Raw genomic sequence first — 144179 nt, forward strand, 5'->3', positions numbered from 1 at the left:
ATATGGTTGCGCTGATAACATTTCCCTTTTCAAAATATTAGGGTTATATTTTTTTGTTTTTTTTTTTTGTTTCTTACCTGGGCCAACCCAACTCAACCCTATCCGATTGGGAAAAAATGGGCTAAGACGGGTTGGTTTAGGGCCGACCCTTACCCACCTGAGGCTCGAGTTGGGTTAGGTTAGGGTTGAGAGAAAGCTACATCGGGTTGGGCTCAGGGTGTGGCCAACCCGAACCAACCTGGCCTGAGTTGTGCCCCTAACTACATGACTGATAAAGACAAAACTTTAACTTTTCCATTCCATGTGACTATTCTATTTTATCAGACAAATATATTTTAGGAAAAGAGAAAAATAAAGCTTCAATTGAGAGCCAAATTATTTCTATGATAGCTTTGGAAATGTGGGCTAGAATAGACACCATTAAAATTAGGGATGACACCTATTTCTTTGTGTCTAATAATTAAGCAAAAGGGTATTTTAGTAAATTAAAAAATATCAACCCTGATATTACCTTCTTCTTACATTCGGCCTCTAGTTCTGCCTGTTGTAATTATAAACACCAAGGAAAGAAAATAAGCTACAATATATAATTGAAGGAAACCTAATAAGAAGAGACATAAGAGTTTTTCATAAAAATGTAAGTAAAAAATAAAAAATATCATTTTCCTTAATTATTACTTTTGAGGCTGTAAGCATGCAGGGAAAATATATCTTGGAAAGTTTTTTCCATGCACTAAGAGTCTTTCACCATTTGACTAACTCATATTCATAGGAAAGGGATGTGAAGTCCTATTTAGGGGTGTCAATTAGTGGATATGGCTATATCCGAACTCGATTGCAGTATAAACTATCCGAATTCGGATTCGGATTCGAATTCGACGGATATTTAATATCTATTACCAAATTCGTATCCGTCGGATAATGTTCGAATTCGGATATTATACGTATCCGTTTATCCGGTAAATTCGAACATTTTATTGCAACACTTTATCTTCTTCTTCTTCTTACTCCTCGAATGAATTTTCCTAACCCTAAAACTAGACCTCTACCTTCTCATAACAAAATTAACTCTCAAACCCTAAAATATATGAGATCCTCTTCTTCCTTTTAAAACAAAGAGAGAGAGAGAGAGAGAGAGAGAGAGAGAGAGGCGGTGGGGATAGATAATGGTCTTTGGGTTTTTTTTTTTTTTTTTTTTTGGAATGGGTTTGGGCTATTTTGATCAGAGGAAGTGGGAGTGCTGATGGTGGAAGATGAAGAGAAATGTGGATGGAGATAGGAATTGGGTTAGAGATGGAGGTGACTGGCGGTGATGGAGGTGGCTGTGAGAAGGTGAAGAAGGGCGGCGGTGGATTTTGGTAGGGTTGGAGGCACCAAGAAATGCCGAAGATGGTGTCTCAGCCTCCTTCTTTCTCCTCTCTTCTCTTTGCAAACCTTAGAAGTCCCCTCTTTTAATTGCATTTTGGGTTTTTATATAATCCTAAGTTGAAAAATTGATCTGAGACGTCAATTTACCATTAATGACCTAGATGGCCTTTTTGCTTTAGAATTCTCTAAAAGCTATGCCATCTTCTTTCAATCACCATCATCCATTTGTTTCTTTCATCCTACAGCCCACATTTGTTGCTTCATAAAGAAGCCATATCAAACTCCAAGAATGCCCTTAAAATGAGAGATTACTTTATTTCCTACCCACAACACATTTTTTTTTTTTTTTTTTTTAAGAAAATTCACTTTTCTTATAGAAACAAAAGATAGTGTGTCATTACTAAGAATAAATATTAATGATATTATTAATAATAAATAAAAATGATTTACTTCTCGGATTCGGATGTTAAACGGATCGGATATACCATTTACCAGATTCGCATCCTCTAAGAGCCGGATATCTTATAAATGGATTCGGATAACATCCGCTTGAAACGGATTCGGATGCGGACGGTAATCGAATTTTCGAATATCCATTTACACCCCTAGTGTCAATGGACCATCTCAATGGACCTAGAGGGTCCGAAGGACCATCTAAATCCGAACTTAAGTGGACGGGATCTAGACACATTACCAGGATCCACGGACTCATTGATCTGAAACCATTACCAATCGGATCCAGACAATTAACAAAAGCAAGTAGGGACAATCCTAAATCAGATTTTTTTACAATATTTTATGAAAATACCCTCTAATTTTTTATACCATTAAGTACTATTTCGGGGCTTACTTTAGCAAAAATAAGTCCTGCATTTTTTAAAACTACTCAGTATATTTTGCATTCATCTCTCTCAAGAGATTTGAATGGATCGTGACTAAGACATAGCTGATCCATTGACACCCCTACTCCTATTGTCCTTTTGTTAACAAAATAAAATAGACATGTATGCATGCGTATTCCATGAAAAAATCACAGAAAAATTATCTAGCAATTTACCAAGAGTTTTCCATGAAAAATAATTCACAGAAAAAGGACTGAGCAGCTACATAATATCAGAAACATAACATTAGGACCCTGTTTGACAAAAATGTGAAAACCAATCCGAAATCTCCTGGGCCCTATTTAAAAAAATAAAAACTTTGAAAACCAATAAGAAAATGTCCTGATATGCTAAGATAGCTTTTCTAAGAAATGGAGAAGAAACATAATTTCAATCAGAGGAAAACTTCAAGCTTACATCCAAAACCCAAAATGGGTCTCTCTCCAAGAACCTTTCTTCATCTTTCAAAACCTTAAAATGCAGTAAAAGAAGGAAAAGCAGAGAGATGGGGGTGAAGGAAGAACTGAGGTGGAGTTCTTAAAAAAGCCAATTCCGATAATCGAATCGGCTTAAAATAGCAGACGTTACTCTGATAAAAATCTGGTTCTAGGATGCTGGTAGGGAAATCCAATGAAGCCTATGGGTTTGGATTATCGGAATCAGGAATGGGTATGGATATCACATTCCAATCCTATTCTAATCCTCCCCTTGGAAATGGAATAGTGACTCCAATTCTAGTGTTTGGGTAAGCACTCGAATTTGCCTATGAAATCAATTGTGATTCCAATTCTACTTGTCAATACCAGTGTGGGAATGGAATTAAATTATATTAACTTCATCTTATCAAGGAACTACCATCTTTATCTTGCATTTAAAATAGGGGAATGATAAATGCGCCCCTTTTCATCACTTGCGACACACCCAGTTGTAGTGTATCTATGACTGCAAAGGGGCTGAGGTACTTTACATTTGAAGGAATTAAGTGACCTGATTGCCACGTACAAAACAGCTGGGTGTCCCAAGTGATGAAAAGGGGCACATTATCATTTCCCTTAAAATAAACAGAAATCCAACCTAGAAATAGGTCTGCAAAAGCAACAGAAATTACATAACAACAAACTTGCAAAAGATATAGAAACGACCAGCTTCATCTTGCCTTTTTACAAAAATAAACAGAAGCACAGTAACTTTATCTTGCATTTCACGGTAAAAGATATGGAAAAAAGAAATGCCACGCCCCGAACTGAGCCTGTTGCCGTTGAAATGTGACCTAAGGTTGAATGGGTCCTAGCTGGTAGCACACTTGAGGAGATGATATATGCTCACAATCAAACACTCAGAAAGCCATCCGGAGTTTTGGACTCCGAAAAGGCTCTCCGATGCTTAAGTCAGAATTGGCAACCATGATATGTGCTATATGATGAGAATTCTAGAAAATGATCGAATGTCAAAATGACCTTACCTTGAAGATTTTGCCTCTATTTATGGGAAAGATTAAAGTCCTTACTTGCATTGATAAGGTGTTCGCCAAGTGTTTGATCTCGAATGGTGCCACGTGTCCACTTCTAATTGGTTGGCAATTTTTACCCCCCAACAGAGCCCATGGCCAAGAACGTGACAGCGCCGTACACCCGCAGACAAGGCCCAGAGATGTACAAGGCTACAAATTAAGCAAGTATCAAAGACAGCTAATCAATGAATCTATATATTACATGGTTTAATCCAATTACAACCCCACAACAAAGCCCATGGCCAGGCACGTGACAACGCCATACACTTGCAGACAAGGCCCACAAATGTACAAGGCTACAAATTAAGCAAGTATCAAAGACAGCTGATCAATGAATCTATTACAGTATTTAATCCAATTACTTACTGAATTAAAATAAGTAACAACCAAGACGAGATAATCCAATAGCGTCCTCTTGATGCTCCTCCCAATCCAGTTGAAAGCAGCTCACTAGATCAGAAAATTTTAATCATCAGGGTGAGCTAAAAGCTCAATACGGTAATATGGAGACCCTTAACAAGGGATGCAAAAAGAAAATCAAAAGACCAAAGCATATAACAATGATTAAACGAACATTAACGCATGGTAATGTAGAACAACACATGAATAAAACATGCAAGTAAAGCATTAAAATCCGTATATTATCCCAACCAACCAAAACAAGTAGTAACAATATATCCAATCACCAACTAGGTAATACATATGTACGAGGACAACTCACGGGCCAAACTGTGTAACATGTGAATAGAAGCATGGTAATAAATTATAGAAACCCCTTGCTTTGCCAAGGCTGATGAAGCAAGTGACAACAGTACATCCGGCCATCCATCATGCAATAGACATACATAGATCTAACTTAGGTACTCGAATTGTATATCATGTGAACACATTGCCTTAACCAGCAATGCAGGGTCTCCCTCCTTGTTTCGATCACCCGGTCATTTCCTATCTTTCAACCATTTAACAATTTCAGCAATGCAGGGTCTCCCTCCTTGTATCAAGTATTACCTATCTTTCAACCATTTTGCCCATTTCTTATCTTCCAACCATTTAATTATTTCCTATCTTTCAACCATTTCACCCAGTGGTTGGGAATGCCGCAGTATCAATTATTACCTATCCTTCAACCTATTTGCCCACTTCCTATCTTTCAACCATTTTACTTATTGGTTGGGGAAGTATTACCTATCTTTCAACCATTTTATACATTGGTGGGGGATACAGTATTGCCTATCTCTCAACCATTTCACCTAGTGGTTGGGGATACCCTAGTATCAGTCAATTCTCATCTTTCAACCATTTCACCCATTGGTTTGGGATACCATAGTATCAAGTATTACCTATCTTTCAACCATTTTACCCAGTGGTTGGGGATACCAAAGTATCAAGGATTCCCTACCTTTCAACCATTTTACCCAATGGTTGGGGATACGAAAGCATCAAGCGTTCAGTTCAGTACAATCAGCTTTCCCTCATAGGCCCACACAGGATGTGTGATAATCAGGGAATTCCAAGCATAAATAGACACATTCGAGATTTAGACCTCATGGGTCCAATAATAGGCTTGGGCTCACAATCGGTTTTCACACTTGAGCATGCCCTTAGTATAGATTAGAGGTTATAGATAGATAGATGGTTGAGGAAGAGCATAATAGTAAGAACTAAGAACCGTAGAAAATGGAAGCAAGGCGCCAACAAAGCAAAAAAGAAAAAGAAAATAATTCACCAAAAAACTGGAAAGCGAAGGGATTGTGTGGCATTGAAGATAGAGTTCATAACTAAATGTTGTATTCTTTTTGAGTTAGGGCTAAATATGCAATTTTTTTTTTAAAATCAAATAGTAAGGGAAGTTAGTAACAGGGATGTGTTGGCAATTAGTTTTTGAAAGCTTGATTTTTTAGAAAAGGGATTTTCTAACGTCCATCGCAAAAGGCATTTCGCAGAAGGTCTGTCGCATGTCAAACCATCCACCTTGTGAATGATGACAAAATCTACTAAAAGTAAGCCTCTGCGGCTGGTTTGACATGCAACAGACCATCTGCAAAATGCCTTTTGCAATGGACGCTAGCAAACCCCTTTAGAAAATACATGATTCTCAAGGACTAGTTGGCAATTATTTTTAAAAAGTAGGGACTAATGAGCAAAAATCCCATAAAAAATAAAGCTTCAATTTAGAAACAAACTATTTCTATGATAGCTTTGGAAATGTGGGCTAGAATAGACACCCTCAAAATTAGGCATGACACCCACTTCTGTTTCTCCTATAATTAAGCAAAAGAGTATTTTAGTAAACATGATATTACCTACTTCCTATATTCAGCTTCTTGTTCAGCTTCACTGTTTTTGGTATTTTACCTCTTATTTCTTTAGTTGTGCATATTCCTCTTTGAGTTCGTTCAGTTCTGCCTCCAAACTCAACTGCATATCCCTGCATACTTTTTCCATAAAAAAATGTAAGTGAAAAAAGTATATAATCAATAATATACCTTTGAGGTTGTTTGGATGCTGGGAAAATTTATCTTGGAAAGTTTATTCCATGGACAATGAGTTTTTCTGTGTTTCACTAACTTTTATTCACTGGAAAATCTTTCCAAAATTATAAATTTATCCTGTTTTTTATGAAACTTTCAACCCTACATGTTGGCTTTACTAATGTGGCCCACATTGGTGGGACCCACTTGAAGAGAAAACCTTAAAATTTCCTATTCACTGTGATTTTATTCTCAAAGGAGTCTTAGGGATAAATCCCTAGTGTTTTAGACTCTGCGAAACAATAAGGTGTTTGTAGTGTCGAAGGACGCATACGTGTGACCCAAAATCCTATAAATATATGTGTTTAAGTTTGATGGGAACACACATATTGGGGTTAATGGTAACAAAACACATATTAGGGGTTAATGGTAACAAAACAAATTTTTTATTCACAATCAGGGCAACATATGTGAGATCAAAATAGAAGGTCTTGTAGTACATTATGAGGCCACTCGCATGTTCACAGTCACATCCCCAATGTAAGCCTCGTGCGTAAGATAAAGGACCCCCACAAATCAATGGTTTGGACTTGATGGATCCAGGGCCTAGGATCATCCGGCCAAGGTGATGTCAATGGAACTTAAATGTGCTTGTAGTTACCGTTCGGATGATCCTATCACTTTGGTTGGATGATTCTAGGCCCCTTATATGATGCAGGTAATCTTCCTTGCACACGTTTGTAAAAACAGGGTGGGGGCCCACATTTTTTTGGGGTCCAAAGCATTCATTTGGAAGGCCCTTCCATGGATAGGGTGTGGCCCAAAAATCAGCCCCATTGGATCATCCTAACCCTGTCATTTGTGGAGGGGAAAAATGGGCAAAAACATGGACACATAGTATCTGTCCATTCCGAAAATCTTATGATTAGAGAGAAAAAAAAATTCAATTGCTTTCAATGTTCACAAGCCATCAAGGGGACCTCCTTGGAGGTTTTGGAATCGGATTGAACAAATAATGTGAATTTGAAAATTAATTAATTAATTAAATATATATATATATATATATATATATATATATATATATATATATATATATAGAGAGAGAGAGAGAGAGAGAGAGAGAAAACGGTTCCTACACACATGTGTAGATAAGTTATCTACACACTAGCTTAAAATACAGTGGGGGCCACATTATTTGGGTGATCCAAACCATTCATTTTTAAGGCCCTCACATAGATAGGGTGTCCACAAAAAATCAGATCCATAGGATCATCCTAACCATTCGAAATGTGGAGGCAAAAAATGGACTAATTTGTAAAGGTTTAAAGACATCCATTTTACCTCCACAAATCGTAGGGTTGGGACGATCCTATGGATCTGATTTTTTGTAGACACCCTATCTATGTGAGGGCCTTTAAAATGGATGGCTTGGATCACCCAAACAATGTGGACCCCCACTGTATTTTAAGCTAGTGTGTAGAGAACTCTCTACACATATGTGTAGGAACCGTTTTCTCATATATATATATATATATATATATATATATATAGAGAGAGAGAGAGAGAGAGAACAGTTCCTACACATATGTGTAGAGAGTTCTCTACACACTAGCTTAAAATACAGTGGGGGCCCACATTGTTTGGGTGATCCAAGCCATCCATTTTAAAGGCCCTCACATAGATAGGGTGTCTACAAAAAATCAGATCCATAGGATCATCCCAACCCTACGATTTGTGGAGGTAAAATTGATGTCTTTAAACCTTCACAAATTAGTCCATTGTTTGCCTCCACAGTTCAAATGGTTAGGATGATCCTATGGATCTGATTTTTTGTGGACACCCTATCTATGTGAGGGCCTTAAAAATGAATGGTTTGGATCACCCAAATAATGTGGCCCCCAATGTATTTTAAGCTAGTGTGTAGATAACTTATCTACACACTCTACACCCTATTGTATTTTAAGCCGGTGGTGTAGCTAAGTTAGCTACACCGGCGGTGTAGCTTCACTTTCCTCTCTCTCTCTCTCTCTCTCTCTCTATATATATATATATATATATATATATATATATATATATATAATTGTTCATGCAAACGTTTGCAGGTAATCTTAACTGTGCAGATAATCTTCCCTGCACACGTTTGCAAAAACAGGGTGGGGGCCCACATTTTTTTGGGGTCCAAAGCATTCATTTGGAAGACCCTTCCATGGATAGGGTGTGGCCCAAAAATCAGCCCCATTGGATCATCCTAACCTTGCCATTTGTGGAGGGGAAAAATGGGCAGAAACATGGACACATAGTGTCTATCCATTCCTCCGCCCCCCCCCCCTCTCCCAACCTTTGATTGGGTTAGGACAATCCAATTGGGGCTGATTTTTGGGCCACACCGTATCCATGGAAGGGCCTTCCAAATGAATGGTTTTGATTCCCCCAAAAAAATGGCCCCCACACTGTTTTTGCAAACGTGTGTAGGTAACTTACCTGGACACGTGTGTGTCTGTGACCAAAGTGGCTTCATCACAATAGAAGGGGAAAACATTAAGAAGGGATGAAAGCGGAAGATAAAGACGAGGAACACAAAAAAAGAAGAGGGGGAGAGAGAGAGAGATGATTACCAATCCCAATTAATTGCTTTCATCAATGTCCTTAGCCCTTTCTGAATGCATTATTACTACTCGTTGGCCTCGACCCTTCCCTGGCTCATTGTCACATGAAAAATAGAAACTCTTGAAGCAAAAAATGGCTATAAAACGTTAAAATCGTGTATTTGAAGGAACAAAATGAAGCAGAACCTTTCATGGACTATGAACCTTAAGCAATATGAAGCGTGAACCTTACTCAAAATGGCTCTGTGCGCATCTTTTCTATCTACAAAAACCAGCGCAATATCTGACCAAATCCGCTAATTTAAGCAATTTTAGCATCCAGAAAAAGGATATCATAAATATTACCCAAATAGAAAATTAAAATTCTTGGCGAAAAATATGGATTGACAGAGATAGAAAAGGCAGCGTATTAAGAGCTGGTCTGCATCCGTTTCAGTGTATAAAAATGTGGATGTGACACAGAACGCGGCCAAGAAAATCCTTGTCGACTCGGCGCGGACGCGGCCAAGAACGCTATTGACGCGGTTGATGCGGTCATAACTCGGGAGAGTCAAAGGCGTTTATTGACTCTATAGGGCAAAATGAGGAACACGGATGTGGTGCAACGCAGAACGCGGCCAAGGCAAAAAGGAGTCGACTTGGGCGAGTTCCTTGTCAAGTCAAGGAGTTTTTAAACACTAGTTTCACCTGCTCAATTTATAATTGGCAAATTCTCTATTTTGTATTAGTTTTTCAAATTATATTCTTGAGCATCCTATGTGAGAAAAAATGTTTACGGAGGATTAAGAACGAGAAGAATTATAAGAAAAGACATAGGAAACTAGGCAAGATAATCCAATTAAGGCTATATCTTAAAGTTCTTGTTTGATTGCAGGATAAATTTCTAGGGGTAGGACTTATTCCAAAACAAGTTCTTATTCAACAATTGTTCAACAATTGTATAAGACAGAAATAATCCTAACTTATGTATTTGTCCTAGAAAATGTCGGAAGTAGAAATTCTTGATTAGAGAAGGAATCTCAATTACTTAGGGCTCCGATTGTGTTGGGTAACTATCATATCCCTTCTTCTTCTTCTTTTGAAAAATTGGAGCCTCTATTATCCAAAAAAGAATTGTTCGCCGCACTCCGATACCCGACGGCCCCGAGTTACTCAAACTTGAGCCATCAAAATTTAACTTCCTCCATCTATGATCAGGAGGCCTCCACCAAGGTGTGACAATATCCTCACGGTCTCTTGTAAGACATATCTCCTTCCTGTATCGTCTAATATTCATAGCCGAGTACAAACTGAATTCAAGAAAGCCTTTAGCCTACGATCATTTTTAAGCATGCGATCATTTCTCCCCTTCCACAGAACCCAAATACTGGCTACAGAACAAGTTTCCACAGGATCCTTCACTTACTGGGCCAAGGCACAAAAAACAACGAGCAAGGAGATCAGGAATGTGACTAGGTAAGACCCATGAAATCCCGAACAAGTCCAAAATCATGGCCCATACATCCCTAGCATACCTGCTGAGAATAAGCATGAGGTCCACTATCTCTCCATCCCCCACACATAGGGCACAATCGTCGACTATAAGCATGCGGCAATGCAGGTAATATATTAGTGTATGAATTACATACTGACAAGCATTCCATTCAAATGCGCGAACTCTAAGGCTGTGTTCACTTGTCTTCTTGACGCTAGAAAGGAAAGAAAAATCACTCATTTTTTCCCGAGAAAGCAGAAATAGTGTTGTTCTCTTCGTTTTCCGGGAAACTAGTGATATTGACTTGGGAAACCAAAAATATTACATGGAAATTCGGCTTTCTTTTCCTTTCCCTCAACTATTTTCCCAACGATTTGATAAGAAAACGATTTTCTCACTGTCGCGAGAAAATACGGACTACATTTTCCTTTCTTTTCCATTTAATCTGGGCAAGTGAACAATGAGAAAACAGGTTTCCCATCACAGTTTCTTTTCCTTTCTTTTTCATTTTACCACTTCAAATTCCTTTCCTTTCTTTTCTTTTCCTGCACCAAGAAAACAAGTGAACAGAGCCTAAGGGAAGTTGAAATTGACCAAACTCAGGAAAGATGTGAGTGAGCTGAAGAAGAAGGAAGATAGAGGTAGAATGATTTAGTTGTGAAAGATCCAGAGGTGTTCAAGATCCAAACTCTTTTGTCACTTCTGGCTTTCCCAATGTAGTAAGACTCTACCAGATGAATAAGAGAAGCAACCATGTCCACTTCCCTTTCAAAGAAATTTTGCCTAAATTCAAATTTCCAGAAAATCTTGTCTCCTCTAACAAAACAATCCTACGCAAACACGTCATAGTTCAAGGACAATTTGAAGAGATTGGGAAATGACATATAAAAAGGCTCATGTGAACACCAGCTGTGTTGCCAGGATTTCACTCTGTCTCCACTATAAACTCTGTATCTAATGCCCTCTTGAAATTTGAAGTTCTGCATCAATATATCCCTCCATACCATAAGAGCACTGGATTTAAATCTATCATCTGATATCAGGTTTCCAGGTCTTGAGCCATCCTTACCTTCGATCACTCTCGTCCGGAGATGGCTTCTTTCCTCACCAAACCTCCACATCCACTTCCTAAGGAGGGCTTTATTATCTTCTCACAAACTTTGAATCCCAATCCCATCAGATTTGATAGGTTTACAAACTTTCTTCCAGTTGACGAGATGCATCTTTGTTTTTCTCATCTTCCCCTCCCATAAAATTTTTATTTCAATCTGCTTAATTCTTTTGATAACACTGATCGGGCACCTGAAGAGGTATAAATGGTGTATGAAAATGTTAGCTAACACTGCTTTGATTAAGTGATTCTACCCCCAAGCAATACCAAGTTTCGCTTCCAAGTAGAGATTCTTCTATCCACGCGCTTTCCACGATGGGATCCCACTCCCTCTTCTTAGGACGACCAACTTCAAGAGGAAGGCACAAATATGTGATATAGGGGGCTCTTTAATCGAGCACCTGGGTGGCTAGCCAATCTAGCATTCTCTGCTTCTTCTAGGCTTATCCCCAACAATTTAGATTTAACAAATATAACCCTTCATATTTTCGGGCCAACAAGAAAGAGATAGAACAATCATTTTATTGATATTTTTCGGCTTGAAAGCCTTTGTATAACTATAAACCAAAAACCAAAGCCCATATATGAAATTGTTTTGAAAAAGACTCTGATATATGCGGAAAACAAAAGGAAAAAACAATTCAAATTAGATTATCGATGTGTCTGCTTTCAGCATGAAATAACATAAAAGGATTCCATCCTATAAAATAGCTGATCAGTTGCTTTAGCTTATCGCATGCCAAAAACTCCATCTGCAATGGCAAAGACTCCATCATTTTGGTGGACAGCTCTTTGCTCTCCTCAACGGTTTGCCCTCCCTCGCTGCCTTCAACATCTTCTGCTTCACATCCACTAGAAACTGGGGACAAAAATTGCATGCAAATTTAAGAACTCAATAAACATAGTTACAGTGAAACTTGGTCCGAGCTCATAGTTCTTGCTCGGGTTGGGTTAGCTTTTCCTCGAATTGGGTTTGGTTAGGATTGAGGCCTTGGCAACCCAACCCAACCTAACCTGACTCATACGATAATTTTATAGTGATTTTCAAAAACTTAGGGTTACTTTTTCATATATGTTCTGTTTTCGCCCTAGACCAATCCTACTCAACCCGATTTGGAAAAAAATGGTTAGACGGTTGGGTTAGGTTTGACCCTTCCCGACTCGAGGCTCGGGATGGGTTAGGTTAGGGTTGAGGGAATGCTCCCTCGGGTTGGCTGTTGCATGTGAGAGCACATAGGCATTTCTAGGGACCATCACCGAAGGCATTCGCGGATGGGCTGTTGCATGTGAGAGCAGCCATGTAAGCTCAGATTTTGTCTTATTCAGTTAATTCATCTGAGGTGGCTGCTCTCACATGCAACTGCCCATCTGTAAAATGGCTTGTGTGATGGTCCCTAGCAAATCCCAATAAAAAAATATGGGTATCAAAACGAATCCTGAATATTACCTTCTTACGTTGTTCGGCCTCTAGTTCTCCCTGTTATAATTATAAACACCAAGGAAAGAACGTAAGCTACAATAATTGAAGGAAACTAATAAGAACAGAAATAAAAGTGGAGATGATATTTCCCCCTCTGCAGTACGCATTCGCCCCCTGATAACATGAACAGTGGGCAACTTTAACCCTTCTTTGACGTCAAATCAAGTTAAAAGGGGGACGAATGCGTACTGAGGGGGGGTGAAAATATCATCCTTCAATAAAAATGAGTTCTTGTTTTTGGTATTTTACAATTTCTTTCCTGAGAAGTTCGTTCTCCTCTTTGAGTTCGTTTCGTTCTGCCTCCAACTCCATTGTCTGTGCCTGTATGTATTTTCCATGAAAAAAATGTAAGTAAAAGAAGAAAAATAAAATTAATGATATACTCTTGGAAAGTTTTTTCCGCAGACAATTGGGTTTTTTAATTAGCATTTGACTTATCATGTTCTCCCTGGAAAATCTTTCCAAAGTAAAAAATTTAACTTTATTTCCCTAGAGACAAAAGGATGTGGAGTTAACAAAATAAAATAGTCATGTATACGTCAAGGACACTATCTAACACAACTTGGAAGACCAATAAGAAATCTTCTGATATCTTCAGTTACTTTTTCTAAGAAATGGAAAAGAGAAATTATTTCCAACACAGTAAAGCTTTGGACGTACGTCCAAAACCCAAGATGCTTATGTTGGAAATATAAACCAATTGAATACTATGTATGGGACTGTAGTGGGAGTTGGAAAGTCGGTTTTCAAAGTCTAAGAGAGTAATTGCTTCATTTGACTAGCTAGAATGTTCTCATGTCTCTTATTTTATATCCATGTATGGCAATAAAAAAGGAATGAGAGAAAAAGAATTATAATTTTAGTCTCCTCATCTCCTTCCTCTCTCAAAAGTTTATCTTCTTCTTAGTTAAACTCTAACATTGTGGTATCAAAGCTATGGCAAAAAATACAACAATGTCTTCCGATTCCCCGGTTCCCCAACTTAGTGATAAAAAATATGAAAATTGGTGTATTCAAATGAAAGCTTTGCTTGGCTCCCAAGATCTGTGGATGTGGTAGAGAATGGCTACACCGAACCTGAAAATGAATCAGTGTTGACAAATGCTCAAAAGGAGGCCTTGAAGACCTTAAGGAAGAAAGACAAAGCGGCCTTATACCTCATCTACCGTGCTCTAGATGAAGGCACTTTTGAGAAAGTTGCGGCTGCCACCACCACCAACGAAGCATGGGACATGCTCAACAATGCTTTTAAAGGTGGCAGAAAAGGTGAAGAAAATTCGCCTCCAAACTCTTCGAGGAGATTTTGAGTCTCTTAGAATGAAGGAATCTGAAGCTATTTCAGATTATTTCACAAGAGTCCTTATCGTTGTAAACCAATTAAGAAGAGATGGTGAAAAAATTGAAGATGGGCGAGTTGTAGAAAAAATTCTACGTTCATTGGACGCGAAGTTTGATTATGTTGTTGTAGCTATAGAAGAATCAAAAAATTTGGAGGAAATGTCAATAAATGAATTTATGGGTTCATTGCAAGCACATGACCAACGGCTTATGAAGAAAAATGAGCCAATTGAAAAGGTGCTTCAAACAAAGCTCATCATTAAGGATGATGAAGAAAGCTCGAAAGGAAGCAACAACCAAAGAGGTCGTGGCCGAGGATGGAATCGTGGCCGTGGAAGAGGCCGCGGACGTGATCGAGGCCAAAGAGGAGGTCGAGGAGAAGATCAACAAAATTTTCAAAAATTTAACTATCGAGGTCGAGGAGGACGTTCCCGAGGAGGCATGGCAAGAAATCAACGGTATGACACTTCTAAAGATCGTTGTTATAATTACGGAAAATTTGGCCATTATGCATCGGATTGTTGGTACAAAGATCAAGTTGAAGAAAAATCAAACCTTGCAAAGGAAAATGAAGATGTACTATTGTTATCATGTGATGGAGACATTGGCAACCAAGATGCGTGGTATTTGGATACCGGTGCAAGCAACCACATGTGTGGAAGAAAAGAACTCTTTGTGAGTTGGATGAATCACTAAGAGGCCAAGTTTCTTTTAGAGACAACTCAAAGACTTCGGTGAAAGGCAGAGGTAAAATTTTAATCCGTTTAAAGAATGGATCTCATCAATTTATTCATGATGTCTATTAAGTGCCGAATATGAAGAAAAATATTCTAAGCTTGGGACAATTACTTGAGAAGGGTTATAATATTTTTATGAAGGACCGAAGCCTAATATTGAGAAATCAACAAAATCATTTGATCACAAAAGTTGATATGTCAAAGAATCGAATGTTTGTGTTAAACATCAAGAATGAAGTTGCAAAGGGCTTGGTTGCTTGTATGAAAGACACTGTATGGCTTTGGCACTTAAGATTTGGACACCTTAACTTTGGTGGTCTCAAATTGCTATCCAAGAAAAATATGGGGGCTTCCACAAATTGATCATCCCAATCAATTGTGTGAAGGATGTGTATTTGGAAAGCACTCCAGAAATAGCTTTCCTAAAGAGGCCACATATCATGCTAGGAGGCCACTTGAGTTGATACATTCGGATGTGTGCAGTCCTATCACTCCCCAATCTTTTGGTAAGCATCATTATTTTCTTACTTTTATTGATGATTTCTCAAGAAAATCTTGGGTGTTTTTTTTGAAGGAAAAGTCGGAAGTGTTTGATATATTCAAAAGATTCAAGTCTTACATTGAAAAGCAAAGTGGGTATCAAATCAAAAACTTGAGGACGGATCGTGGATATCATATTCGCCCCAACAAAACGGGGTGGCTGAAAGGAAAAATCGAACCATCCTTGACATGGTTCAAAGCATGCTCAAAAGCAAAAATTTACCAAAAGAATTTTGGGCTGAAGCGATGGAGTGTGCAGTCTATGTACAAAATAGATGTCCAACAAAAGCTGTGGAAGATTTCACTCCTCAAGAAGCATGGAGCGGAAAGAGGCCAAGCGTCTCTCATTTGAAGGTGTTCGGAAGCATTGCCTATGCACATATTCCGGCTCAAGGGAGAACAAAATTGGATGATAGAAGTACCAAGTTTATTTTCATTGGATATGATTCCAAATCCAAAGCATATAAATTATTTGATCCTATTAACTACAAGCTTCATGTTTCTAGAGATGTTGATTTTGATGAAATAGGCACATGGGATTGGAGTAATAAAATTGGCATAATTAAAGGAATGGAGGAACAACCACTATCTTCACTCGAAGCACAAGAACCTCCATCTTCACCAATTCAAGAGCCGAGGACTTTATCACCTTCCGAAGCAAGTCCAAGTGATTCACCACCACCCCGCATAAGGATGCTTGAAGACATTTATGATAGAATGGATGCGGTAAGAATCCAACAGTTTGCAATTATTTTGCCTTCTTGTTGATAGTGAGCCACTCACTTTTGAAGAAGCTGTCCAAGAAAAGAAGTGGAAGAGTGCTATGGATGAAGAGATTAGAGCCATCGAAAAGAATCAAACATGGGAGCTTGTTACACTTCCCAAAAATCATGAAGTTATTGGTGTCAAGTGGGTATATAAAATCAAGAAAAATGCAAGTGGTGAAGAGAAATATAAAGCAAGGTTGGTAGCTAAAGGCTACAAGCAAAAGGCAGGGATTGATTATAATGAATTGTTTGCTCCCGTTGTTCGAATGGAGACCGTTTGAATGATAATTTCTATAGCCGCACGAAATTCATGGAAGATTTGCCAAATGGATGTCAAGTCGGCATTCTTGAATGGACATCTTGAGGAAGAGATTTATATAGAACAACCCATGGGGTATGTCAAAGAAGAAAAAGATAAAGTCTTGCATTTGAAGAAGGCCTTGTATGGACTGAAGCAAGCACCACGAGCTTGGAATTCCCGAATTGATTCCTACTTCAAAGTAAATGGATATGCACAATGTCCATATGAGGCGTCACTCTATATGAAAAAAGTTAATGGTGATATCTTGCTTATTTACTTGTACGTTGACGATTTGAAGTAAAGCAATCCAAGAAAGGGATATTCATTTGACAAGAAGGATATGCTAGAACTGTTCTCCAAAAATTCAAGATGGAAGATTGCAATACGGTCAATACACCGATGGAGTGCGGGCTCAATCTATCCAAAAATGATGAAGGTGCAATGGTTGACCCAACTATATTCAAAAGTTTGGTTGGAAGTTTAAGGTATTTGACCGTCACTAAACCAGATATTTTGCATGAAGTTCGACTAGTAAGCCGTTACATGGAGAATCCTAGGTCGACACATCTCAAAGCCGCTAAAAGGATTCTTCGTTACATCAAAGGTACCATTACTCATGGTTTGCATTATGTGCCATCAAATGATTTTCAGCTCATTGATTATGTTGATAGTGATTGGGGTGGAGATATGGATGAATGGAAGAGCACCACTGGTTTTGTTTTCTTTTTTGGTGATACTCCTTTCACATGGGTATCCAAGAAGCAACCTATTGTATCTCTCTCTACTTGTGAGGCTGAGTATGTGGCGGCATCATCATGTGTTTCTCATGCTATTTGGCTAAGATGGTTGCTCAAAGAAATTCATTTTCATCAAGTTACGGCTACAAAGATTTGCATTGACAATAGATCGGCAATTGAGTTAGCAAAAAATCCGGTTTATCATGAAAGAAGCAAGCATATAGATGTTTGATTTCATTCAATTCGAGATCATGTGAAGAAAAAAGAGGTTGAATTGGTTCATGTCAAGTCCGGAGATCAAGTTGCGGATATTCTTACCAAGCCGTTGAAGGCCGAGCTGTTTTACAAGTTCAAAACTTCTCTTGGAATAATTGATGGAAGGAATTTGGTTTACGGGGAGTGTTGGAAATATAAACCAATTAAATACTATGTGTTGAACTGTAGTGGGAGTTGGAAAGTCGGTTTTGAAAGTCTAAGAGAGTAATTGTTTCATTTGACTAGCTAGAATGTTCTCATGTCTTTTATTTTATATCCATGTATGACAATAAAAAAGGAATGAAAGAAAAAGAATTATAATTTTAGTCTCCTTCTCTCCTTCCTCTCTCAAAAGTTTATCTTCTTCTTAGTTAAACTCTAGCAGCTTCTTTACTTGAAGAACAGTTCATCCTCGTTATGGCCATATCTATATATTCTCAAAACTCTAAACAGAGGTGGATTTTTTATAGAAGAAAAATTGCAGAAATTAGTGTTGGAATTATTAATTCAAACCTAGTGGGACCCACCTAAGTCTATCTTTAATTTTTCTAGGAGTTCATGAATGAGTGGGAGTCTTTACGTTTTTTATATCTGTTAGTGGAGTTAGAATAGGTTATTATCTACTACCTATTTTATATATTTTATAGGGTGATGAAGTATAAGCTTTTCTAGTTTATAGGAAATTGAACTTATCATTGAGTTGTGTAGTTCGGATGGGAAAGCAAGAAACTTATTGATGGGGTGCGAAAACGCAGCAGCCTGTTAGCTTCCAACACGTGGATAGAGGAGGGCCCACTGCAGAACCCACGTCAGCAGGGATAGTTTGGTAATTCCCTCGGAGTAGGTGAACCTGAACCTATAGCTGGTCGACACCTGCTTTGGGGCATTAACTCCCCACCTACCCCAAACTTTCCTTACAAAAAGGCTTCCAAAGCTCATAAATCAGGGTATTGAATTCTTACCCACCACTCTAAAAACCACCCCTTCACCCCGGCTCTTACTGACTTGAGTGTCGAAGGGTCTGTCCGGAGTACACTCCGGGTCGGCCATTCTGACCTCGTTTGCTTCTGTGCAGGACACAGTTAATCAGGACTCTAACCTCCATTTCACCTCCTCGAGCCCTCCAGCTCGGCTCTTACGTCACTGTCATATCTGTTAACCGATTTCGGGCCTAACAGATTGGCGCCATCCGTGGGACCCCAGAACTAAAGGCGGTTCCAATCACTTTACAAAAATGGCAGGGCGCAAGAGTGCGCGGGTGCCAACCGCACGACTACCCGAGCCGTGCTACCCGGCAGGACTCGGAGTGAGCGACTCGCCTCGCTGGTGGTGGCAGCTTCTGCTACGGCCGAACAGAGCCAGCCTCATTCGGAACACCTCAACCCCATGCCCACTCCAGAGCAAGTTCAAGCCCTCTTTCGGCAAATGACAGCTCTCGTTGGGCAGTACTAGCAGTTACTCCAGGCGCCCCCCCAACCTCCTCCGGAAGCTCCACGACCTGTCCCCGAGAGGCCAGATTTCCACAGGGGAGAGTCGTCGCGCCATGGTGAGGACCAAACTCACCACTCCACCAGACAAGTCCGTCACCCCGCGGCCAGGCACGCACAGACAGAGCCGCACCACCGTCGAAGGTCGCGGTCTCGCTCACCGCAAAGGCACCGAGCTCATGAAGAGCGCGTGCCACAAGCAAAATCCCGGTCCCGTCGTAGAAGTCCGGAAAGCCACTCCGACTCCGCGGCGAGCCCATTTGCGGAAAGAAACAGGTCCCCGGACCGTAGAGTTGACCCGGTGCTGCGGAAAATAGAAGAGATGGACCACAGAATTGAAGAGGTGGCTAAAGATCAAAGCCGGCCTGTTTCTAGGGCGTTCACGAGCATAACGCCATTCACCGACGACGTCATGGCCGCCCCAGCACCCAGGGGATTTAAAATGCCAACTATTCCGCAGTATGATGGGACCACTGACCCCGTGGACCACTTGGAGACGTTCCGAACAATGATGCTCCTCCACGGTGCGTCAAATGGCTTCCTTTACAGAGCATTCCCGACGACCCTGGCAGGTGCAGCAAGGGACTGGTACTCAAGGATCAGACCGAACTCCATCAGCAGCTTCGATGACTTCGGGGAAGACTTGGTCCGCCACTTCATGAGCAGCCGCAGGCCAAGGAAAACAACAGCATCCTTAATGGCCTTGCGGCAGGAGGATAATGAACCTCTCAAAGCCTTCGTCAGCCGATTCAACAGGGAGGCGCTTCAAGTGCCAAATCTAGACCCCTTGGCCGCTACAAACGCACTTCTCGCAGGTGCTAGATCTAATGATTTCCCCCGAGCAGTGGCCCGCCGGAATCCACTCTCCCTAGCGGACCTAATGGCTGGGGCGGAGGAATATATTTCGGTAGAAGAGACTTTGGCAGCTCTGGACTCGAATCGGAGGAGGGCCTCTGATGATATGAACCGAGACAAGCACCCTGCTAAGCCGCGTAGGGATGACAAGGTTGTCAGAACAGACAAGTCCCCCCAAAGAAGGGAGGAAAACTTCACCCCTCTCAACACATCCCGAAGGCACATACTAGCTGCTATCAGCAGAGAGGAGTTCATAAAGTGGCCAACCCCAATGATCTCCAAGGGGAACAGGAGAGACAAGTCAAAATACTGTCGTTTCCACAGGGACCACGGCCACGACACGGACGACTGCTGGCAGCTGAAGGAGGAGATCGAGCAATTGATCAGCCGGGGCTATTTGAAAAAGTATGTCCGAGGTGAAACCCACAGGAACGAACCCAAGGAGAGAGGTCCCCAGGGCCGGAGTCCTCAGCGGTCTCAACCGCCCCCAGCCCGAAGACAGTCTCCTCCACCGCCTAGTCCACAACCAGAAGTACCCCGCTCCCAACCAAGGGGAGTCATCGGCACAATCATGGGCGGTCCGGCAGCTGGTGGCACCTAATCCGCTGCACGAAAAGCTTACGCACGCCGAGTCAATGCCGTGCACGCATGCGACAAGAAGATGAAGACGGAGAATGAGATCTCCTTCTCAGACGCAGACCTCGACGGCCTGATATTACCACATGACGACGCCCTAGTCCTAACCATGCTCGTCGCGAACTGGGAGTTGAAGAAAATCCTGGTAGACAATGGGAGTTCAGCCGACATCCTGTACTATCACGCCTTCGAAAGGATGATAATAGGTGACGACCGCTTAAGGTCGGCAAACTCAGATCTCTTCGGCTTCTCGGGAGAGGTAGTCAAGGTTGAGGGACAGATCGAACTTCCTGTCCTCGTCGGAGAGTCACCCTGCCAAGCCTTCGCCATGGTCAACTTCCTAGTAGTGAGGGCCACTTCGGTCTATAATGCTATTTTAGGACGGCCAGGCCAGAACCAGATCCGCGCTGTCGCATCTACTTATCACCAAAAGATGAAGTTTATTACGCCCAATGGCGTTGGAGAAGTAAGGGGGGGCCAGCCGCAGTCTAGGGAGTGTTATGCAATGGCACTGAAAAGCAAAAACGCGACAGAGTCATTTCCGATTGAGCTACTCGACATGAGGAGCGAAGCTCAGGGATCTCAACCCGCAGAAGACCTTATCCCCATCCCCCTGTGCAGAGGTGATGATGAAAAGGTCGTTAAGATCGGCTCCTCTCTAGACGACGGCACCCGGCGCAGCCTCACCCAATTTCTTCAGAACAACGCAGATGTCTTTGCTTGGACCTCCGCAGACATGCCCGGTATTAATCCGGAGGTCAGTACGCACAGGCTAGGTGTTGACCCAACCTGCAGGCCAGTAAAGCAGAAAAGAAGATACTTCGCTCTCGAGAGGCAGCGGGCGATCAAAGAAGAAGTGGAGAGGCTCCTGAAAGCCGACTTCATTCGAGAGATCCAATACCCGGACTAGTTGGCAAACGTAGTCCTAGTAAAAAAAGGCAAATGGGAAATGGAGAACCTGCGTCGACTTCACTGATCTGAATAAAGCCTGTCCCAAGGACAGCTACCCACTCCCAAAGATCGATCAGCTCATCGACGCCACTGCAGGTCACGAGTTACTGAGCTTCATGGACGCCTTCTCCGGATATAACCAGATCAGAATGTATGAGTCAGATATCCCGAAGACCTCCTTTGTAACAGACCAAGGGGAGTCATACAAGTGCTCGTGCGGAGAAAGGCAGTCCGGCTCAAGCCGGACTGAAAAAGTAGTCCAGCCCAAGCCGGACTGGATATGACGCGTTCTGCAAAACGACAAAAAGCAGTCCGGCCCAAGCCGGACTGGATATGACGCGTTTCGCAAAACGACAAAAAGCAGTCCGGCCCAGCCGGACTGGGTCGCAAAACGACAAAAAGCGGTCCGGCCCAAGCCGGACTGGATATGACGCATCTCGCTAAACGCCAAAAAGCGGACTGGATATGACGCGTCTCGCTAAACGACAAAAAGCAGTCCGGCCCAAGCCGGACTGGATATGACGCGTTTCGCAAAACGACAAAAAGCAGTCCGGCCCAAGCCGGACTGGATATGACGCGTTTCGCAAAACGACAAAAAGCAGTCCGGCCCAAGCCGGGCTCGGTCGCGAAACGACAAAAAGCAGTCCGGCCCAAGCAGGACTGGATATGACGCGTTCCGCAAAACGACAAAAAGCAGTCCGGCCCAAGCCGGACTGGATATGACGCGTCTCGCTAAACGACAAAAAGCAGTCCGGCCCAAGCCGGACTGACAAAGATCCGGACTGCCCCAAAAGCCGGACTGGCTCAATTTCCGAACTGCCCTAGAATTCGGACTGCTCCAAAATCCGGATTGCCTCCATTTCCGGACTGCGCCAGAATTCAGACTGCCCCCAGAATCTGGACTGCTCCAAAATCCGGACTGCCTCCATTTCTGGACTGCTCCAGAATCCGGACTGCTCCAATTTCCGAACTGCTCTAGAATCCGAACTGCCCCAGAAGCCGGACTGCTCCAATTTCCGGACTGCCCCCAGAATCCGGACTGCTCCAATTTCCGGACTGACAAAGATCCGGACTGCCCCAGAAGCCGGTCTGGCTCAATTTCCGAACTGCCCCAGAATCTGGACTGCTCCAAAATCCGGACTGCCTCCATTTCCGGACTGCTCCAGAATCCGGACTGCCCCAGAAGCCGGGCTGCCCCAGAAGCCGGACTGCCCCAGAAGCCGGACTGCCCCCAGAATCCGGACTGCTCCAATTTCCGGACTGCCCCAAATTCCGGACTGCCCCAGATTCCGGACTGCCTCCATTTCCGGACTGCTCCAGAATCCGGGCTGCCTCAATTCCCGGACTGCTCCAGATTCCGGACTGCTTCAGATTCGGGACTGCCACAGGCCAAGCCTCCACCACTTCCAATCAGAAATGTACTCTACCACATTTCCCCAAGTCACCATAATAACTTGGAGAACTGGGGGGAAACTGATGGGGTGCGAAAACGCAGCAGCCTGTTAGCTTCCAACACGTGGCTAGAGGAGGGCCCATTGCAGAACCCACGTCAGCAGGGATAGTTTGGTAATTCCCTCGGAGTAGGTGAACCTGAACCTATAGCTGGTCGACACCTGCTTTGGGGCATTAACTCCCCACCTACCCCAAACTTTCCTTATAAAAAGGCTTCCAAAGCTCATAAATCAGGGTATTGAATTCTTACCCACCACTCTAAAAACCACCCCTTCACCCCGGCTCTTACTGACTTGAGTGTCGAAGGGTCTGTCCGGAGTACACTCCGGGTCGGCCATTCTGACCTCGTTTGCTTCTATGCAGGACACAGTTAATCAGGACTCTAACCTCCATTTCACCTCCTCGAGCCCTCCAGCTCGGTTCTTACGTCACTGTCATATCTGTTAACCGATTTCGAGCCTAACACTTATGTTGTTTTTTGAGTAGATATTGTGACGTGAAAGTCTATTTAAAAAAGGCTTGTTTTGGTTATTTGATACAATTAAGAAATAAAATTCAAAAGAGTATTCTTGCTCTTCTTCTTCTATCTTGTTTATTTCTCTTTTGTTCCAACAATTAGAAGATTGCAGTCTTAGCTAGAGGAATCAAATAGACTGAAAATAGGAGACGTTATTGAGAGAAAGATATGGCTTTAGGCTATTTGGTCGTGGAATCCAATGAAGGTTAAAGACGAAAGCATGTCAATTCAGAATAATAAATCCCTCATTTTAATTCTAAGAGGAGGATTGAGTAGGGGTGTCAATGGATCCGCTTCAAAACTGATACACCTATGTCTTGGCCATGATCCGTTTGAATTCCTTTCCGATCTTGAAACCTGGGTGCACAAAGAACTCTTCAAATGGCTCGGAGTTTGGACTCCGAGGGACCCTCTGATGCTGAAGTCAGGATGCGCACCAACAGTGGAATTGAGCAACGACAGGAAGAGCTATGGAAGGAAGTAAGAGGGTAGTGGGTGAGTTGTTATGTTGTGTGTACCTTAGAGTTTGGTCCCTTTATAATTATACAGATCTAGAGTCCTCGACAGTTTAGGAAACTTGCCGTTCTAGGAGGCTTTGCGATTGGCGGATGTTAGACCTAAAATCGGTAACAGGTACAGCAGTGGCGTAAGAACTGAGAGCGAGTGACGAGGGAGGTTGAGTATGAGTCCTGTGGTGAGTGCTTAGTCCTGCACAAGGCAAGCGAGGTCAGAAGACCAGACCGGGTTTTACTCCGGACAGGCCCTTCGACACTCAAGTCAGTATGAGCAGGAGTGAAGGGGAGATGTCTTAAGAGTTTAGGGAGAGAAGGGATTTTCGCATTACCCATTAGTCTGAGCTTTAGTCCCCTATTTATAAGGAAAATCTGTTGAGGTGTCCTGGACAGGTGTCCAGGACAGGTGGCGGCCTGTGAGAGGCTGGATCTCACCTACTCTGAACAGGTGGCAGCCTGTGAGAGGCTGGGTCTCACCTACTCTGGGACAGGTGGCAGCCTGTGAGAGGCTGGGTCTCACCTACTCTGGGACAGGTGGCAGCCTGTGAGAGGCTGGGTCTCACCTACTCTGGGACAGGTGGCAGCCTGTGAGAGGCTGGGTCTCACCTACCCTGGGACAGGTGGCAGCCTGTGAAAGGCTGGTGTTTTCACACCCCATCAGTTGCCCCCCAGTTTTCCAAGTCATTGAAGGACTTGGGAAAGTGTGATCACTCGTTTTTCTGGATGGGGAGACGTTGTTCGGGGGTGAATCGAAGAATTTAGCACGGAGTCCGGAGTTCGGAGTCCGGAGTACGGAGTTCGGAGTTCGCAGTCCGGTGTACGGCTTCAACCGGACTGGCTCCTGGCGCATTACAGAGTACATTATATCCAGTCCGGAGTTCGCAGTCCGGCGTCCGGAGTTGGGAGTTCAGAGTTCGCAGTCCGGAGTACGGCTTCAACCGGACTGGCTCCTGGCGCATTACAGAGTCATTATATCCAGTCCGGAGTTCGCAGTCCGGCGTCCGGAGTTGGGAGTTCGCAGTCCGGATTACGGCTTCAACCGGACTGGCTCCTGGCGCTTTACGGAATACATTATATTCAGTCCGGAGTTTGCAGTTCGGAGTCCGGAGTTGGGAGTCCGGAGTACGGCTTCAACCGGACTGGGTTCTGATGCTTCATAGAACGCGTTATATCCAGTACGGTTTTTTCCGGACTGAATTTTGTCTTCTAGCGGCCAGTTCGGTGCGGACCGGACTGATTTTTGTCGTCTTGTGAGAACCGTTATATCCAGTACGGTTTTTTCCGGACTGAATTTTGTCTTCTAGCGGCCAGTTCGGTGCGGACCGGACTGATTTTTGTCATCTTGTGAGAACGCGTTATATCCAGTACGGTTTTTCCGGACTGAATTTTGTCTTCTAGCGGCCAGTTCGGTGCGGACCGGACTGATTTTTGTCGTCTTGTGAGAACGCGTTATATCCAGTACGGTTTTTTCCGGACTGAATGCCGAGTTGGGAGTGCGGAGTGCGGAGTGCAGAGATCCATCTTTGGGACGTGAATGTTTACGCGCGTGCTTGATCGTATTGATGGTGGGAGAATGTGTCCGTCATAAATAGGGGACACGTGGCGCAATCCGGATGGCCTCGAGATGCGTGCATCGCATTTATTGCCCCACCGCCTCTGAAAAACTATATAAGGAGGTTTACCCCCTTCACTTTTTACTTTTTACTTTTCATCTTTTTTTCTCTTCTTGCTCTGGGAGTTTCCACTTCTCAGTTCGCAGCTCGCAGTCCACAGATTGCAGATCGCAGTTCGCAGCTCGTAGCTCGCAGTCGCGTTCCAAGATCTTTTAGAGCTCCACTCACCGGTATTCCTCTCAGCCCTTCCTTTTACTATGTCTGGTAGTACTTCCAATTCCGAGTCCGGTACGGGGTCCTCCACTAGCAGTATTTCGGAGTTTAGGATGCCTCAGGAGCCTGTAGTGGCTAGTCCGTCTGATAGGATAGACCTTGTAGATAGTGACGACGGAGGGGATAGGGATGAAGTGTTCTTAGATCTGAATGCCACTCCACCCTTGACTGGCAGTCTCCCGCAAGCAGGAGGGAGTGTTGAGAGCGACGTTAATGAAGCGTCCACAACATTCCTTCCTGGCCGGGCGGTGGAGGTGATCGCTAGAGCGCGGATGGATGCCGATCCAAAATACAACTTGCGAGCTCTAGTCGAGGAGAACTACCTCACCAGGTCTATGCTGGGAGATATCAGGGATAAATACTGTGTGCCCCCGAGATTTGAACTGAGGGCAGCTATAGAGGGAGACAGAGCCTGCAACGAGAGCCAGGATCTCTGTATTTATGAGGAGTCACTGAGGGCAGGACTCCGATTTCCGTTGCACCCCTTTTTCTCAGCGGTGCTACGATACTACGGACTAGCCCCGGCCCAGGTAGCTCCGAACTCATGGAGATTATTAGTTGGGTTTTTATACCTCGTCCACGGTCGGTTAGAGAGGAGTGTGACTTTGTCACTGTTCCGTGCTTGTGCACACCTGAAGAAGCATAAAGAAGGGGGCTGGATCTACATTAGCCAGCGCCCTGAACGGAAGATAATCACTGGCATTCCTTCGTCGATTCACTCGTGGAAGAATAGATTCTTCTATGTTGTGGATCAGGAGGCCAGTGAGCCCTGGTCCGTCCCTCTAGTGTGGGACACTCCAGATACCTCAAAACTGAGTCGAAAGCCGCTCCTCGAAGGTGAGGACAGGATAACATTCGCCTTGATGCGGAAGGAGATCGAGCAATCGGGCCTCATCCGTTGTAAGGAGTTTTCTGAAGAGGCGATTCTGGTCGGGCTGGGCGTGAGTGCCGCGACTCCAGAACGTATGTAGCTAGACTTGTCTATGCAATCTGTTTATTTTTTATATACTTGCTTCTGACCGTTGGCTGCTCATTTGTCTTGCAGAGATGAAGAAACAATCAACCGTCGAGAAAATCAGGCAGGGAGCTCAACCGCGGGCACAAGAAGGTGCTCAACAGGCGCAACAGGAGCGCCAGAAGAGAAAGGCGACTGTGCTGGGGAGTCCGGCCCCGTCACAGGGCACTCCTCCCCCATCCCAGAGGCCCAAGACTAAGGTGAAGCTAATAGGCCCCTTTGCTCAGGGCGGTGGCTCTTCTAAGTCCGGTGGTGCTTCTACCGGAGCCGGTTCTGGGGCTCGTCCTCCTACGGGGATTAGTGAGCACGTCTTTCGACCCAATTGGGCCGTTCTGAAGGATGACACTGCCTTAGGCGAGAGCCGGGTAGCAGCAGAGCTTATGAGCAAGTGTTTGCTGCAGAAGGACAAGCAACAGGTCCTTTACGAGCCGCCAGCTACAGGAGAGGAGGCTGTGTTGTCCTCCGCTTACCAGGTAAGGAAGTAGTGCTTCGATTTGCTAACTTTCTGCCCATTTCTTCCTTTCATCATACTGATGCCGGTTTCTTTCTGTTCTTTCTTCAGATCTTGCTATACTATAATGACCTCAAGGAGAAGAGTAAGAGCTTCTCCCAAGCCATTACTGCATCTGAAGAGGTGAACGGAAAGTTGGCCGCTGAGGTGCAGGAGCTTCAAACGAGCATCGGGCGAATAGAGGAGGAGAGGAGGTTGTTAAAAGAAGATCTGGCCGCAGAGAAGAGGAAACTGGCCAAGGCTGCTGAAGCCATGGAGGCTCAAAGAGGAAGAGCTACTGACAGGCAGGAGAAGGCAGTGAAAGAGGCCACAGAGGCAAAGGAGGCTGAACTTTTCAGCCTGTCGAGCGAGGCTTACAGTCTTGGATACTACGACTGCCTCCAGGAGCTCCAGGCCTGCAATCCAAATCTATTGATGCAGAACATGACTCTCCCTGCCAGGCCGAAGATTACTGATGAGGAGCCAGATACTCCTGCTGATACTCCTGCTGACATCACCTCTCTTCCAGATGCTTAGATTTTTTATTTTTTTTTTGTTTTTGTTTTGACCTCTTTTTGTAATGGTCCTTGAGACCCTACAGCTTTTACCAGCATGTTTAAAGTGAATTTTGTAATGGCCCTCGAGGCCCCACATATTCTGATCAATGAAATCACATTTGTCTGTCTCTGATACTTCTCAACTGAGTGATTTGCTTGACTTTGTCTTTTTATTTTGATAACCTGTGAATGAGGCCGTTGATGGTCGAATTGTGACGAACTGGTCTTTTAACAAGTACCCAAGTTTTGTGAACTGGGTTTCCAGTGAGTACCCAAGTTTTGTGAACTGGGTTTCCAGTGAGTACCCAAGTTTAAGAACTGGGTTTCCAGTGCGTACCCAAGTTTAAGAACTGGGTTTCCAGTGCGTACCCAAGTTTAAGAACTGGGTTTCCAGTGCGTACCCAAGTTTAAGAACTGGGTTTCCAGTGAGTACCCAAGTTTTGTGAACTGGGTTTCCAGTGAGTACCCAAGTTTAAGAACTGGGTTTCCAGTGCGTACCCAAGTTTAAGAACTGGGTTTCCAATGAGTACCCAAGTGTAGACACCCCCATTTTGCTCTGCTTTGATCAACAAAGAAATTAGGGTTTCGCTGTCAATTTTTCAGTATTTTCCATTCCCGTGTTCGTCCCTTACGCTTTCTCAAATCTTTCTGGTCATTCCTGCAATGTTCTGATTTTTTTTTTTTTCCGTTGAGTATTGAGAAGGGTTATTCATGAGAATCCGAGCAAAAGAGAATGTGGGACCCGCTGGTGTGGGACCCGTTTGTGTGGGACCCGCTGGTGTGGGACCTGCTAGTGTGGGACCTGCTAGTGTGGGACCCGTTTGTGTGGGACCCGCTGATGTGGGACCCGTTTGTGTGGGACCCGCTGATGTGGGACCCGCTTGTGTAGGGCCCGCTGATGTGGGGCCCGCTTGTGCGGAACCCACAAAGTGGGACTCACCATTAGCATGACTTAACTTTCTCTACCATTTCCACTAACTTCATTTTTCCCTTTAAAATAACACCATTATCTCCATTACCATTATATATTCCATTATCCCCACCACCATTATCTCCATTACCATTATATATTCCATTATCCCCACCACCATTCCCACCATTACCATTATATATTCCATTATCCCCACCACCATTCCCACCATTACCATTATATATTCCATTATTCCCACCACCATTCCCACCATTACCATTATATATTCCATTATTCCCACCACCATTCCCACCATTACCATTATATATTCCATTATTCTCCACCACACCCACCATTCTCATTTTTTATTTCCACCTCTCCACTAAGTTTTTCACTATATAAAGAGAGGTGATGAGAGGAAGAAAGGAGGAGAAAAACAACACATTGTTTTTGGATAATTTTCTCTTTCTCTCCCTCAATATCTCCCTCCCTCAATATCTCTCACTCTCTCACTCTCACACTATCATTATCTACTTTCTCTCCTTATTTGTTTCTCCCCATCTCTCTCCCTTGTTCCATATAAAAAAAAATATAAAAGAAAATAAAACAAAGAAAAAGAGAAAGAAAGCGGAAGCGGATCAAGCGGCGGTGCGATTTTCGAATTTTTCGGCTCTCGGATTCGACGAGGATTTCGATCACAGGTAGGTACTTAATTTTTAGATTTTTCTAGAATTATTTGGTATATTTGCATGATTTTTAGTATTTAATTGGATTTAGTTGAAAATTAAATATGTATGCTCAAAATCATGATCTCCATGAGTGTTTCGAAAATAAAATATATACTAAATGAATTCCAAAATTAATGAAATTTCGTGGGAAACTAATATGATACCAGTACATTCTACCATGAAATTTTGAGAATTTGTAGAATTTTTTTGGTATATTATTTTATGCTTTCTTTGAAATTTACCAGCTTTTGAAGGAATTGTTACTGACATCAGATCACAACTAAAATTCTTAAAATTTTTACAGTAGTCTTCAATCTCACATTTCTAGTTACTGTAAAAGTTTCAAGTGATTTGGATCTGTTTTCATATGGGATGTAGGGTTAATTCATAATCTGGTCTGAAAATTAAAAAATCTGAAACTGATAGTAAATGGTTTCCAAAATTCATGACAATTTCTCAGTATGTTATTTTTACTTATATCTTATTACTGTAGAAATTTCATTGAATTTAGATTCATATTTCTAGTGGTTTCTGTGTTATTTGTGCAATCTGGTCAATCAATTGTTAAATCGAAATTAAATATGAGCTTAATGTAAAAATCTGTAAAACTCTTCCCGTAAGCTACATTTCATCATATCTTGCTGCTGTAGAAATTTCAACTCATTTCGAATTTGTTTGCAATAATTTCACTTGTAAAATCACTCATATGCTTAAAATTGATAAAATCCATTGAAAATTCGAAATTAATTAAAAATCATTGTGAAAATTTCCAAAGAACCTTAAATTTTGTCACATGTTCACTCCTTAATCCATTGAAACAGAAATTTTAGGATCTTTAGATTTTCCTGGAAAAATGGCCAGTGCATCCATAATCGTATCCCAATTGCAACCGATCTTTGACAATTTGAATACTTAAGCTATAGCATGTTGTTGGCTCCGAGGTTACTGTCCACGGAAATCCTGAGATATGCCAGGCAATAAGATGTTATAACCTAAGTATTAAATTGCGCAAGGAAAGAACGCACGATTCCCTTCCTTGGATGCTATTCTGGGCCGAAATTGGTGAACCCTAGAACCATTGGTAATCCTCAAGTGTCCATAAATCGAAAATCCATGAAATCTGAAATTAATTAACTTCAAGAATTTGAATTGATTTGTCTCGAGTCTTTCGGAACCATTGGATTATGGTTTCCAATCTAAGAACCATTAGAGCCCAATTTAGGAACACTAGTGTTGTGTCGTGTCCTAAATTTTAGGGAGTCCTAGAGTTAGGAGTCCAGCCTCATCACGGACGCTTGCTATGTATAGCAACCGTACCATAGGTCTAGTTACACTAGTCACCCAATCTTTCCTTAAGACAAGCCTAGTAAACTAGGATGTAGGCAAACCTGCATTAGTCTAAGGGACAACTTGCATTCAGATAAGAATCATATAGCATCTTAGATGAAATCCTAAGATAATAAAATCCTCAACTTGAATTAAATAATTCCTCTTAAAACTGTTGAAACAGTCAAATCCGTCTAAGTCGGTGTCCTAGTTGAGTTAGGCATATGTAGCTTAGCTTAGGTGCACCGAACTACGTCGACTCTGATCCCAGTAAGGCTTGGGTACGTAGGCAGCTTGGATGTCTGATGGCATACCACCCGCGAGTCGGCACCACAAACAAATTGTGGTGTTTTGTATATTAATTTTCTTGTAAATACTTAATCAAATCAGTTAGGGTTTTCCATGAAATTAGAATTCTAAGAGAACTTTCACTTAGAATGAATCCAGACAAATTAATAAATCAAGATACACATCTAGGATTCACATTGAAATTAGATTCTAGGATGCATGTCACTTAGTTCGCACATTAACATAGAGTTGAATGAGCCATTTAAAATAAATTTAAAAGAGTTAGCTTTTGGAATCGAAGACCGATTATCGGACAAGAATGGTGCATGTGGTGGATAACTCCCCATACCTTCCATTCTCGTAACCAGGTAGCGAGTCTAGATTTCTGGTTAATTATGGGTCCTAGATCCCACATCTAGGTGGCGACTCTGTCAGTCTCTTTCGTGTGGAATTCGGATTGCCTTAGTGATCCCAAGTTCACAGGAAAGACGAATCAATAATAAAATGCACACGCCAATCGCGTGGGTACGAGAGACCAAGAGAGAGTGCATGGCGGCTCGCGCCCCACCCCTCTCGCGGGATCATGTCCCACAGTCTGGCGACTCTGCTGGGGACCACCTAACTTCATTACAATTCCAAAGGATAACTCATTTGAATCTATTTTAACTGGCTCATGAAAACTCTATCTCTTTTATGCTTGTTAGATTAGTTTGTATGCTTTATTTTCTCATCACATATACTCAAACTTAATCTAACAAAACCTGAAGGCATCATATATTGCGCGAACTTATTGCACACACTTACATCACTTTCATCTAAACCCCTGCATCTCACATGCACACACGTCCTATTTTAGGAACCCGGAGTGTTATCTAGCATGGTTGACTGGGATTTCATCACCTGGTGCCTCTGTGCTAGAGAAGCATTCCACCCTTAGCCTAGTACCTTTATGGTACGTAAACGGATCTCTTGTTCACGTACTGATACGCCGGACACTGGTACAGTATATCGAACAGGGATTCGCGCTAAGGGAACTCTTGGCCTTACCCCTAGATTAACCCACACATGCATGTAGTATACGAACACATGTGCATCACGTGTGTGAGCCTAGTTTAGGATATCCTACCTATTTGTGTCTAGATTAGGCCGTAGACCATCTTCTAATGGCTACGATCGGTCCTAGGTACACAAACAAAGTCATGAGTCGAGATCCTCTCTCCACTCCGCTAGATTAGGATTAGGGTTGATGCCTTCAGGTAACACTGATAAAATGTGCAAAGATTAAAAAACTTTCCCTTTGGGGTTAGGATTTAAATCCCATTCATTTCCAAAGATCTCATAGGATTAGTCATTCATGATCCATCCGTTGAAAGCAATCTTATGCTATCTCATCTCATCTCGATCGTACGATTTTTAATCTTATATTATCTGATTCGATCGAGTATCCATACTTCCTTTATATTGGTAGGAACTCATCCTAATCTCATGTTCATGTAATCCTGATTATCCCTGTATCCTTTCTCCTGGCTTACAGACACCATGTCTACTCGTACAATTCTTGATTGGATCCGTGGTACATTAAGAGAATCCCATATCTATGCCATAAGTGAGCAAGAGAAAAATCTCTTCGGTTACGTGGCCACCATCAAGCTCGATTGGGGATTACTCTATGCTGCATCAGAGTGTTGGGATCCCGATCATCATGTCTTCCGTTTTGGCAACCAAGAAATGTGTCCCACCTTTGAAGAATGGTGTGCCTTATTGGAATATCCTGTAGATGGCCCTCTGGTGAAGCCATCTTACGTGTCGGATTATCGTCCTTTGTTCCTTCGCTTGATGAATAATCCAGATGAATCCATGAACTCTTTCATCAAAGACCAGGAAGTGTCCATGCAACAACTGATTGACATTTACCCTCCTGTTGGGCATATTGGTGCTGTTGATATTCAAAAAGCCCGAGGTCGCGCTCTGAGATTCTGCTCCTTTGCTAGGTTCCTCACTGTCCAGCTTTCTCGCTGTGCGTCAGCTGTTCTCTTGGACCTCGTTGATCAGATGGATCGTGGCGCCAATCCAATTCCTACTATGCTTGCAGAAACCTTCAATGGATTGGATGAGATGGCTCGTCTTCGTGCCAGCTCAGGTCCAGGCTCTTATGTTCGATCTTTTGTTGGGTCCTTCTCAGGATGTCCTGCATTACTTCACGTGTGGTTATGCCACAAGCTAAAAATTGCAGCTCCTGTGCATTTTGATCATACGTTATACACCTTCAGTGAATGGCGTCATGATGTTTCTTTCAATCATAAAGGCGATTGGGCTGAGTGGTTGAGTTCTCGCCATGAAGATCAGATTTATTGGCAAATCCCTGGAATCCAAGAAGCTGTCTTCAATACTGGAGAAGCTAACTACGTTCGCCTTCTTGGCCTCAAAAAGACTTCCTTTTATATTCCTGCCAGGATTCAGCGTCAGTATGGAAGGGAGCAATCCATTGTGCCTCCCCTTCGTCATTTCTATCCGCCTGAGGATCTCAAGCCCAAGATTGTCAAAGCCGTTTCATCTGCTTGGGATGTTCGAGTCATCAAATCTTTCAAGGAGTCAGTTGAGGAAGATAGTCGTCCAAAGAAGAAGTCTAGAAAGAGTGCTTAATGTCATGTTTTCTCTTATCAGTCTATCTTTGAAAGATCGAACCATGTACTCAAGCTTTAATGATCTATCAATAAAAGTTCACCTTTTTCTTTCAGTATCTTCGTCTATGCATACATCAGTGTCTACTTCTTTCTGATTTTAAATATGTCTTTCAAATATTACAGGGCCGTAGACACCATAGCTAACCCTAATATTCCTTGGGTTCGGGTCTCTTCTCGATTACAGAGGAAATCTGTATCCCCGCCACCTTCTCTGAGAACCCCAGCATCTCATTCTTTCCCGTCCTCATCCTCACCAATGGCAGAAAACCAGGACAGTCCTCCACTCGCTGCTATCACCGATACTCTTACCTTGATTCTCCGGCAGCTTCAAGAACTCAAGGAAGAGAACCAAGTTATCAAGGCTCAACTTTCTGAGAAGTTCGGACAATCGTTGTCCAAGGATAAAGGGCCTGTGCACCAAGCAGCTACTTCAGCAGCACCTGTCCAGCCAATGTTCATCAATATCCATGATAAAACCGAAGAAGATTTGGAAAAAGAGCAGTATAGCGAGAATCGCAGTAGACCTTCTCAGTCCATGGTTGATAAGTCTGTTATGGAGAAATTAGAGACTCTTACCAGAAAAGTTCAAGACATTCAGTTTCAAGACCAGGGTAGTTTCAATCCCAGTGATCTTACTCTATTTCCCGAAATCCGCCTTCCTGCTAATTTTCAAATGCCCGATTTCGACAAATATGATGGTGTGGGTTGTCCAATCACACATTTACAAATGTTCACCATCATGTGTCAGCCTCAAGGCTTATCTCCTGAGCAAATGGCTCAATTGTTCCCAGTTTCCCTAACCAAGGTTGCTAGGAGATGGTTCATGGTCTTGGACAAGACTCGTTACAGGACATGGAAGGATATCGGCGAGCAATTCATCAGGCAGTTCAAATATGATGATGGGACAGAAATCACCAGAAAGGATTTAGAGAGAACAAAACAAGACTCGAGAGAATCCTTTCTGATTTTTGTGAAAAGATGGAGGAGAATAGCAGCTCAGATGATGGAGCGCCCGTCTGAGGAGGAGCAAGTCCAGATAATCATGAAAAATATTTCCCCCCAGCTCCAGTATCACATGTCATTGCAATACTATCCAGACTTCAAACACTTCATTGTGGCTGGCACCCAGATAGAGGAGGCTATGGCTCAAGGTGTATTCAACCGTAGCAACCCAAATCCTAGAGATTTCAAAAAATCCCCACCAGCCCAAGTCAGTAGTATCTCCCATTCCAATGCTCAATCCTCTAAATCCCAGGAACCTCTAGTAATGGACTATGCTCAACCTGCGACCGCACCTCGGCAACAAGCCCGGGTAGAATTTACTCCTCTTCCCATTCCATCTTCGGAGGTGCTTAAGCAGTGTCTGGCTTCAGGTCGCATAACCCTACCTGCCACCCGGCCTCCCCCCAATCCTTTACCTGCCAATTGGCGAGCCGACCTACACTGTGAGTATCACAGGGGTCCTGGTCATCTTACAGACAATTGCATCGCCTTGAAATTCAGAATCCAGAAACTTATTGATGAGAAAGTCATTGCATTCCAACCAAGACCCAATGTTACCCAAAACCCGCTACCTGGTCATGCTAATCCTCTCGCTGCCGTTAATGCCATAACCATAGGAGATCCTGAGTTTGACCCTCTCACCCTCATATGTGCTTTAGAACCCATTTCTGAACCCGAAATCATCTTCTGTGATGAATCATACCTGAGGGAGTCTGTACCTCCCTTGGTAATCACCTATGAGCCACAAGTCCCTCAAATTATCACCTATGGTGAGCCAGAATTGGATGAAGTCAGACATGTGACAAGGGGTGGAAGAATTTTCAAACCTGCTGAATTAAGAGTCGAAAATCCAGGGGCATTGGCTCGAGGAGAGGAGCCGCAATACGTGAAGGACCCAGATGATGAAGTTGTTCAGCAGTTGAAGAAAACTCAGGCTGTCATATCTGTTTGGGGGTTGTTGATAGCATCGAAGAAACACAGAGAGGCTGTGTTGAAAGAACTGAATACCACACAGGTGTCCTCAGAAATATCTCCAGAGCAACTAGCTGAAGTTGTCGCTCTGACACACGCCACCAGGGCCATTAGTTTCTCAGACCAGGAGCTGCCTCCTCAAGGTCGGAATCATGCTAGAGCTCTTCATGTCACTGTTGTTTGCGAAGGCAAGAAAGTACCGTCTGTGCTGGTAGATAATGGATCCGCGTTGAATGTATGTCCATTAAGAACTGCCATTACCTTGGGTTTCGGTCCCACTGATTTTGCCGAATCAACCCTTGGTATCCTCGCATATGACAATACCCGCAGAAATGTGGTCGGAGTCCTTACCACCAGGATCGTTATAGGCGGTCAAGAATTTGAGGTGGAATTTCAAGTTATTGATATCAAAGCCTCGTTCAATATACTTCTGGGACGACCCTGGTTGCATAAGGAAGGTGTTGTTGCCTCAACCCTTCATCAAAAACTGAAGTTCATTAAAGAAGGAAAATTGATCACTGTCAGAGGCGACGAAGAGCCAGAAATAGGGCAGATAACAGGAGAAACTCGGATTCTTCCAGTTACAAAAGCAGATGATTACAACTTGAATGGTTTCGCATTCGATGTTACTGCTATTTCCTATGAAGATGCCTCTCGGGAGGAGTTGTATTTGCCTTTTGCCATCAGTCCTGTGGTTGCCAAGATGATGAGAAAAATGAACTACTTTCCGGGTATGAATTTAGGCCGTGATCCAAGCAAAGCGTCTCACTGGCGCCCAATCAAAGCAAACTCTGGAGCTTTCGGTCTTGGGTATATACCTACTGAGGAGGAGGAGGAATCCATGAAAGAATTGTTGAAATTGAAGGAAGAAATCCGCCGCACTGGAAGGATACTCCCGATGACTCCATATTCCTTATCAATGAATGGTCACTTTATCAAAGAAGGTGAGACTTCTCCATACTATGGGTTTTCTGAACCATGGTATGACTCAGTAACAGGGATCATGATACCGGGTTTTGAAATATTCAGTGGCCTTGCTCTCCCAGAAACAGAACCGCCGGTATATTGTGTTGAAAAAACTGTTGAGGATTGGATAGTCTGCCTTGAGCCAGATATGTTGGGGTCTTTGTTCGAAGAAGATGTGCCTGATGTTGTTTGTCAGGAGTTGCCCGTTTTAGATCATTCTAAAAAGCAAGAAGAGACTGACTGTGAAGATGTGCTGGTGGCAGTTATTCAGAGTAATGATACCTTTACTGAACCTCAGAGTCAGATTGCACCTGCAACAGAAAATCTTTCAAACTGGAGTTCTGATGTTTTTCCACCTTATTATATTGCTAAGTCAAGTCTAGTCAAGTCGAGTGAATCGGTGTCAGTGCCTAGTCCAGGCGAGTCATTTTCTGAGTTTATTTACTATGTGAATCCTGAGCCTGTTCAGGATGAGTCCAATGATAATGATGTAACTTCTTTCAATTCAATGAAATCTGATTCTCAGTATGTCTCTGTGTTTGCTTCTGACTTTAATAATAATGATAACACTCCCTCCTCAGACGAGGAAGAGGGGATCGACGAAACTCCCTTTGAATTACAGCATATGCTCAAACAAGAGGAGGAGCGCCGAGCCCAGCCTCTTAAAGATGAAATCGAAATTATAAACATCGGAACAGAAGATTTAATACAGGAAATACGAATTGGAAATACTCTATCATCTGAAGAGCGCGATGAATTAATAAACCTACTTAAGGAATATAAAGAAGTTTTTGCCTGGTCCTACAAAGATATGCCCGGGTTGAGCGAAGACATTGTTCAACACAAGCTACCTTTGTTGCCTGGGATTAAACCTAAAAAGCAGAAGCTAAGGAGAATGAAGCCTGAGTGGGTCCTGAAAGTAGAAGAAGAGGTTACTAAGCAGTTGAATGCTGGATTTCTGCAAGTGGTGGAATATCCAGAATGGCTCGCAAATATAGTACCTGTACCGAAGAAAGATGGAAAGGTGAGAATGTGTGTAGATTTTAGGGATTTGAACAAGGCAAGTCCAAAAGATGATTTCCCTCTACCACATATCGATATCTTGGTGGACAATACGGCCGGGCATGAATTACTATCTTTCATGGATGGTTTCTCGGGCTACAATCAAATTAAGATGGCACCCGAGGACATGGCTAAGACCTCGTTCATTACACAATGGGGGACATATTGCTATCGGGCAATGCCATTTGGTCTTAAGAATGCTGGTGCGACGTATCAAAGAGCAGCTACAGCCTTACTCCATGACATGATACATAGAGAAGTCGAAGTTTATGTCGATGATATGATTGTAAAAGCTAGGGAAAGGAGGGATCACATCCCGAACCTCAAGAAGTTCTTTGAAAGAATACTCAAATACCAGCTTCGCCTGAATCCTAGCAAGTGTGTATTCGGGGTTACCTCTGGTAAGTTGTTAGGATTCATGGTGAGTCAAAGGGGTATAGAGGTGGATCCTCAGAAGATTAAGGCTATCCAGGAGATGCCGCCGCCTAGAACCGAGAAGGAAATTCGGGGATTCCTAGGAAGGATACAGTTCCTAAGGCGATTCATCGCTCATCTGACATCAACTTGTGAACCTATCTTTAAGCTCTTAAAGAAGAACTCTTCCAAAGAATGGACAGAGGAATGTCAGCAGGCCTTTGAAAAGATAAAGCAAAGTTTGTCTGAACCACCGATAGTAGCACCAGTGATACCGGGACATCCATTGCTGCTTTATTTGTCAGTAACAGAAACCACAATGGGTTGTATGTTAGCGCAGCAAGATCCAGAAACCAAGCATGAAAAGGCTGTGTATTATCTTAGCAAGAAGATGTTGGAGTATGAACAGAAGTATACTGTCCTAGAAAAAACCTGCTTAGCCTTGGTTTGGGCTACTCAGCGACTCAGGCATTACATTTTATCACATAAGGTCTTGCTCCTGTCAAGGATGGATCCTCTGAAATATCTCTTTGAAAAACCAGCCTTGACAGGCAGGACTGCCAGATGGTTATTGTTGTTGTCTGAGTTTGACATCACCCATGTAACCCAAAAATCAGTAAAGGGCCGAGTCATTGCTGAACAATTGGCAGAAGCACCCCGAGAAGAAAATCAGCCTTTCAAGACGATGTTCCCAGATGAAGAGATCATGATGGTAGAAGATGAATATCCAGAAACTGGTTGGACCCTCTATTTTGATGGAGCAGCAAACCAAACAGGGCAAGGAGTAGGGGCATTGCTTGTGTCACCCCGAAATGAGCATGTTCCCCTTGCAGTTAAGTTACAATTCAATTGCACCAACAATATGGCAGAGTATGAAGCATGCATTGTTGGGCTTGAGGCAGCATTGGCCTTAGGCATAGAGAATCTTGACGTATATGGAGATTCAATGTTAATCATTTGCCAAACCCAAGGAGAATGGAGAACCAAAGAAGAAAAGTTGCTGCCATATCATGAATACTTGGATATTCTCGCTAAGCAATTCCAGCACATCACTTTCAGTTATTTGCCAAGGTTGAAGAATAGATTCGCCGATGCCTTAGCGACGTTAGCTTCTATGATTGACATACCTCACAATATGAAAATGAGGCCCATCACGGTTCAAGAGCAATGGGCTCCTGCATATGTTGATGCTATAGAGATAGCTGCAAGATGTCCCGATGGTAAACCATGGTATACGGACATAAAGAACTACATCTCGGGCCAGGGGCATCCCAATGAGGCGTCGAATAAGGAGATAAGGACTTTGCAGAGATTGGCGGCTAACTTTGTCATTTGTGGAGGAGAGCTGTATCGACGGTCCTTCGACGGAATTCAACTCTTATGTGTCACTGAAGATCAGGCAGAAGAAATTCTCGCAGATGTTCATGAAGGGGTGTGTGGACCTCATATGAATGGGAAGATGTTGTCAAAGAAGATCCTACGTCTGGGGTACTATTGGCCAACATTGGAAGCAGATTGTCACACATTTGTGAAGAAATGCTATAAATGTCAGATACATGCGAATCTCATCCATGTACCACCTACCGAATTGCATTCTCTTACTTCTCCTTGGCCGTTTTCGGTTTGGGGAATTGACATTATTGGCAAAATTTCCCCTAAGTCATCCAGTGGTCACGAGTACATACTCGTTGCAATTGACTACTTCACTAAGTGGGTTGAGGCCGCTTCTTATGCAAAGCTTACATCCGCATCAGTTGCTAAATTCATACGAACCAACATCATATGCAGATATGGGATTCCCCATGAACTTATCTCAGATAACGGATCTCATTTCAAGAAAGAAGTTATCATTCTTTGCGAAGAGTTCAAGATTAAGCATCACAAATCCTCACCTTATCGGCCGCAGACAAATGGAGCAGTGGAAGCTGCAAACAAAAATGTCAAGACTATCATTAGCAAGATGTCAGAAACTTATAAGGATTGGTCGAATAAGTTGCCGTACGCCTTGTGGGCTTACAGAACATCAATTAGAGCTTCAACTGGGGCAACCCCTTACTCTCTTGTTTATGGTATGGAAGCAGTGCTACCTGTAGAGATTCGTGTACCTTCGCTCCGAGTATTGGCTGAAGTCAAGTTGCCAGAAAATGAATGGGCAGACGCCAGATATAAAGAGCTGAATATGCTAGATGAAAAGAGGTTAAAAGCGCTTTACCATGTGCAGGGTTATCAGCGCAGAATAGCCCGGGCTTTTAATAAAAAGGTTAAAATCAGAGATCTCGAAGAAGGCAACCTTGTTCTAAAAGAAAACCGAGCACCAGTGTTTGACCCAAGAGGCAAATTCAAGCCTAATTGGTCAGGGCCATACATCGTGGACCAAATCTTACCTGGAAAAGCCGTCAAGCTCCGTAATTTAAATGGAGAAATATTGCCGGAACCAACAAATCTTGATCAACTCAAGAGGTTCTATGCTTGAACACCAGAAGGCCGTCTTTTGGCCGAATAAAACCCAAATTCATAACCCAAAATCAAAAAATATATAACCTTTTGCAAACCCTTTTGAGCCTACATAAAATTTTCCTTCAAAACCCAATGTACTAGGGGCATTCCCCTGAACTACGCATGACCTGATTCCTACACTGGGATACGTAGGCAACCTGTTCACAGGTTCGGTTGAAACTCTTGCAAAACCTTAAGCCATTTTTTGAAAAGCTCTACCTCACCTGTAAAGTCCTTTTAGTGTTCAAGTAAAAAAAAAAAAAAAAAAAAAAAAAAAAAAAAAAAAAAGAGAGAATGGAGCTTGAAGATCCGCTAGATTGAAAACCTGAAAAGGCGATCTAGGCAAAATTTAGGATCATTCCCCTGCTAAGTTGAAAACCTGAAAAGGCAGCTTAGGCAAAAGTTAAGGGGGTAGCCTGCTGAGTCAAAAACCTGAAAAGGCGATTCAGGCAAAAGTTAAGGTTGAACGGTCCACCAAGTTGAAAATCTAAAAAGGAATACTTGGTCGTGGTAAGATGGGGTTCACGCCAGAAGAATTACATCGACCTCTGAACTCTCAGTAGGTCAGGCAAAAATAACAATGATTCCCGAAACTAAGGGCATTAATTTCAAAACAATCCGAAAGTTGATAGAAGGATATATGAAGTATCACTGTCTTAAAAAATAAGTTAAGATGTTTATCAGTGGAGAAACATTCTTTAAAAGAGGCTAACCTAACCCAAAAGAAAATACTGATAAGTCAGAAGCATCACGAGATCACTTGAGTAATCTTTCTTATTTTGTCTTTTTATTACCAATGTCTGTGGTTCTATTTTTAGAAAAATTTACAAATGCTATTTTAAAGAATTGTTGTAGGGTGCAATCACTCTGAAGGCAGGTTCATTAACAGATTCCGAGAAACTTGGAAAAGGTGCGACTGTCATGAATGGTGAAAAATCGTTGCAAGAATGATCTCTGGTCAATGAATAGAAGAAGGTTAGAAGGCCTTAAACCGGGGCAGGTTGCTAATGAAGTGGCATCTCATGTTCAAGCCTTGAAAGACCTTTGCTGCATGGTGGTATGGAATCATTTGCTTCCAAAGTTGTTAATTAGAGATTTCAGTTCCTTTTCTCTGATAATCTATGTCAAAGCTCAAATTATCTCTGAATTCATTTGAAAATGGTCTCTTCTCTTTAAGCATCATATAAATGTGATGTCTCATTTCTTGGAATTCGTATAAATACGATAGTCCATTGTCCTTGAGTTAACTTTGAGCATCATATAAATATGGTGTCTCATTTGTTTGAAATCCGTATAAATACGTTATTTCATTCATTCTGAGTCCATTCAAAAATGTCCTCTTATTCTCTTTGAGCATCATACAAATGTGATATCTCATTTCCTCGAGAACCGTAAAAATACGGTATTTCATTCTGAGTTCATTCCAAAATGTTCTCTTATTCTTTGAGCATCATACAAATATGATACCTCATTTCCTTGGAACTCCGTAAAATTACGGTATTCCATTCTCTTCTGAGTCCATTCAAAAATGTTCTCTTATTCTCTTTGAGCATCATACAAATAGGATACCTCATTTCCTTGGAACTCCGTAAAAATACGGTATTCCATTATCTTCTGAGTCCATTCAAAAATGTTCTCTTATTCTCTTTGAGCATCATACAAATATGATACCTCATTTCCTTGGAACTCCATAAAAATACGGTATTCCATTCCCTTCTGAGTCCATTCAAAAATGTTCTCTTTGAGCATCATACAAATATGATACCTCATTTCCTTGGAATTCCGTAATTCATCAAATCCAATTCTACGTTAAATTCAAATTCCCAAAATTCATCAAGTCCAATTCTACGTCAAATTCAAATTCCCAAAATTCATCAAGTCCAATTCTACGTCAAAATTCAAAATCCCGTAATTCATCAAATCCAATTCTACGTCAAATTCAAATTCCCCAAATTCATCAAATCCAATTCTACGTCAAATTCAAATTCATGAAAAAATCTCCAAATTCTTCATTGTCAAATTCATTAATTCATCTCAACCGAAGATTGAAGCCGTAAAAATACGGTATTTCATTCTGAGTCCATTCAAAAATGTTCTCTTATTCCCTTTGAGCATCATACAAATATGATACCTCATTTCCTTGGAACTCCGTAAAAATACGGTGTTCCATTCTCTTCGAGTCCATACAACTACGTTCTCTTATTCTCTTTGAGCATCATACAAATATGATACCTCATTTGCTTGGAACTCCGTAAAAATACGGTATTCCATTCTCTTCAAATCCATACAACTATGGTTTCTTACTCTCTTTGAGCATCATACAAATGTGATGTTTCATTTCCTTGGAAACCGTAAAAATATGGTATTTCATTCTGAGTCCATTCAAAAATGGTCTTTTCTCTTTGAACATCATATAAATGTGATGTCGAGCGGCACCGCAGCGGGATTTTGTTTTTTATTATTATTGCATTCCAATTCTAGGACTTCATTTAGGGTCTTGCATTAGGTAGTAAATGTTTGCGTCTAAGTTCCGTTTTGTGTAGAGTCTTTTGTCGATTAAAGCTACGCAAAATGGTTCTGTCATTTTAACTTTGGTATTTGATGACTACGTCATCTTTACCAAAGAGGGGCATCTGTAGACACCCCCATTTTGCTCTGCTTTGATCAACAAAGAAATTAGGGTTTCGCTGTCAATTTTTCAGTATTTTCCATTCCCGTGTTCGTCCCTTACGCTTTCTCAAATCTTTCTGGTCATTCCTGCAATGTTCTGATTTTTTTTTTTTTCCGTTGAGTATTGAGAAGGGTTATTCATGAGAATCCGAGCAAAAGAGAATGTGGGACCCGCTGGTGTGGGACCCGTTTGTGTGGGACCCGCTGGTGTGGGACCTGCTAGTGTGGGACCTGCTAGTGTGGGACCCGTTTGTGTGGGACCCGCTGATGTGGGACCCGTTTGTGTGGGACCCGCTGATGTGGGACCCGCTTGTGTAGGGCCCGCTGATGTGGGGCCCGCTTGTGCGGAACCCACAAAGTGGGACTCACCATTAGCATGACTTAACTTTCTCTACCATTTCCACTAACTTCATTTTTCCCTTTAAAATAACACCATTATCTCCATTACCATTATATATTCCATTATCCCCACCACCATTATCTCCATTACCATTATATATTCCATTATCCCCACCACCATTCCCACCATTACCATTATATATTCCATTATCCCCACCACCATTCCCACCATTACCATTATATATTCCATTATTCCCACCACCATTCCCACCATTACCATTATATATTCCATTATTCCCACCACCATTCCCACCATTACCATTATATATTCCATTATTCTCCACCACACCCACCATTCTCATTTTTTATTTCCACCTCTCCACTAAGTTTTTCACTATATAAAGAGAGGTGATGAGAGGAAGAAAGGAGGAGAAAAACAACACATTGTTTTTGGATAATTTTCTCTTTCTCTCCCTCAATATCTCCCTCCCTCAATATCTCTCACTCTCTCACTCTCACACTATCATTATCTACTTTCTCTCCTTATTTGTTTCTCCCCATCTCTCTCCCTTGTTCCATATAAAAAAAAATATAAAAGAAAATAAAACAAAGAAAAAGAGAAAGAAAGCGGAAGCGGATCAAGCGGCGGTGCGATTTTCGAATTTTTCGGCTCTCGGATTCGACGAGGATTTCGATCACAGGTAGGTACTTAATTTTTAGATTTTTCTAGAATTATTTGGTATATTTGCATGATTTTTAGTATTTAATTGGATTTAGTTGAAAATTAAATATGTATGCTCAAAATCATGATCTCCATGAGTGTTTCGAAAATAAAATATATACTAAATGAATTCCAAAATTAATGAAATTTCGTGGGAAACTAATATGATACCAGTACATTCTACCATGAAATTTTGAGAATTTGTAGAATTTTTTTGGTATATTATTTTATGCTTTCTTTGAAATTTACCAGCTTTTGAAGGAATTGTTACTGACATCAGATCACAACTAAAATTCTTAAAATTTTTACAGTAGTCTTCAATCTCACATTTCTAGTTACTGTAAAAGTTTCAAGTGATTTGGATCTGTTTTCATATGGGATGTAGGGTTAATTCATAATCTGGTCTGAAAATTAAAAAATCTGAAACTGATAGTAAATGGTTTCCAAAATTCATGACAATTTCTCAGTATGTTATTTTTACTTATATCTTATTACTGTAGAAATTTCATTGAATTTAGATTCATATTTCTAGTGGTTTCTGTGTTATTTGTGCAATCTGGTCAATCAATTGTTAAATCGAAATTAAATATGAGCTTAATGTAAAAATCTGTAAAACTCTTCCCGTAAGCTACATTTCATCATATCTTGCTGCTGTAGAAATTTCAACTCATTTCGAATTTGTTTGCAATAATTTCACTTGTAAAATCACTCATATGCTTAAAATTGATAAAATCCATTGAAAATTCGAAATTAATTAAAAATCATTGTGAAAATTTCCAAAGAACCTTAAATTTTGTCACATGTTCACTCCTTAATCCATTGAAACAGAAATTTTAGGATCTTTAGATTTTCCTGGAAAAATGGCCAGTGCATCCATAATCGTATCCCAATTGCAACCGATCTTTGACAATTTGAATACTTAAGCTATAGCATGTTGTTGGCTCCGAGGTTACTGTCCACGGAAATCCTGAGATATGCCAGGCAATAAGATGTTATAACCTAAGTATTAAATTGCGCAAGGAAAGAACGCACGATTCCCTTCCTTGGATGCTATTCTGGGCCGAAATTGGTGAACCCTAGAACCATTGGTAATCCTCAAGTGTCCATAAATCGAAAATCCATGAAATCTGAAATTAATTAACTTCAAGAATTTGAATTGATTTGTCTCGAGTCTTTCGGAACCATTGGATTATGGTTTCCAATCTAAGAACCATTAGAGCCCAATTTAGGAACACTAGTGTTGTGTCGTGTCCTAAATTTTAGGGAGTCCTAGAGTTAGGAGTCCAGCCTCATCACGGACGCTTGCTATGTATAGCAACCGTACCATAGGTCTAGTTACACTAGTCACCCAATCTTTCCTTAAGACAAGCCTAGTAAACTAGGATGTAGGCAAACCTGCATTAGTCTAAGGGACAACTTGCATTCAGATAAGAATCATATAGCATCTTAGATGAAATCCTAAGATAATAAAATCCTCAACTTGAATTAAATAATTCCTCTTAAAACTGTTGAAACAGTCAAATCCGTCTAAGTCGGTGTCCTAGTTGAGTTAGGCATATGTAGCTTAGCTTAGGTGCACCGAACTACGTCGACTCTGATCCCAGTAAGGCTTGGGTACGTAGGCAGCTTGGATGTCTGATGGCATACCACCCGCGAGTCGGCACCACAAACAAATTGTGGTGTTTTGTATATTAATTTTCTTGTAAATACTTAATCAAATCAGTTAGGGTTTTCCATGAAATTAGAATTCTAAGAGAACTTTCACTTAGAATGAATCCAGACAAATTAATAAATCAAGATACACATCTAGGATTCACATTGAAATTAGATTCTAGGATGCATGTCACTTAGTTCGCACATTAACATAGAGTTGAATGAGCCATTTAAAATAAATTTAAAAGAGTTAGCTTTTGGAATCGAAGACCGATTATCGGACAAGAATGGTGCATGTGGTGGATAACTCCCCATACCTTCCATTCTCGTAACCAGGTAGCGAGTCTAGATTTCTGGTTAATTATGGGTCCTAGATCCCACATCTAGGTGGCGACTCTGTCAGTCTCTTTCGTGTGGAATTCGGATTGCCTTAGTGATCCCAAGTTCACAGGAAAGACGAATCAATAATAAAATGCACACGCCAATCGCGTGGGTACGAGAGACCAAGAGAGAGTGCATGGCGGCTCGCGCCCCACCCCTCTCGCGGGATCATGTCCCACACCAAGTTTTGTGAACTGGGTTTCCAATGAGTACCCAAGTTTTGTGAACTGGGTTTCCAGTGAGTACCCAAGTTTAAGAACTGGGTTTCCAGATATAAAAGTGACACTGAATTTGCAAGAAGATTATTTATTCATAACAACAAATATACAAATTTACAAGATCACCTTTTCACGCCGGATAATTCGACTACTGATAATATTTCCTGAGGTTTTTGGAGTTCCATGCGTGAGGTAATAGGTGCTCCTCCAGTGTCTCTAGCTTGTAGCTTCCTGGCCGGATAACTTCCTTCACTTGATAGGGTCCCTCCCAAGTTGGGGAAAGTTTCCCTACTTTCGTCGGCTGGGAGACGGCTGCCTTTCTCAGGACCAGATCCCCTGTCCTGAATTCTCTGGGGCGGATTTTGGAGTCGTGATAATTCGACACCTTCTGCTTATAAGCGGCGACCCGGATTCGAGATTCCTCCCGGATTTCTTCTAGTAAGTCGAGATTGGCGCGGAGTGAATCTCTGTTCAATCTTTAGGTCAGAGCAGAACTTCCGAAAGTTCCGACAGTCGAACTGTTTGCCGTTATCTGTGATTAAGGCACGGGGAATCCCAAATCTGCAGACCACTGCCTTCCAGAAGAAATTCTGTATATTCTGCTCAGTGATCTGGGCTAGAGGTTCTGCCTCCACCCACTTGGTGAAGTAGTCGATTGCCACTACTACGAATATGCGCTTTCTGGAAGCCGGTGGAAAAGGACCCAGAATGTCCATCCCCCATACTGCAAAAGGGAGTGGACTGATAATTGGGGCCATCGCCACAGCAGGCTGGTGGATGGTGGGGGAGAATTTCTGGCACCTCTCGCACTTTTTAACCAGATTCAGCGCGTCTTGTCGTATGGTGGGCCAATACAATCCTCTGAGGAGTACCTTGATCGCCAGGGCTTTGCCCCCCAGATGTTCTCCACAGATTCCTTCATGAGTCTCTTGCAATGCGTACGCGGCGTTACTTGGTCCCAGACACTTCAGGTACGGGAGAGTGTAGGACCTTTTATACAAAATGTCACCGCTGAGGGAGAATCGGGCGGCTCTCTGTATCACCTTACGGGCTTCCTTCTTATCTTCGGGAAGTTTCGCGTCCCGTAAGTAATGAATGATCTCATCCATCCAGCACGGCTCGTTCTCCACCTGCATTATATCTGCGGCTTCTCTTTCGATGCTAGATCTTTGTAGGAATTCCATATGTATGCTTCCAAGAGTGGTGTATCCAGAAGCAGCCAGCTTCGACAGTACATCTGCTTTGGCATTTTCTGTTCGTGGTATTCTGATGACCTCGAAACTGGCAAACCGGCTGGAGAGTTGATGAACCTTGGCAAGATACTTAACCATACGCTCATCTCGTGCTTCGTAGACCCCTTGGATCTGATTTGCTACCAGCTGTGAGTCGCAGTATGCTTTTAATTTCCGGGCGCCGGTCTGAATTGCTAGGTTCATTCCGGCAAGGAGGGCTTCATATTCTGCCTCATTGTTGGACGCACGGAATCCGAATCTCAGAGCATAATCCGCAGTGAACCCCTCAGGCCCAGTGAGGATGAGGCCTGCTCCACAGCCGTTTTTATTTGAAGAACCGTCGACATATACTTCCCAAGTTGGTGTGCTGGTCATGGAGTCCTGCTCTGCCGGCGGTTGCAAGATTTCTGTCTGAGTTTCTGCTATGCATTCGTCAGGAACCGCTTTCTCTGCAATTGGGAGTAGTGCCGTTTCAGGGTCGGCGACTTGCTGGGGGATGGTGCACTCTGCTACGAAATCTGCCAGTACTTGGGCCTTGATGGCTGGCTTTGGAGCGTACTGGATGTCGAACTCGCTCAGCTCTACGGCCCATTTCACAAGTCGTCCGGAGATATCTGGTCGATGGAGTACTTGCCGAAGCGGCTGGTCAGTCAAGACCTTTACAGTATGAGCTTGAAAGTACGGTCTTAATTTTCTTGCAGTCATTACCAGCGCGTAAGCCAATTTCTCGACCCGCTGGTACCTTGTTTCTGCGTCGTGAAGAACCTTGCTGACATAATAGATTGGTTTTTGCTGGCGGTGCTCTTCGCGGACGAGGACAGCTGCCAGTGCCGTGGAGCTAACGGAGAGATATAGAAATAACTCCTCACCTGGCTCCGGCTTTGTTAATAATGGCGGGGAGGACAGATACCTTTTCAGCTCGTCGAAGGCAATCTGGCATTCTTCCGTCCAGGGCGCAGTTTTGAGGCCCTTAACCGCACTGAAAAAAGGCAGGCATCTCTCCGCCGATTTGGAGATGAAGCGACCCAACGCCGCTATCATTCCCGTGAGCCGCTGAACTTCTCTGATGGTTCTTGGGGCGGTAAGCTCTATCACAGCTCTGATCTTCTCGGGATTTGCTTCTATCCCTCGCTGACTCACCATGAATCCCAAGAACTTCCCCGAACTGACACCAAAAGTGCACTTGGTGGGGTTGAGTTTCATGTTGTGCTTCTTGAGGACCTGAAATGTTTCTCTGAGATCAGACACGTGGTCCTGTGCGCTTCGACTTTTGACCAGCATATCATCCACATACACTTCCATATTTCGGCCGATCTGGTTCTGAAACAGTCTGTTCACCAGCCTTTGGTAAGTAGCTCCAGCATTTTTGAGGCCGAAGGGCATGACTCGGTAGCAATAAGTCCCTTGATCTGTGACGAATGAGGTCTTTGGTATATCCGATTCGTACATCCTGATCTGGTTATATCCGGAGAAGGCGTCCATGAAGCTCAACAGTTCATGACCCGCTGTGGCGTCGATGAGCTGATCGATCTTCGGAAGCGGATAACTGTCCTTGGGACAAGCCTTATTCAGATCAGTAAAGTCGACGCAGGTTCTCCACTTTCCATTAGTCTTCTTGACTAGGACTACGTTTGCTAGCCAGTCCGGATATCGAATCTCACGAATGAAGTCAGCCTTCAGAAGCCTCTCCACTTCTTCTTTTATTGCCTGTCGCCTTTCAAAAGCAAAGTGTCTCCTTTTCTGTTTCACCGGTCTGCAGGTTGAATCGACACCAAGCCTATGAGTGCTGATCTCTGGATCGATGCCGGGCATATCGGCAGGAACCCATGCAAAGACATCTGCATTGCCCTGGAGAAACTCGGTGAGTTGATGTTGAATGCTACTACTAAGGGAGGAACCGATCAGAGCGACTTTCTCACCGTCCTCCGGGCACAGTGGGATGGAGAGTAGGTCCTCAGCGGGTTGAGTACCCCTGAGTTCGTCCCTTACATCAAGCAGTTCGATTGGCAGTGATTCCACTGCGTTTTTTCCTTTCAGTGCCATTGCATAGCACTCCCTTGATTGAGGCTGATCTCCGCGAACTTCCCCCACGCCATTAGGGGTTATGAATTTCATTTTTTGGTGGTAGGCTGAGGCGACTGCTCGGATCAGATTCTGGCCAGGCCGTCCCAAGATAGCATTATAGACCGAGGTGGCCTTCACTACCAGGAAGTTAACCATGGCGAACGCTTGACATGGTGAATCTCCGACAAGAACAGGGAGCTCGATCTGTCCTACCACTTTTACGACCTCTCCGGAGAAGCCGAACAAATCTGAGTTCGCCGGCCTTAGACGGTCGTCGCCTATCATCATTTTCTCGAAGGCATGGTAGTATAGAATATCCGCCGAGCTCCCGTTGTCCACAAGAATTTTCTTTACCTCCCAGTTAGCAACGAGCATGGTTAACACCAATGCATCGTCGTGGGGCAAAATAAGGCTGTCCAGATCTGCGTCTGAGAAGGAGATCTCATTCTCCGTTCTTGACTTTTTGCTGGTTGTGTGAACGGCGTTAACTTGCCGTGCATATGCTTTTCGAGCAGCAGAGGAGGTGCCCCCAGCGGCTGGTCCGCCCATGATTGTATTGATAACCCCCCTTGGTTGAGATCGGGGTGCCTCAGGCTGCGCGTTGGTGACCTGAGAAGTCTTATCCTGAGGAGGGGGCTGCTGTGATCTTCGAGGGCTACGGCCCTGGGGACTCTTTCCTTTGCGCCCTTGGGTGCGGCCGTCATTCTGGATGTATTTTTTCAAATAACCCCGGCTGATCAGCTGCTCAATTTCTCCCTTGAGCTGCCAGCAATCCTCTGTGTCATGGCCGTGGTCCTTGTGAAACCGACAGTACTTTGAAGGATCTCTTCTGTTTCCCTTGGAGATCATTCTAGGCGGCCACTTCACAAACTCCTCCTCGCTGATCGCCGCCAGTATGTGCTTTCTAGAGGTATTGAGAGGTGTGAAGTTCTCTTCTCTTCTCTGAGGGGGTGGAGACTTCTCTTTCCTGGGAGGTTTATCCTCCCTACGCTGTTTCGGCAGATTCTTCTCTTCAAAGGTTATCCTCCGGTTTGAATTAAGAGCTGCCAGTGTTTCTTCCACTGTTATGTACTCTTCTGCCCCGGCCATGAGATCCGCCAGTGAGTGCGGATTTTGCCGAGCCACCGCTCGACGAAAATCATCAGATCTTGCACCGGTGAGGAGTGCGTTCATAGCCGCTGAGGGATCTAAATTGGGCACCTGTAGCGCCTCCCTGTTGAAGCGGCGGACGAACACCTTCAGGGGTTCATTATCATCCTGTCGCAAGGCCATCAGGGATGCAGTCGTTTTCTTCGGCCTACGACTACTCATGAAATGGCGGACCAGATCCTCTCCAAAATCATCGAAATTGTTGATGGAGTTTGGTTTGATCCTGGAGTACCAGTCCCTTGCCGCGCCAGTGAGCGTCGTTGGGAAGGCTCTGCAGATGAAGCCGTCGGAGGCGCCGTGGAGGAGCATCATTGTTCTAAATGTCTCCAAATGATCCACGGGATCGGTAGTACCGTCGTACTGAGGGACGGCAGGCATTTTAAATCCTCTGGGTGCTGGAGCACTCAGGACATCACTAGTGAACGGCGTTCTGCTTGAGAACGCTCTGGAGGCGGGCCGGCTCTGATCCTTTGCCAATTCCTCTATTCGGTGGTTCATCTCCTCCATTCTCTGTAGCAGCGGATCCGTTCTGCGGTCTGGGGACCTGATTCTTCCCACAAATGGGCTTGCCGCAGAACCGGACTGACTTTCCGGACTCCTACGACGAGGCCGAGATTTTGCCGGTGGCAAACGATCTTCGTGAGGCCGGCGCCTCTGCGTGGAGCGAGACCGCGATCTTTCGCGGTGATGAGGTTCTGTCTGGGCGTGCCTCACTATGGGGCGATAAACTTGTCTAGCGGAGTGATGAGTTCTGCCCTCCCCATGACGTGATGACTCTCCCCTGTGGACTCCTTGGGCAGATCGCGGGGCCTCTGGAGGAGGTGGAGGGGGTGCTTGAAGTAGTTGTTGGTACTGACCAACAAGGGCCGTCATCTGCTGGAAGAGGGCTTGGACTTGCTCCGAGGTGGGCACGGGATTGTGATGCTCCGAGCGAGAAAGGCTTTGGTCGGCAGAAGCTGCCACTACCATCGAGGCGATTCGACCGCTCCGGGTCCTGCGAGGTAGCGCGGCTTGGTCGTTCTGCGCAGAAGCTAACCGCGCACTCTTGCGCCCTGCCATTTTGTAAGTGAGATGTAAGAACAGCTTTTAGTTCTTGGTCCCACGGATGGCGCCAATCTGTTAGACCTAAAATCGGTAACAGGTACAGCAGTGGCGTAAGAACTGAGAGCGAGTGACGAGGGAGGTTGAGTATGAGTCCTGTGGTGAGTGCTTAGTCCTGCACAAGGCAAGCGAGGTCAGAAGACCAGACCGGGTTTTACTCCGAACAGGCCCTTCGACACTCAAGTCAGTATGAGCAGGAGTGAAGGGGAGATGTCTTAAGAGTTTAGGGAGAGAAGGGATTTTCGCATTACCCATTAGTCTGAGCTTTAGTCCCCTATTTATAAGGAAAATCTGTTGAGGTGTCCTGGACAGGTGTCCAGGACAGGTGGCGGCCTGTGAGAGGCTGGATCTCACCTACTCTGAACAGGTGGCAGCCTGTGAGAGGCTGGGTCTCACCTACTCTGGGACAGGTGGCAGCCTGTGAGAGGCTGGGTCTCACCTACTCTGGGACAGGTGGCAGCCTGTGAGAGGCTGGGTCTCACCTACTCTGGGACAGGTGGCAGCCTGTGAGAGGCTGGGTCTCACCTACCCTGGGACAGGTGGCAGCCTGTGAAAGGCTGGTGTTTTCACACCCCATCAGCGGACTTTCCTTAGAAATCAGTTTCCATGTTTATACTCGCCGCCAGCTAGGTTGCCTTTTAGGGCTCGGTTTAAGGCTTCTAAAAGAGGTTTGGAATGACCTCTCTGACCCTGGCTGCCTTTAGGATGCCATGGCACCTTTGAACACTTTAGTGCCACGTGTCGGCCTTTCATTGGCGATCCGATTTTTACCCCAACATATTGCCCCCCACTTCCTTGGGTCACTTCGGGCGGAGGAATTAGTCTTTCCGATTAATTTCATTGGGTTGGCTTGTTGGGCTTCCCCTCACCTCGGCTCATCGACCTCGATCAGCATTCACATTAATTTACGGTAGGTTTGGTTCATCTGAGGCCAACCTCCATAGTCGTCTCCAGGGTTTTCCATATGGAAGGGCTTGAGACGGCTCACCTCGGCCGCATCTGATTGGGCTGTGGTGTAGTCTGGGTCAATCTGAGTGCGGCTCCGGACCAGCTTTCTTTGAAATCAATTCGAAGCTCTCTCCTAGGTTTGGCCGATCTGAGCAAGGCGTACCTTCTTCGGAGAGTTCGGTGTTTAGTCTTTTTTGAGCTAGCAGTTTTACTTGGGTTCACCGTTGTCTTGACCGCAGGCGAAAGTGGTTGATGTCTTTTGGGTCCTTCCGAACTGGACGTCTAGGTTGGTTTTCGATACGCTTGAGTTGTTTTGGCCGAACTATTGGTGTACAATCTTCATCTGGTCTATCTGAGCCGTCCTCGGATTTCATACGGGCGTGTTGCTGCTTGTAGTGGGAAATCGTGTCGGGCTCTTCAGAATTCGAAAGCTCTTGTTGGCATAATGATGGGATGTCATTTCGACTTCCGAGGCATTCGTAAGATCATGTCATGGGTCTTCCCGTGGCTCCGGAGGCAATGAGTCATGATGTTTGGTCCGTCGGATGGAGCGGTGAGCTTCTATAAAGTAAGAAGAGTTCGCGATTTTTTCTGTCATTTCAATTATCAGTCACTTTTAGAGAGGTTAGAAGCTTTGAATTGGTCTATCAGAGTTCGAGGTCATCATTCCCACTCGGAGCTTGGCATTCCACTTTCTCTCAATCCTTTCAGCTCGCTCTGAGTAATTCTTCCTCTCCTCATGCATTCCTTTGCATAATGTTGATTATGTCCAGGTCCGATTCCAAAAATAGGTCAAACTCCGACTCTGCTTAGCTTCTTCGTTGGGGGAAGGCAACTCGGGTCACCGATCTTTGCCTCCAGGGCTTCTTTGCAAGGGGGACGACTCAGATCACCGTGGCCTAAACTAGCCATTCTTTTCTAAGTCTACATCTGAGGCCTTGTCCAAAGTTCTATCTTGGGGCGCTAGGCAGTTCAGCCCCCAAGTAAATCTTGTACCAACTCAGCATGCCAGGCCCATAGATGAACTTTGTCATCCTAAGGAAGGTGATGTAGCTAGGATTAGGGCCGAGTACTACATTCCTGACTCAACCACCCTTCGGTTACCTTTCCCCGAGAAGCGGCTTAATGATGGTAGGCAAAGTGAGGTTTGCTTTTATCAGGACACCCTTAAGGACGGCAATCTCTTCCCGAACTCCTAGCGAAATCTGGTATGTTTCACTCCCCGTGTGCTGATTTAGGACGGCGATTGTCGGCGACCTTATTATGCAAGTGCTTCATCCTGAAGAAGCACAAGTTTCGGGGCTGGTACTACTTCAGCCAACGACCTAAAATGAAGGTTTTGGAGGGATCACCAAGCTCCATTCACGAGTGGAAAAATAAGTTTTCCTTTGCGAAGCTCGGTAGAGACGGGAGCTGGGAATTTAGTACAACATGGATAGAGCCGGATCTAAAGGCGGTAAATCAGAATTCTAGCTTAACTGACAAGGACCAAGGGATGTTCTCGGAGATACAAAAAACTGATGCTATTAATGTGGATCAGTTGTCTGATGAGGGGTTCCTCGTCTACTTTGGCCTGAGTACAGTTGTACTTGTAGTTGCTTGTTCCCTAGCCTTTTTGGCATTTTTTTTCAATATGACCATACTTTTTGCAATAAAAATTTATTGTAAATTTCTATTTTGATTTCCACTATCCTTATACCAACAATCCTTAGTTTGAATTACTTTCTAATAGTACTTGGGGATCCTGAGCTCGAGGAGCTAGTGCAAGCTCAATGACAAATGGGGAGAAGCGAAGGGTAATCCTTTGAGTCTGTTATGTCCTTATAGCACAAAAGAAGGAAGACTTGGTAGAGAAGGAAAAGAAGGTGGCAACGAGCTCGGTCGTTCTAGGGCCAATGAAGAAGAAGCCTTTGGTCACTACCTCGGCTGGGCAAGGCTAGAAGGACATGGTGGAGGTTGATGACAGCGTCAGCCTTCTAGGGCAGTGCACCTTGGTGTGCATTGAGGTACGCCGGCGCGACCAACGGCGCCGTTGAGACAGCTTCAGCAGGAATAAGATGAGCAAAAGGGACCACCTTCATCCTGGACTGGAACGTTCAAGCGGGCGACTCTGCCCTGGAGAACCCTATCGTGAGCATGGAGACATCGGTCTATGGGATGCTCCCTGTGGATAAGGAGGCAGCGGATGACCTCTCACACTCGACGCTGCCTCGGTGGACCTTCGCCCAAGTATAACACTCAGATCGGGCCTTTCAAGTTAGTCTTCTTTACTTTTGCTCTATTGGTTTTCTAACTTCCAGCTCGTCATTCTAGATCTCCGTCTTAAATGGGACCACAGTTTGGAAGATGTCTATATACTCTATGGAGAAATTAGAAGATTGAAGGACGACGCCGATCTAGTGAAGAAGAAGCCTAAGATAGCCGAGACAAGGTCACGTAAGAAACGGGAGATCGCTAAGCTGAGGGTGGAGATGGAGAAGGCAGAGGTGAAAGCTGCCGAGGTGAAGACGGCCATCGAGATGAAGGAGGCGGTCGAGCAGGGGAAGGACCGTGCGGTAGTTGAGGGCCTAAGGCTAAGGTGCTCACTGTTGAGGAATATTGTAAGACCTTCCTACAGGTCGTCAAGGACGTGACTTATGCTACCCTCGGGGCCATGGCCTAGAATTAGTTTGGCTAGTTTTTTAAATGGCCTTGAGGTGCCTGATACCTAAACACAGATGTGTCGAATCTCAACTGTGTGGTTTGATCTTGAATCGGTTGGGGATTGTATACACCAGGCCTTGACCGATGGCTCTGCTATCTCATCTAGATTAACACAACAATATATGCAATCAAGCTCTCAAAACAAGCATAAAAGAATATAATCTTTAGAGAAATTAAGTACGCAAAGAAAGCACTAAGGATTAAGCATTGGAGAGGAAGAATAGTTTTTCCCGAGAAAATGTTGGAATGAAAGTAACTAGGTTGAAGGGAGACGATGAGTTTCAAGAGAAGAAATGGTTCTCTAAGAAAGTAGCCCAAGTTGTTATAATAGCTAAGACCCTTCAAATTTCACTAAAATGGCTTACATATGGAGAAGATACATGGCCAAAAATATAGCTTACATTCCTAATCCGAAATTTTGATAATGGGACAAAGACACTTGTTTTATATGTTGAGGAATGCTAAACTGAAAGGCGCCCTCGAGGACCTCATTGGATTTAGGTCACCATATTGCATTTATAATTAGGGAAGTGATATTTCTCCCCGTTTTCTTCACTGGGCCACCCGATGCAGTTTATTTACGATTACTTGTTTTACACTACAGGGTGTGACCTGGGGGAGAAGAGGGGGCGAATATATCATTTCCCTTATTATTCCTTGACCTTTTTCAGTGCTGTTATAAATGAAATATGGTGTCGTAGATCAATGGGGGTGCCTTTGCTGTTTTTTTTTAGCAAGAGCGTCCTTCAGTCTGGCATTCATCAAGCAAGCTTTAACCAGCTGAAAAAGGTAAAGACAATTAAATTGAAATGATATCAGCACAACTATGTTTTAATAATTGCACCAACCCCATTTTGCCTTGGCTGCTGATATTGGCACTGACATATTTTGATAGTTGCACTAACTCACCTTGTCTTTTCTTTTTTAATTGCCGTTTTAGTTTTTTTTGGAATTGTTAGAGCCATTGACAGCTGGCAGTATTAAAAAAACGTTCCCAAAAAGCTCTAACAAGCCAATTAGAAAAGAAAAGACAAGATGGCTTAGTGCAGTTAATAAAACATGGTTATGCTATTATCATTTAACCTTTGAGAAACAAGGTGATACGTTCCATTATCAAAACAGGATCGATATCAGCACCCTCAGTAGCCTTAACTAAACTTCTCTCATTTGCTATTGAGAGCTAACTGGGATTTGAAACTGCCCGTGAGAGAAGCTCGGAAAGGGTGCGAATATCAAAACGAAATCAATAAAGTAAACGTAGATAATTTATTCGCCCTCTGTAGGATAATGCGCCTCCCTGTTAATGTGAATTGTGGACAGACTTCAACGCTTTTTGACGTCAAATCACGTTAAAAGTGGGGCGCATTATCCTACAATGGGGCGAAAAAATCTTCGCCCTAAAGTAAATACATACCTGTTTTCTAGCCCGAGATCTGGCCGCTGATTCCCTATTCTTGATCATCCGAAGCTGCTTCTTTTCCACCACCTTCTCAACAGCCCCATCCATTACAATCCTCTTCCTCCCACTCCCTCTCACCCTAGCCATTCCAAACCCGTATTGACTCACCGAGTTATCCACCTGACTCGTTCCGATTCTGTCCGGACTCACCGAATAAACACCCGGAAAACCACCATTCCCATTCCCGCCAAAGCTGGATCCTTCTCCATTCTGAAAACCTGGGTATCCCGGAATACCGCCCTGAATCCCATTCCCGGTATTCCGATTATCGACAAATCCGAAATCCATTCCATGGCCAAAACCCGGCCTTTCACCTCCTCCCATTGCAAAATCTGTATCCATATTATTTTGCTGAAAAACCCCATAATTCTGTTGTTCCCGAACTACCCCTGCCTTAATGAGAAAATCCTCTAAAGTCATTTCAGCAAATGTGGCTTGTAGAGGGGCATTTCCGGAATTTCCACCATGGGTTATGTTATTCTGATGTGGGTGCATTTCTTGGTCTCTCTGGATTTGAGACCAGACTTCGTCCACGGTTTTCCGGGATAGTGGAGCCGGGATAGTGAGTGAACCTTGTTTGGTCAATATTCTGGATTGGTTCATTGATTTTGATATTGGCACCACAAATTCGGATCCCAACTCTTCAGCCGTGACTACAAATTCGTCCATATTCATCGACCCAATATCTTTTCCACTTTGACAGATAGTGTTTTGGAATTCATCTAAAGTGAGGGAGTAAATAGAAGGTTGTGTCATCAGAGAGAAGTCTTGATTTGAACCCATGGTTGTAGTTTTGAAGGGTTTTTGAGATTGAGATTTTTTGGGTTTTGCTTTTCTCTCTTGTTGAACCTGTTGTTGGTCAGCTGAGTTCTCTGTAGAGGGTGGAAAAAGGAAGGAGAGTTAGTTTCTTTAGCAGTAGAAGAAACAGACATTTCGGAGTGTAGATGAAAAAAAACAGTAAGAAATGATGATTTTCAGGCAAGATATTAGGATAAGCGTTGGAACTTTGAGAAGATAAATTTTTGGTTAAGTCCTTCCTTATCTATTGAGATTCACTTTGTCATATATTTCCCCCTTTTTTCTGCCTGGGAACACCCCCTCCTGTGTATTTATGACTACTTATTTTACACTACAAGGGGGATAATGTATGATTTCCCTTAAAATTTATGGAAGTTTTGCTAATGATCAGTGTTTCATGCTAACTTTGCCAAATGATGTACTGAATAGGGAATACTGATGGCTCTATGTCTCTACCGAAAGAGGCGTGGAAATATCAATCTCAAATCGGCAGCCTACAGTAATAGTGAGACTGTGAGAGGCCCAACTCATATAATGATATGGAATAGGAAACAATGTACTTTTCTTGGGGCTGGTAATAATCCCACCAATGAGCTTAGGAAGTGCCACCCATATTAGTAAGTTGTACATTGAAAAGGACAGATGTGACATAGGTAGAGGTGCTATTTATGGTGGCAAAACATTTACCTGTTTCCTGACTTCCTAACATTGAAAAGGCTACTGATGTTGGCACTACATTGTTTTAATAATTGCACAAACTCGGCTCGTCTTTTCTTTTTTTAGACAGCTGTCAGTGATTATTACAGTTTTCAAAATGCTCCTAGAAGCCAATTAAAAAAGAAAGGAAGACTTGAGTTTGTGCAATTATTAAAACATGGTAGTGTCAATATCAAATATCAGACACCTAAATATCAGACAAATGAATGGTTCACCTTCGGAAATCTATTTCAACTCAATAAAACTCTTCTTGTCTATCTACAACTGACAAGTGCATCCTTACTCAAGTCACTAAGCATCATTTTACACTGAGGCTACATGTGATTCCGTGCAAACACAGTAGTAGTTTGAGTTTTTGTGGTTCATTCTTGAACTTTAATTTCTTCTTCCTTTCCTAATGATACTCTTATCTAAAGTGAACTAACTTACTATAGTTATGGCAACCGTACTTGTTTTTGCCAATTTGATTCCCACCAGACCTCCTAGTATGTTTCATATTATTCACATTCAGCTTCCTCTTACTCTTATGTTACCTTCTCTTATATGTGAACTTTAAAACGTGAACCTAATTGTTGTCTTTCCCTCCCTGGTTTCTAAAATACTATTCTATTATATTGCTTTGTTTTTCGGAAGTGGGTGAGATGTCCTGGGTTTGAGTTGAGTCCTACTTAGTTTAGATTTTTCTTTATTTTTGTTTATGTATATAAGGTGAAGAGAAAAGTGTGTAGACAGAGAGGGAAATACCTAGAGAAGTGCCGTACTTTGCAGTGAGAGTAAAAACGTTAAAGATTTGTGCTGTGGGTTTTGCTTCTTACTGTGATTTTGTTTCGACAAGTGGTATCAAAGATTTGTGTTTTTTATCCTTTTTTTTCTACAAGTGGTATCAGAGCCACTGGTCTGGGGCTGCTGAATGGACATCGAAGAAGCGACAAGTCTGAGACTAGTGTACAAAAGCCAAAGGAAGTAGATCATACGAGTCACGGACTGGTGTGCATAGCCGATCCAAGGTTGATCAAGTCTCCAGGGACGAGATCTGACACGTCTGCTCTCAGGGATCAAACGTAGAAGTTGTATATCCGGGATCCGACTTCAAGTTTGTCACTTGTTAAAAGCTTTGATCTAGGAGATGGATTTCACTAATTCGATCAACAGGGTTGAGAAGTTGAACAACACAAATTATCAATATTGGAAATCTTCCATAGAATCGTATTTCCAAGGGTAAGATTTATGGAAGATAGTGAATGGTTCGGAAACCAATTCTCCTAACGGAGGTGTCGAAACTGCAGAGGAAGTGAAAGATCAAAGCCGGTAAAGCCATGTTCATGTTGAAGGCTACCATTCAGAGGGATTTTCTCGATTATATTTGGGAGTCTAAGACGCTGAAGGAAGCGTGGGATGTCTTTGCCACTTTATTTTCAAAAGCAAACGACGTAAGACTACAGATGCTTGAAAACAAGATATGTTCTGTATCTCAAGGGAATATGACGATTCCCAAATATTTTGTGAAGTTGAAAAAGATTTGTCATGAAATATAACAACTCGACAAATAGTCCAAGATTTCAGATATGTGGATGTAGAAAATTATAATCCGTGCAGTGATTTCATCACGGCAATCCAAGGATGGCCAACACAACCAATATTACTTGAGTTGGAGAGTCTCTTGGCAAACCAAGATAGTCTAGCCAGGCAGATGGATGGATCTACGATAAAGGAGAACAAGGAGATTCTCTTCAATGATCACCACATGGTCTAGGAAGGAAGTTTCAGGATTGCAATTCAAGAAAGTATAAGATAGGTAAGCCGGAGGCTAGATCAGATCAAAGGGAAGGAAGTTCTGATCAAGGGGGCCTCAGGTGATAGTGATTCTGAGAAACAAACTAGGAACTCGGGATCAAGATGGACGTGCTACAATTATGGTAAATCGGGCCACTTTGCAAGAGATTGTCGCGCACCAAAGAAGAGGAAAGAGGAAGGTAATATTGTAACATATAAAGATTCCAAGATATATGATAGTGATGAGGAGTGGAGTGATTTTCACCATAGAGATCGTGAATGTCGCCTATTTTGAGGACACAAACAATGGTGACCGAACAATTGGTCCGAGATCTTTGAATCATGTGATAGATGTTCCATTCAACAGTGATTCTAGTGGAGGTGATTTTGAGTCAACAGAACCTCAGGAGGAGGTGGTGCCTAGAGATGAAAGCTTAGAAAATCTAAAGTCTATCAATATGATATATGTAGCGACATCAGTTGAAGAAGTTGGTGTTACCAAACCATCTTTTGAAGAATCCCAAAGTGTTCCCGAATGTAAAGAAGCAATCGAAGATGAGATTCTAGCCTTGAAACAGAATGAAACTTAGGATCTAGTTCCACTACCTACTAAAGTGTTACCTATTTTATGTAACTTGGTGTACAAGGTAAAGACCAAAGTGGATGGATCGATAGAAAGGTTCAGGGCGAGACTTGTTGTCCTTGCTGCCTGTAAAGGATGAAAGTTATGGCAGATGGACGTGAAGAATACATTCTTGCATGGTGAATTGGATCGAGAAATTTACATGGAGCAACCCAAGGGGTTCGAGAGTACCAAAAATAAACAACACGCGTGCAAGTTGCAGAAGGTTTTGTATGGCCCGAGACAGATTCCAAGAGTGTGGTACAGTGAGATAGCGGAGTTTCTCATTGTGTTCAAATCGTTGAGCTACAAGAAGTTTGCAAAGTTCAAAAAGGTACTTGGCGTGACTTGTAGAGAGAGTCAGTATTGAGGGTCATCGCCAACTCTCCACAGCACTGAAGGGGACAGGCCGGTGCGAATGCATGAGACGTGGGCCCGTGCGAGTGCGTGCGACGTGGGCCGGTGCATGCCCACACACATGGATGTATCTAATTTAGAAGTTTCTAATTTTGATTAGGAGTCTTATTCTAATAAGCTTCTAATTTGATTTTGAAATTTGGTTTTGGAATTTTTAGATATAAGAGGAAGTTAGAAAGTGTGGTGGAAAGAGGGAAATTAGAGTTGTAATTAGAAACACACTTTTCTTGTTTGTTAGAAAGTATAGGATACATGCTTGCTTTAATCCGTTTTGAGTCCTAGCTAGATTAGAAACTTGATTTGTTAAAGCCATTTCTAGAAAGGTAGTCTTGGAGTCTCACTATTAGTAAGTGGTGTCTTGCTTTTGTTTCTAAACAAAAACAGGAAAGTTTATTTATTATAATGTTTGGTTTTTGGGAAGTGGACGAGATGTCCTGGGTTTGAGTTGAGTCCTACTTAGTTTAGGTTTTTCTTTATTTTTGTTTATATGTATAAGGTGAAGAGAAAAGTGTGTAGATAGCGAGAGAGAGAGAGAGAGAGAGAGAGAGAGAGAGAGAGCGAGAGAGAGAGAGTACCCAAAGAAGTGACATACGTTGCAGGGTAAAAACATTAAAGTCAAGAAGAGAAGAGGATGTACGGTTGGTTTTGCGTTTGTAATATTCAAAGTGAACTCTCTCTCTCTCTCTCCTCTTTATGTATAGTTTTGTGTTTTGGGTTTGGCTTCTTGCTGTGATTTTATTTCAACAACTGCTATCAAAGATTTGTGTATCTTATCCTTGTTGGGTTGTTCGGATCTAGCAAAAATATAATGGAAAGTAAACTTTTCCACAGGGATAATATTTCATAAAATAAAAATCTAAGGCCAAGAAGGGTTAAAAATTTTCGACAAGGAAATTTTCTATTGTGTAAATTTGTTACAATGCAAAAATGAGGTAGCCAAACGTTAGAAAATGTATTCTCGAGGGAAATATTTTTCGAAAAATTATGGTTCCTTTCATGGATTGTGAACCTTAAGTGATATCAATATGTGAGAATCTTTTGGTTTTAGAGAAGCCAACGCAACAATGACTGAATCCCTTAATTTGGAAATTTTTAACATAAGACGAAAAGGACAAGATAACCATCACTTGCAGAGGAAATTGAGGCCTAAAACTTGGAGTGGTTGGTGATACTATCTTGTATAATGGACAAAGGAGATTGCCATTTTTCTAGAAATTACATTAACTTTCAATTCTCCCATTTAACAACACAAAATGTAGAGACTTTATACATTGGTAGGTCATTTTCTATTATGATTTTATCTCTTTAAACTTGCATATATAATTTTTTCTAAGAAATTTATCCTCTAAAAATTACATAAATTCTTTTTCCATTGTTTAAATCCTAATTAATTTCATCAATTTTTTTTCAAAAAATAGTCACAAAATATATACTTTTTAAGTATAATTCTTATTGAGGGAAATGCAAAAAAAGATTGTAAAATCAGCTAAACAAAATTTTCAAGCAATTGAGGATCTTTCAATCTAAAGTTGTTGTATTAGCCTCTACAAAAAGAATAGTATACAATCCATATTATTTCGAGCCATATCACAGGATTAATCTAACAAAGCATCAAGAGAACATCCTTTGAGGTTTTGGAGTAGATCTAACAAATAATTAATGCGGAATTGAAATACACACACATATAGCTTTTATGTTATATATTTTAAATGACCAAAATTGCTTCATCACAAAAGAAGGGGAAAACATGGTGAGGAGATGAAAGAGGAAGATAAAGAGGAGAAGAAACAAAAAAGAGGAATAGAGAGAGAGAGAAAGATGATTACCAATCCCAACTAATCAATGACCTCACTATGCTCAATCCTTTCTGAATGTACCATTACTCATCGCCCTCGGCCTTCCCTGGCTCATCGTCAGACAAGAAATAGAAACTCAAAATTGTGTATTTGAAGAAGAAAAAAATGAAGCGAAACCTTTCATGGACTTTGAACCTTATAAAGTGTGAACCTTACACAGAGTGGTCGTGTGAGCATCTTTTCTATTCAAAGAAGGGGCAATATCTGACCGAATCCGCTAAAAGGATATCATAAATATCACACACAGAAAAAATTAAAGCGCATGGCGAAAACTTAGATTGTCAGAGATAAATAAGGAAACGTGTAAGAGTTTGTCAGCATCCGTTTCACCAGCTCAATTTATAATTGGCAAGTTCTCTATATTGTATTAATTTCCAATTATATTTTTCAGCATTGTATGTGAGAATAAATAGTTATGGAGGAATAAGAACTCCATGTTGGTAATGGCTGCAGTTCCTTATGCTCTGTTTGGTTGCTTGTAGATGGCTGGGGGAATATGAGAAAAATAAGTCAGAGAGAATTAGACAAGAATGGAAGAGAATGGAAGATGGGGAGAATATTAGGAGGGAGATTTGCGAGTGGTGTTTGGTTGCGCGAGGCAATTAGCGGAAGATGTAGGGTGTCATTATCAAAATATAGGTGGAAGAGAGAGAAAAGTAAGAGAGAGAGAGAGAGAGAAAAAGAATAAGACAAGAATTTCTCCTAATTCCCCCAACAAATTTCTCCATTTTGGTGAAAAAAGGGGAGAAGATTATGGGGGGGGGGGGGGGACATCTCCGCCACGTAGGCGCCACCTAGGATAAAAACCAATAATGATGTCTAGAAGATGTCTAGTGGTCAAAGGTGTAAATGATAACCATACATGCTTTGGGGAGGTCTCTAGGAGATCTCATGCATTTGAAACTCCTACAATCCCCCCAAAACAAACAACCAAACAGAGCATTAGGCGATCTGCGGTGCACATCAAGCCGGCATCAAAATGCATTGGTGTAGACACCTCATTTTGACAGCACCCTAAATCAATGTGTTTGAATAAAAATCCCACAAATAAGTCAACTAGAGTACCACAATTTTCCAAAGGTAGTTTAGAATCCCAATAAGGTCCCTGCAAAATTTCGTCAAAATCAGGCTAAAATTACCTAATAAGACAAGCTAAGTTTGTAATGTAGTGTAAAAAGGGAGTGGATTATCCAGTTTAGGGGTTGTCTAGTGAGAAGCTGTTTTAAAAGCAGAGGGGAGTGATTTATCCTAAAAGAAATTGTCCAGGGGAGACAGGAAGGAAGTAAGCATATCATTTTTATATTCGTCCCTTATTCTTTACCTAGACCACTCAAATTTAAGAAAAATCATATAACACATCAACAAAGGGTTGTCCATAAGTAACTTAAGGGGTTAAAAAATTAACGTAAAGGTCTATAAATAGATGGCAAAGCCCTTCATTTTAGCTAACTAGGTTTTCTTTAAGGCTCTGTTGACTTGCCTTCTTGAGAAAGGAAAGGAGAAGAAAGTACACCAAATTTTCCCGTGATTGGACATGATTTGACATTTTCCGTCGTTCACTTGTTTTCTTGGGAAAGTGGAATTACACAGGTGGGAAATATAAATAATGATGTGGAAAACCAACTTTCTTGCACTTTCCCTCTAAATTTTCTCACCAAAAGGATGAGAAAATCACTTTCCTGAGAAAACCACTTTGCCTACATACTTTCTTTTCCTTTCTCGGCAAGTGAACAACAAAATTTTCTCACAAAAAAGAATTTTCTCAAAGTTTTTTTTCCTTTCTTTTTCCAGTTTTCCACATCAGCTTCTTTTCCTTTCTTTTCTTTTCCTGCAGCTAGAAAACAAGTGAACAGAGCCTAAGATCTTTCTAGAGAGAGATAGAGAGAGGGATTTTTAGTTGAAACCCTAATTCCTTTCCCCTTTTTCCTCGGCCAACTCCGGCCAAAGCTCCAGCGTACCTCCAGCCAACCTTCCTCTTCTCCGATCAACAACCTGTTTTTGCTGTTAGCTTGTTTCTTCATACAAGATCTTAGATCTACCTTATTAAAAACCCTAGAATTACCATTTCTTAGAGTAGAAATCCTAAAAATCTTCATATTTCTTCAGTTTAAATCTCATATATGTTTTTTTATTAAGTAGATCTATGTCATTTTTTTAAGAAATTTGTTCTAGTTCTTTGAAAACCTTATGATTTGATTAGAATACAACTTTTTCTTATTACTTTTGTTACCAAATTATTGATCTGCTCGGTTCTTGACTGGATCTAATAAGATTTGAGTTGAATCTCTTTCCTTGTAATCGGTGTTATCTTTGTAAGCATCAGCTGATTCCGAGTATTTTCGAACAAGAGCTCAGGTAATTTCTTCTGCTATTGTATTAATTTTGCCTCTTGTCAATGGTAATTTGTTATTATGATGACGATTTGGCATGTTTTAAAGAACTTGAGTATGAATTCTAGTATAAAATGAAAAACTTAGAGATTCATTTGTATTAGCATAAAGAATCCCTTCGATCTGGTATTGTTTTCTGTAAATATTGCTTTTGAATGTTGAGAGTGCAAAACGACTGGATTAGAGTTAAAAATATTTCATAATGTGATTGAACTTCTATTCATGTTAGATTATTGAAGAAAAAAATGAGTTCAAAGTTTTTTTAGTTAAGTAATTTGAATCTGTTCGAGTTTATTTTCAATTGTCAAGAGTTTATATAGTACCCCAGATTTCTTAAGTAGTGTCATCAAATAGATGTTCTGGTTATTTATGAACTTGACGCAAAATAATACTAAGTCAGTTGTGAATGCTTGATGTAATGTCATGAACTGTTTTCTTCCAAAATTCTTGTAAGAACTCTTCTGAAACTGTGATATTATTTTCTTGTGATGGAATATCTTCTAAGCAAAGTATTGATCCTCAAATTTGAAAGATTAGAAATGTAGACCGGCTTGTGGTAGAAAAGTAATAATGATTTGACCCTAGGATTTCGATTCGATCCTTTCGAAGATATGATAAAAATCAAGTGTTTGATATTAGAGTTCCAATTTGATTTTTGTGGATCATATTAGTTATTGTCTGTGCTTTGATATTGAATATGAAGGTTGGAGAAGATTAGTTTTGATATCGAAGTATGTTTTTAATGTTTTATAAACACAGCCTATCAAACCTGTGAATTTTCTAATTGCTTGGATAATATATTAGCTAGTAGGTCCCTTTTAGCACTTGATCAGTATATGTGAAGGCAATGAGGAATAAAAGAGTGTTTAGTTTTGTGTGTAAGTAGTGTTGTTGAATTTCCTTTAGCTTCATAAACAATATGACATGGATAGATAGACAAATTCGAGCACTGGTGTAGTGATGTGTGTATTTGAGTTCAGGATAGCTTTTTTCATTTTTTTGGATCCAAACATACAACTCTAATAGCATTATGATGTTCTAATTGAAAAATGAATGATAGGATGCCTAACATCATTAATGAGATATGGTAGTGATTAGTATTAGATCATGGGAAGTTGATGTTCAAGCAAGGTTATAAATGTATTTTATCATGGTCTGATAGATAATGTTTCATTTTAACAAGGATAGTGACCTTATTTGTTTTTATTTGAAGCACAAAAGTTTATGTAGAGGCTCAGAGTTAAGCTCTGTATACCCTGCTTTTGTTTTTCTTCTTGCTGAATCCATTCAACTGAGAATATGTTCATTTAAGCAGTGCAAATTTGTTCAGGTTATGAAAACAATTGGGCCTCATAGCTTTAAATAACATGTGAAGGTGTGATAAATTTTTTTATCGGGAGATCAATAGGTTCATTCTTTAATTCATATGATATTTATTATATGATTTTCACTTTAAAGTGTTAATGCCATGACTTTAAAATGTTACATTCTGATTAACAGAATAATGTGTCATTGTTCTCATTGACTTGTTAATATCATAACAGTTTTGCCTTTTGTTGACCATTCTGTAATATCTTAATGAAATACATGTTTTGAGTGAGCCGGTTATATGACTGCTGTAAATTCCACCTTCGAGTAAGTCTTTCATGGGTTCCATTATCTACTTATGCTTGATTCTATTTTTTAGAAGAAGAACATAGTTGGAAATCATAATAATTTTGATTTATTTGTGTTGTACATGTTTGAATATTGTAAAATCAGTAATGAATGACATTGTTGTATGGTTATTTATACTATTGTAGAGACCTATTTTGGGTAGAGGATTATCCAGTGAAATGATGTAGAACGAGGTCCATGTCTATTTAAAAGATTACCAGAACATTTATAATGTTGCCATGAGTTGAAATTGTAAACGTTAAAGGCCAATGATGGCCTAAGCTAGGATCATTGGTATAAGTGAATAAAGAATTATTGATACTCGCACCATCAGGTTTTGATAAAGTATGTAACTTAGTTTCCAGAGACATTTACAAGACATATCTTATGGAGTAAGGAAACTTTATCATGGAATTCATTCAGCATAATAGGATATCTAAATTTTAAATTCCATGCTTTTATGTGACTTACTAAGATTAACATAAAAAAAAAGTTGTACCTATAAGTTTATATTATATTACTCATTTAATTTGTTACAAAGGAAAGAGGTTACACTACTTTGAAAGGTTTTCCTATTCTTACTCTTTAATGAGACTTGGTTAGTCTCATAGTATCTTTTCTTCTTCTATATGAGACTAATCTCTTAGATGTCATTCTTAGTAGTTAGTAATTTTTCCTATCATTGCAAGGGGCTATGATATGGACACTTGGAGCCCATCTAGTTTTTCTATCCATCATTGCAGGGGCGATGATATGGACTCATGGAGCCCACCCATTTAGGAGACTATTTTAGTCTCATTAGCGAGTCACTCCTAGGAGACTATCCTAGTCTCATGAATAGAACACTCCCCCTATTAATTAGGGGCTAACTCAATCATTTAATTATCCTATTTATCATTGCCCTTGCAAGGGCAATGATAAGATCACTTGGAGCCCATCTCTGTATCTAGAAGACTTGCCCAGTCTCATTAGCACCTCAGTTGTCTCTTCTTTTTTCTGGGAGACTTGCTTTAGTCATATTAGCAACTCCCCTTAGGATCATAGTTTAGGAGTTTGTCCTTCAGCCTAGGAGTCTGTCCTTAGCCTAGGAGTTTGTCTTTTAGTTAGGGAGTCAGTCCTTTAGATTAGAAGTCTGTCATTTAGCCTAGGAGTCTGTCCTCTAGGTATCTATCTCCTTTCATTAGCGACTAGCTCAGTCTTGTTAGATTCTTATTCTTCTTGGGATCATTTCATTTATAGTGGGACTCTAGTTCACTTGTTAGGGATTCCCCTTTTAGCTCTAGGGATTCTGTTTGTAGTGTTGACACTCCGCCGGACTGTGGATCACGGGGAGTGGTTCTATAGGTTCCTTTCAGCTGAAAGGGTGAAAATACATGAAAATACAAAAAACACTGAAAAATCTAAAAGATACAAAAAAGGTAAAAAAAACAATAAAAACATATTTCGAAAAGTTGTTTCTGAACTACGTTGGCTTGATCCCTTTCCATAGGGTACGTAGGCAGCTTGGGTCCTCCCAAGTCCAGTCAAACATTTTAAGCAAAACTTTTCAAACCTTTTAAAGCAAAAATCATTTCAAATATTTCAAACATAAAACCTTTTCCAAAGCTTGTTTGTAAAGCTAATAAGACGGTTTTCGAAAACCTAAGGAAAAACAGTTTTCAACCAATAACAAGAAAAAAAAAAGGTTGTTGTCGACGATGACACTTTGAAGTCAACACTCTTATGAGAGTTGATTTCACTGGACACAGGCTGTAGGTAAGGACGATTGCCCTCTCGAGCCTATAAGCCTCTTTTCTTTCGCAAACCCTTTTTATTGATTCTTTGATTCTTTGATTTGTGTGTTCATATGTTTATGTATAGCTTTGCCTTAATCACATGTTTATTAATGTTCGATTATAGTGTTATCTATTTCACTATTGCTATGATCACATGCTTAGCTATAGCACCACTTGTTATTTTTGTTTTGATCACATGCTTAGCTATAGCATTATCTTTTCCTTTATTGTTTTGATCACATATCTGTTCACTTGCTTAGCAGTAGCATTACTTATCTTTTTCTTACTTAGCTTACATGCTTATTCACATGCTTAGCTGTAGCATTTACCTATTTATCATCTCTTGATGACCTGCTTAGTGTAGTTTTACCTGCTTATTTTATATTTCTTGATATCTCCTCATGATATTTGTAGTTGTAGCATGCATGTGTATGTTTACTGTTTTCCTAGATGTAATGAGTTAGGACTAGATGTGATGAGTTAGGATTAGTGGAGACAGGTATCAAGGTTATCTGACATTGGATTGGTACTAGTCTTCTCCGCCTCCCCATGAGGGTTGTGAGGATATTTGATTCAGATTCTGTATGTATTCGGCTTATATATATATATATGAGGAAAGTGAAGCTACACCGTCGGCTTAAAATACAATGGGCCCACATTATTTTGGTGATCCAAACCATTCATTTGATTGGCCTTCACATAGATAGGGTGTCCACCAAAAATCAGCTCCATAGGATCATCCCAACCCTTCAAACTGTGGAGGCAAAAATGGACAAATTTGTGAAGGTTTTTACACGTTCATTTTTGCCTCCACAAATCGTAGGGTTGAGATGATCCTATGGAGCTGATTTTTGGTGGACACCCTATCTATGTGAGGGCCAATCAAATGAATTCTTTGGATCACCAAAACAATGTAGGCCCATTGTATTTTAAGCCGGCGGTGTAGCTAAGTTAGCTACACCGGCGGTGTAGCTTCACTTTCCTCTCTCTCTCTCTCTCTCTCTCTCTCTCTCTCTCTCTCTCTCTCTATATATATATATATATATATATATATATATATATATATATATATAGAGAGAGAGAGAGAGAGAGGGGAGACAGCGGATTCTAGTATCTATTCCAATGTCAGGTGATACTGATATCAACCCTCCTTAGCCCATGGATGTTTGTCCCTTTCTTTTTTTGATATGATTGCCCATCCCCAAGCCATGCATGCTTTTAGATAGGTTGTTCTTCTCAGCGATGTAGGTTCCCATCACATGTTTTCGCCTAAAATTCTTCAAAAATAATAAAAATGGTATAAGAGACTGAGTTTTCTCGAGTGAATAGGGTGCCTAACACCTTCCCCACTCGTAACCAGGCACGGACCCTTTCTTGTTTTGGTTATCCATTGCACAGAGTACTTTATGGGTTCCATGCCTTAATCCTTGGTGGTGACTCTTCTTTTCAGCTTCCCATTAGATCCTTAGATCTGTGTGGGACGTTACAGTCTGGTACGACTTGGTTCCTAGTTTTTACTCCGAATCAAGTGGTATTGCATATACCATAGACTCATGCTGTGATGGAACTATTTGAGAGAGCCACTGCGGAGCTCCCCAACTCATGTGGAGATCGAGAGGCCGTGGGGTCTCATCCCGCCACCCGCCTCGAGATCGGGTCCAATCATGGCAAACTGAATTCAATATGCAAGAGGATGTCAACCATGCCAAAAACATGAGCTGGTACAACATGTTCCGAATACAATATTGCACCCAATTATTAAATTGTGGCTATTTAGAGGATGGGCGATTGACTTAATAGGCAAAATCTACCCACATTGCTTGATAATAGTGGCTACAGATTACTTTACCATATGGGTAGAAGTTGTTCCTATGAAGTCGATTACATAGACTGATATTATAAAATTCTTAAAGGAACATACCATCCATAAATTCTACCGCATGCCATTACCAGCGATCAAGGAACTGTGTTCACCGATAAGTTAGTGGTCACCTTTGCTAAAGAATATGGATTTGAGATTATTAATTCAAATCCATATTACACCTAAGTCAATGGGAAGGCCGAATCTACAAATAAGTCCTTGAAGTTGATTTTAGAAAAGAAGTTGGCGACAATCCAAGTACTTGACATGAAATGCTATCAGAAGTCTTGTGGGCTTACGACTTCTAAGAAATCAAGCATGGGGACTCCCCATTTGCTCTAACTTATGGGCATTATGCAGCTTTATCAATGGAAGTCATTATTCAGTATCTTAGAATGGCTGTACAGAATGATGTTTCTGCAGATGATTATACACAAGCCATGCTTACCGAGCTAGAAGATTTATCAGATTCAAGGTTGCCAGTTCTAGAAAACCTCAATGACAAAAAGCTAAAGATGGCGCTGTCATATAATAAGAAGATCAAGTCAAAGACCTTTTGCAGAAAATGGCCTGATTCGGAAAACCACTTTACCTATTGGCACTAAAAGTCCAACATGTGGGAAATGGCCACCAAAGTGGGAAGGGCCGTAAGGGCCATCAGTGCCCCAGGGCAATCAGCACCAACGCTGCTTCTAGAAGGGCAAGATGGAATCCGACAGACCAACCAAGGAGAAAGAGGAAAGAAGATGATCATGGCTTTCCATGAGGATCACCAGAGTTACTTACAACTCTTGATATAGGGGCAAACTCCCTAACCTGGTGGAGCCATATATGTAGACGAAATCAAGACTTAAGGGGCTGAAGTGTGTTACATTTTTTTAATGTCTATTGATTAAGGGACGTTATTTCGGCTAATATTCGATGCGATAGAAGATGAATGATTCAGAGAGAGCCATGATTATCGCCATTTCCCAAGCGCAATTTCTGAGTTCGAGGAGGCACTTACAGTCTCGAGGTGACACATGTCCTGACTCAACCGCAAAACTTCACATGACAAAACGGTGGGATTTCAAAAATAATTATATCGGTCTAAAGCTTCATGATGACATAACTGCATGACCGACGTTTGATTAAGCTACATTCCATCGGTCTCTATTCGCCGACCAAAGGAATGTGGGGTGCAATGTTTATACCCATTTTGGGATTTAGTCGGTCATTAAGACCGAGTTGTCAAATACCGGTTCGCTTGGAATGGGTCAACGGAGTTATATGCCACGCTGCCATATAGTGAATGTGTGAAACACCCTGCGTGCATATGAGCCTAGAAGGATGGGTAGCTAATGAAGGTTTTTCCCATCAGAGCATGTTCATCCTTAAAGACAATAATAGGTCAAGTGGGACCGGTTTAACAAGATACTATCTGGTTGGACTGAGTCAAGGATGTGGCACTACAGTTGCCAATCGTGGGAAGGTGGATGATAAGAATAAGGTTAAAAAGTTCCCTCCAAGAGAACATGGGGTTATGAAGAACGGTTACCCGAATAAAGCTATATAAGAAGGTGTCTGTCTCCAAGGAAGGAGTCCCATAACCAAATCCAAATATATATATTAGCATTCTATCTTTGCTTTCCAGCATTTGTACTTCTACTTTTCTGTAGCTTTAGCTTTTCTCTTGGTTAAGGAAATGACGTGTTCAGCTTCTCATTTGAGTTCTTTTTTAATTCAATTATCCCTCGCACTGGCGTTTCGTTTGTGTCGTTTAGCTTGGATCGGGCAGTGTGTCGACCATGTGAGTCATTTGCGTTCGCATCGACCAACCGCATGTCTTTCACATTCTTCGCGTGTCAACATCCCTACTTTTTAGCGTTGCGTTTGCACCTAAAAAGTCATTTACATCTGTGTAAAGCTATAGGAGCCCATGAAAGAAGTGGCATTCCCCGCTTATTCTCAATCTTCTGAAATCCTATCCCAGGGGATGGAAACGTTTCGGCGTTGAACTCCTTGAATTGAGTTTCCGAATTTTCTTGCCTCGAGAGAGGTTGGCATGCCTGCGCGTGCACACTCTCCACTCCACACACACTTGCACGGACCGACTGCGCTTTTAGACCGGACACTATCTTGGGTAGGGTTGGGTTTAGGAATCTTAGGTTTTTTTAACAATAAAACCGACCCGCCACGACCCAAGTTGCAACCCTCTGCTCCACTTGGGATACCATGCTTCAGATTTTGGTCAAGACCGAACCGAAACGTTTTGAAACCGAAATTGGCGAAACGTATCGGCCCAAAAATCAACATTTCGTGCATCTTTACCGAAATTTCGGTATGGGCTAGGTCCGAAATTTATGCCGAACCGAAATTTCAAACCATGGTTAAAAGTTAAAACTGACCCGACCCGACCTGAGATAGCTTCAAATGTATCATTTCCTTCTCTTGGGATACCATGCTTGGGTTTGTTACATTCGTCTCCATGTTTTATGATTGAGCTCGTGCTTCTGTTTTCTGAAATTCTATCGTTGAATAGAAGCATACGATCAGTATAAAAATTCGAACTCATAGGACGAAAACTCGAGGTAACTTTTGTTTATTTATTTTCTAATCAGAAGGTGTTCTTCATGTGCGCAGGTTAGGGTTTTGTGATTGTTTTCATTTTCTATTTTGTTTAGTAGGTTGTGGGAGAGAAAGATTATGGATAAACCCTAATCGAAATATTTTCAGAATCCCCTTTTGGATTACCATTTCATAACGTGCATTAATGATTCAGAGGGAGTTGCGTAATTGAGAAGAGAACGAATTTGGGGATTTTTTATTTGTTCCTCACTTTTTATTTGTTACTCACGAAAACCCAGATTAGAATCTTGGAAATAATTCCCTCTGAAGTGTTATTTCAGCTACAAAGTAACAATTTAGAGGGTGATTGCTTATTTTATTTTATTTTACATTTGTTTTCTTCTTGTTTATGCTAGAAAGTTGGAAGAAAAAAACATTCAAAAGCCCAGATAAAGATCATTTTTGGGTAGCAATTTGAGCTATAAATTGAAGACTTAGATTGTTTCTTCTTTTGAGACTACTGAGCTATACATTGAAGGAAATAAGTGTTCTTCCAAAAAAGCGAAATCAGGACTAGAAAAAAAAAAACTATGGGGATATCAACACTGATTGGATTGAAGGCAGCTGTTTTGTTTCTTGCATTTCATTACCTTAGAGAGTCTAACTGGAGATTGTTTTCTCTACCATTCTTACATGCCTCTTTAGTGGCACTTTTGATTGCTATTGCGTCTCATCCCACCGTCAATGTTCCTCTTCTTTTGGGTAAGAGCTCTGATGGGAGCTTTCCACTTTGGTCAATGGTTATTTTTGGTCCGTTTCTCGCATTCATTCGGGTGTTTTCAGCCTTGAGGAGATTGTTGAGCAGGGAACCGAGGTATAATGAGGTTTGTGAAGGTGTATATGTTGGAGGGTGGCCTTCTTCATCGGCCGAGGTGCCACCTGGTGAACCCGCAATTATCGATTGCACATGTGAGCTCCCAAGAAGTTCAGATCTCTCACGTAATGCTTATCTGTGCATTCCCACTTGGGATACAAGGGCGCCCCAACCATCGGAGATTGAATCAGCCGTTCGGTGGGCTAGCAGACATAGGTCCCATAAAAAACCAGTATACATCCACTGTGCTTATGGTATGCATTTTGCTTTTTCTTTTTTGCTGCTGATTATGTATTGCAGTATGTGAAGTTTATTTTAGTTTTTCTCATTTGGAATCTTCCATGAATAACTACCCAGCATTTGTCACATTTTGTCTGACTGAATTTCTATGAACACATCTTTTTTTCTATGATTTGGCCTACACTTTGAATTTACTGCTAACACACGTGTCCTGCCGTGTCCGACACGACACGGATGTCCACCCTTGTCGACACTCCTTTGGACACTTTTAAATGTACTGATTTAAATGTTAGACTTAATGTGGGTGTGTGGACATGTTTATGTGTCGTGTCAAGTGTGACATTCTGTTTTATTACTGCATATTGCGTTTACCACTTTTATTACTAACTATTCTTTGATTATAAACTCTTTTAGCTCTTCTTTAACTAATATTTGTTGTTGTATCATATATATCCTTTCTATTTTAGCCGTGTCCCCGTTTCTAAATTTTGGAGGCTTGGCGTGTCTGACACTCCGTGGCCGTGTCGAGACACGACACTCGTGTCCGTGTCCCCAAAACATAGCTTTTTTTTTAATAATAGATAACATGCGATTTCAATTTGGGAATTACTAGGAAGTCGTCATGATTTATCTTGTTTGAGTCATTATCTATGAATTCTTATTCTGTTGTAAGTTGCTCAGAACCCATTCTTTTTTTCTTATTGGGATTGCATGCATGGATTACAAGCTATTTCACCTGAGCATTACCCACATGGAAATAACTATCATATCTCTGTTCCGCATATTTAGAATATGGAAATTGCATAGAGACGAGGTTAAGTTTTTTCTATATTCTGCTTACCTTTTAAATACATGTCATTTTTGTGGATGTCCAGTTGATATATATTAGAAACAACATGTATTTGTCGTCCAGATTCAATTTCCTTAGGTTAGGAAGGAAAATTTATTTCAATGATTTGTTTCTTTTTGTTTTTAAAATTTCTCTTGAGGCAGATCCTTATTAGAAGGAAGAAATCAGAAATGGGGTGGAGATTGCCCCGTGCTTGGATCAAATCTATTTGCACACTCTCTCTCATTAGAATTAGCAAGTTAGCAACCTTATTTGCTTCTCTCGTACTTTTAGAGTAATCTTCTTCTTTTTTTAATAGTAAGATCACTTTAGAGTAATCTTCTTCTATCCACAAATTTCCATTAAGGTCCCTAAAGAATCCATGGAGGTCGCAACGAAGGAATTCGCTTATGCGTCATTAGAATCCTTAATACGTAAAAAGACCGGAATAGGCCTTTGCTATCACCTATATCATCTCCAAACACTCCTTCTCAACCTGCTAGGCCTTGGATTGCACAACAGGCTGTCAGCAAAATTAAGTTATTTTGCAAGGTAAAAAATTAAGTATAATCACGACACGGCCACCTCACCCTTCTCCACCTTTTTTTTGGGTAGGTAAGCTGGAATCGAACCTTCGACCTCAAGGTTGAGAAACAAAACCTCAACCATTGAGCTACAGGGCCAACCCTCTCACCATTCTCCACTTTAGTAGCACTGTTCTCTCAAAGCTGCCCGGTTCATCATTGAGTAAAGTGATTAATAGGAGCCATTGGAAATAATACCCAAGAAACTCAAAACCGTGATCCACATCCTTCGAGATAGCTTGCAATAGATGAAGAGCTAATTTCTTGTCTCCTTATGTCTACACAACATGCACATATTTTCCAATCAAAAACTTTTCCTTGTCAAAACATCAGAAGTGGCGATCTTACTTAGAAACATTGGACAACAAAAAGCTTCGAGCCTTGGAAAAATGGGAGCACTCCATAAGTTTGTGAGAGGAGATGGAGAGCAACCACCCACTTCAAGAAAGTAGAAGGAATGGATTGACAAACACCCTGGAGGATCAACTACATAGCCTGTTGGTAAAAGCCAAGATTTACACCTCTTCCAACAAGAGGAGTAACTCTATGGTGGCTTTGGATTGCCGGAATTGGGAATCAGAAATGATATCCCATTGTGTCTCCGCAAAATCAGGTGTTTGGATTGTAAACAGTGAGCGGAGTGGAGAACAGGGGTTGAAATAGAGAGGGAATTTCAAGCATCACTCTCGGTCATTCCTTCGTGTTACTTTCAATCCTTTTTTATTTTATAGAGATTGGAAAAGCCTCATTCAAAAGTATTTTCGTCATTATAAAAAAAACGTATTATCGTCATTCAGAAAAGAAAAAAAAATTAATATCATCATTCAATTTTTTTTCCTCGTTTGTTTCAATCATCTTATTCTCTAAGGCGCGTTGTCACCAAACTACGGTACAGAAAAGACACCAATAGTAAGGAACAAATAAAAACCAAGAAGAAAAGATCCATCAATCTGCCTAAGATCAAAGAAATGAGAAATTCTTAGTCCATGGAAATCGACAAGTTTGGTAAAACTACCAGTCTTCTACCAAGGAGATTTCTCTGGATACCCAAAGACCCAAACTTGCATAAAATTCTTACGAATTCTTTGTTTTAACATTGAAAGAAGATAGTCTTAGTGTATTATTGTATTGCTTTCTTATGTCTTTTTAAAGAATCTTTTCTTTAAGATGTTTTTTTAAATTGGGGGTATTCTATCTGAATCTTTTTTTTAATTGACGTACAATAAGGCATCCCCTATTTGGACACCGGAATGGTGAGTGAGGCCTCTTGGAAGCAACAATTTCTGGTTTCCTGATGGACGCAAACAATTTATGGTTTCCTAATGGGATCTTCAATCAATGGGCAATAGCAAAAAATAATCTGATTTTTGAAGATTTACACCATAGCTTTTTTTATGGATTGTCTATTTTGTAGTTTATAAATTGAAGAGTTAGGATATTCCAAAAAAATGGTTTGGATGTTTTTAAGGTGTCAAACCCTCTAGAAATAAAAGGTTTGGACACCATAAATTCTCTTGTTACTGTGATTTAGCTTTCACCTGTCTCACTTGTAGCATGATGCATAGGAGGTGTAATCCGATCCATTAATCAAAAGTCTGGCTTATTTTCATTGACCCCACCTTGATCGAATGATGTACTAAGTGAAAATTGGCGTAAGAAATCAAGGAATTGTATCTTTTGATTCCTTGGATAATTTTAGTATCTACAGGTCTCTAGTAGATTACATATATGGCAATCTAGGCTTATACAATGTATATGCTCCTGGTTGGGAGGTCAAGCACTCTCTTTTCCTCATTCTCTCTTCTTCACTTCTTTTATTTCTTTAGTGCTTTACTTTTTGCATTTGCGAGCTGGCTTGACAATGCATACAGATTGCACGGAAAATCAGATTGCCTGCAAATTTTTTTGTCAAATACGGTTGGACTAGGTCGGAGTCAAGAAACAAATTCTTTCTTTTGTCAGCCATCCAAATCAATCTCATTTTTTTCTCCACCTGTGGGGATCATCAACTCATCCGGCCAAAAGTAAAAATTGTTTTTTTCCCTCCAAATGTATCTAGCTAGTTTGCAATGAAGGAACATATGGTGCTTGTGATTGTTTTTCACTGTTTTCTATTTCACCTGCTGCTGTTGCTTGTGATTGTTTATCACTGTTTCCTTATGGGTATCTTTTATATGTTAAGTGTGGATGTATGCCCTTGGAGATACATTGGTGGGCAGAAGTACAGACGGAGGCACTCATTCTATTATCAAAACTGTTTTATTATTCTAACTCTGATCTTTCGGTGAGTGTTTTGATGAATGTGGATCATTTGCCTTTTATTTCTGAGTCCTTTTTGAAGGGTGGAAGTTGGAAGGTTAGGCTTGCTTGATGTGAGGTATTTTTGGCCGTGGCACCTCTGTTGCGGACCAACATGTGAATGGTTTGGATCATTGAGCAAATGGTCCGTTTTACTTTTTTCCACTAAATGTATTCCCTTAAGAAACACATGCACCCTTACCATATGACAGCTCCCCTAGAGAATAGCAGTTATTTATGGGAGATACTTCTCAAAATATGTGTAGACAAGGAGGTCATAGTACTTGTTTATGTGCATTCATCGAGTAACTTGTACTCTTAACACCTAGTTTTTCTTCGAATGCCACATTTGCATATATGCACTAGTGCCTTACCCAACCTTATACCCTTATCCTGTGATCTTGTTCTTATTCTATGTAAACATCGACTAAAAGTGATGTATCATCATTAACATCTTTTGTACTTGCCTTCTCTTTCCACTAAGGAATAGGAATGATCTGGTGAATGGAACAACATGCCGGACTATATCATCGATAACCCGATACACAGGCTTATGTTGGCCCGATTGGCTGGTGTGGTATTGGTACAACCTCGTATAGGGGTTAGGGTCGCATGATTTTTTAGGGGCCTGGGTTTGAGTAGAAATACAACCCCAGCCACTTATTTTCCATAGATTTCAGCATTTATTTGCATTTTTTCTTGTTTTCTCTTGGTATAAAGGTTGTATACATCGTACCAAGGTTTACTTAATTCAAGCATAAAAAACACAAACCAAAGCACGAATTGAAGGTGGATTCACAAAATTGGGGATTTTCTATATTTGAGTTTGTCATGAATCATTGGACAACATTAAAAATTTCATTGTTCATTAAATATGCATGTTTTCAATAAGATTTGATGATATCTAGTAGTTGCTTATGCTTATTTTCTCTTTTGTTTTTCCCTTTTTTGTATCTTCGAGTGTATGCTCGGGTTCTTTTTAGTCCTGTTTGATGCTTTGGCATGTTTTGAGGCTAGATCTACAAGTAATGCATCTCTTTGCTTATTTTTCTTCTTTTTATTTACTTGCTTATTTTTATATTTTGTTTTAGTTTGCATTTTTATTTAAAATATTTGATTTTTAATTGTTATTGAGCTACACCTACATCTCTATGATCTTGATCCACATATCTGTGGGTTTGTGTTCACTTTCATTTACCCTGATCCTTGTGTTTATACTTGTGTTACTTATGTAGTCATGGATTCAAGTGTCAGTTCGGTATATTTCGGTATGCGTTTTGGTCACCATGGAAATGGAAACATTTCAGTTTCGGTTGGAAATTTCGTTGGAAATCCTGTAAGATCATGGAAACTTATTAAAACCTATGCAAATGATGGAAATTTACAATAAAACTTAAGGAAATGCTAGAATAAGGGCAAATACACACTAAAAAACCGTCACTTTTGCACGACATTTATCCATATTGGTTCAACAACATCGAACACCTAATGGCATGCACTGTCATGCATGTTTGGAAGTTGGAACAATATCGTGCATTCTAATCTCAAATCATCCATTTATCAGACCTCGACTCTAGTAGGATGTGCCTCAAAATTCATCTTCATTAGATGATCCTAAATCTCTGATCTGTAGAGGTTCTTATTCTAATCTGCCCACATGCACATGCAAGCAAGGTTTTAAATTTCGACCGAAATCGAGAGCGAAACCAAAACAGGGTGAAGTCGAAACGTTACAAAATTTCGATCGAAATTTCAAATTTAAGGAATATCCCTAAAATTTGAAGGATATTTATTATTTAATATTATCCCGAAATTTCAGCCGAAATTGCCGAAATTTTGGTAATTTCGCCGAAATTTTCTACGGGATAAAACATTACTTTATTCTATTTCTACGGATTTCGACGGAATTTCGCCTGAAATTTCGGTTTCGATGAGGACCGAAACGCATTCCGAAACTGAAATTTAAAACCTGGGCCTACATTATTGGATTATCCAAACAATACATATATTGGGCCCCGACTTAAATAGCCACAAAAAAATATCTATATGATGATTTCACTAAAATTTCATATGTTCCCATGATTTTACAGGATTTCCACCGAAATTTCCATCCAAAACCAACATGTTTCCATTTCCATCACGAATGAAACACATATCGAAACTGAAACTTGAAACCTTCCTTGTTTCTACACTTATGGTTCTAATAGTTGATAGAAAAAATGTCTAAAAGCAGAAAAATAGGCCTGACTGGAATGCCAATACACTGGAAACATTATAAAACATATTAAAAAGAGTAACGCTAGGGAGACCTAGAGTACGACCGAGCAGGAAACCGAACAAATGGGTTCCCGCCACAAATTCACGAGTGACGTGAGCATGCCCTTAGGTCTAGGAGAATCAACAAAAAAGTAATTTTTTTTTGCAGGCATGGCACATTTTCATTGTTGGACTCCTGCTCAGTCGTACTACTGGTCTCCATATCATTTTCCTATTAAAAATTTAAAAAATATGGGATATTTGTTAGAGTTCTGCTATGGAGACAGAGAGTGGAACCGGGTGTGGAACCGAACAAATACCTACATGCCACATGGCAGGGTAGGGGTAGTTTTACCATTTCACGGGATAAAAAGCCAAAAATCAAGGAGCAAGATTGCTAATGTGGGAATAGGCTATTTGTTCAGTTCCACACTCGGTCCCCTACTCGGTTACCGTATCATTATTCTATTTGTTAAGCAAACTATGTAAAAAATAATTAATGGAGTTCTGCTTTTCTTTTCTTTTTTCTATGTTTTAGCTGACATTTTGAATTTATTATTGACACATGTCGTCGTGTCGACAGTGATATGAGTGTCAACACTACTTTCGACACTTGTACATGTACTGCTAGAAGTGTCAAACTTAATGTGGGCATGCCAACACATTTTTGTACCATGTCAAGTGCGACATTCTGTTTTATTATTGAATATTGTATTTACCCCTTTTATCAACCAAACTCTTATTCCAATATTATATTCACTGCATCCTATTGTGTAAACTAATCGTAAATATTGGTTTGAGTATATCCCTGTTTCTCAATTTTGAAGGGTTGCCATCTCCAACACTCCAATGTTATATTTATTGTATCCAATTGTGTCCACTAATCATAGGGGGTTGCCATCCTCGACACTTCATGTCCGTGTCGACACGGGATACTCTTGCCATGCCCACAAATCATAGCTTTTTTCGCTGTGGCCTTGACTGATATGTGATATGTATAGTTTTTTGCTCAGGCCGACACGGTCATTTTGATACTTGATCTAGTGTGTTACACCAACAACGAAAATTTGCATGAATGTCAAGTCACCGTCCGATCAAATCGAATCTTGCTTGGTTTCTTAGGTGCTGCTGGCATCAATTGGGCCACTTTTCGTCACAGTTCGATTTTGATTAGATGGTGATAGGATTCACCCAATGCAGATTTCAACATTGTGTTACTCTGGATCATTTCTCTTTGAAGAAAGAGTGTTTAATTCGTATTTGTATTTCCATGCAATAGTCTAGGTTGTGGGTTTCCTCTTCAGCCCAATTAAATGATTGAATTAATTTTCCAGTATCAATTGGGTGCATCATTTTTTGAGAAACAAGTTTCTCAAGGATAAGTAATTTTTTGATCAATGAGTTTCTTGTGTGTATTCATTTCATACCATCTGACTGGCTCATGGAAATCGTTTTCATGGTCATATCCACCCTCTCATGTTAGTGATTACTGGAAACATGCTGCATTTGATACAATTGAATGTGGAGGTTGAGAAATTATCTCATAATGGGAGCAAAACACGTGTCATTCATTTCTATTGAAAGTCTCATTCCCTCTCTGTATCTTATAAAACAATGCATTCTCTATCCACCATGTCTATGCACAGTAGTGTCTTTTTCTTTTGACTTTGATAGGCCTATAATGATTCTTTTGTGAACCAGTTAGAGGTTTGTCACTAAATAATTACTTAGCTAATATATCCTGGGAGCCTGCAGGTCATGGGAGGAGTGTTGCAGTAATGTGCGCCCTTTTAGCTGCTCTGGGTGTGGCTGAAGATTGGAAAGATGCGGAGAAGATAATCCGAGAACGACGGCCTTGCATTCGGATGAATGATCTTCACCGCAAAAGTTTGGAAGAATGGTCTAGGTGCCGCCTTTCTTCTAAAAGAAACCAAGATTTGAATGTGAGTTCTGTCATTCTGTCTGATGCCTCCCGAAATCGATGATCAAAAAAGTTGGAAATGAGGGCAAGTAACATTTCTTTTGAGTTGGAAATCATCTATATTCTCTTTAACATTGTACGTACCGGTAATTTCTTTCCTGTTAACCTTCCTTCTCTATTTTTTTCCTTTGTTTTCTAATGTATTTCTAGTATGCCATGTTCTAACGTATCGATAGTATGTCATACCAGCGTGCAATGTCTACCTTAAGCTTGTAATGGGTCTGCCATGGGAATACAGAAAGTCAAGATTTTCATACACTTGAGATTTTTTTTAAGGTTGTTGTTTACGGCATGTTTGGCAACCATGAAAAATTATTCCATGGAATATTGGTGTGCCCAATTGTGAAAGATGAGCTGAGAGGGAGAGCCTTGAGAGGTGGGAGTAAGGGGGGGGAGCATGAAAAGTCCATGAAAACAGGAGAAAAAAAACCCCCAATTTGAAGTAGTGCGTTTTTTTTTTTCCTGTTTTTCAGGGGTTTCTCATGCACTCTCCATTCTCTCTCCACTTGTGCCCTGTCAAGTCTCTCCCCCTCCCTCCTCCACAGCCCATCTCTCACAACTGGTCCCACTAATACTCCATGGAATAATTTTTCATGGTTTCCAAACATGCCCTTAAGAACCACTCATGCTATGCCAAATTTGTAGAGAAGCATGTTGGTCAACTAAAAAATGCACTGTCACACTAATTCATACATGTCTGTTCAACAACCATATGCTGCAGATAGCTAACAATACCCATGGTCATATGTCATGGATCTTTTGGGAGCTCATATTCAATGACTTTCTTAGTCTCAGATATGGGTTCTGTCTTATTATTGCCAAGGATCTTCAGATAGCTTCATAGAGCATTTTTCAGATTGATAAGGTTGTCAACTTATTAACCACCCCAAAACAGAGCATTTAGTTCTGTTTCCTACTTCCTCTTTCATTCTATAAGGATTAGGTGAGCATCAGTTGCACCAACTAAAATTTATAAGCACTTCAATCATCCTTGACTGTTGGTTTTTTCTGTCCTTCGAGCAAAACTGTCTTTGATCCTTGTCTATGCATGGTAAGCTTCCACTTCCTTTTGTTTGCCTTTTCCTGATAATAAGGTCTCATTTTCACAAGGGGTGGCTATATGAGTTCCCTATCTAAAATGACAAGGCTATCTATATTCACTACAAAGCTAGATTTCACATTATTATAATAAATACATCAATCTAAATGAGTGTAGGATTAGAAGAGAGAAGACAAGGTTGTAGCACTCTGCACATAGAATATTTAGGCGAGAAAAAGACTCCAAAGCCATTTCCTGTTTAATTTTTATAACAAATCCAACAGTAGGTGGAAGCAATCTGCAACCAATAGTATTAGATTCACTCTGCAGAAAAATTCACTACAAAGCTACAAAGAAAAAGGACAAGCAGGAATAGTAAAATGAATTTTCTTTTGTCAAGGTTATGGCAAAAAATCACTACAAAGCTACAGAGCAAAAGGACAAGAAATATGTGCTACAAATTAGATGGTGATGTGAGTATCTTCCATAATCAAAGGCCTCTTTGGATGCTACCAAAATCGGTATTTATTTGCTAATAAGATTAGTTTAACTTGATTTTATAATTAAGTAGGAAATTAAGGCCACTTTGGAAGCCACTAAGATATAAAACTACATGACAACATCATGCATTGTACGCGAATATATTCATGCAAAACACAAGTTTTGTCACTGAGTTTTGAGATAGTTAAGTTTCTTCTTTTGGCCCTGTTTGGTTTGTAGGAATTTTCTTAGAGAAGTTTGGAAAATTAAATTTTTTACTAAATACTAAAATTTTAACAGTAAATCTCTCAAGAATACAAGATCATGTAAAGCCACAGTAAGATCTTAAGAAGGGTAGCTAGCTAGCTTGAAATGAAGCTTTCTTAAATTCTTCCACTTGGTCTACATAGATTCTAAGTCTCAATACAATATGTTAACATTCATTAATGTGGCCAATTAATGATTTAATGTCCACTTTAACAACTGTTCCGTTCAATTAAATCATGTAATCACTCTGGCCTAATTAATTAATTACATATCATATAATCACTTGATGGGAGCATAGTGAGCAAAACTTTGTTGTAAAAAGCCTTTTTTCAAAAAAAAAAAAAAAAAATTTTGTATTTTGTAGGTTCGCTGTTTAATACTCTGTTTAAAACTTTTTACAACAAAATAAACCTCCGTTATAAGGAAATTTTTAAAATGCATTTTAAACACATTCTAATCGTATTAAATGCTTTTATTAAATACAAAATTTTAAACTTGTTAATTAACTGTGTTTTTTCATGTTTTCATTTATTTTACAGTTTTTTTGCTATGTTTTTTGAGCCAAAATCTTATCAGACTAGAATTTTTACTGTCCCATTTTTTGCCTTAATCACGTTTTGCTAACTATGAGTGGAAGTGCAGAGGCCAGGTTCAAAATGCAAGGCCTCCAGGCAGGGGCCATTCCATCCATCGCTTCCCCTCATAGCATTCTACTAACACTTAGGGGCCGTTTGGATATGCAGATTTTAGAATCTTGGATTTCTTCAAAATTGTAGATGGGAGACAAGAGAAGGAGACCCGCCGTCATTTTCTGATTTGTCGCCCTTCTTTCTGTTGGGAAAAAACCCTTTCCCGCTTTGATCGAACCTGTGAGGAAACAATTGAACACAAACAATGGAAATATACTAACCACAAAAAAACCAACAAACTACCACAATCAACACGAGAATTTTTACGTGGAAAACTCCTTCAACGTGAAGGATAAAAACCACGGGACCTTTCTCGGAGTCCACCCAAATCTCCACTATAATACTTTAGGTACAAAACCTAATTCTCAACATCATCAATGGGATAAACATCCCACAATCCAACAACAATGAAATCCACAAATATGAGTGAAGATAGAGCAACAATATCAACTCCAAACAAGAAGAAAAAAGGTGAAGAAAATTGTGAAAATCTCACCGAAAATTTGTTGTCTGTAAATGACCCAGAAACCTGATTTAGAGAACTCCAAATCACAATCCAATCGTTCAGAATGTAGATCAAGATGTCACGAACCTGCTGTCCAAAAATCAGCTCAATCGGACCACGGATCGACATCCGATCGTCGGTTTGATCACTGCTGCACAGAAACCTTATTTCTTGCGAATTTCACTCCTCTTTTCTTCTATTTTTGTTGTTCTTTTGGTTGCCAAAGATTATGGCTACACTTAGAGAAATGCTTTTTGGTATAGAAAGACCATATTGTCCCTCTAGTTAAAACAAATTCCAAATAAGCCCTTATTGGGCTGGAATTAAACCCAACACTTTCCGTCAACAAGAGAGTAGGAGATCATCCCATGTTTTCAGGTTTTTGAAATCTCAGGATGGGGGAGAGATTTCTAAAACCGGGACTTCTTACTTAAAATCCAAGATTCTAAACAGAAGCGAAACGGACGGTCTCCTTCTTCTCTTGTCTTCCATCTACAATTTCGAAGAAATCCAAAATTCTAAAATCCGTGTATCCAAACGGCCCTTATGTTAGTCTTAGATGGACTTGCTATCCTTAGATCTTTGTTTTGTGAAAAAATATTAACACCAAAAGCCAAAACCATCTTTCACCACATAATAAACTATTTTCTGCTTTATGAAAGTTGGGGAGTTGGTTTTAGCCATCCCCTACTACATGCATTTTATTTAAAGGGATAACCGCCCTATCTTGTCGTGTATCAAGTATGTTGCAAGTTGTCAGCCCAAAGAGATCAGACAAAGAAAATTAAGAAAAAATCTCCCATACCCACTTTTCCTGGTTTTCCTCTTCCTTTCTACATTATAATAATTTCATTTACAACTACTCACTAATGAATAACAATAACCCCACCTGTTTTTTTTTCCTTCTGTCTCTTTTTATATGGCCTTGTATTCATACTTCACATTCTCCCCTTGTGGTCTTTTCCTTTTTCTTTCTCTCTCTTTTTCTTTTGCCAAGTAATTAAATCTTCTTAGGCCAGAGGAAACTTAATTAAATGATATATATCAAGTTAAGCCCTCATCTTTTCGTAGCTTGAAGACGTCGGGCTTGAGTCTAGTTTTGATCATCAGAGGGTTGAGAAATGATTTTGTGTGGGTTGGACCATGTGTAAATCTGTCGCTGTTTGACATGCGTTCTCATTGCTGATCAAGTTCCTGTTAGACATACATATTGAAAAATATTGTTAATCTAATGCATGATAATTCAGATACACAGATAAGAGATGGATATCAATTCAACTTAACTAAGCCTTTGTCTCAAACTAGTTGAGGTCGGCTAATGAATCCTTTAGAAAATATTCATGAAGGTGAAAGAGATGGAAACCATGGTGTTAAAATTAACATTATAGCATTTTTTCTAAAAATCCGGAAAAGGTCGATCCGGTTTTGAGTGGAGTTTTTTGTCTGGGATTTTGTTTCCTAATTTTTAGGGATTTCACCCTCATCTCCACTTGGAGAAGCTGATTTATCATGAAAACAAATTCTTCGTAGCCAAACGTGCCTTAAGATTTTGTTTCTTTCGATTTCAATGTAAAATGTGTAAAACAAATTTTAAACCCATTTTCAAGTGAAAAAAATGGGTATGTTGAAAGAAACGGAGCCCAAGGGCACGTTTGGTTACCATGAATTTTTTTTCTTTGGAATATTAGCTTACCCAATGGTGAGGGAGGCTAGGAGAGGGATGGATATGAGAGGGACAGAGTGAGGAGAGGGTAAGAGAAGCCTGAAAAAAATAAGGAAACAATAAACTCTACCCAAAATATGATTGACTTTTCCCTTGTTTATTAGTCACTTGTCACCCTCTACTTCTAAAAACAAGGAAACAATAAACTCTGCCCAATATGGCCATGTCGGGCAGCATTGAATTTTTTTCATGATAAATTAGTGTCTCACAGTAGTGAAAGAGGCGTAGTGCAGGTGGCAGAAGAGAGATTTGAGAGGGCCGACTGAGATGAGGGTGAAAAGTGGCTAAAAATCGGGAAAAAAATTGGTTGGATTTTGAGTAAAGTTATTTGTTTCTTGATATCTAGCCCCTTCTCATCACTTGGAGACACTGGTTTCCTGTATTTGGTTTCCTGATTTTTGGCCACTTCACCCGCCCAACCCCTCTCACCACTACTTGGTGGCACCAATTTATCATGAAAAAGAAACCATGGTAGCCAAACATGCCTTATATGATCGACTTTTTCCTTGTTTTTAGCCACTTGTCACCCTCTACTCATTCGTGCCCTCTCATCAAGTCTCTCCTCCACTCTCACCACTTGGAGAAACTAATTTATCATGAAAAAAAAAAAATTCACGGTTGCCACACATTGCCTGGATGTAACTTATCTAACTCGTATATAACACAATATCTATTAAAGCTTACTCTCGTGGGCGAGATGCCCAGAGTGAACTGAGGGCGCGCAATCGGGTGTAGTACTCTCCGATCGCCAGAAAACATCGTGCGGCTTGTCGGACGGTCAAGATTTGGCGCATCTGGTGTAGGGTCTGCTGTCTCAAATTATCAGCCTAAAGACGAGAACAAACAAAAATAAAAATAATTTAGAACATAATTAAAAAAAAAAAAGGAAAGAGAAATAAAGAAATCTTGAGAGACAAAGACATGTTAATTTGTTCAATGTATGTATTGAGATGGGTCATTGAGTGAGAGAGAGAGAGATAGACACAGACAAATAAAAAATGATTTTTCAAAGAGTTGAAACCACAAACTTTGTCTTATTCATGGGATCTGGACTCTTCCAATCATAGATCAGAAAAATAATTATTTAATTTATTTTTTAAATAAATTGGACCCACAAAAAAATTAGAGACCATAATGCCCTAGCATATATGTTTCTTCAAGAATAATTATCAGGGAAATGATATTTCCACCAATGTCTGTTTCTAAAAATAGCTGTATTTGTCATTTCTTAAAATTTAAGTCATTTTTTTAACAAGGGTGGAAGTATCATTTTCCTACTATTAAGATCACTAGTTTAATCCTAGTTCCAAGGGACCCAAAGACCCCAAGTTAATGAATAGGATTTGGGCACAATAACCGGATTCAAAACAACCAAACTCAGATTTTAAAACTACTCAAAATGACAAAGGCAAATGATATTAGCACTCCCGTATTTTGATGATCGCACTCCTCACTTTATTAAAAGGGGAGTATGGCCTGCACCATACGATGATCCAAACCCATTAGATGGGCTACAGCCTAATTAGGTTCTGCCCTAAAAATCATTTCCATAGGTTCATCCTAACCCTCTATAGATCGGAGGGTTAGGATCAACCTATGGGAATGATTTCTGGGGCACAACCTATTTAAGCTGTGGCCCATCTGATGGACGGTTTGGATCAACCTATGGTGCGGGTCATACCGTACTTTTTAATAAAGTGAGGAGTGCGATCATCAAAATATGGGAGTGCTGATATCATTTCCCAATGACAAATAATATGTTACTTTTGGCTTTTCTTTTCTCCAAGCTCTCAGTAGTTTCTTCCCTCGTCCCTCCCCTAACCCGAATTCCAAAGTGTGTACAAAGTAATGTTCGAAGTAAAGGTCCTAGTAGTACCTTCGACACTTGGATGAACGGCCCCAAAAAGGGTTCCGAGTGGATTGTGACTAAGACATAGGTGAATCCGATCTGAAGTAGATCGGTAGACACCCTTAAGCTTACCTATAATAATCATACTAAAAGAAGAAAAAAAGAGAAGGAGAACCTGGCGAAGGAACCCTTCGAGGTTGGCGAGCTTTCCTAATGCAAAGACCATCTGACCCATGTAATTCCCGACCTGGGCTGCCTCGGTCAGGGTCCCGTGGGCTATGGTTTCTGCAAGAGATTGGAAGAGTTGTTCAAGGCCTTGAGAGAGTGCCTCTTCCGCTTGTTGCGATGACTGTTGGAGGCTACAAATACCCATTAATTGTTGCTCCGTAAGAGGATCTAGCAGTGGCATTACTACCTGATCAAATTCAAATCCACAAAGATTAGAAAAGAATCATAAGAAAAACCACGGAATAAGGTGGTGAGATTTTATATGATTCGTGCGTGTATTTCTATAAAGAAGTATAATATATTCTTCCTAAAACGATGGTATAGAAATCTCCACATATCAAAGGATTATGATAATCATATGGGAAATGATATATTCTTCCTTTTTTCTTCTACTTGGGACACCCGCCTCTAGTTTAAAAGAGTGGTCATAAACTCATAAATATACAAAGGTGGTTGTCCCAAGTAAAAAAAGAGGGGTGAATATATATAAGCATTTCCCTTAGCCTATATATAGGGAAGATTTTAGGGGATGGGACAAAAAATGAATAGCTTAGATCATCTAATTCAAATAGGTGGGCACACTATACTTCTTTCTAGACAATTTTACAGGAAGTCATTTCGCAGCCCCACTTTTTTAAGTGAGGAGAGCCACCTCATAGCGGAATTTGTCTTATTCATAAAATTAATATGAGGTGGCAATTCTCTCATGGAGAAGAGGGGCCGCGAAATTGCTTTGGCAGAGTTGCCTAGACAATCTAAAAACACTTAACACCTTTCTTGACATTTTACATGAACTAAGGGTATTATGGTAATTTGGATAGATGATAGTAAGTAGTGTTCCATGCAGATGTACAAAAAAAAAACTAAAACTTTCATCGTCTCTGAAGGGTTCAAAAATTTTGATGACATAAATGCCCCAAAAATCATCTAAAATTGCTTGGGTGAAGAAAATTTAGCAAGAAAAAAAGAAGAGATTTCTCGTTTCAGTTGTTAAGTTCCAAACCTTGATGAGTTCGGAGGGTCGAAAACCACCCATCCAGAGGAAGATCCGCTCGGCCGGAGTCATCCATATTCCGGTAATGAGATGAAAGACATCCGACTTGGCGGCAACGCCTTTAAGCTGGAAAATCTCATCATAGTGTGTGAGGCATCCATCTACGATGATTCGAAGATTTCCATCGGGCAAGTGAGCATTCAAACCTCCCCGGAGCTCCAACATATGCCTCTGGTTTTCTTCTAGCCATCTAGAGTATTCCATGTCGAAGATGGCCGCGCCTTAACAAAAATAATAACAATTATTATGTTATAATGTAGTTTTAGCAGAATGTTTCCACCTACAATTTAGGAGAAGCTCAGACCTATCCTACGCATTTCCTCTTATGCTTCCTGTTTATGTGATTATTTCTTCTTAAAAGAATATTCTTTTTTCCTTTTATTAAGGAGCGTATTTAGCAAAGATTGCATCTAAAACTTAAAAACTAATCTTAAGTTTCAAATAGAAATTATGTGATTTTTTTTTCAAAAACTTACCATATAATATACATGTATAAAACATGTGAAACTGTAAATTCTTAAAACTTGTAAATCTATTCAGTTGTAAACTCTTTTCTACTTGTAATCCTTATATTAGCACTTCCTCCCTGAGTTACTAAAATCTTACGCATTCCACGTATTTTCTATTTACTATCTTTAAAGCTTTTCACTTCTCGTATTTCTCATATTTACTATCTTTAGAGAGCCTACACTTTTTGGATTGCCTCTCGCACTCGCTTCCCACTCTGGCAACTGTGTCGATGCATCTAGTTCTTTCTACCATACTCTCTATTGTATACCGCTGATTCAATACGGTCCACCCATTTCATTTACACCCATTTTAAGTCGAAAAATCAGCACAAAATTTGTTTTATGGTTTAGCAAACACTTTTAATTTTTTCTATTATAGGTGATAATGCATGGAATTTTGGTCATTTCAGATATCCGAGGCACCATTTTGTATTCCTTAAAAACCGAAGGGTAAGTTGGTAAATTCCTATTCTGGGTATCATCTAAAATTACCAGAGCTGATATTTCCTCCTCCCCCTCCTCCAAGAAGCAGACCCTGAAATCCACCAAATTCAAATGAATTTTATATATCTGCATATAAAAACTTAAAAAGATATCAAATTTTCTATGCTGTGTGTTGGAACCTGGGATCTTGCCCTCTGAAGATCTTGCTCTAACTGAGTAAGCTTTATTCTACTGGATTCTAACTGCTGCACGTAAGCCTGTGAAACAGAAAAAAATACATAAAAATTTTCAGGCGAGTATTGCCGGAATTTGATACTTTCCGGCTAAGTTTTGGAACATGGCCCACCTTTTTTCTCAGTCTGCTCTTTCTTGCTGCCTCTCTGTTCTGAGCTAAACGTCTTAGTGTCTGCAGGGGGGAATGTAATCCAAATGTAGAACTTCAGCTTAGAAGTTGGAAATTTGAAATAATCATGTACAGTTGGCACTCTTATATTTTATTTTCCCACTAGCATTTTTTTGTATTAAATATTAAAGAAATAATCATGTACAATAGCATTTTTTTTACAGTTGGCACTCTTAATTTGTCTCAATGCTTGTGCCTGTGACAATGGCAAAGGCTTGACTCGGAAAGGAGATCATCAATGTTCAACCAGGCTTGGATATATGATAATGATGATCAAAACTGAGCATTTTTTTACAGTTGGCACTCTTAATTTGTCTCAATGCTTGTGCCTGTGACAATGCAAAGGCTTGACTCGGAAAGGAGATCATCAATGTTCAACCAGGCTTGGATATATGATAATGATGATCAAAACTGAAACTATTTCTATTAGTTCAAACCCAGCCGATATGGCGATATATCACCTTCTCCTGTGTTGAACCTACATATAGTATTGTAAAGTATATACACTTCGAACAACATTTCCTAACAAGGTACTCTCCTATATCTTAGATTACTAGATTTTTCTATTAAGTAGTAGAAATAAGAGAAAAATGTCGGTGAGCATAGGATATAAGAGATTATAAATATATGGAGCCTTAATTATGAGAGCTCCGACTGTAGATGAAATAACGACAATAAATAAATAAATTATAAGATAGATAAAAAAATTGAATAAATTAATGTTTTTCTCATTTTCCCAACCTTTGCATCTAATATCTTGGATCCAGAATCAGCTCCCTTCCTCTGCAACATCAATAAAGAAATATAGAGTTATTGTGCTTGATATATCTGATTGTTGTATTTCAATGAAGTGGGTCAATGTGATTGAATCATGATTTCTAGAAATGAGTTTTCTTTCCGAATTCAGATAGGCATTGATGATGATCATAGAACTTATAAACATATTCATAAAATTCCTATCTTGGCTTTAATTTCTTAGTACAAAGTGAGATGATTTAAATCCTATTTTGGCTTTAATTTCTCGGTAGAAAGAAAGGGGGATGATTTAAACACTACCTTGTTTTGATATTGGCACTCCAAGGTAGTGGAGCAATCATCACCCGTACTGTCTCATTTACTTTATAGAAATTCTATTTTAACTTTGGGCTTGATGCTGCCTTTTCTTGGGTTCTGAGATTTGGGCTTTGGTTGGGAAATGATGGCAACCAAAGGAACTTAATGATGACTGTTTATAGTTTGTAGTAAAACTATAAACAATGCCATTTCTTGAGTTCTTGGAATTTGGGTTGAAGTCTTGAAGAAGATTTGGGCAGTAAAGAACAGAACAGAGATTTGAGATTTTGGGTTCAATAGAGCATATAATTCAATTCAGGGAATGATGGGATTCTGGGATTTAAGAGGTCAATTCAGAAAATGATATAATGGCAATTATAGGTGTCCACAATAATGCTGACAAACACTACTTTTCTTTATCTCTTGGGTCTTGGGTTTTGGGTTTAAGAAAGGGAAATGATATCTGCGCCAAGGTGTTTCGATAAACATGCGCTGCACTTGTTTGTTGTGTAATATTTAAAGGATTTAAAGAGCTTTTTGAGAACCGTAATATTCTCTGAAATCCTTTTAAATACTACACGACAAACAAGTGGAGCACTTGTTTATTGAAACACCTTGGCGCAGATATCATTTCCCTTAAGAATATGATAATAAAGGAGAGAATGGTATTGATTTTTGTAAAGATTCTACCTTTTCTGGGATTGGGGATAATGATTTGGTGGTCCTGTCTTGATTGTTGGGGACTTGGGTTTAAGAAAACGATAATTAAGAATAGAATCGTAGTGATGTTGTAAAGATGCTACATTTTCTAGTGTTTTAGCCTTATGATTTGGTGGTCCTGGTCTTGATTTTTGGGGATTTGGGTTTAAGAAAATGATAATGAAGGATAGAATGGTATTGATTTTGTAAAGTTTCTACCTTTTCTAGGGTTTTGGGTTGATGATTTGGTGGTCCTGGTCTAGAGGAATCACTAGCCATCTCTGTTGGTTGGTCGGTAGACTGAGCATCTACTTTACAGGAAATAGTATTCTGAGCAGATCCTGAATCAGTACTCTCCGCCGACTGAGATTTACCCTGATAAAAAATAATAAACCAATCAGAAATTTCAAATGGGTCTTCTTCAAAACATATCAATATCATGAAACTTGAGAATCTCCTTCAATAATATGCTTCACTGCAAAAAAGCCCATATTAGAATATGGTCAAAGCAAATCAATTACCCCAGGATTGTGCTGATATCTCATTGGCCATGATGGAAAAATGTCCAGAGTTGGAGGTCTAATTGTGAAAAGAGCTGCAACAAGGAAAAAAAATACTATGATTATAGAAGCAATTCAGAAAATCAATCTCAAATCACACCATTAGAGTTTTTTTTCCCTTTTGAATTTTTTAGTCCTTTTATTAGGAGTCCTTATCTAGTTAAGGTAGAGATTTTGGATAGAATTAAGCAAAAGAGTTTGAGTAGAACAGAGAGAAGAAGTACTGAAAATCTATACCTATTGTGGTCATATATAGTGTATCAAGTTAGACCCTTTCACTGAATATTAAAAATCAAGTTTAGTTTTTCTCTTATTTCCCTGCGGATTCAAGGAATTTTTTTTCTTTCTACAGAGTGGGTAAAACCTGATGAGAGGACAAATTTCTATGTTTGATGCATCACACCATTCAAGTTTTCAGTGTGAAAATGATTGCCCTATTGGAAAAGGTTAGCTACTTGTGTAGACAATTTCAAACCTGCTACAACTCTCTCTCTCTCTCTCTCTCTCTCTCTCTCTCTCTCTGCTTTTGAAGTTGGTTATGATAAGAAAACGTCACCATGGGAACACAAAGAAGAGGCATACATTTTGTGTTGTCATCATTTCTAATCTCAACTCCTTGAAAAAGTTTAGGTACTAAAGCTTCTTCCAACTCCCCAAATTCGAAAGCAGATCCTTGCTGATCTCTGCTCAACAGCCAAAAATCCATATCAGTCAGCAGATTACTTAAAAAAGAAAAGGATGAATAATGATAAAGTAGTAGAAGGAGAGATAAATGAATGAATGAATAAAACAGTGGTAAGCCCATGAAAGAATTTGATTTCATGAAATGGGATGTATGAGGTTTGTATAAAGAAGATTAAAAAAAGTGAAAGTGTACAAAATACAAAGAACCCATAACAGGATTTGATAGAAATGAACAAGAAAACCAAAGAAAGCCCATGAGAGAATGTCATAAAATTTACATGGAATTGAAGAAGGGAGGATAAAGGGATTTGAGAAACATTACAAGAAATCTGTGGCAGCATGTGTGATCCCATGAAAGACTCCATATGAAATATGTTGATTTGAGGGTCCTGACTCTGACAAACCAGTCTCTCCGATTCTATGACCAGCCATGCAAGAGAAGCTCTTCATACCATCTTAACTTTCACCAGAAAAGCTCCATATATTGACCCTTTTCGCTCTCTTTTCTGAAAAGCTTTGTCAAGCCCTTTTCTTTAGAAGAGAAAAAGAAATCCAAATGATAGGCAGAGGAAAGAGAAATCAAGTCTTCATTGGTTTCCACCCTGGGACTTTTAGAAGGATCAAAGTTAAACCTTTCCAGAAATAAAAATAAATAAACAGGATGAAGAAAATGGAACAAAAAAACATTGAGAACCCCAGAGCATGACCAGCTAAGGGAGAGAGAAAATATCAAAGCTATTTTGAAGTATGACCAAATGAAATGTTTTTCCTATTTATATCCTTCAACTTGTTCTTGATGGATCCTTTAACAAGAGAAAAGTACGGAATGTGAGCCGATGTTTAGTGAAAATACGGATTGCGGGCACATTTTAAAACAAGAACAAAAAACGGGCTAATCTTCAAAATCGGGTTGGAAAAAGACTCTGGTACCCTTCTGACATCAACAGAAATGTCATTCAGCCTCCTTTTTCATTACTGGCGTGTTTCATGAGGTTCTTTTGGTTCGTCTGGTATTTGAACCGACAGAAGTCATAGAACCTTGGGTTCGTTTCTATCTTGGCCGTCGGAAATACCTAGAGATGGATGGATGCCTGACACGTGTTGAAAAACTTTTTGGAATGCTAGCGGTTCTATACATAGTCAGTTTGGTTTGAAAAGAAATCTTTCTGTGAACCCAGAGTCCTTGGGTTCCTTTAAATCTTGGTCGTCGCCAAGATGAATAGACGGTCGGATCCACGACACGTGGACATCAATATGAAACGATGGCGTCTTCTAATAATACCCATCTCTGTAACCATTATTCCCTTCTCTATAACCATTATTTCCATCGGCGTACCCATTATTCCTATTTCCCTCTCTGTAACCATTATTTCCATCGGCGTACCTATTATTTCCGCCGGCATACCCATTATTCCCCTCTATAACCATTATTTCCATCGGCGTACTATTCCTATTCCCCTCTCTATAACCATTATTTCCATCGGCGTACCTATTATTTCACCCGGCGTACCCATTATTTCCCTCTTTGTAACCATTTTTTCCATCGGCGTACACATTATTTCTGGCGGCGTACCCATTATTTCCCTCTCTGTAACCATTATTTCCATCGGCATACCCATTATTTTCCGCTGGCGTACCCATTATTTCTATCTTGGCCGTCGGAAATACCTAGAGACGGATGGATGTCTGACACGTGTTGAAAAGATAACGTCTACCGTTCTAAGTCAAAAGATAAGTGAGAAAAGATGACGTCACTGTTCCAAAAAGTACAATAGCGTCGGGGTTCCAAAAAGTTTTCCAACACGTGTCAATATCCATCCATCTCTAGTTATTTCCAACGGCCAAGATAGAAACGAACCGAAGGTTCTCTTGGTTCAAATACACATTTAAATGAACCAAAAGAAGCCTCGTGAATCGGGCCAATTTAAGAGGCAGTAATGAAAAAGGAGTACTTTGTCGACGTCATAAGGGTATCAGGGTCTTTTGACCACCCGATTTTGAAGTTTAGCCCTTTTTATTGTTCTTTTCATAAAAGGTGCCCGCAATCCGTATTTTCACTAAACATCGGCCCTAATTCCGTACTTTCTCCTTTAACAATACATCAAACTCTTCAAAGGGTCAAGGGTCTGTGTCTCTCTTTCCTTCGGAACATGATTATTCTGTTGGGTTCCTTATCATCCTTTGTTGTAATAATATCAACTCTGAAATTTACCCATAGTACAAAAGTTCTTGTCCTTGCAAACATGTCTAAAAGGTGTGAGTTTTTTTGGAAAGAGAAAAGAAAGGCTGGGTCTTTGGCAGAAAACCACTGGAATCCCTGACTCTTACTCCACTCCCTAACCAACTATTATTCTGATTGGCTCTTGTTTGGGGTCCTCAGGGATATAAATACTCAACAAAACCCTGCATTCAATAGTTGATAGACAAGGTTTGTTTCAATTAAAAAGTTTGAATAGGCTTTGTCTTGTTCCCTTTTTATACTCACAATGGGTGGGTTTACTTTGACAACTCATTATTGCTTTTGATAAAACATTAGATGCATTTAGCTCATAGCCCTTCAACTAAAACAATACAATAATAACCCCACAAACAACCCCACTTGTATTTTAAATCCTGTTCTTGAAATGGATTTGTTTGGTATTATCCTTTTTGTTGATGGGTCAACATCCTTGCCTTGCCAATACCTAAGGCCATGCCCCACCCAGATTCCTTTCTATTAATAGAAATTTAGTTAGGGCATGCCAGGCTCCTCACAGTGAGAGGCCATGGCTGTTGTTGTAAATAAAGTAATCTCACTCACATAAGGTATATATTTGTTCAAAACCTAAGCCTCCATCTCTCTACTCTCTTACTCTCTTAGTCCAACTAGGATACATAAGAAACATATCTCACAGTTTTACAACACTGCCCTAGGACACTCTATCTCTAGTGTCCTGTTACAGTTAGGAAACTACAAAGAAGAGTCATTCTCCACTTGTGAGGAAACAAGACATCGATCCCAACAATCTCCACCTCGGCTTGTTTTTAGTCACCTAGAAATTTTTTTGTTTGTGTCTCCATATATTTGCCGTCACCTTGAAACTACCCAATTCACATTCAATGGACAAGATAAACGGTTAGGATTGCATGATTAGTACAACATTTAGTCCATGAGCACTGTTGTTATCACCATAGACATGCCAAATGTACAGTGGAGATCGAGGTAGACTACTTAAATTCCCAATCTGAGGGCCTTCCCTTTATCCTATGAGAAGAGAAAAACCATTGAGAGAGAGAGATAGAGAGAGTACTGTTGGGGCATGGATTAGTTGCAACTTATTTGTGATGCATATTGCTTACTGCAATTTACAAGTTCTCCAGATGGAAAAAAATAGAGAATTTGAGTTTAAATGATCCCATGGATTCTCCGTACTTCTTTATAAATTACTTTTAAGGTTGGATCATATGTAGAATCGATTATATGTTCTATGATCATTAAGGCCCATTCGCTTTATCTGTTCGTTTTAGATTGTGGCAACCTATTGTGGTCACCAAACCTGTTTAATTTTGAGTCCAAGAATCGGTTAGGGTCTCACAATCTGTTGTCACAAATCTAAAACGAACAAGGCCTTAGATTTTCATAATTGATTTCGAGTCCGAAACTGATAATTATACTCAAAATCGTGTTTAATGTTGAGTCTATTTATCAGTTTCCACTCAAAATCATTTCTAAAACAAACCGATTTTCTAACCACAGAAAAAAGACCTAAATCTTGGCCCTCTTCACAAATATAAGTTAAGGACTCCAACATGACCTATCTCAATATGGGTGCATGTCTCATTCCTGCTCTCACTAATCTCGATTAATGCAATCATCTTCCTCTTTTAGTCTATCCTTGACCTTTCTTCATCTCTAAGAGCATGTTTGGCAATCATGCAAATTTTTTCTTTAAAAAACAAATTTTCCATGGTTTGGTAATTCCTTTTTTACGCAAAAATTATTTTGGCTAAAACTTTCCATAAAAAAAACTTGGAAGGTTTTACCTGAAATAATTTTTACCTAAAATACAGTTAGTAAAACTTGGAAAAAAACTAAAGCAAGCTTCATATTTTTTACCCCAAATCTCACACACAACTTACAAGCTTCACATTATTTTTCTCTTCACTACACACAAAAACATAAGCACTTCATTCATTATTTTCAGCCATTTCTGTTGGGTATATAGTATTAACCCTAAATATGTTCTAATATAAGCCCAATAAGATAATGGACCGGTGTAGTGGGCCTACATGGGCTAGAGTCCATTAACCAGTCAATAACCCTAGGGTATCTCTATATATTGGGGCTCGAGGCAACAAACTAGGTATTCCAAACTAGATACCTAGGGTGCAATGCTTCAAGCAACCTTTGCTTGACTCCAACAATTTCTTCTTTTTCTGCAATATTTCATATGGAGGCAACAATCTCATCCCTGACATCTTCTTTTTAGATGGTAGAATTTTATTAAGGAGAATAAAGCCCACGGCTGAGGAGGTCATGGAGACAAAGAGCACAAAGAGAAACAAATAGATGGAAGACCAAAAATAATGAAAAAATAAAATAAAATAAATCAAGGCGGTGAAAAATCGAACACCTCCAATGAGGGGTGATCCACTCCAACTCAAGCAAGCCGTGCCGCAGAGACCTCCAATGAGGGGTGATCCACTCCAACTCAAGCAAGCCGTGCCGCAGAGACCTCCAATGAGGGGTGATCCACTCCAACTCAAGCAAGCCGTGCCGCCTCTGCATTAGCCAACCTTCTAACATGTTGGAAGCGGACCACATGACCCTCCACGGGTGGAGATCTTCCTTTTTCGACTTGTACCTCTCGAAAGAAGAAAATAGATAAGCTAAAAGGAACAGTGCAAAAAGGATCTGCCCATGAGATGTATGCAAAACAATAGGCTTCCACTCAAACAAAGCCTATTGCAGTGATCTTCCTAGTATGGAGGGGTCAAATGAGAAGATATTCTTCAAGTTCTCCAATGGTCTCTGCTTTAGGAAGTCGTATTATGGCTCTAACCAAGGCCTTGATTCATTACTCCTACAATTTAGGACTCCCCAGAAGGGATTAACTAGAAGTAATTTGTCAAGCAGAAGAAAAAAACTGCCTTTTGGACCTTGCCTCTTAACTTGGTCTTTTGCTCTTAATATCAGCAGTCCCTTCTTCTGGTAATGGCACTCCTCATGTTACTAATCACTTTCTTGATTGGTTGTTCATAGCTTTTTAGGAAACGTGACAGCCTTTAATAGCTAGAAAATGGAGAGAGAAACAAGCATACTTTAGCTTTGGAAAATTTTACCACGTGAAAGAAAATGACCTCAAAACTACCATTCAGGTTCAACCACCCACAACCTTTTCTCCATTTTTCTTCTTCTATTACTTCCTCTTTTGCTTTTGGTATTCTATTCTTAAGAATTTTTAAAGATTCTTGAACACAACATTTTATCAACGGGGTATGTCAAGTTTTCCCCGTACAACGATATTTTCTTAGGTATGGTGGCCAAAGTCTTCATAGAGAGAAATACAAGGTCAGCCAATCATCTTAAATAAGAAACAAAACATAAACAATCAGAGAAACACAATCTAGAAAAAATGAAGAGAAGGATGAGAAAGAAGAATGGAATATAAAAATATAGAATTCATACAAGCTACCTCATACAAAATTCTCTCCAATTATTTTCTTTTCCAACATTTTCTCCAATAATCAGAAGGCATCAGAGGATAAGAAAGGAGCCAAAATTTTCAGATATGAAACGAGACAGTTCTTAATGAGTAGTTTGATACACATGTTATAACAAGATGGATGCAGTATATGTTAGGCACAGATGGAGTGTAGACGAATAGTATTTCAGTTATACTCAATGTTGGCAGTAGTATATTCAACACTCTTGGATCCTGTTAATCTTCAGAATTTGGACTTCAAACGGAAATCATCAATATCTGGGTCTGCTATATAGGCTTTATAAGACCCAAGTTAGAGGTTCATCTGTTCTCTACTATTCTTAACTGCCACTTGACCTAGCCCCACCAGTTCCAGCACCAGCACTGCTTGTCGTCATGAAGGACTCTCCACAACCACACTGCCCTTTAGAGTTTGGATTGATAAAAACAAACTCGGACCTGAACAATGAAAATCATAGAAATACAGAAGGGAAAATAAAACTGTGAGACAACAACATAAAACCCATGGATCTGAGAAACTAAAGAAAGCACGTCTGAAGACCAACAGAAGAGATATGATTTATATACAATAGCCAGTAAACCCAGAATAGAAACTGCTTACTTGAGCGTGTCATCAACGAAATCCATCTTGGTTCCTATGACATGCATGAGTGCCTTTGGATCAATCAATATCTTGATACCCTTGTCTTCGACCAACTCATCAAATTTCCCTTTCTCATCTGCAGAATTTTCAAGCAGTGATAGTGATACATAAGAACCAGTTCTACAAGTGGCCCTCTATTGTCGTCTATTTATTAGCAATTCAAAAGGTTCACAGATTCAAAATGTAGATAGTTAATCATGATGATTGGGTGACGTTACACATTAGACATTCAAATTATTGATGTCTCTTGGCTCTCCGCTTAAAATTTGTTTTACATCAAAAAAAATGGAACCACATTCAGATTCCTTCACAGTTCACACTAACCACTGCATCCCATGAAAATTAACAACACTTCCAAAGCTTGGACGGACTCATTCATGTGCATATGTTGACTGAGCATGGAATTTCTTTGGCTTAGATGGAAGCAACACTTACAAAACAAATAGCCATCTAAAATGTAGATATGCTTGGTCATATTGAGAATACACAAATCCACATTACCATATTGGATGGCGGCATGAGGAAATAGAACTAAATTTGTGCTCATACATAACTGTCATGAATGGATGGACAAGTAACATAAATCATCATTATTTGAAATGCTGGTTAACAATGAGATGAGACAACACTCCCAGAAAATCAGTCACAAAATGAGTACAAGTTAGAACTCACACGACCATAAGAGTTTTAGAAATAGGGTTGAGCCCATTACCTGATCAGACGGTGCATTTTGTTGCAACCTTCAAGTCATGGATTCAGTTGCAACCTAATATCAATCTAGAAATGTAACAATAGGATCAAATTTCAAGACTTGCTTAAAATAAGTTCTAGATTTTCAACAAATCAAGCACTATTCATTTATACATGAGACAAGTGCTTCAATAAACAAACACATCTTCTAATGTAAAAAAATGGGCAATGGGTTTCAGACTAACGTGAAGCCACGATGAATATCTAAGATACTAACTGTGGTGGAAATTCACAAGCAGTTCACTACTTGTACTTGGAAATTAGCACTAGATTATTCATGGGGATGTCAAGTACCATTGACCTAAACCACCTCCATCACTAGGCCTTGTGCATATGATGTTTCTTTGTTGACAACAAGGTACTAAGTACTTGAATGCTGGAACACTAATGGTGCTTGGTTAGAGAGGTGTGTCATGAACCACAGAATACCAACGGGCCATTTCCACTAGTTAACCTACCAACTTTCTATGAATATACATGTCACTGAGATAATATACATGAACCACAGAGTACCAACGGGCCATTTCCATTAGTTAGCCTACGAACTTTCTATGAAAATACATGTCACTAAGATAATATAGTTAGATATACCGACCAATGCCTTTATCAGGTCCTCGGTCACCAGCAATAACAACTAATTAAGCATATAGTTAGTATACAGACCAATGAACATCTATGTCGCCGACATAATAAGTTTTAAGCTCTTTGGTTGTAACGGCTGTGTTTATGATAATAAACAGTCGAACGTTGCAAATGGGTATATTCTATAAGGACCGCCCTCCTCTACCAGAGGGATCATCCAAGCAATAGACCACAAAGAAACCACAGAGAAAAAACCTTTAAGGAGAAGTCCCTCTGCCACTGTAGCCTCATTCTTTGATTACTGGAAGCAAATCAATGCCTTGCCTCACCCAAATTCCTTTTTTTGCAAAATCGTGTTCTTCACTACATTCATCTTCTGCGTATTTTCTGTTTTATCTGCATCTACTGCTTCTCTGTTTACTTTCATTGGTATCAAAGCTTTCACCTACAGAGAAGAGACATACAAACTTAACATCCATGCCTCTTTGTTAAGTTCTAGCAATTGATTCGGCCAGCTCAAGATCACACGTAGTCTACGGTGTAATCGTCATCCCCAGCCGGCGCTGCAACACCATCCCTGTTGCGATCACATTCACGCCACCAAGGAATCGATCAGCATCCATCCTGCTCCCACTCGGTAGGGTTCGTGTTTCCACTGTCGAACTGCTCCTTCCCGCTCCTGTTTTCCGCTAATCAAAGATTGCTAGAGAACCGAGGTGTCATCCCCCTCCCCCCCCCCCCCCCCCCCCCTCCTTTTTTCTTATTTCGACTTGTGGCAGCTGTGGGATGGGATAAAAAAATTGGAGTGCCGACTGAAATTTACATTGACTGTTTTTTTTTTTTAAATGCACCTCGGTTTTTTGTCCTCTACAGAAAAACCCGAGAGTTTTGATATCTTTGCCATTTCTAGTTGGATTTCGGATTCGCCATCAACGGTAAAGCTACTGCAAACGCATTGAAGACTGCATCTAAGCACATCTTCACCCATCAACGTCAAGATACTTGATCAATCTTGTCCGTTGATTGTGATGAGATCATCGATCAAGGACTTTTAGGTTTCCGATTTACAATTCGCGAAAGGCGCTTATCTTTCAACATCAGCAACAAATCAAACAATGGCTTTTCAGACATTCAAACATGTGCATCCATGATTTGTAAAAAACTATTATAGGAGGCACACGCGACATCGATCAAGCATTTTCAACACACTGCAAGTATTGACTCAATGACTCTGTCACACTTAATCGGTAACTAGAACACCGATTTCTGGTCAGTCGTCTGAAACCCTAATTCTTTAATTTCTCAATTAGATATCATGTCTAATAGGGTTGTTAACACAGAACTTAGCAAAACTGAAAAGTTAAATGGAATAAATTTTCCAATCTGGAAACGACGAATTCAACTAATACTCAACCAAGATAGGGTTGACTACGTTTTGGATTCTGATCCTTCGGAGAACCGACTTTAAATGTTAGTTCTTCTTGTATGTCGATTTAGCAAACCAATGCCTTAAGCCACTCAGCCATATCTCCAAGCTGTTCGGATGTCCCGGGTTGGGTTGCTTGCCCAAAAGGGTATCTGATCCGATCAACCCTGCAAGCCGCAACACGCTAGCATGCGTACTCCTCTATGTGCAAGACTCTATCCAGATTAATGGATCTCCCCACCATCCAAGCTAGACTCCATCCAAATCCACTACCCGCTGGGGGACGCCTTCTTTTCTATGAACACCCCACTACTAATGATGAACTTCGCCACCAGTCTTCGCCTTCGACCCGACCAAGAGAGAATAGATGGTCAAGCCAAGCCCTTACCTGCATGAATTGAATTCATATCTCCTTCGTCAGGTTGAGTAGAGAGAAAGCATCAAGCAATAAGCGAACCTACTAATGGGGGGCAACTACAAAGTGATGTCGCTGCACATTAGCGTGATTATGGAGTTCTAAAGCATACTAACCTAAGAAGGGCGTTTAGGGGGCTTCAAAGAAGCCATAGTAGAAGATCCAACCTTTATAGTAGAACTAGCATTTAAAGTTGGTTCTTCCAGTGGATCAGAGTCAAAAGTCAAAAACATAGTCAACCCTCTCTTGGCAGAGTATGAGTTGAATTCGCCATTTTCATATTGGAAAATTTGTTCCATTTAACTTTTCATTTTTGCTAAGTTCTGTGTACATCTAGCCCTCCCCAAACCCCGCAATGGCGGGAGCCTCGTGCACTAGGCCGCCCTCTGTATTAACAACCCTATTAGACATGATGTCTAATTGAGAAATTAAAGAATTAGAGCTTTAGACGATTGACCAGAAATCGGTGTTAGAGTTACCGATTAACTGTGACAGAGTCGATACTTGCAGTGTGTTGAAAATGCTTGATCAGTGTCGGGTGTGCCTCAGATAATGTTTTTCTACAAATCCTCGATCTGCGTGTTAGAATTTCTGAAAAGTTGCCATCCGATTTGTTGCAGATGTTGAAAGATACACAACACCTTTCACGGATTGTAAATCGGAAACCTGAAAGTCCTTGATCTGATAACAAACAATGGACGAGATCGATCAAGTTTCTTGACGTTGATGGCTGAAGATGTGCTTAGATGCAGTCTTCAAGGCGTTTGCAGCAACTTTGCCGTTTATGACGAATACGAAATCCAACTAGAAATGGTAAAGATACCAAAACTCTCGGGTTTTGGGTAGAAGATAAAAACTGAGGTGTGCACTTATCAAAAAACAGCCAATGTAAATTTCAGCCGGCACTCCCCTTTCTCCTATCCCACAATTGTCACCACTTCCAAAAATAAAGAGACAAATTTGTCACTTTTCACTTACCAAGACGGAGAAAAGATAGGATTCTTTTCTTTTCTTCTCTTAATGCAAAGAGAGAAGATAAGAGCCCCTTTTCTCTCTCCTTCCCCACGTGTATATCCCCTTCCTTTCTTTATTTTTTTATATTATTTTTACGAAAAGCGACTCTTTTCTTCTATGGTACCGTAAAAAACCATATAGAGAGGATTCTTAGTCGAAAAACGAAAAGGAGGGATGGAGCCTAGGTTTTTTTGGGAATCTCCGGCCGGCGGAAAACGGGAGCAAAAAGGAGCAGTTCATTCGTGGAAACACGGACCCAACCAAACAGGAATGGGATGGCTGGTGATCGACTCCTTGATGGCGATAATGTGGGACGGTTGTTCAGAGATAGTGTTGCAGCATTGGCTGGGGATGACGATAACACCGTAGACTATGTGTGATCTTGGGTTGGCCAAATCAAAGGTCAGAACTCAACAAAGAGCCAGGGATGGTTGGTTTCTACTTCTCTTCTCTGTGGGTGAAATCTCTGATACCAATGAAAGTATACAGAGAAGCATAAGATGCAAAGAAAACAGAAAATACACAGAAGATGAATGTAGTAAAGAACACAGCTTTGCAAAAAAGGGATTTGGGTGAGGCTAGGAACTGATTTGCTTCCAATAAGCAAAGAATGGGGCTACAGTGACAAGAGACTTCTCCTCTTTCAAAGGGTTTTCACTGTGGTTTCTTTGTGATCAATGGCTTGGATGATCCAATTGGTAGATGTGGGTTATCTTATATAACAAATCCATTTGCAAAGTTCAAATTATCATAAACACATCCATTACATTCAAACGGCTAGAAATTTGTTATATCAGTGATATAGATATTCATTGGTTTGCATACCTAACTATATGTACTAGGCATTCTAAGAAAGGCCCCACATGAGTCATTTGTAATTAATCACTTAAGTTTACCCCAAGGGCCCACCCTTGTAACTTAAATAAGTCTATTAGTCTATTGATGCTAGAAGATGTCCATGTAGGTAGTTCTAGTGGAGTTAGCAATTCTAATTTGTTTTGAGTTGGTATTTAGGTTCAATTAGAATTAATGGATTTAAGTCTTCGAGACCAAGTTTTATTTGTATATAAATGTAAGGCCGTTGGACAATTTTTAGAACAAAATAGAGAACGAAGATATTTGGTCCCATGCTTGGTTGAACCAAGCTCAGAGAAAACCCTAAAGAGTACACACTGTCTCTCTCACTCTTTTTTGTTTCTTTTCTCTGAGCTTTTTCTTTAATTTCTTGCTTTAATCCTCATTGTTTTCAGTTCTTGATCTCAACATATCATTCTTAGATTTTGCGTCGTGTCACCAAAAACCCTTGTCTGCACCTTTCTGTTACATGTCTTGCACCTTCCCGACGTAAATCTGTACATTCCTGGCATATATTTGCACCCTTCTAACCCTACGCTAAACCTTGTAGAAATATTTTTCCAATCTAATCATGTATTTTAAGATCCAAATCCTCATTTTTACCCATCTTTTTCACCCGTAACGTCTCTTCCATAGATTCGCCGTACATCAACTTGGTATCAGAGCTGCATGTATAATGATCTTTCTATACGCGTCCCGAATCAGCCCTCCCTTAAACAATTGGGTTTTTAAAGATGAAAATTTGGGATTTTAACTAATGTTTAAGAGGGGCCTCCTTTTAAAGATGAAAGAGGGACAAATAAGACAAGTAATAAGAGAAAGAAGATTATTTGAGGAGGGAAAAGGGAATGTAGGAAAGAAGAGATAAGAACTTGAGTTGATCCCTACGTTTAATCTGGTCAAATTTGCCGCTTTGATTGATCTATGGCTCAGTTAAGAAAGCAAAAGAGAAAAGCAACAGATGAAGAAAGAGGCATTTTGTAGAAAGAGACTTCCATATGGTTCAAACCTATTTAAGGAACTTATAAGAATCCCCATTATAAAATAACAAAACTACCCATGGGTACTCATAAATAAAAGAGAAGTGACAGTAAATTCTAATAGGAACTTCATCCCTGACGCCATTTTATGCAGATTAGAAATGGAAGAAGGAACAAAACTCTAAGGATGAATTCACTAAGCTGACTAAGTGTTGAAGATAAAAGTAAAACACTTAGTCATGCAACCCAATGGGTACACCAAGCTTAATTTTTATGGTAGCTCAAGTAGTACCTTAATTTTTATGGTCACTCAATCATTAGCTTAATTTTTATGGTCACTGAATTAGTATTCAGGGTCAGCTAGAAAAAGGAGAGAAGTGCTTAGGGAATGAGAGGTAAATGAAAATAGGTTTTTGAGTCTGTTATGCACAAAGATTCAACTGAGGTAAAATTATTAGCATCTTTGGAAGGATTAAAAGTATTCTGTTAGGAATTAGTTATAGGAAAGTAGTAGAAGGTGATTCAGGTAATATAATCAGATGGATTTAAAGAGAGGTCTTTGGAGGCTAAGTAAAATTATTGAAGAGATCGGACTCCACAAGAGATTTGTGTTACGTGCCTAATTGGGCGTAACATAAATAAACAAAACAAAAGGATAGAAAAGAGAGAGAAAGAGATTGATTCGAGGCAACCGGACCTCCTAACGGCTCAATTCGAGAGGAGTCATGACTCACGAAAACAAAGTTTCCTTTGCTGCTGTAAATTTCTCTTCCTCCCCTTATCATTGAAATACAACTACTTAAATGCAAACACAAAGGTGGTTACAGATGAGCCATCCATTTTCCCACTTAAAAGACACATAAGCAACAACTAACACCCACTACCCTAGAACCTATAAGCCATAAGTAAACAAAAACTACATTCTAACTCACTCCACATACGTCATAATAAAATGCACATAACATAATGTTATGTGCATCTTAGTGGTTTATGTGGAGTAAGTTAGAATGTAGTTTTTATGTGGTTATGTGTTTAGGGTAGTGGGTGTTAGTTGTTGGTGATGTCTTGTAAGTGGGCAAATGGAGGGTTGATGTGTAACTACCTTGTTATTGTATTTATATAGTTGCATTACAATGGAATGGAAGAAGAGAAGAATTTTACAGCACAAAGGAGACTTTGTTCTAGGAGAGTCATGGTTCCTCTCGAATCGAACCATTGGGAGGTCCGGTTGCCTTGAATCAACCTCTTTCTCCCTCTTTTCTATCTTTTTGTTTTGTTTGTTTCTGTTACAGCCAATTAGGCACATAACAGTTTGGAATTGTCCCTTGGCCATAGAAAATGACAGTCAGATAAGAAGAGATAGGGCAGATATTTTAGCAAGTTTTCAGATTGACTTTGTATTGGTTGCGTGTGGCCTTCATTATATCTGTAGTGTGAAGGCTTTCTGTTGACTTTGTGTTGGTCACGTGTGGCCTTCATTATATCTGTAGTGTGAAGGCTTTCTGCCCTTTTAATTTTTGACATTAGAAAATATGCCATTTATAGGAACATATCCATATATAATATATTATAAAGCAATAACATGCTCTATGCATTATACACTTCATGATAATTCACATGCACATATACCATTAAAGAAGAAACATATTGAAATAAGTATTTCTCTTTACCTTTCTTGAATTGCAAACGAAATAAATGTATGCATCCTACACATCGAAGTCTAGCACCAATACACAAATCTGCATCTGTATCCGCCAGGCATCATGTACCATCATTGATAGCCCAAAATTGGTGGGTTGTTGCACTATGTTAAGCCTTAATAGTGGCCTAAAATAGCTCATAAATTTCATAAAGACAATATAATGTTACTTGTTCTTACATATATCCCTCAATCCCGTCAACATCATCAACTCTCTCTCTCTCTCTCTCTCTCTCTCTCTCTCTCTCTCTCTCTCTCTCTCTCTCTCTCTCCACACACACACACACACAACAAATACTAATACACAAACAGGCCCATCCTACACCAGAAGATCTGTGATTAGGCAACAAATCACAAAATAAAACATGGATTCAAAACCGACACAATAGATTCATGAATAGTCATAGTTTCTGCTATGGATATCAACTCACATTGAACATATTGTGGCAAACTTGGAAGCATGAATTGATTACATAAATGACTCGGAACACAACAGCTAATATGCACACGCACACGCAAACAATACACATGCACGCGGAAAGAAATAAACCCCTTCGGCATGGTATGATGCATTATCATGCATAAATCATGATAAATCAATTAGACCAACTGATGAAACAATTTACATGCCTTGAATTGTTCATCAAATCCCATTTTTTAATACTACTTTTTTTAGCCTTGGACAGCTCTTAACTCATTGAAATCATAAAAATTTAGGTTTTTCAAGTCCATTGATGTGATTCAATCATCTTATCAACCGTCAGATTTATTTATTTTTCCTATTGGCCTATTGGACAAGTTTTTTTTTTTTTTGAATGGTGACTATTGGACATTTGTTATTTTCTTTTATTAGCATTTAATTTGGATTATTAGCATTTTATTTGGGCTAGATGTAGGGGATGCTCAAATCATCATATGGCTCACCTTTTTCACAAGAGCTACCATCACTTAAGCTCAAGTCCACACATCACTGATTCAAAATATGTGCTTACTATTTTTATTAAGTACGAACACACTAGTTTTAGTAAATATGGACTTACATTTTAAGTAAGTATAGACTTACTATTTTTAGTAAATATGAACCTTGGCAAAAGGCCCCTTAGCCCCCATATAAAAGATCTAAAGGAGGTAGCCCTAGAGATGTCATGGAAAACACCCCCTCCTCTTGGCCGCAACGTATCCCTCCTCCTCTCTTTCTTCCCCTCTTCCCTATCAACCCCTATCTTTGTCGATTCTTTCACCTCCTCTCTTTCTTCCCACGCGACCACTTCCCCCTTTGGGTTTGTTGATATCTTTCTCCACCCACTTCTCACGTCATCTTTTCCTCTTTTTCCCTTCTCACCTCCCCTTTTCTACTATTCCATCTCTCTCCCTTCTTACATCCTACATCCATTCCGTTTCTCCTTTCTTACATCCTACATTAATTTTCTCCCCCCTTTCACCCTTTCTATTTGGGTTTATAAATTGTTTCTCTTTTTTCTTCTTATATTTTTCTTCCCGTTGATCTCCATTCCACTTTCCTTGATATTGATCAGTCCATCCTTCATCTCTCCTTGTCTTGGCTGAGATCAGCCCTTCTTTCCCTCAATCTAGCTTTCTCTATTTCTCTTCACAGCCATTACTTGCAGTGAACAATCAAGGACAAAGCCCGGCATGTCACTCCCTAGGTTTGAATCTCATTTCATTTATTTTCAGCAGCCTACTCATGTAGTCATATTCTCTACCCCTTGATCGTTTTCCATCATGTTTCACATTCCCTTAACCTTTCCCAAATCCTAATAGCTTCCCCATTAGCTTGCCTTGACCCCATCGCCGATTACCATAACCTAGCCACTCACAAGTAATACTTGAGTCATAGACTAGATTATTTTATGGATGTGATTTTTAATCTATATTATTTGAGATCCTTTATATTTCCAGTGGCTAGTTGTTTTGTTATAGATTTGATGTATGGAATCTGCATTAGCTGAGTTAATTACTATTTGATGAATAGATGCACACGATTATGATTTCCTACAAAATACTGGCTGTAATCGAATCTTATAGGATATTTAATATGACTTTGGGAATGCATATTGCAATTTTTTATTGAATTAGAACCCATACTTAACGCCTAAATTCTCGGAAGTCAACCTGCGAACCCTAGGTTTGCATCATCCATGAAGGAATTCATTGGCAACCTAATGGGAAATACTATTACATCTACCCATGCATAAAGTAACCATAAAAGGCCCCATTTTTAAAAACCAACAACCTCGGAAGGTTGTCAATGATGCTGTAATCCGACAAAAATAAGCATGCTCCTCTATCCTTGAATTTCAATATTATTATCATTGCCCCTCATTGGCAAATTTTAGTTTTCAGAGTCATCACTTTTATAAATTTTGAACCCTAATGCACAAACAACCAATAAGCATAATTCACATTCAGTGCCCTTCAAATAGATGGTTGACAGCAAAAATGCCAAGGGATCACATTCAAGTATTAAACATGCAAAATTCCTATGATTTGACCGACACTTTGAATTTACCTATGACACACGTATCCTATTGTGTCCGACACGATACGCGTGTCCACCCTTGTCAGCACTCCTTTGGATACTTCTAAATGTACTGCTATAAGTGTTAGGCTTAATGTGGGTGTGTGGACCAAGGAAGCAGGATTCTTCACTGGGAGCCTTCGATTCCCGTTTCGATTCCCGCTCTGGCAAGCTTGAGTAGGATTCTTTCCTGGGAGCCTTCGATTCCCGCTTTTGATTCCCATTTCGATTCCCGCTCTGGCAACCTTGGTGTGGACACGTTTTTTAGTATAGTTTTTTTTTTTTTTTTTTTTCCGGATTTTTTGCCACTTGGAGACACTAGTTTCCAGAATTTTGTTTCCCTCATCTCCACTCGGAGACACCGATTTATCATGAAAAACAACAATTCATGGTAGACAAACGTGAGTTAGGGTTGTTCGATCTGTGCGGTTACACAGATTGTACACCTATATGTGCAAAAACCCAATCTCGGTTTGTTAAGATTGACCAGAAACAAATCTCAGTCAGATAAATCAACAGAAAAAGCTAGAGAATTAATATATAAAAAAAATAGTAAAAAAATTAAGGAAAAAAGAGGCATATTGACAAGCACACAAGTAATTGATGGGATGAATTGAAAATTCGATAGAGCCCTCCCCCAACCCTAGATTCAGAAAAATTAAGAGGTTAAACAAAATTAAGAGGCATATTTTTCAGCTATTTGTCAGATAATGATATGAAAAGTGAGAGAGAGAGAGAGAGAGAGAGAGACCGGCATAATTGAGGGTGTAGGATAAGCCGTTGCAGCCGCGAGCTTTGACGCCAAGCTTGAGGAATTGGCGGTGGCGCATTTGGAGGAGGTGGCGTATTCTAGCAGCAGCGGCGTCCGTTAGGCTCAGAGCTTGCCGCCGCACCGCAGGGCCCACCCTTTCCGCTGCTTTCGAGAGAAATGAAGAAGCCATTTCGAGAGAGACGTACCCGTTTCCTGGTTAACCCTGTTTTTATTAATTGGCGAAGGGTATTTTCGTCATTTTAAAAAACAGGGAGATTGAGCCTCCTCTAGATGTGTCAGTGGGCCCAGATGATACCATAGATCCGAACCTTAATGAACACATCCTGAGCTCTGGATACCATTTGTAGGAAATTTAACCAGATAGAACTCACCACTATACCACGCCCCGAGCTCTCATACCATTTGTAGGGAATTTAACCTCATAGAACTCACCATTAAAAGCTAGCCATTAGAGGGAGGGTCCCGATTCCCTAACCCATCCTCATCCATTCCACTTATCCAATGTGGGGCTATTTTCTTTTTCATGGAACCCTCATGGAACCCCAACAAACAGGACTTGGGCACAACAGCTTGATCCGACCTTGCCTATTGGATCCTAAGGTCCAAAAAAAAGGTGCCTATGTACACGTACAAGAATACCTTTTCACATCTTCATTCATTTATGCCTATTCATTAGGGTATTTTCATGACATTTAAGACACTATTCGAAACCAGAGTTGTTAAAGTGTAAAAGATAAATAACGCCGCCTTCTAAGAGCTTATGCTTTTGGAGAAGTTGGTAAGTTAACAAGAGTAACAGTTCAATTTCCTGCTTTTAGTTTAGATGGTTACTATCTCTCTCTCTCTTTCTCTCTCTCTCTCGTTTCTTTGGTGTGTTTGGATTTTTTGAATCAAACACTGAAATCGCCATCCTATTCCAATTCCGCTTGATTATGGCATTTGGTTCAAAAATCTGAACAAAATTATGAGGGTAGAAATGACCCGTGGCAAAATTAAAGGAGGAAAAAAAAGCTTGAATCTATTTCCAGGCCCCTTGAGGTGGTCTTCTGATTCAGCCCCCATTGGCATGAAAGCTTTATTAGAATTTTTAATTAAATATCAGGAAATGATATTAGCACAACCATGTTTTGATATTTACACTATATCATCTTGTCTTCTGGGGTCGAGCAAGTAGCTCAATGGTTGAGGCATTGTTTCTCAACCTTGAGGTCGCAGTTTCGATCCAAACTTATCTACCAAAAGAAAGCTCATCTTGTCTATTATTATTTAAAGAGCTGTTAAAGGTCATAACAATTCTTTAAAAGTTACAAACCAATTGAAAAAGAAACAAGCAATTATTAAAACATGGTTGCACTCATATATCTTCCCTAAATTTCATATATATATATATATATATATATATATATATATATATATATATATATATATATATAGGGGAAAGTGATTGTGAGTGGTCCCTCATATAAGCTTATATGAGGTGACCGCTAAAAACATGGTGGGCCCACATTTTTGGGGTGATCCGAACCGGTCATTTGATAGGCCCTGACGTAGATAGGGGGTGCCCAGAAAATCCGCTCCATAGGATCATCCCAACCCTTCGAACTGTGGAGGAGAAAGAGGGGGGAATGGGCGGGTATAAATTTGCCCACTTACCCGTCCATTTTCCCCTCTTTCACCTCCACAGTTCGAAGGGTTGGGATGATCCTATGGAGCTGATTTTTTGGGCACCCCCTATCTATGTCAGGGCCTATCAAATGACCGGTTCGGATCACCCCAAAAATGTGGGCCCACCATGATTTTAGCAGTCACCTCATATAAGCTTATATGAGGGGCCACTCACAATCACTTTCCCCATATATATATATATATATATATATATATATATATATATATATATATATATATATATATATATATATATATATTTTCATTCCATTTCCAGGAGAATTAGAATAGTAGCCTGAATAAGATGCCAATTCCAATTTATTGATTGGGACCACCCAGCTAGACCTGGCAAATGGGCAGGCCGGGCCGGTTTTGACCTGGCCCGTACGGGCCCGGGTCAAACAGGCAGGGTCAAAATGACCCGAAAAATTTTCGGGTAACTAAGCTTGGACCCTGACCCGCGGGTCACCCGGATATTTGACATATTTTTTAAGATTTTTTTTTTTTGTAGAGGGATTTGCTAGCCACCTTTGCCAACCATTCAAACTGCAAAGATTTCGCAGAAGTAGGATTTGTGAAAAGGTGGCTAGCAATAAATAATAATAATGGGGTACTAAGTTTTAAATGAGAAATTAGGGAAAAATGGAAAAATTAATTAAGGGAAAAAAACTGAAAAGATGTTCTAAAAATACATAGAAAAAACCAAAGGTTATGACAATGACGGAAAAAAATACATAGAAAAAGTAAAAGTTATGACAATTACGGGAAAAAAACCTCCAGAATAAAACCTTTTGCACTCCTACAGGCGCCGGCAGGCACCCGCGGGTCCACCCGGCCCGGCCCAGTTCTGACGGGCCGGGTGGACCCGCGGGTCCGGGTCACTTTTTGCCAGGTCTACACCCAGCCAGTATGTGTCTAGTGAAAATTCACTTTGGAAAGCAGTCGAGCACCTGATATCAAAAAATTTTTCTGAAGCCACGAAATTTAACCAATTTCAGACCTTTTAACAGTGTTTCAACCCAAATGCTGTTTCGAAAGAAGGAACCCTGCTAATGTTTCCTAGGGTTCTAGAACTTTTTTGCAGGTACTTTTTGTTCTTTTTCTTTCATTTTATGGGGGACCCAGATTTTTTTTTTTTTTTTTTTTTTGATACTTCATTCTACAGTTTTGGTTTGTAAGGAAGAGTTAGGGTTCTTTCGGTTCTGGGTTTCTCGCTCTCATGTGAATTCATGAAATGGGTTTCGTTTAGGTGAGGTTTAGACTTGTATTGACTTTCTCTTTGTTAAATTGAATGCTGCTTTCTCTTTGTTTTTGCCTTCTGGGTCATTTGAATTTCTATTTGATGGACTTTTTTTTTTTTTTTTTTAAAATTTTTGGGTCATATGATTGCTTGGTTTCAAACTTTCAATTAACAGTTGTCGAAAGAAAGGTTTGTAGGAAATTGTATTGTCTTTGTTGCATTGCTTCTATTATTGTTGGGGTTTTGCTTTCTCACTCATTTTGAATTTTTGGGAGCTTGAACTTCAATTACGTAACTTGTTGGATTTTTCTGTTTAGTTTGCTATGATTTTGTTAGTGTTGTTGCTTGGTTTCAATGAATAGGTATTGAAAGAAATATTTATGATGGGATTACAGACATTTGGGCACATGGGTTTCTGAGGCTATTGACAAGCCACAATATTGATATTGCTTGCTGAGGTTTTGGTTTTACCAATTTGCCATGGCGACACATGTGCCGTGCCTTAGATCCTCTGATACTCGAAATTCAGTTGGAATTTTAACTGTTCTTGGAGGGAGAGTTTTGACCGAAATCCGAACAACTAGAGCTTTCTCTCTGAGAATGATCGAAAAACAAAATGAGGTTTTAGGTTCCAGACAAAAGATCACTTCAAGTTCATGCAATTTTAGATGTTCGGTGAATTCTCACAGCGTCAACCCATATCACAGTAAAGACCCTTTCTTAAATCTGCATCCTGAAGTTTCAATGCTAAGGGGAGAAGGGAACGACACAGTTATCAATCCGAAAAAGGAGACCTTGGGTGGCGATTCGACCGAGAGCTTAAGAGACTCGTCTGTTCCAAATAATCACAGTGAGGCCAAGATTAAAGTTATTGGTGTTGGAGGCGGTGGTTCCAATGCTGTTAATAGAATGATTGAAAGTTCTATGAAGGGTGTGGAATTTTGGATTGTTAACACGGATGTCCAAGCAATGAGGATGTCACCCACGTATCCAGAAAACCGTCTGCAAATTGGCCAAGAGTTAACTAGAGGTCTCGGTGCTGGTGGGATTCCTGATGTTGGAATGAATGCTGCCAAAGAAAGCAAAGAGTCGATAGAGAAGGCCCTTTATGGATCTGACATGGTTTTTATGACGGTAAGCTTATCATACGTTTTCCCACTATAATTTGCTATCTGGGAAAATGACTAAATAGTTTGAATTTCAGATTTCTGGTCGCATTCTAGCTTGATTTTTATTGCTCCTGTTGTTACTTGCATGTGCTACTTTCTATTATTTGTTGTGCTTAAGGAAGAATTATATATCCTATTTGTTTACTAATCCAAAAACTAACTTGATTCCTGATATTTTTAAATGGATCTATATCCATATTTTGTAACTATTATTTTTTTTTTATGGTTGTTGAATCTTGATCTGTAGCTTTGTTGAATTTGCCTTGGCATGCTTACTTAGGCGGTAGGGCCCTTCTAGTTTACAATAGGCGAAGTTGTTTATGCGAACTCTTTCACTACCATTTTAATAAATTTAGATGATATATTAAATGATAGAATGTCATATGTAATACATATACATCTAGGCTGATTTGATCAACCCGGGACAAATGTATTAGGTGTTCCTTGCAAATTGACAGATTTGCATAGAACAAGATATCACTTATTGCTCAACTATACCCAATCCTGCTGCACCACAATATTAACAAGTTATGGTATTTGTTTTTGAATGGAAATAAAAATTTATGAAATCTTCACCATCGATTTGCTCATAGGTCACTAGTATTGTCGGATTATTTGGGTCCTTTGTTTTCCCTATCTAGTGTGTCTCAACTCTCAAGTAGGGGTGCAAATCGGGTCAGGTTGATGCCAACCCGACCTGACCCGAGGAACCCATTTTTCCAACCCGAACCCGACCCGAGTTCCAACCCGCTGACTTCAACCCGACCCAACCCGACCTGACTTCAACCCGACCCAACCCGACCTGACTTCAACCCGACCCAACCCGACTTTTTTAAGCTTTACTTAAATAAAAAATGTTGGGTTTCACTCGAGTCGGGTTGCCCAACCCCTCAACCCGAACCCGACCTGAGCTCAACCCAGGTTGGGAAAACTCAACCTGAACCCGAACTCAACCCGACGGTCCTGACCCGACCTTTTTTTCGGGTTGAACCCGACCCAATTTACACTCCTAGTCTCAAGGATAGGGATGATGGTTATCATACTTAAATGTATCATCTTTCTTTTCATTTAGTAAACCGGTAGGAATCCCTGCCATACCCCAACCTATAGAAAAAAATATTAAAGACGCAAAAACATGGAAACAAACAGACCTCGATCAAGATGATCAAGGCAACAAGCAAACGAACAAAAGAGCAAAAAGAAATCAAATAAACAGGAAATGGTCTTGAGCTACTAGTGCCTCTCTATGCATGCCACTCCGAGCAAGCTCATCGGCAACATCATTTGCCGACCTAAAAACACGATGAAAGGATACATTCGTTCCTCTGATGTGATCAATAAACCGCCTCTAAAGCAATGGAGAACCTCCATTAAAAATCTTTCCCCTCCCACATCCATCATATCACATTTAAAGAAATTTCCTTCCACAATCACTGATTCAAGAAGATCACGATCCGCAATAAGAATACCCGTCTCAAGCGCCATTACTTCGTCTTGTTTGAGAGGTACATCAATGCTTGGTTTGTGAAGGCAATAGGTAAGTCAGAAGGAGATAATTCTGGAGTATACAAAGGAAAAGGAGTGGTATCTGAGTTTTGATGTTCAGATTAATGATGAATGTCATCATTCAAAAAAAAAAGATTAATGATGAACGTCTTAGATGTTGTTTGACTTATCTTTTGTCTTCTTTCTAGCACCTGGAGCTACTTTTTGGTATCATTGGAAGACATATTTTGTTTACAAAAGGATGTCAACATTACTGAGAATAGGAAGTGGGATATAATCTCTGCTATAATTCTTTTCAACGTTTGCCAAAGTAAATGATTTCCGAAGGGAATAAAACTAAGGAAGACATTCAGTCATTGATGAAAAGTGAATCCATTGTGACATATCATTTCTTTGATTTATCCCATCCTTGACCAAGAATATGAATGAAGACCAAAAAGACCAATGACAAACAATGAGCAATGTGGTTTAAGTACTTCAATTAGTGATTTACCACTCAAGTCGATATTTGATTTATCTAATAAGACGCAGTAAGAATTGCTTCATCTCAATAGAGTTTAGGAACATTTATTCCTATAAAAAGAGATCCAGTGACTTAAAAAAGGTGACAGTTTTTTCAGCTACTCTATTTTGTTGAAGAGTGTAGGAGCAAGAGATATAAGACTCAGTAACATTCTCCAAAATATAACTTTGCAGGTTATGAGAAATATGCTTGCCACCATTATCAACATGGAGAAATTTATATTGGTCTCAAATTGGTTCCAGATCATCTTACGGAAGATCTTAAGATTCTGGATGCTTCATCTGCAGTCTTAATAAGGTATATCCCAAACAAATTCATCAATGAAATAACAATATATAAATAGCAATATATATAGCCAAATGTTGAGACAATATAAGATGGTCGTCACACATCAAAATGTACAATATGAAAAGCAATTAGTCTTTTATTGAAACATGGAGAAAAAGTAGTTTTACAATGTTTTGATTAGCTGACATGTCTCATACTGGAATTCCCTTGCATCATCTGCAGTCTTAATAAGGTATATCCCGAAAGACTTCATCAATGAAATAACAATATATATTGCCAAATGTTGAGACAATATAAGATGGTCGTCACACATCAAAATGTACAATATGAAAAGGAATTAATCTTTTATTGAAACATGGAGAAAAAGTAGTTTTACAATGTTTTGATTAGCTGACATGTCTCATACTGGAATTCCCTTGCATTATTTGGAGATAAGGTTTTTGGAAGCAACTGACAAATATTAGACAAATGATGAGGACTATCATGCAAGAAAGAAGAGGAGGAGAGAGAGAGGGGGGGCGCTATGATTTATTTAGAAATAGTCGTAGGGGAGTAAGTGTCAGTTTGGTTGGTTTTAATTGTAGCACCAATTACGAGTTTAATTGGCAAGATTTCCATATGAATGGACTTTAAGGGAGTGTAGTTGGTTTTTATCAGGAGATGTTGACTCTCATGAGTCCAGGTTTTACTGGGATTTCTTTAAGTTAGTTTTTATAAAAGGCGGTTTGTGTTGTAAACTTATAATACAATTGACATTCAAGAGCTTTTGTAGTCTCTTATTTTGCCGTGTGGATTCATGGTGTACCTTCTAGATGGATTCCTTTAATTCATGGAGTTATCTTTTTTAGGTGGATTCCTAAGTACCATTGTTGGATTCTTTTGCCACAATTTATTCCCTATTTCTCTTATTCCCTCCATGTTATTCCGCGCATTCACTCAATCGCTTTAGATATTCCCTTTTGTTTTCACTTTTCCCTTTCCCTTTCCCCTGTTTTGTTTTTACCTTTTCCTTCTGGTTTTCAACTTATGGAACCTTAGCCCATTAAAAAAAGTTATGGATGCTTAGAATTGGTTTTCCTGCTGGCTTCACCATGAATGTAATTGTAGACTGTTTCAAGAAGAAGGAGAGAGTCCTTTCCCATAACTTGACCTTTCTGCATCTCAAGATTTGAGTTCAGCCCTGTTAGAAACTCAACGACTCTTCAATGTTCAATATGTTTTCCCATTTCTCCAACACTCTTGTAATACTAGGAGCAACGAATTGGTCGTGTTTTAACTTTTAAATCTCCCCTTTGCTTCTAAGAATACGATAGTATTCAAACATAGACATCTCTTTCCAAGTAAGTTGGTGTGTCTTGATGTAAATACTATACGCTAGTAATATCATGCATGTGAGAGTATATCTTACCTGCAGTATCCCAAACATCTTTTCATATTCGCAGAAACAGTCACCCTCTACTAATACTAGGTTGCATCGAATGTAATAGCCCTGACATGATCACAATGTTCCAAGATTCCCATTTTTCATAATTTGTGGGTATACTTCTTCGGTTATTAGATCCAAGTATTAATGTATCCCAACTCAGATCTACTCCTTTTTTTTTCTTTTTTTTTTGAAAGATGACGTTTACTAAAAAGAGAAACTGGGCAGGGAACAAGTTGTCCCCAAATCCCCGTGTTTACAATAGCCTCTGGCTTAGATCACATATAATGCTGATTACAATTGGAGGTCCTGTAAGTCAGGAGTCGTATATAGAGACATCTCTTGCAAGAGAACCCCATCTTTGGCCAAACGATCAGCCGTTCGTTTGCAGATCTCCTTCTGTGTTCCAGAGTTGGTCTGATCAGAGCCACTAAGTCCTTAATTTCCAAAAGCAAATCCTGAATTCACCATGGTCCATTTGAACTAGTTGCAGCCCACGTGATTGCGTTAGTTGAATTGCCTTCGACAATGAGGGGTTCTAGGTTGTTCCGTGAGAACCATTTTAAACCAAAGAGAAGAGCCTTCACTTCCGCCTTGTTTGCATCACAGGTACCCCCAGGACCAGAATAAGACATCCATATCTTCTCCGTAGAATCACGTATTACCCCACCTATTCCGGCCTTTCCTTGGTTACCAATAGCACTCCCATCGAAATTGAGTTTATACCATCCCTCCGGTGGTGGTGTCCACTTAGGTGTGATTTTGACCTTGACTCTCCTCTCCCATACGACATCTTTCCAATTTCAGAGTATTTCACCAACTCCATAGTGGGTATTCATTCGTGCTTTGACCCAGGATATCATTTCTATCCTGATTTGGAGTATCACCCAGCCTCCTCACCTCATCTTTTCCTCAAATATTCGACTATTTCTTTCCTTCTAGATGTTTCACATAATAGCGTATGGTATCAATTTCCATAGTGCTTGCCCAATGTCTCCGAATGCTCCCCCAGTCCATCCCAAAAGTACCTCTTTGATATTCTGCTGAAACACCCATGCGATATCGAATGATTTCAACACATTTGTCCACAGGTAATTTGAGAAGGGGAAGGTGGTCAATCGTCTCCTCATGTTGCCGACACAGAATGCACACCATCTGTAATTTCTGTTTTTTAAACCTTTCGCGTGTATAGTGTATTGATTCCTCCATATATGACTGTCCAAGCAAAGGCCCTAATTCGTGGAGGTGCAATTGATTTCCAAACAACTGCTCGTTGTTTCGATTTCTTGCTTCCCTTGTTCATTACCAAGAAGAAAGATTTTGCCGAGAAAACACCATCGGGATCGGGCTTCCATATTCTGGCATCCTCGGTTGATCTTAAGCAATAGCATGGGTTCATGTTCTGGAGCATTGACATGAAAGCCTGTATTTCTTCCTCCTTTAAATCTCTTCTCAATCGACTGTCCCAGAATCCCCTCCCATTTTCGTCATTCCTTTTCAGGTAATCGGAGACTTTAACCAAGGTTTTAAATCTCGGTTTCGGTACGAAATTTCGGACGAAATCTTGTAAAAATTTCACCGAAATTTCACCAATTTCGGAAATTTCCGAAACGTTTCACCGAAATTTCCGAAATTTCGGGTGAATTTTTGTACTTCACCGAAACGTTTCACCGAAATTTCCGAAACGTTTCACCGAAATTTCCGAAATTTCACCGAAATTTTACCGAAACGAAAGGTTTCGGCCGAAATTTCCGAAACGTTTCGGCGAAATTTGGTACTTTTCCGACTCACTGTGAATTTCGTTTCGTTTTCCACCGAAACCGAAATATTTCGATCTTGTATCTGGTATTAAGTGGGACATTTCCGAGCCATGTATCCACCCAAAATCTGACTTGATCCCCCATCCCGACCTTGTATCGAACCAGTGCTTCGAAATCATCTCGTACCTTACAGATTGATCTCCATGCCCCAGATCCCTTGCCCCTTCTTGGATTTCTTGCATTTCATCCACCCCATTCATCACCATATTTATCACCTATTTTTTTGTGCCATAGATATTTGTTGCCTGAAACCATTCAAGATATCTTGTTCCATCTAGTTTGATGATCTTGATCTGAATACCATGGTGGTCAATGCAACTACTTGCCTGGGCCTGATTTAATTTGATTGTTTGAATTGGTCATAAAATTGCCAGATGACTTGTCTTCTAACATGATCCAAGCTCAAATCGTACAAGTAGATCACCATAATTTACCAAAATATTTCTGACCTTGTATATTCCACATTTTTTCATTTAGAAACAGAAAATACAGGGTACTTGCACGATCAAATAGCCTCAGAGATGTATGTCGATCACCTTCAGATCACATCCAAACAATATGGACCACTTCGACCTGTTTTCTTACAAAAAATTGATGGCATGTGCTCTGATTTTGCCAAAAAAAAACAAAAAAAACTCAAGAGAGAACTGATCAAAACTCTCTAGAGCTGGACCCTCTATCTTCAAGTCTTCTTTCAAAGTCGATCAAAAAATTGAGGATCTATTCAAACCCAAGCATTTCCCTCAAATCAATGAGATGAACCTTACGACTGACTTCAGCAGTATGGCCTGATGGTGAAATGATCTGCTTCATTCAGTTTAAAATGGATTTTTTTTTTCTGAAATCCCTTGAAGTCCTATGAATTTGGGATAAAGAGATCAGGCTCCTATTGGATTTAGATCCATTCTGATGCCATGTAGATGAGCACAATATAGAAGGAAAGAAAAGAAGAAGAAATAAATGAGAGAGGAAAGATTCTTTGGGAATGGAAGTTGCCCGATACCCTTGTTCATAGAAATATCTCTAATACATTAAAAACACTCACATTTAAACACGATTTACAATCGTTTGTATCTAATTCTTATACTGACTGTTTCCACATATTAGCATCTTCCTACTACACTGGTTTTGGAAAAGCTAATTGTTGAATAGGGGCCTTTTTTGGCTTCAAGTAGATTGTATAATCTCTCACTAATAAAATAATGATATTTATGCCATGTCAAGTGACCATTTATAAGTAACTATTTTTTGCTTCAAGTAGATTGTATAATCTCTCACTAATAAAATAATGATATTTATGCCATGTCAAGTGGCCATTTATAAGTAACTACAGGTATTTATACGAGGAAGGGGTTATGATGGATGCCTAGGCATCCATCCCATTCGTAAGTGAAAATCATCCAGTGACATTTGTAAATTGTAAATAAATTTCCTTAGGGTATGAAATTGTCCATATTTCCTGGCGTACAAGTTATTCTATTCCATTTTATCATCAGTTTGGTTGCGCCATCATTTTTCATTATCCATGTTCTTGAGTGTTTTTCTTCTTTTTTCCCTTTTTTCTGTTCTGTTTTTTTCCCAACCAATGGCTCTATATTCTTCATTTTCCTATCAGAAGAAGGTCATATACTATTGTGAGATTTAGATTGTCTTTCTTGAAATCTTGCACTATTGATACCTCTTTGTGAAGGGAGATGTCATCAATAATCTGAAATATTTCTGGAACCTGGCTGCGCATATAGTGAAATTTATACATTGTCTGTGCAGGCTGGAATGGGTGGGGGAACTGGCACTGGTGGTGCTCCCATAATAGCCGGAATTGCGAAGTCAATGGGTATTTTGACTGTAGGTATTGTTACAACCCCTTTTTCTTTTGAGGGACGAAAGCGAGCAGTTCAAGCACAGGAAGGAATTGCAGCTTTAAGAAACAATGTTGACACTCTGATTGTCATTCCAAATGACAAGTTGTTGACTGCCGTTTCCCAGTCTACTCCGGTTACGGAAGCATTTAACTTGGCCGATGATATACTCCGACAAGGTGTTCGTGGTATCTCTGATATAATTACGGTATGAATATCTGACAATTGTTATAGCATTTGATTTTAATGGATGACCTTTTTATCTTTTCAATTAGGATAACTAGAATAATTCTCTGTTAGTAATTATTCTATTTAAATATCCTCATCAAATAAAGCAACTGACAACTGATATCTTCTGAGACTGTTTGGTGATATTCATTTGTCATGAGAATTGTAATTAGACATTCAAATATAAAGTGCTTGTTATTTAAGTGAAATCATCTGTATATAATAAACTCATACGTAGTGAATTGTTTGAAGTAATTCTCCCTATTGAATGCACCTGCCCATTAGCTTGCTTGATGCACGTGCAGATAATCATGTATGTCTATGGATTTATCCCTATCCATACGTGCTATAGTATCTACATTTACATGTTTCTACCTTTTGAGTTGACATTTACCTTTTGGTGTCTAATGAGTGGATTAAGTTGATTGCAGGTTCCAGGTCTGGTTAATGTTGATTTCGCTGATGTGCGAGCTATTATGGCTAATGCTGGTTCTTCTCTAATGGGAATAGGAACTGCAACAGGTAATGATAAAAACCTTTCTTTTCAAGAATTTTAATTTATTGTCTGCATATTGTTTATTGTTTTTCCCTTTCCTTCTTTTTTATCTGCCATGTTTAGTGGAACCTAATGTAGTTAAGGCTAAGCCATTAAGCTCACCTGAGAAAGAAGGCCCTTGTCTTGCCGCCGGAGTGGTGGTAGTGTGTGTGATGGGGGGGGGTGATGTTATTAGAAGACCCAGAACCAGACAATATTTACACAGTGGGGTCCGGGGGTGACATAATGGTATCATAGCCGGACCTCCCACAGTACGGTGTGCCAGTGAGGACGTTGGGCCCCAAGGGGGTGGATTGTAAGATCCCACATCGGAAAGGGAGAGGAAATTTCTGGGCTATATATGTGGAATCTCCCTCTCCTTGTGTAGACGCGTTTTCAGCATCTCTAAGGGGTGAGCCTTGCCAAGGGGGTCAGGCACGGTAGTGCTGCTGAAGAACAAAATCGGGGAGGGTAGAAGACCCAGGACCAGACAATATTTACACAGTGGGGTTGGGGCGTGACGGGACATACTGGAAATTCCTATCACAATTTTCTTTTAAAATTTAACTTTCGATTGCGCGTATATGTGTGTGTGTGTGTGTAAGACAATATTTACACAGTGGGGTAGGGGCTTGACGGGACATACTGGAAATTCCTATCACAATTTTCTTTTAACATTTAACTTTTGATTGCGCGTATGTGTGTGTGTGTGTGTGTGTGTGTGTGTGTGTGTGTGTAGATTCAGTAGTACTTGGTAGAAAAGTTCATATCATGTCATTTAAATCTCCTAAATTTAGGTATAGTCAACCATGTCATTTATCAGATCTGATTTGCTCAGGACAAACAGACATGGTGCTATTGTAAAAATTCTTGCAATCTTATGTGAGAGAGAGGATGAATTTTGTGGAGAACAAAGAACCCTCACAATTTGTGGGCCAAATATTGTATTCTTTTCATAATGATGTAAAACAGAGAGGATGAATTTCGCAGAGAAGAAAGAACCCTCACAATTTCTGGGGCAAGTATTGTTTTCTTTTCATAATTTGTGGTCCAAACTTAATCGTTAGCTTTTATAATGATACAAGTTACGGGTGTGGCTCTTCGGCTTAAAGTCATGGGTATGCTTCCCAGTGATGCGAGTTCGAATCCCCCCGTAGTAACCAGATGCGTGTGGTTTACGGGTGACTGCAAGCATCCATAGGGATTAGTTCTGCCCTAAAATGGAGTGGGGATACCCTATGTCATAAAAACAATGATGCAAGTTACTTAAATTACAAGACTACCATTAATGAATTAACACACAGTAACTCATTTGTGCATGCACTATACTCACTAGACCTAGACAGACCAGCAGAAACTGACATCTTAATAGGCTAACCAAGGCACAAAAAATATTATAAATTCCATTAAAGGATCATAACCTATATATTTGATAAAATAAAATATGCCAAAATAATAGTTCATAGCAAATGTGGTAGAAAACGAGAAACATTATGTATCATTTTGTTGTTGGGACCATGCGAGGATAAACAAAATATCGTTGGCCGAATTTTACAGGCCAATAAGCATAACTGTTTAGGTTCCTGGATCCTTGGTTGCAAATCCATCTCAATTTTTCTTGGTCTTATGTTATATTATCGAGGGAGGGAGGGCAAAAAGGTAATTTGCATCCCCTGTTACGTATGCGTTTCATGAAGCATTTTAAAAAAATGTGTCAGTATTCCTCATACTATTTGTTAGGCTGTATATGGTTAAGATGCCAAAATCGTACTTGTTGGTCGAATGATGTCCAAAGACTAAGCTGCTTATGCTCTGGTGAAGGTTTACTCATGACATACTTTAAATTATTTTTTTCTGATACTTGTTCCATTGTAGGCAAGACAAGGGCAAGAGATGCTGCATTGAATGCCATCCAGTCACCTCTACTAGATATTGGCATTGAACGGGCTACTGGGATTGTATGGAATATCACCGGAGGCAGCGATTTAACTTTGTATGAGGTAAATCTCACTTTGCCGTTTTCTATTTTATATCCGAATGTTTTTTTGTTTATATTTGATAATAGTCCTTAAAACATTTGGTTGTATGGCAACCACCGGTCCTTTTAAAGTTGTGCTTATGTCCTCGCACCAAAGAAGCGCTTCAGGAATTCTGTTTTTCCCGACTGATTCATCCACATCTGGATACATGATTTCCTCCAAAATGCCCACGGATGCTTTGTTATTTTACATATTCAGGCACGAGTGTCTTATCAAAAGAAAAGAAATTTAGAGAAGAGAATATAAGTTTATACGGTTGTTTATGTTATTTTTTATGCAATTCATTTCCAAAAATGGATGAACACCATTGAGGGAAGCCAGATATGGTAGCAGCCTTCTTCCAAGCACCAAAAGAAGAACAAAATATGATCCAAATTTGATACGAAATTCAACTTGATGGTGTTTGTTCCTTTTTGGTATGAAGTTTATCGTTCAATTAGGACAAACGACATTCTATAAAAAAAGAGGAGAATGAGATCTTCAATGGGGAGAGGGAGAGAATAGGAGTTTGTTCCCTCCCCCTCCCCCTCCTGGGGTGGGGGGCAAAGGTTAAAGCTCACTAATCCTGTTGATGGATTATCCTTGTAACTACCGGGATCATTGGGTTTACATTGAATTGAGAGAGGCAAAGGTTGAAGCCCGCTATTCCTATTGATAGATTATCCTTGTAACAGCCTAAATCATTGGGTTTACATTGAATTGAGAGATCAAAAGAGACTCGAACACTTTAGGTGCTTTTGGATTGTCGGAATCAGGAATTGGAATTGGAATTGTCATCACATTCCTTTCCCATTCTTATTCCCCTTGAAACCGAATCTCAATTCCCATTCTATTGTTTGGGCAAGCACTAGAATCATCAATTCCCATTCTTATTCCTCGAGGTTTTTTTTCCCAAGCCTAAACCCCAAGCGTCTTGGTTATACAAAATTCCTGCCATCTAACCAAGTCCGTTGTCCTTCCATTCCCTTAGCATAGCATTTGGCAACTTCACCAAGATCTTAAAAAGAGATAAGAAATATGTAGGCAGCTTCAAGAGGGACACCTTGATAAGCGTAATCTTGCCTCTAAAGGGAAGCTAGTGTTTCTTCCACTAAGCCAGCTTCTTCTTCATTCCCTCAATCACAAGTTCCCATAAAGGCTTTGTGTGTACTCCCAAGCCAAGTGGGAATCCAAGATAGTTTTTTGGAAGATTATGCACCATACATCCAGCAGCAGCTGCAAGCTCTGCTACATAGTTATCCTCCATAGTGCTCTTTCCCAGGTTGACCTTCAAACCTGACCATGTCCCCAAACCATCTTACAATACCCCTTAGATTCGTTAATCGCCCCCCCACAAATGCATCTCAAAAAGATGAGGGTGTCCTAGTCCATTTTCTCAAGTTAATAGCCAATAAAGTCCCAATCTACATGGTCATATGCTTTTATATGTCCATCTTACATAACATTCCCGCCTCCCACTGATGGGAATCTGTATAATCTCTGAGCACCCCGTCCAAAATCTGCCTACCTTCCACCAAGGCACCCTATAAGGAGAAATAACATCCTCCAAAATCCTCCTCAAAGAAAGTACAGTACCTTCATGGATTCACCAGAGTTTCATATAAAAACTATTTTTGATAATGTTTCATATAAAAAAACTTACAAGGCTGATTGTGAGGAAAACCTTAATTTTTAGAAGCACCAGCCTTCTTGGGAACAAGAATGCTGACCGTAAAAGACTTACGTACCTTATTAACAACCCTCTCTCTCTCTCTCTCTCTCTCTCTCTCTCTCTCTCTCATGCATTACCTTCACTACCTCCCTAACTAGATCCCCAACCCCGGGTAAAAAATCATCTTAAATACAGCATGCACTTTTGCTGGTCTCTTTCACAGATCATATGCCACAATAATGATTCTTTTTCCTTCTTTTTTTTTTGTTAGCCATGACTCACAATGACAGTGATTGCACTGGTTGCTTTTTTTCCCTTGTTTGATGAAGAAATTGCAGTGGTTGTTTTTAGTCCTATTTTGAATTTTCAATGTTGTTAGTCTTCATGTCTTAAAGTGGATTCCAGGTAAATACTGCGGCAGAAGTTATATATGACCTTGTTGATCCAAGTGCAAACTTAATATTTGGAGCTGTGATAGATCAGTCACTCAGTGGTCAAGTAAGTTGCGGATAATTAAGAACGGTCTTTCCATACAATTTCGAATTGATGAATGCTTATTTTAGTGCATGCATGGATGCCATACCATAATCCTTTCATTTATCAGAAGGAATCTAAATTTTTCTTCAAATGTATATGAATTCCAATCTTCTTCTTTTTTTGTTTTGAAAATGTGTATGTGCTTACACATTTTTCTTTATGTTTTTTCGTTATATATATATATATATATATTGAAAGATATTTTCTTTCATTATATTAATACAGACACAAATGGGATTTGTTTAATTTCGTTCATGTGAATTGCAAGTATATTTCTTCAAGTGTCAACTTAGTCCTACTCCCTACAAGTTGCAGCCTTGGCAATTAGCATGGATTTTTTAGATTCGTTCCCGATCTTCTGAAGTATGTTGAGTTTGGTTGGATTGCCTATGCAAAACTTTTTTTTTTTTGAAGTTTCTCCGTCTGTTTTGTACAAATGAAATTCTAGAAGCCTTCTGAATTGAGGAATGCAGAAATTTTATGAGATTCCAGTTGAAGACATTTGTGAAGCTTGGGAGGATTTCTAATCAAATAATGACGATTTTTTTTTCTTGCATGTTGATTTACTATTCACTCATTCCTTTTTGGTACTGTGGTTCTCACTTATGTGAAGAGAAATGTAGAATCTAGTATCACCATGGTGGAGAAATATTCTACCCCAGATGCTGTTATTGCTTTGAAATCTCACTCTTGATCCCACTTGAAACTCCTATTGCGTTGTAGTGCTTTCCATCAAGAATGGCTTTAACACCATCAATGTTGTACTATATATCATTTCTGAAATTAAATATTCAAAGTTTCTACAAAAAATTATAACTGAATTTTGTTATTATTTATCTTTATCAAATATAATCAAATAGTTAAATCCTCTATACTGTTTTCTTCATCTTCTTGTTATTATTAGTATTAATATTATTTGTTAGAATTATCATTTCCCAGCTGCTAAACACAAATTCTCTACTACTGCTTCATGATAGCATCACAGAGATATTCCTGTAAACTGGAAATTAGTCTAAGCAACAAAAAAAATATTATATTTTAAATAGTTTACCTAGTTGATGATGAGATCAATGATTTCAGGTGATCTAAGCTAACCTCGTTTTATTAAAAAAAAGACATTACCCTACAATTCTTTGCATTCAGGTGAGCATAACTCTAATTGCCACTGGATTCAAACGCCAAGATGAAACGGAAGGAAGGCCTATGCAGGTATCTTTTTTCCCGGGATTTTATCATATGCCATTCTCACGTCTCAGAAGTACCTTATTCCTTTTGTTATGACTATTTTTTTATCTTGGTAAATGCAGGGAACTCATCAGCTAGGGCATGGAGATGTCAACCTTGGAATCAACAGACGCCCATCCTCTTCTTTCACTGATGGGGGTTCTGTGGAGATCCCAGAGTTTCTAAAGAAGAAAGGACGCTCTCGCTATCCTAGAGTTTGAGATATTCATTTTTGTAATATATTGTAGGAAATCAGGATTTGATATGCCTTAAATAGTCAGTACTAATTCCCAAATGCAGTGAATTTTCTTGTTAGAGAATGACCTTTTTCCTGTCAAAATCCTAATAAAAAATCATATTAGATTGTGAGTCCCAATTGGTTTTGAACCCATCTTGTTTGGCCCAATTTTCAGTGTCTTGATTGCATGAGAGATGTATAGATTCCTAGTTCAATGAAGACACATATGCATGCATTCAATGCCAATGTATACAACCAATGTGTGAATTTCATCAGTGATGTCTTGCAATGTAAGGATAGTTTTGACTGAGTTAAACAGTATGAATGTTCAGTGGTTTGTATGAACAAAGAATCAAAACGGAACTTTCTCCTTCAAGAACTCTAGAACTGATGAGATGGTCACAATAGTAAAATTATTGTTAGTAAAGATTAAATAAAATCACCAGTAATCTCCACAGGAACATAGCCCATCTATGAAATGATGGAATCTACTACTGTCTCTGACAATGATCTTCCTCCCTACCACCTTAGAAATAAATTTAATGGCTGAGTGACAATCAATACACACTCTTATGTTTTTCTTCACAATTATAGGCTTTCCAACTGGCACTGTGATCAATGCAAATGCAACTGCAATCCGCTCACTGTGATGATGGAGGAGCCTCTCCTTCAAACTCTCCTCCAAATTACACGAAACAGAACCTGTATAAGGAACATATCCTGCCTCTCGTATCTGATTTGAAAGACTCTCAAGCTTCTCATAGATTTTTATCTTTTGGGGATGAGACCAGTCCTCAGCTCCAAAGACATGGGTCTTATTTGTAACATCAACCCAACTAAAACCAGGCAATTTCTTCACTTTGCTGTCTCTCATCATCTTCCTCACACTCTTCACATCCTCCCACTGACCCGCTGTGGCATAGATATTCGAAAGCAAGACATGGGTCCCACTGTTCTCGGGTTCGAGTTTCATCAGTTTCTCCGCCGCAAACTCACCCCTTTTCTTATCACCGTGAGTCCTGCAAGCCCCAAGCAGAGAACACCATCCAAATGCATTTGGCTCAAACGGCATTCTACGTATAAACTCCTCGGCTTCTTCGAGCCTTCCCGCTCGCCCAAGCAAATCGATGACACAAGAATAATGCTCTTGTCTCCGCTCTATTCCATAAGTTTTATCCATGGAATTGAAATATTCTAGTCCTCTTTCTACAAGTCCAGCATGGCTACACGCCGTCAAAAGGCTTATAAACGTAATCCCATTCGGTCTCATTCCTTTCGAAACCATTTGATCAAAAACTCTAATAGCCTCCTTGCCAGAACCATGCTGAGCAAACACGCTCACCAGCGAGTTCCATGCGATTTCCATTGGATTTTGGATCTCATTAAATACCTGAATTGAGGATTCTAGCAACCCACATTTCCCATACATATCAACAAGGACTGACGAAACAAATGAGTCTTGATGGAAAGGGGTTTTGTTCACTTGGGCATGGAGCTGGATCCCTTGTTCAAGTGCTGCTTGATTAGCACAACCTTTGATCAGGCTAGAGTAAGTAAACTCATTAGGTTCAATCCCTTTTCTCTTGGACTCTACAAAAGTACACAAAGCGTTCTCAATTTGATCTGTTTCAATGTACCCATCAATCAAAGAACTGCAAGACACCACATTTCTACACTCTGAATCAATTCCAAACACGCCAGACGCACTCCCCATATCTCCGACTTTAGAATACATATCCGTAAGCGCATTGCCCACAAAAATCTCTGCCTCATATCCCAACTTCACTATACAAGAATGAAGGGACTTTCCAAATTCAGAAACCTTTAGTCCTGCACAAGCTCCCAAAACACTACACAAGACGTGCTGATCGATATTGATCCCTTCGCAATTCATCTTCTTAAAAGCCCACAAAGCTTCTTCAAAGTTCCCATTTTTGGCATATCCATCGATCATCGCAGTCCACGAAACCTCATCTTTATGCGGCATTTCATCGAACACCCGACAAGCATCACCCAAATCCCCGCATTTTGAGTACATATCGGCTAAATTGCTGCCCACAAACAATTCAGAATCCAAACCCGATTTTACGGTAAGCGAATGCATTTGTTTGCCGCATTCCAACAAACCCAAATAAGCCGATGCTTGAATTGCATTCGAAAATGCGAACTGAGTCGGCTTTTCGCCGGCAATTCGCATATATGAAAAGGTTTTCAAAGCTTCTGGGAAGTTTCCGTTTTGGGAAAATCCAGATATCATGGCAGTCCATGAAACGAGGTTTCGTTGAGGCATTTTGTCGAACAGTTTGAGGGCGTAGTCGAGTTGTCCGCATTTGGCGTACATGTTGAGGAGGTGATTGGTGAGGTATATGCATGGTTCGCGTCCGGCGCATATTAGCTGGGTGTGGAGTTGTTTGCCTCTTTTGAGCTGCTTGGTTTGAGCGTAGGTTTGGATAACGTGCGCCAAGGTGGTAGAGTCCTTGAGCATAAGAGGGTGAAGAAACCTCCACTTCTGAAGTTTCATAAGAGGAGGTTCTTGTGCTTATGTGAAAATACGTTGAGAAGATTTTAAATCATTTTAAGAAAGGGTATTTTTGTCCACGTGGGCAATCTAAACCGTTCATCTGTGGGTCCGACAATGGAATCTCATCCATTGGACAATCATAGCTCTAATTTTTTGTGTAATTCTGCACTTCAGCTATCTAATTTTCTAAACTTTCTTATTTAGGCCCTGTTTGGATTGCAAGAATTTTCTGGAATTTTTTGGAGAGGTTAAACTTTTCCATGATTTCCTGCTTTAATTACATAAGAACAAGGGCCGCTTGTGCAATGATCCAAACCATTTATTTCCTTGGCCCTGCCATGAATAGGTTTTTAAGCAAAATCTACCTCTATTGGTCAATTCTAACCCTCCAATTTTTAGTGGTTTTATTAATGAATATATACCGTTGGTTTTTTTTTTTTAAATGAAGACCCTCCAATTTTTAGCAGTGTTTTCTCATCCTTGGCTCATAATGTTGGGTCACCAAGAAGCAGCATGTGCATAAGATGAGTGTAACGGAGATGCAAATGCTTAGATGGATATGCGGCCACACAAGGTTAGATAGAATTAAAAATGAAGACATTCGTAAAAAGGTGGGGGTGACACCAATTGAGGAGAAGATGAGAGAGCACCGCTTAACATACCACCAGTTGGAAAACTTAGTCAACACACACACATAGACCAGGACATAAACACTAGCAGGCTTTGACTAGGTTGTTGAGGTACTTAAAAGGTACAATGAACTTTGGACTGCATTTTATGGGGTTTCTTGCTGTCTTAGAAGGTTATAGTGATGCGAATTGGATCTCTGATTCAAGAGATTCAGTGTCTACCAGTGGATATGTATTCACCCTTGGTAGTGGTGCGATTTCTTGGAAATCGGTTAAACAAGCATGTAGTACAAGTTCCACTATGGAAGCGGAATTTATAGCCTTAGCCCTAGCAGGAGGTGAAGCCGAATGGCTCAAGAATTTTATGGCAGATGTGCCTTTATGGCCAACGCCAGTTCCCTCGGTGTTTCTACACTGTGACTGCCAAGCTGCTTTAGCCAAGGCCAAAAGTAAGATCTATAATGGCAAAAGAAGGCATATTCGCCTGAGGCATAATTTGGTAAAGCAATACTTGAGTGAGGGAACAATAGCACTCGACTTTGTAAGGTTGGAGAGGAATCTGACAGATCCTCTGACAAAGCTACAGATAAACAAGGTGGTTTATGAGGCATCGCAAGGAATGGGGTTAAAGCTCGTGGCATGAACCATTAGTGATGGACATCCAACCAATGTGAAAGGAGATCCCTGGAATTTTGTTCAATGGGTACTAACAAGTCACCGGATGGTTTGCTAACACTATCACCCCCTACTCCTAGATGCAAAATGTTGGAAGATAGTATTCACTGCAAATGAGAAAGGATGAGTTATAGGCTCTTAATCAGTTCATAACCTATATTGGGTGGTATGTTACTTGCAGTGCATACTTGATGACTGACCTAAGTGAATGTGGAAGTAAGGCCGTCTCCTTGAGAATTTAACGAGTAATTCTCTAGAACATTCATGAGAACCAAGAGGGGAACAAGGCCAAAATGTTCCAAAACTGTGATTGAATCACCAAGGAATCGATAGTAGGGTGTGGGTGACAGGTTAGTCGGTTACACCTACGATGAAAGGTTGAAGGAGTCTAACTCTACCCGTACTCGGTAACGTAATCTGTTTATCCTAAATATCGGTTGAAGTCCAAAAGACACTGGTATGAATCCGCTCTATTATTCTAATGTGCTCAGATACTTCCGTTTTCAAAACTGTAACTGTATTTTGAATCTTGTTGGGGATTGTTGGACAATTTCAAATATTTTAAATAGAAAAGTCAAAGATGCTTTTGCTTTGTATTTAAAATTTGGAGGGAAGATTCAAATTAAAGTTCTCCCCCTCTTTCTTTGAAAACTAGAATCAATTGCATGAATGGGGACTTGAACCCAAGACCTTGATGTGTGTGTGAATGTTGTGCTCTCTAAACCAAGGCAAAATAAATAGTCCCACATAGGAGCTTGAGAGAAATTTTCTCATCCATATAAGATGGAAAGTTGGAGAAAGGCTTGAGCCTTCAAGGGGCTTTAGAATTTGTTGGGTCTTGGGCTTTTAGAAGAGCACAAGCCTATGTGTAAAAAACACACGCGCGCGCGTGTTGATTTTTACCCTTTGGTTTTGATATGGACACACCACCTTAATTGCAAAGAACCGTTTAAAATATCAACGATCACAAAAATGACTGTTAGGAGAAAAAATGTTACTGACCTTTAAGGGTGTGTTTTAATGGTGGCTCTCCTCAACAGACACTTTCAGGTCTATAAAAGGGGACGAGACAGATTGTTTCGCACACAGAATTTACACAGACGTTTTTGCACATTCTGAAATTTATAACTCAAGGCTTTCTGTTTTGTTCTTCTTCCTCCTTCGTTCCGTTCATTCTGAGCACAGTTCCGTTGGTGATTCTGAGTGGATCAGTCAGCGAGTGCACGTAGACTGGAGCCAATTTTGGCTGTTTTATCTTAGAGCGTCGGTTCGCGAATCCTGGTTGCACCGGTAGGGGGCGGATACGGTTCTTAAGGAGAGTGACCAGTGGCACGACTTAGCCTTATTCTTTTCAATCTGATTTCCAAAGGGTTTTCAACCAAACAGATAAATTCTATTTTATTTATGGTTTCCAAACAGAAAGAGTTTTTTCGTTTCAAGTTGCAGATTTTTTGGGTTCGAATAAATCATAGATAGATCCATCATCTAAGTTTTCCAACATCCCTCCTTAATGTGAATACTTGCCTCTTGCTCATATCTCTTCAAAAGAAATTAAAGAGATCGTGCCAAGTCCAACGATAATTTTGTTGTTGAGGCCTTCTGTTGTGCTCAGCATTGTATAATGTTGTACATATCTAAGAGCTAACTTCATTGAAATGGAATGAAATCAAAGAAAAAATAAATTTGAAAATTATTAACAGCCTAACATAGTTTAGAATATAAGTTAAGCTGTAATAGTAGGAGATATTTACTTAAGTAGTCTACATCAAGATTCGTACAAAATATAAACAATCAACCATTAGGACTGAGTGACCAAAAACTCTAACGGGTCCCAACCCATCAAAACACGAGGTATTAAATGGGCGGAGATGGTTTTCCCACAAATGGGTCTAAAATGGCGGGCCCCACCATATGCATGAGTTTGGGTAGAGAAGGTGGGACCCTACTATATCAAAATATGAGGTGTAAAATGGTGGGCCCCAACCATGCATAGCACGATGCAAAATCATGCACCACACCTTGTTAAAACATGTAATGTAAAATAATGGGCACCACCCATGGTAGGTGTAAAAAAAATCAACCAGTAAAAAATTCCAGTAAAAATTTTCATGCAAAAAGTTTTTTAATAAAATTCTTCCATATTAAGGAAACGAATGTCAAAGGTATGAACTATGAAACATGTTTAGTATATTGTAGATGTATATGTATGTGGACCCCGATCCGAGAGAGGCGGGGGGACGTGCCCCCACGCGAGTCTCGGGATCATCCACGTGAAGGAGAGCCCCACCAAGGAACTCTCGAAAGAGTGCCCCTCACAGCATGAGCGGCGATGTGAAGTGAGATACCTCTCGATTCGGGGACTAGCCCGGATTCGAGACGCACCTTAAACAAAGAAAGAGTCGCCATCCAAGGAAGTAGGCCCTGGATCCCATGCTGTGCTCTGTCGCAACAGATAACCAGAGATACAAAAGGTCCGTGCCTGATGACGAATGGGGAAGGGATTAGGCGCCCCCGATTCGCCCAAGTGCGAGCACCTGGTCTCTTATGCCATTTATTATTAACTTTGAAGAGTTTTGGGTAAAAATCATGTGAAATGGGAACGAATATCCCCGAGATAACGTCTAGCTAATCATGCATATCTCGGAGATGAATAAGAAGCACACACAAAAAGAAATGAAAGATATGACACTTAAGAATAGCTAGGTTATGAGTGTCATGCCTAATTGGTGTCTATGTTCTAGTGGACAAACACATGCATGCTACAGCTAAAAGTATAGGATCTGTACCTGAAAGTAAGAAAACACAGCAAAACATACAATATGACAAACCCTAGACTCTAATGCGATAATTGACTCGGACCAAGATGGCCATCCATCTTAGCTGCACTACGTATCCCGGCCTCGGGAAGAATCAGAGCCAACGTAGTTCGGCGACCTATGCTAAACTACAATGCCTAACCTTCTAGGACCGCTATCCTAGACTCGATCAACTAGACCTGACTAGTTTTTAAAGCTTCTTGCGCCATTACTTAAGTTCAAGTGAATGGTAATTTTTAGGACTCCCTATATGCCCTAACTAATGCGAGTGGACCCTACACCCTATGTGTGACTAGGCTGTGCGTCCTAAGGAAAACCATGGGCTCTCTAAGCGCGTCCTAGTCTAGCCATCGGCTCGACTAAGTGTCTAACCGACCACGACTCGAGGCCTCCTAACTCTGAGGACACTCACACGACCAGACACGGCAAAGCAACATAATCAGGACAGACTCCTAACTCTAAGACACCCCACACGCCTAGGACAGACTCCTAACTCTATGGGAAGATCTTTTGAAAATTGCTGGTAAGGTTATTTTGAAGAATTTTTGAAGTTTTGAGAGGTTTGAAAGATTTTGAAGCTTATAGAAGTTTTTGAAGTTGTGAAAGGTATTTGCAAAAATGGTGAAGTTGTGAAGTTGCGAAAATTGTGACTGAACTCAGGATGCCAGCAGCACGCCTGAGCTGCCTACGTACCCCTCAGCTAGGGATCAAGCCACCCGTAGTTCGGACCAGATTTTCCTAACTACACTCTAATGACTCGAGATTTTTGAGATTTTTGATTTTTCAGATGTTTTTGATTTTTTTCGACACAAGAGGACATAATCCTATCATCACAAGGGGAGGACAGACTCCTGATATCCTGCAAATGTTGGACAGCATCCTATGCTTTGCGGGGGGGAATGAACAGAATAACAACTCTGCAAGGGTTGGACAGCATCCTATACCTTGCAGGAGTGAATAGAAAAAACGCACGACTTGATGAGAGGGTGGACAGAATCCTAACCCCTATGATGATAGGACAGACCCCTAAAAGACTGAAGGACTGACTCCTATGCTGAAGACTGACTCTGAAAGATGGAAGGATGGAATCCTAAATTTTTTGAGGGGATAGGACAGAATTCTAAACTCTACAGGGGTAGGACAGACACCTAAACCCTAGGATGGTAAGACTGACTCCTAAACTCTCTAGGACTGACTCTAAAGAGGAAGAAATCCCTTAACCTGCGAAGACTCTAAGGCAGGAAGGGAAGGGGTTGGCTCAAGATACATTCCGTCATAGCCGGGACCCGCCGAGACGACCTCTGAAATCGATGGACAACCTCTCAAAAACCTATAAGAAACCCTAAGATTTAAGAAAAATCCTAAAACTAAGAGGACCCTCGAAAGGGAAGGAAAGAGGAAGATTAGTGTGGGCTCCGAGTAGCCTCATCATAGCCTACGAGCTCGAAACTCAGAATGGGATTTTAACCACAAGGCCGGACTCTTCTCTTTGTCCACAATTGAGGTTCAATAAATGAGTCAAGGAACAAAATTCATTAAACCCATCACAATTCCATTTACAAATTCCCAATATGACCCAATGGCATTGTTAGGATCCAATTACAGTTCACCAAAACAACCAAGCTAAACAAAACAAGAATCAACTTCGAACAATCACACATGCAATGCAACATTAGAAAGACAAAAAAAGAATAAAAATAGATAAATAAATAAACATAAAAGTAAATAAATGAATGAGATATTTGAGTTACCTAAGCAAAGAGCAAATGGCGGACAACGAAATGGGGAGATGGGGCCTCGGTGGATGAAACGGGGTTGATCGGAGAGTGTCTAGAAAGTGGAGCTCGAGCTCCCCTTCGGAAAATGCTTTTTTTATTATATATATATATATTTATATATATATAAAAAAAAACGAGCCCCTCTTCTCTCCCTCTCTCTCTCTCTCTTCCTCTCTCTTCTCTCCCTCTCTTCCTCTCTAAGAAGATTTTTTTTTAGGGTCTGTTTGGGAGTTGCAGGGAGGGAGAATCGGATGGTGGAGGTGGTTCTTCTGAGATGAGTTTAGGTAGAATGGGTGAAGGTGGAAGTGGTGGCCGACGGTGGAGGTGGGGTTGCAAAGGTGGTGGGGTGCGATGGCTGATGGGGGTGGTTCGGGTATGGTGGAGGCGCGACGAGGTGGGAAGAGAAGGGGGTTTAATGGAGGTGGCGGCTCGGTGGAGGAGGAAACTGTGGGGGTTCGGCCGGAGGAGGAGAGAAAAAAAAAAGAAAAAAGAAAAGGGTTTTAGAGGAGATGGAGGAGGTGGTGGTGGTGGTGGGTGGCTGGGAAGAGGCCGGAGGCTGGGGAGAGGCCGAAGGTTGGAAGGTGGCCGGAGGTTGGGTTTTTCGGAAAATGGGTTTTGGATTTGCAAGAAAAACACAAAATGGTAGAGGTGGTGGTGGTGATGGGCGGTTTTAATGGAGGTTGGGGTAGGATTTCGAGATGATGATGGGTGGCCACGGAGAGGGGTTGATGGTGGTGGCAGCGAGGGCGGTTTGCCGGAGAAGATGGAGGAGGAGGTGGGTTTTTCGAAAATGGGTTTCGGGTTTGGGAGGTGTGGTGTTGAGAAGAGGGGAAGAAGAAGGTGGGTTTCTATGGAGGAAGGTTCGATGGTGGCTCGGTGCAGAGGTGGAGGTTGCGGTCGGCGGAGGTGGGTTGTTTAAAAAAAAAAAAATGGCAGAGGAGGTGGCCGGCCGGTGGGAAGGTGGTGGCTGGCCGTGGAGAGAGGAAGAAGAAGATGGTGGACGGCCGGAGATGGAATGGGGAGATGGTGGCCGTGGATGGTGGCTGGTGGAGGTGGTTTTGATTTTTGATTTTTTTCCTTTCTCTGCTCTTCTCCCTCTCTGTATTTTTTTTCCAACGAGAATGGGCTCCCTCTCTCTGTTTTTTTTTTCTTTTTTCTTTTGAAAATAGATGAGCTCCCCTCCCTCTCTCAAGCAAGACTCTCCTTGTTTTATACTTAGGGTTAAATCCCTAACTCTAATCCTAACCATCTATGTGGCATCTTCCTTTCCTTGGGTGATCTCCACCCTTGATCTACTTCCTCCACAAACATTCCATTTTAGAAACCCTAAAACCCTAAAGTGTTCTAGCTAATCTAGACCCTACACCTCATCTCCTTGATCCAATGGCTATGCTTGTGGCTTGTAAAGGAAGCAACACTCATTTTATTAAAATAACCCTAGGACAAGGTGATTTTACGTCCTCCTACCCTTAGGCTCTACTTGCCTTTTCTTCCTATCAATGGGCACCTTTGTTGTGCTAGGTCACCCCCCTCTTCTGCAATAAAGGGAGACAGCATCAACACTACCACGCTTTGATAGTTGCACTAACCTGTTCGTCCTTTCTTCCATTTCTTGTCCAATTCTTGTAAAATTTGTAGGGACACTCTCAGAGAGGTTAGCCACCCTGGGAAAATTTGTATCAATCAGCGAACACCGCGAGTCAAAAAATTTTTTGGGGTTCCTTCGCATTTGGGTTTGATTCATTGCGGATTTCGGAATTTGAAACTTGGCTTCCGGGAGATTCTGAGGTTGACTTTAAGACTCGAGTTTCGGGATGTTTGGGAATCAGCATTTTATTCAAGCTCGGGAATTTACTCGACCTTTGGGACATATTCGAATTTGGGGGAAATTGGGGGTAGGTCAAAATGGGGTGTCTACAGATGCCCATCTTTGGCAGAGGGTGCTCGTCACACGAATGTCAAAGCCAAAAGGACAACGCATTTTGACCTGCCCCGGAAATTGGTTTAAAGAAGGAAAGAATTAACGAAAATGATTTTGCAAATGTTGAATTCTTAAAGAGCGCCAGATGCCTCAAGGGTCTTACACAGGAGGGATGCCTCAGGGGGCGACGAGATGGATCGACGAGACAGATTCTCATCGAGAAGGAATGATAAGATGAATTGACGAGACAGATTCTCGAAAAGAAAACCGAGATGGACTCTCAAGGGATAGTGAGACAGACTCTCACAAATTGCAGAAGGGGATGATTAGACAGCCTCTAATTAAGCCACTCAGGGATTTGGAGATTATAAAGCGGAATGTTTAGACAGCATCATGATCAAACCTGAATCAGGATCTGAGAAGACAGCATCTTGACAGATCAACAAAGCGGAATGATTAGACAGCATCATGATCAAACCTGAATTTAGAATCTGAGAAGATAGCATCTTGACAGATGAACAAAGCGGAATGATTAGACAGCATCATGATCAAACCTAAATTGAGATCTGAGAAGACAGCATCTTGACAGATGAACAGAGCGGAATGATTAGACAGCATCATGATCAAACCTGAATTAGGATCTGAGAAGACAGCATCTTGACAGATGAACAGAGCGGAATGATTAGACAGCATCATGATCAAACCTAAACTGGGATCTGAGAAGACAGCATCTTGACAGATCGACAAAGCGGAATGATTAGACAGCATCATGATCAAACCTGAATTTAGAATCTGAGAAGACAGCATCTTGACAGATGAACAAAGCGGAATGATTAGACAGCATCATGATCAAACCTAAATTGAGATCTGAGAAGACAGCATCTTGACAGATGAACAGAGCGGAATGATTAGACAGCATCATGATCAAACCTGAATTAGGATCTGAGAAGACAACATCTTGACAGATGAACAGAGCGGAATGATTAGACAGCATCATGATCAAACCTAAACTGGGATCTGAGAAGACAGCATCTTGACAGATCGACAAAGCGGAATGATTAGACAGCATCATGATCAAACCTGAATTTAGAATCTGAGAAGACAGCATCTTGACAGATCGACAAAGCGGAATGATTAGACAGCATCATGATCAAACCTGAATTAGGATCTGAGAAGACATGATCTTGACAGATCGACAAAGCGGAACGATTAGACAGCATCATGATCCTTCCTAAAATAGGATCTGAGAAGACAGCATCTTGACAGATCAACAAAGCGGAATGATCAGACAGCATCATGATCATTCCTAAATTAGGATTTTTGATTTGAAAAACGCGCTGAAGCTTCTCAAATCCTGATTCGTTAAAACTGCTATCTCAACCATCAATGCAAGCTAAGTATCTTTTATGGTCTGACTTTCATCAGGACCTAAAAGATGCCCTTAGTACAATTTCGCTTCCAATTCAGGAGTCTTAACAGAACTCGAACGGATTCAAGCTTTCTTTCATAAAATTTGGATTACAAAGGTTTTGAAGGTACAAGAGACTAACTCTTGCTGATAGGTCTACCACTTTTATGCCAATAGCAGGGCTCCGGGCCTCAAAGGCTTTCAAAATGCACAAGAGACTGATTCTGCCTGAAACACTTTCAATTTTCTACCAGCTGTGAGAACTTCAGGTTACAATGGTTTTCAACTTCCAAGCAGACTGATTCTGCCTGACATATCTTCAACCCCCTGCCTGCTGCAGGAATTTCAAATGGGCTTGAGAGCTTGCCGCGCTTCTAGACCATGTATATGTCATTTCGCCTTCTGGAGATGCGACTTCATTTTCTGGTACCTGTTATCCCAGCTTTTGAAAGGATACTGGACCCAAACAGGTCATTTTGGGACACACCTGACTCGACTGAGTACATGACTTTGACTTGACAAAGAATGACCTTGACAACTGCTTGACAAAGGACTTTTGGTGAATACACAACCGATTTACAAGACTGACTTTCAGGAAAGACTGAATCTGCTTCTTAATTTGATAATTGTTTTAAGATGGTACAGCTTACCACTCTTGTATTCTTTGAATACCGCATTTTAAGGTGATTTCGCCTCTTTCTGGTATTTAGTCATGGTTATTATACCCTTTGGATTGCTCGATTTTAACCCTTAGCTTAGAAGAATATCAAAGGAAGCCTTGCTGGCACTATTCAGACCTTGGAAGTGATGTCGATACAGGTATGGAGGTCTTGCTAGCTTCTGAAATTTAGTCCTTTACGAGAAGTCACTGCCATGACCAGACTGCCCTTTTGGGTTTTCAATCTGGCGGACCGCTTGCCTTAATTTTTGCCTGGACTGCCCGCCCTTGCAGGTTTTCCATCCAGCAGGCTCTGCACCCTGATTTTTGCCTAAGGTGCCCTTTCGGGTTTTCAGCTTAGCGGGCGAATGACCCTAACTTTTGCCTAGACCGCCCTTTCGGGTTTTCTGTCTAACAGGTCTAAGACTCCATTATTATTTTTTCTTTTTCTGCTTCTCCACAAACCTTTGCCTTATCACACCAGGAGGACTTCTAGGTGGGTTAGGGTTTGAAAGAACTGGATCAGGGTGTTTGCATTGACTGGACCGAATCTGGACCCTTCCAGATAGCCTACGTACCTCAAAAGAGTGAGGATCAGGTCCGCGTAGTTCGCCCATTGGGGACTTTGGGTTGAGATTGTTTTGATTTGACTTCCTTTTTTTTTTTTTTTGAAAGTTCTCTCCTTTTTTTTTTCTTTTCAACCGCTTTGAAAGATTTGACCGAACCCGACTTTGTCAGGTTGCCTACGTACCCCGTGGAAAGGGATCAAGTCATGGCGTAGCTCAGGCTTTGCATCTTTTATGACGTAAGTCATAAAAGATGCCCCTGGTTTGAGGGTGACAAAGAAATTTTGATCTTGCTTATTGGCTCAAAGGGTTTGCAAACGGTCATTGACTTTTCTCTTTTGTTTTTCAATTGGATTTTTGGATTTGACGCTCAGATCGACCAAGGACGGCCTCCTGGTGTCTTAGGCATAATACTTTTTAAGTTGATCAAGGTTTGTGGGTTCTGTTAGTTTTTCACCATTTTGATCAAGGAGTCTGACGGCTTTTCCAGGCAGGACTTCATCGACAATGTAAGGACCCGACCAGTTTGGTCTGAACTTCCCTCGGGGATCATGGACCGGTGCCCTGTAGGATTTCAAAACGAGGTCACCTTTCTGGAGATCTCTGATCTTCACCTTCTTGTTAAAGGCTTTCTCAATTCGACGCTGATATCCCTGGACATGATATAGAGCTCTGAGCCTCTTCTCATCAATCATCTGCAACTACTGATACCGGGCCCTTGCCCATTCTAATTCTGGCAGACCAGCTTCCATCATTACCCTTAACGAAGGAATTCTCAACTCAACTGGTAGGACCGCTTCCA

The 144179-nt window shown here is 40.4% G+C and overlaps 6 protein-coding genes and 1 pseudogene across 10 annotated transcripts; 3 read left to right on the forward strand and 4 right to left on the reverse strand.

Annotated features, from left to right (window-relative positions):
* Nucleotides 1-11927: 11927 nt before the first annotated feature.
* Nucleotides 11928-63743, reverse strand: LOC143863984 (protein ABSCISIC ACID-INSENSITIVE 5-like). 2 transcript variants are annotated; one of them, XM_077374793.1, is made up of 5 exons: nt 63574-63743; nt 57376-58292; nt 13151-13222; nt 12869-12898; nt 11928-12280 (listed from the first exon to the last, which is right to left on the reverse strand). In XM_077374793.1, the coding sequence occupies exons 2-5, from the start codon at nt 58201-58203 to the stop codon at nt 12194-12196; spliced, it is 1017 nt and encodes a 338-aa protein (XP_077230908.1). In that variant the 5' UTR covers nt 58204-58292; nt 63574-63743; the 3' UTR covers nt 11928-12193. The 2 variants fall into 2 exon arrangements, with proteins under 2 accessions (XP_077230908.1, XP_077230909.1); XM_077374794.1 differs by lacking the exon at nt 63574-63743 and having other exon boundaries at nt 57376-58348.
* LOC143863951 (uncharacterized) lies at nt 26415-28069 on the forward strand. Its single transcript, XM_077374752.1, has 2 exons — nt 26415-27360; nt 27450-28069. Exons 1-2 carry the CDS (start codon nt 26920-26922, stop codon nt 27912-27914), a joined length of 906 nt encoding a protein of 301 aa, XP_077230867.1. The 5' UTR covers nt 26415-26919; the 3' UTR covers nt 27915-28069.
* A 9937-nt stretch (nt 63744-73680) lies between the features above and the next one.
* LOC143863550 (uncharacterized) lies at nt 73681-83110 on the forward strand. 2 transcript variants are annotated; one of them, XM_077374257.1, is made up of 3 exons: nt 73681-73855; nt 74249-74960; nt 82669-83110. In XM_077374257.1, exons 2-3 carry the CDS (start codon nt 74423-74425, stop codon nt 82896-82898), a joined length of 768 nt encoding a protein of 255 aa, XP_077230372.1. In that variant the 5' UTR covers nt 73681-73855; nt 74249-74422; the 3' UTR covers nt 82899-83110. The 2 variants fall into 2 exon arrangements, with proteins under 2 accessions (XP_077230372.1, XP_077230373.1); XM_077374258.1 differs by having other exon boundaries at nt 73681-74960.
* Nucleotides 83111-86658: 3548 nt separating this feature from the next.
* LOC143863754 (transcription factor TGA2.2-like) lies at nt 86659-95835 on the reverse strand. 2 transcript variants are annotated; one of them, XM_077374511.1, is made up of 12 exons: nt 95403-95835; nt 94979-95079; nt 94358-94431; nt 94113-94211; nt 92826-92867; nt 92028-92087; nt 91861-91938; nt 91730-91772; nt 90678-90949; nt 89622-89861; nt 88282-88424; nt 86659-87068 (listed from the first exon to the last, which is right to left on the reverse strand). In XM_077374511.1, the coding sequence occupies exons 1-12, from the start codon at nt 95528-95530 to the stop codon at nt 86981-86983; spliced, it is 1368 nt and encodes a 455-aa protein (XP_077230626.1). In that variant the 5' UTR covers nt 95531-95835; the 3' UTR covers nt 86659-86980. The 2 variants fall into 2 exon arrangements, with proteins under 2 accessions (XP_077230626.1, XP_077230625.1); XM_077374510.1 differs by having other exon boundaries at nt 94056-94211.
* A 4873-nt stretch (nt 95836-100708) lies between these two features.
* Nucleotides 100709-112651, reverse strand: LOC143863667 (iron-sulfur assembly protein IscA-like 1, mitochondrial). The gene is made up of 3 exons (XM_077374402.1): nt 112440-112651; nt 101387-101504; nt 100709-101223 (listed from the first exon to the last, which is right to left on the reverse strand). Exons 1-3 carry the CDS (start codon nt 112627-112629, stop codon nt 101106-101108), a joined length of 426 nt encoding a protein of 141 aa, XP_077230517.1. The 5' UTR covers nt 112630-112651; the 3' UTR covers nt 100709-101105.
* A 2379-nt stretch (nt 112652-115030) lies between these two features.
* LOC143863511 (cell division protein FtsZ homolog 2-1, chloroplastic-like) lies at nt 115031-130543 on the forward strand. 2 transcript variants are annotated; one of them, XM_077374190.1, is made up of 8 exons: nt 115031-115209; nt 115728-116499; nt 123862-124161; nt 124613-124703; nt 126592-126716; nt 128812-128904; nt 130087-130152; nt 130251-130543. In XM_077374190.1, exons 2-8 carry the CDS (start codon nt 115846-115848, stop codon nt 130386-130388), a joined length of 1467 nt encoding a protein of 488 aa, XP_077230305.1. In that variant the 5' UTR covers nt 115031-115209; nt 115728-115845; the 3' UTR covers nt 130389-130543. The 2 variants fall into 2 exon arrangements, with proteins under 2 accessions (XP_077230305.1, XP_077230304.1); XM_077374189.1 differs by having other exon boundaries at nt 115761-116499.
* A 212-nt stretch (nt 130544-130755) lies between these two features.
* Nucleotides 130756-133211, reverse strand: LOC143863510 (putative pentatricopeptide repeat-containing protein At5g52630 pseudogene; annotated as a pseudogene).
* Nucleotides 133212-144179: the final 10968 nt, after the last annotated feature.

The sequence above is a fragment of the Tasmannia lanceolata genome, unplaced genomic scaffold, assembly GCF_043159265.1.
Source record: "Tasmannia lanceolata isolate RefF3 unplaced genomic scaffold, GAP_Taslan_0.1 ptg000044l, whole genome shotgun sequence".
Taxonomy (NCBI): domain Eukaryota; kingdom Viridiplantae; phylum Streptophyta; class Magnoliopsida; order Canellales; family Winteraceae; genus Tasmannia; species Tasmannia lanceolata.

Bases quoted from the DNA above. Each gene is read 5' to 3' on its own strand.
- LOC143863754 (XM_077374510.1), bottom strand. From the start codon at position 95,530: ATGAAGAGCTTCTCTTGCATGGCTGGTCATAGAATCGGAGAGACTGGT. The intron at 94,432-94,978 runs GTATGCCTCTTC...TCCTTGTTGCAG, and splicing joins AAATGATGACAACACAAAAT to CTCTTTTCACAATTAGACCT. The intron at 94,212-94,357 runs GTAATTGATTTG...ATTTTTTATCAG, and splicing joins GATATCAGCACAATCCTGGG to GGTAAATCTCAGTCGGCGGA.
- LOC143863550 (XM_077374258.1), top strand. From the start codon at position 74,423: ATGGGGATATCAACACTGATTGGATTGAAGGCAGCTGTTTTGTTTCTT. The intron at 74,961-82,668 runs GTATGCATTTTG...GGGAGCCTGCAG, and splicing joins ATACATCCACTGTGCTTATG to GTCATGGGAGGAGTGTTGCA.
- LOC143863951 (XM_077374752.1), top strand. From the start codon at position 26,920: ATGAAGAAACAATCAACCGTCGAGAAAATCAGGCAGGGAGCTCAACCG. The intron at 27,361-27,449 runs GTAAGGAAGTAG...TTCTTTCTTCAG, and splicing joins TGTTGTCCTCCGCTTACCAG to ATCTTGCTATACTATAATGA.
- LOC143863984 (XM_077374793.1), bottom strand. From the start codon at position 58,203: ATGGGTTCAAATCAAGACTTCTCTCTGATGACACAACCTTCTATTTAC. The intron at 12,899-13,150 runs GTAAAATACCAA...TAATTATAACAG, and splicing joins AACTTCTCAGGAAAGAAATT to GGAGAACTAGAGGCCGAACA. The intron at 12,281-12,868 runs GTAATATTCAGG...TTTTGTCCCCAG, and splicing joins AGGCCGAACAACGTAAGAAG to TTTCTAGTGGATGTGAAGCA.
- LOC143863511 (XM_077374190.1), top strand. From the start codon at position 115,846: ATGGCGACACATGTGCCGTGCCTTAGATCCTCTGATACTCGAAATTCA. The intron at 126,717-128,811 runs GTAAATCTCACT...AGTGGATTCCAG, and splicing joins GCGATTTAACTTTGTATGAG to GTAAATACTGCGGCAGAAGT. The intron at 128,905-130,086 runs GTAAGTTGCGGA...CTTTGCATTCAG, and splicing joins ATCAGTCACTCAGTGGTCAA to GTGAGCATAACTCTAATTGC.
- LOC143863667 (XM_077374402.1), bottom strand. From the start codon at position 112,629: ATGGCTTCTTCATTTCTCTCGAAAGCAGCGGAAAGGGTGGGCCCTGCG. The intron at 101,505-112,439 runs GTCTCTCTCTCT...AAAATTCTGCAG, and splicing joins CTACACCCTCAATTATGCCG to ATGAGAAAGGGAAATTTGAT. The intron at 101,224-101,386 runs GTAAGCAGTTTC...TTCATTGTTCAG, and splicing joins TTCGTTGATGACACGCTCAA to GTCCGAGTTTGTTTTTATCA.